This window comes from Rissa tridactyla, chromosome 8, assembly GCF_028500815.1.
Source record: "Rissa tridactyla isolate bRisTri1 chromosome 8, bRisTri1.patW.cur.20221130, whole genome shotgun sequence".
Classification (NCBI taxonomy): domain Eukaryota; kingdom Metazoa; phylum Chordata; class Aves; order Charadriiformes; family Laridae; genus Rissa; species Rissa tridactyla.
Genome location: NC_071473.1, coordinates 923,329 through 1,062,325, shown reverse-complemented (window position 1 = coordinate 1,062,325; position 138,997 = coordinate 923,329). Strand labels below are relative to the sequence as shown.

At 41.3% G+C, this 138,997-nt stretch overlaps 2 protein-coding genes across 5 annotated transcripts; one reads left to right on the top strand and one right to left on the bottom strand.

Annotated features, from left to right (window-relative positions):
- Positions 1–24,816: 24,816 nt before the first annotated feature.
- On the bottom strand, positions 24,817–119,273 carry TRRAP (transformation/transcription domain associated protein). 4 transcript variants are annotated; one of them, XM_054211436.1, is made up of 72 exons: positions 119,190–119,273; positions 118,841–118,928; positions 118,159–118,309; positions 117,772–117,821; positions 115,140–115,250; positions 114,463–114,567; positions 113,690–113,773; positions 112,888–112,944; positions 112,137–112,262; positions 111,727–111,804; positions 111,405–111,493; positions 110,625–110,721; positions 110,133–110,271; positions 107,085–107,163; positions 105,841–106,075; positions 103,547–103,874; positions 103,328–103,425; positions 102,478–102,672; positions 101,751–101,942; positions 99,846–100,011; positions 98,338–98,594; positions 97,257–97,457; positions 94,704–94,882; positions 93,426–93,625; positions 92,445–92,662; positions 92,105–92,302; positions 91,179–91,439; positions 90,026–90,187; positions 89,307–89,403; positions 88,736–88,857; positions 86,613–86,783; positions 85,820–85,888; positions 81,837–81,956; positions 81,397–81,516; positions 80,874–81,038; positions 80,283–80,464; positions 79,802–80,000; positions 79,256–79,384; positions 78,351–78,617; positions 77,576–77,782; positions 76,576–76,734; positions 76,357–76,491; positions 76,044–76,154; positions 74,614–74,760; positions 72,315–72,528; positions 71,489–71,614; positions 69,403–69,549; positions 68,087–68,289; positions 67,293–67,414; positions 66,211–66,424; positions 65,204–65,383; positions 64,693–64,839; positions 64,047–64,166; positions 63,474–63,761; positions 61,931–62,068; positions 61,427–61,539; positions 60,788–60,923; positions 55,520–55,711; positions 51,432–51,660; positions 50,946–51,211; positions 50,081–50,181; positions 47,237–47,438; positions 45,932–46,096; positions 44,701–44,791; positions 42,898–43,097; positions 41,895–42,156; positions 34,546–34,771; positions 33,717–33,934; positions 30,923–31,107; positions 29,141–29,344; positions 27,968–28,162; positions 24,817–26,067 (listed from the first exon to the last, which is right to left on the bottom strand). In XM_054211436.1, the coding sequence occupies exons 3-72, from the start codon at positions 118,256–118,258 to the stop codon at positions 25,783–25,785; spliced, it is 11,574 nt and encodes a 3,857-aa protein (XP_054067411.1). In that variant the 5' UTR covers positions 118,259–118,309; positions 118,841–118,928; positions 119,190–119,273; the 3' UTR covers positions 24,817–25,782. The 4 variants fall into 4 exon arrangements, with proteins under 4 accessions (XP_054067411.1, XP_054067413.1, XP_054067412.1 ...); XM_054211438.1 differs by having other exon boundaries at positions 51,465–51,660; XM_054211437.1 differs by having other exon boundaries at positions 94,731–94,882.
- Positions 119,274–119,816: 543 nt separating this feature from the next.
- Positions 119,817–129,336, top strand: TMEM130 (transmembrane protein 130; the record flags this gene model as incomplete). The annotated part of the gene is made up of 8 exons (XM_054211740.1): positions 119,817–120,159; positions 121,953–122,243; positions 124,138–124,306; positions 124,920–125,089; positions 125,693–125,777; positions 126,806–127,008; positions 127,939–128,051; positions 128,771–129,336. Coding segments are annotated over 8 exons (1,551 nt in total), but the record flags the coding sequence as incomplete, so codon positions are not given.
- Between the last annotated feature and the right edge of the window lie 9,661 nt (positions 129,337–138,997).

The following is a 138,997-nucleotide window of genomic DNA, read 5'->3' as shown; positions in this document are numbered from 1 at the left end:
CCATCCACTGTTACTGGCATTAATTGGCACCTGTCCCAACAGAGGTGGTGCGGACTGAAGAGGTCCAAGACTGACCAGTCCTTGCTGTCCTTTTGAGTTGATTTTGTTGTTTCAGAGCCAAGGCACCCTGACAGCATCACCAGCGCCATTACCTGCTGTACCACATTCTGTGGTTAAATGGAAGAGAATATAATTTCTCAGCTTGCCCACCCTTACCACTCCTAGCTAAAGAAGAGAAGGGAGAGGAAACGCAAGACAGAAAGAGCTTTTTCAAATTGTGTGACGCCTGAAATCTTGGTAGAAGGCTTGCTAAAACCCAGTGTTTCTCTGCTCAGCATCTCAACACTGTATGATTTTTTGCCCCTCTGATGGCCCTGCAGCAGCAGTTAGCTATCAAGCATTTCTGAGCTGTACCAGCATCGCTGCTAAAAAATGTAAAAACAAAAGACTGGACAGAAAAAGCTACATACGTTTCCAGTTCAGGTGGACATCTGAAGAAGGTGTTTACCAGATAGCAAAAAATGTACTAGGAGAAACAATTAATTTTAGGTATTTCAAAAGCATTTTATCAGCTAAGGCGAAGCTGGAAGTACATTCTAGTAACACGGTCCAGAAACAGTATTTTATAGAGCGTTGTTTACTGAATACGCTCTTTTATACATAAGAGGCTGATACAGTCTGAGACTGCTACATGATAAAGTCTCTTATGCAAGATGCTGATGGTATAAATAAATTGTCCAGGTTAGAAGCTAAACTTCAGAATCCAGCAAGGTTCTAACGAGCTACTGGCTCCCTTGTTGACTGGAACACCAATGGGGAAAAAAGAACAAAAAATACCTAAGAGAAACCAGTACAAACCAGGAGTTAAAAGGCAAAACAATTCTTATCGAACTCTGAAACCATCTCTCCCTCCTGAAAAGAACCATTTACCACGGACACCTTGTAACAGCCCGAATACAGTTGGAGATTATTGGCACCACAGTAATAAGACTCTACCTACAGCTGCTATCCCTCATTCCCAATGACCTAAAGCAGCTTCATTTAGTACAGAATTTTCACAGAAATAAGAATAGATCCAAGCTTGCTGCAATCAATGGAAATACTTCCAAGAGCTCGAGAGGGCTCTGAATCAGGCTTGTATTTCACAGCAGGTACGGGCCTTTGCTTTGTCCCATTCACCAACACAGTTTCTGTCTGACTTACAAAACATTCCTCTGGAGCAAAACAAAACTCACCTAAATTAAAAGACAATGAAAAGTGGGCAAATAAGAAGAAGCTGCTCTGTTACATTCACCAAGGGAAATGGGCAGCGCAGGGTATCTCCCTGGCTGCGTCCCTCTGCCCCCAGGGAGACACAGTCCTGGCACCCCGGCAGGCTGGGACCCCTCATCTGGTGGGCGATGCCTGCTGGCAGGGCTCAGAATGGATACTCAAGAGTTAAACTGTGTATAATACTACTTAGAAGACCTCTTATGGGTTTAGATAGGAGAAAAAAATTGCGTTTGTTTACTGGAAAGAATCACTTGCCAAACTCTGGAATATGGATTGAATGCTTAGAGATATAAAAGAATTTCCCCCAGAATTTATTCTTACAGGATAACCACAAATTGGTTATTGCCATTGCCATTGCTATATCCCATTGCCACACCAAATATCGCTCACTACAGAGTAACGTCCTGCCTTGCTCACAGCTCAAGGGGAAAAAAAAGCCAACCAACAAACACAAACAAACAACAGATTCCTTTTGGTGCACTGCAAACACTAACCAGTGCTTGGGAAACAGCAATTCTCATCCTTCCAAGGTTTGCACAGCTATAGTCATCTTCACTGTTTTTCTTTATCATATGGATGTTTGGGTTTTTTTCTTTTTACAACATTAAAACATACCAGTCCTCTAGCCCAAGAAAACCAAGAATGAACACAACTCTTGTTTCCAAAGACAGAAGGTTTCCCAAAGTCAGCAGCCTGATCGTCATTTTGGGTGCTACCTTTTGCATTTCATAATTACACAGTGAAAAAACTTCAGATGGACTGAAGTGACCCATTTTCAACCACTCCAATATGTCAGACTACAGAGCATAAGCTCTTCCTAGTATCCAGACATGTCCAATGCTTTTAAGAGAGAGATCCCTCTCATAAACGGAACTACAGCAAAATGTTTACCCAAAAGAAACACATGGTACAGTTTAGCTACCGACATCTTTGTACTTACTTAAGGAAAACAATCCTTTACAACATCAGCAATAAGCTCAATGCCTCACTGTGCAGTAACCTTATTTCTTTCTAGTTAATACAATCAACATAAAATTCTGTGTGCAAGAATAATGCAAGATGGGCAAGCATTTGAGCTCTGAAGTTGTATGTTGTGACAGCAATTCTACAGCTTGTTGCGAAAAATTCTGTGTACAACTGTGTTTTCCTGCTCATTACTCAAAAACTATCAGTGCAATTTCTTACACACTCTATACACGTGGACGTACAACATAGGGAGAGCGATCGCCTTAGCCAAAGAGCAGAAAAAGCTACAGGAAAGAAAAAGAAATGCTGTGATCTGCAGAAAGTCTTGAAAGTCTTTTCGTAGCCTCAGCGCCAAACTTGGCTAGTAACTATTATCCATAGACTCTGCTGGAGGAGTGTGTTCTTCCCTTTCCCTCATAAGGTGCATTACAAAAGAAATACGTCTTTGACAGCATTAGTGACACTGAAATGCCAGCCTGGCGCTACACACTGGGAGAGAAGAACAGGCCAGCAGCTTTTGTGGGGGCTGACGCAATATTGCCAAATGCTTCTGGGCCACTTTGAAGAGGGGCCAGTTAGGGATAGCTTAAATGTATTCAGAAAATAAACCAAAACTCTAGTATCAGTTTGCATCCTTTCCTCTCAACTGTCTTCATTCACTGCTTGGCTTGGAACACCAGCAGCGCAGGGCAGGACTGCATGAAGACGGCATTTACAAAACAAAACTTACTAGAGGTGATAACTAAGGGGTACAACTTCAGGCTGCACGGGGCTGTGCAAACTGTACTCTACAGGACCTCTGTAAGAGGTAAGAGACAAGTCTTGGCTCTCCCTCTCTTTCTGCGTGCGCTGATGGCATCTGGAGACCACCAAGAGCTTTTAGATCTCTTTGGTTTATACACACCACTGTTTTTTTTTAAATAATCTTTAGTATTTCTGAAAGCAAATAAGGTTTTTGCAACAGACTGAAATACCTTGGTGCCTTCTAGAATCTGAAAGCATGGCAAGCGCGAAGAGTTAGACAGAAACAGCAGGCAGGTGAAGAAGCTAAGGGATCACACCCCTTTCCGCACTCTAGAAACAAGTTCTATCATGCACAGCTCTTCCTAGTTCCCTGCTGCTCTGCACGTTGCCTTCCTCCGCGAATGACAACCTCACAATCACACGAGCTGTGGACAGATGCCTTGTCCAGGTAGGTTTTCATCTCCACTCACAGGAATTCTCCCAACACAGACTAAGGGTCACGTTCAACAGTCGTTCACATCAGTGAAACTCCATTGATTTTGGGTGAGTGGGGGAATTTGTTCATATAACAACTTTACACCCAAGATCAGGGCAACTATAAATAGACTGCCTGGGTATCTGATTAATGGTAGGCACCATCTGATCTTAATTAAGAGTGAATCTGTTAACTCTATGTATTGAGAGGCTTACCTCCTTCCCTTGGTTTGACATATGCACCATATGGTTCATATTGCAAGCTGGAAACCTGCTCTATAAACCGATAGCAGTGCTCCCAGGTGAAATACTGTGCTTACAATTCCATGACATAACACAGCTAGATTACTTACACGATCAAACACTGAATATGGAGAAAGCTCTCCATCTATGTTCGGGTACGCACAGCCTATTTTATCAATTTTGCATTCTCTTTTTCAGCAGGCATTTGAATCTGTTAACCTGCTCACCGATGTTCATAAACAGAGACAAAATAGGAAGTCTCCCCAACCCCTTCCTTTCCAAGTACTAAAACACAGGTAAACAACCTCAGGATTGAATTAAGTCTTGAAAGTCATTGTATTGCAAAGTTCTTACTGCTGATTAGATGAAAACAGGTTTATGAAACATCCCCATCATTTTTCTTGCTGAATACAAAGCACTGTCTCATTTTAGGCATCCATATTGAGTCTCTCTAGCAGCACAGGAGATGGGTTGTCCCTCTGAAGGAGGAACTCATCTCTATCCAACTGAAATTAACTGGAGTACTGTGTCCAGTTCTGCAGCCCCTACTACAAGAGGGATATGGACGTGCTGGAAGGTGTCCAGAGAATGGCCACGAGGATGATCAGAGGGCGGGAGCTGGTTGGGGTTGTTCAGTCTGGAGAAAAGAAGGCTCCGAGGAGACCTTATAGTGGCCCACCAATATCTTAAGGGGGCCTACAAGAAAGCTGGGGAGGGACTTTTTAGGATGTCAGGTAGTGGTAGGACTAGAGGGAATGGATTAAAACTAGAGATGGGACGATTCAGACTGGACGTTAGGAAGAAGTTCTTCACCATGAGGGTGGTGAGACACTGGCACAGGTGGCCCAGAGAGGTGGTGGGAGCCCCATCCCTGGAAGTTTGTAAGGCCAGGCTGGACAGGGCTCTGAGCAACCTGATCTGGCGGGAGGTGTTCCTGCCCAGGGCAGGGGGGTTGGAACTAGATGAGCTTTAAGGTCCCTTCCGACCCTGACACATCTATGATTTTATGAAGTTAGATTGCTACCGGAGTCACTCCTCCTCTCGCTTAGCAAATGAATGACCTCTGTATGTTTCTTTAATAACTGAATGCATTTAAAAGAACACATGATTTTCACAGGGATCAGAACTGCTGAAGTAGCTGCCCAGCGATTTAAATGTCAGTGCCACCCCAAACATGAATCCAGCCTGGCTTTCTGGTTAGAGCTGCTCAATGTCTGAAACTCAAAACGTTAACACAATTTCTGAACTTTAAAAACTTTACAAAATGACAAAACACTCCTACTGTCCCCCCATTAAAAAGTGTGGTTTGTGTATACATACATATATGAAAGAATGAACTTTTTAACATGTTTCAACATTGTAAATGCTACACATTGAAAGGAGAAATGGCAACATTGCTTCCAGAACAACGTCCTTGTCTGTGTGCCTGATCACTGCTTCCATGACTCCGGCACTAGAAATATCCATTCGGGCTAGTTCCATCTTCATCTCTATACAAGTACTGTTACCAAGATTGTTAATTAGTGAGTAATTTGCAATATGGATGTTTCTCTCCAGAAACTGCATGGAAACAATAAAACATTTAATTCAAGCTAATGAGCACTTGTCAAAGTACAATAATTTTGGCTACTTACCGACTTATTACTACTCAGTGCGAGGAAGAGCCACGGGATCTCTCTCTAAAGCACCCACCCCTTCACATACAGTGAAATGTTAAACCTCAAGCTGAATTTGTCAAACAGAACTAGCTGGACCAGCTAGAACTGGCGTTCCTCACCACCGTATAGATATTCAGTATATTTAAGGATCTCCTATCTCAGCTGACAGAGATGAATTATCTGTACGCCCGCCTCTCCCCCGTCTAGCATGGAGGCAGAGGGACTGCAGCCAGCATTTGCCCAATGAACTGTGTTATTTTGCATTACGGAGGGGTTTTGTGTTCAAATGATAAACTGTGCTCAGTGACATTTTCTGTCATGGTCCTTTGCACTAAACTGAGCTCTGAAGAAATCAGCTCAGCAGTAGCATTTGGAAGAGGGTAAGTTGCACAGAGAACGCAGACACAATTTACAGCTGAGAAGCTTTTACCTGGAAGTACCTGTCGGTATCTGCAAAGCTGCAGAACAGTTGACCAAGAGCAGCCAGAACTCTTGCACCAGCTGCCTCAAAAGAGGAGGCACCAGGACTCACCCAGAAAGCACAGTGTTATGGGGGTGTGCAAATGAGGGAGTACTGAGAGAAGGGAGAAATGTTTTCAAAGTTCTGCCTTTTGTACAAGCTTCCCGCACTACCTGTAGTTTCATCGCATGTGTTTTTCTAACCGTCTTTCAGCGACATTCCTTAATTACACAGCACAGTAATGAAATACACTCCAAATCAGTTGGAAATCTGCAAAGCAAATAATAGCCTGTGTACAGCACATGGGGAGAAGGCAATCCGCTCAGCTCACACTAGTCAAACAAAAACCCATGCCTTTCCAAGAGCTCTGCTGCTGCCAGGCTGCCGCACGGCAAGGTTTTCAAGTTAAATCATTGCATAATATGATGGTAATGAGCTTCTCAGCAATCATTATGTCTCTGTCAGATGGTAATAAAATGGAGTATTTGTCTCTCTTCTTGGTGCGCTTGGAGAATATGCAGATACGCCAGTCCTCATTATATCTTGATAGAAACAAAACCCATTAGCACAGGTGCTATACGTTTTAATGAGGGAGACATGTAGAAACTAATCCAGGTCAATTATAATGAAATGGTTACACCTAGCTGAAACTGATAAAAATCTAATTACGTCCATATCAATAGACTGTTTCATAGATGCATGGCATTGATCTACTCATGGTAGGAGTGTATAATGGGCTTTCAACTAAATGACTCGAGGTAATCGGTAGGTAAGGAATGATGTTTGTACATAGGTGCTGTTTTTCAGGTGTATATCAATACGTGAAGCAAAATTAATCCTTTGGGGAAAAATATTTTTAAACTGTTTTGTTTTTTACAGTCAAAAAGGAGAGGCTTCCAGGAAAAAGACAGATCTTATTCTGTTGATAAGTTATAATCAAAACAGTCTGCAGCTTTATACATGTCATTGATCCTTAAAGGTAAGAGTCATAACTGAAATCATAATTACAATTTCCAGGACTAGATCAGAGAAACCTAGAGATAATCCTTTCAACTGGACTACAAATAATTTAGCAAGTGGTCGTATTTAGCCCAGCGTTTTGAACTGCCCCACCACACCAAGCTTAGCCAGGGCTTGTCCATCCCAAGCCACGCTTGGGACAGAGCGGAGGGCAGTTACCTTTCAATGCAAGATCAGGCAAGTGTGCTCGCTTCAGGCGGGGAGGATACAGGACAACGAGTTTCTAAACTAGCATCAAGCCATTCATGTGGTCAGGAACCCCAAATTTAAACTTTTCAGAAGAGATTCAGCCTGCCCTCAGTAGACATCCCTGTCATTAGCATGAGGCTTGCCTGGCTGTATTCTCCCAGCTCTGCCCTAGCAGGCCCTGCAATGCGCTGAAGCCATCGGCTGCTTAAGACCACAGGGCTGGGAGGATAAATGTCTCCAGGCTAAGCATTGGTCTGCTTGACGCCAGCCTCCAGGAGCGGCAATCAGAATATGCTTTGTCTTGAATAGGACGTGTAGAGGGGTGAAATGGCTGCCTATTTTTTTTTCTTTTTTTATGACTTACATCCCGAAAGGAAATACAAGCTCTGCTCTAAGACTGCTCCAAATGAACTCCAGATGAAATAACCAACTGGCCCAAATTCCCACTGACTTCAGTGGATGCTTTGAACAGGCATAAAGAATAAGAGTCTGATACCTCTAAGCTTGAAAATGTATTCACATATGGCTGCTCCATTTGTTCCTAACCCACTGAAAGCAGTGGAATTGCTTCCATGTTGTACATGTGTGTAAGCATTTTTCCAGATCAGAGCCATAAAGCACTAGATAAAAATAGTTGTAGAGCCTCATATCTTTGACAGTTGTCTGTACTAGATGATTCACAGAATTACTTTCCTCCAGTTACCCATTTATGTACTTCCTTTACCTGCTTTAATCCTTCTTTGGTTCTTTCTGCCTAAAGAGAAGTTGCTTTAAATAGGTATTTTCAGCTCTTTTGCCTGATATGCTTCAGAGAGTTAACAATGCTAAAAAAAATATTTACTCTTTCCATTTACCCTACAAACCTATGCCTGATACCAAATGGCACCGGATTTATTTCTGCCATTTATATAGCATCTAAATATACCCCTTTCCTTCTGCAGCATAACTGGCAGTTTACTAAGAAGGCCTTCAGGTTTCTCCAGGCATACTAGGTACTGTTTCCCTAAAGGATAATGATGGGGAAAGGAATTGCAGTCGTGTTTACATATTTCTTTGGAAATGGGTTATTTAAAATTCAAATTTGCATTAAATAATAATAATTGTTGGAGTAATAAAAATTCTCTTTTGCATAAAGGAATTTGCTAAACAGGAATTTAAGACATTCTTCAAAGTAGCTACAAATGAGTTTCAAGGAAGCATGTCTATTTTCTCATATACTAGGATTCTTGCTTTCTCACACTGAAATCTTACAGCTTGTTTTTGGAAAACCTGTCTTCGTCTCAGCAGACCTGTTCTCTTTTCACTCAGCAGGTGCATCCACAGCTTAGTGTGGGACCAACTTAGAGATCCCCAAAGCGGCTCTATGCCACCTGTGCCGGCACACGGAGCAGCGGGTGCCCCGCACCACGGTCAGAACAGCACACCGTGGTTAGCCCTCTCCAGCCTTAGGAGTGCAAGTCTCTCTTCGGGAGGCTATGCTGTTCTGAAGTCTAATTCATGCAGCATTACCATGTCGTCCCCTGTGTGCTCTACTTCATGGTCAAGGAGACACAGAGGTATCGGGGAGGATACGGAAGCTTCGGCTGCACTCATTTCCGGGTCCCGACGCATTCCCAGCAATTTGCACATTCTCAGCAGATGAGTTGGTCTCAGTGCATGAAATGTGAGAACTGCAGAGAAGCTGAGCTACTGCAGCGGGAAGTCTGCCCTGAGCCTCTTCACGTGCTGCGACAAGAGGCCAAGAGCGAAGGACTGGAAAGATTGAGGGGAATAACCACAGAGACAAAGGTAAGTTTAACAACACTGAGTGATTCAATAGCAGAGCCAGCATTTAAATGGTTGCTCTATTTGCAACCACAGACAAAGCTCAGATGTTCCTCAGACTGTGGGCAGTTCTAATCCCACTCTCATAGAAACAAACTGACCAAGAACTTGTCATGTAACATCTCTGACACAAATTCTTCTTGCTTTCAGATGTTATACCAGGGCCATATTACAGGGGCAACAAGGTAATCAAATCTTAGTTGTGCTGAACATGAACATGTTGCCATTTCGGTGTCCATCAAATAACCTTTGTATGTCAACGGAAAGTATGAAAATCACAACATACATGAAACAAATTGCTCTCTCCTGAAATACCAACCTTCATTTGCTCAGCAGTAATCACAGCTGTAACAACCCTCTTTCTGCGTCTCTGTCTTTCAATCTCCTAAAACTGCCAGAAGAAGGCAAGAGCAGGCTTTTTACATCAGTTGAACAGGTAGCCAAATACCTGCCACAATATGAACATGAAAAAAATTATTGTGTAAGACTTCCTGTTGTCTACGGCAAAGAGAGCTACAGCTGAGACAAAAGTGAAGTCATAGATGCTGCTTATATATGCTCACATTTGATCCTTATATATTCTCTCAAACTAACAAGAGATAATCTGTGGATGGTCCACTGCTTATTATATTGGTTTGCAATTTAAAATCAGACCTCGGGCTTTGCATGTCACTAACTGAGATTAAATGATGTCATTACATAGTACCTGATAGCCTTTGCAGAGCCAGATCTCTAGTGGCAAGCTTAGCGGAAACCTGATAAATAAATCATTTATAGATTTCAACAATCAGTAAATGGCCTTACAGATTTATTCAATACCTTATTTTCTCCAGTCCAGTCAACCTATATATAAATTACGAGAGGTTCTTGTCTTTTTCACTATTATTATTTATTTAAAAAGAGCTTATTTAGAAGTTATCAAGAATCCATACGCGCTTATTCACCAGTGTAATTGCCTGGAAACTTTTCAGCCTTTCTGGTGTGACATTTCTCACCTTGAAGGGGACATTTGCATTGAGAGTTGAAAACAATTTTAAAACTCAAGGCTGAGAACACCTAGGATTGCTATTACTCATCTTTACCAAGCCCTGACAGTTTTAAACCCCCTGAGCACTGAGATAGCTATGTAATTTCCTAAGGGAGTCAACTATTGTGCGACACCATTGTTTTCATGTGATAGCACTTTCAAATCATTAGTCCACAGAATTCTACACATATCTGTAAACAGGTATGATTTATAGCTTGTAGGATGGAAAATCAGACTTAAAACATTACATTAAAAAAAAAATTGTACTAAAAAGCCCCTCTGGATTTCTGAGGAAAATGCATCATCACTTTACTGTTCGCATTGGGATACCACAGAGGAGGGATGAATAAAAACCCCGCTGTGGTGGGCAGTATGTTAATAGAGAAAACAACGGTTCTTTTACAAAGAGCTTAAGCTCTACACTTAAAAATATCTATTTGAGACATCGCAAGGGACTGATAATGCAAAAAATCGAAGTATAATTAATTATTAGATCAAAAATAAAATTGGATCCACAACCTTTTATGTTTTTTTCTTTAAAGAAAAAAAAATGGAAATAATCTGCTCTACCACATTTCAAGAAAAAGGTTATTACAAACAACTTAGAATTTAAATAAGCTTCCTAGAGCCACCAACGCTGGATCCATGTGTGATCTGGGATCATGTTTTCCAAACTTTGGAAAAGGACAACAGGTTTGGGGTGCAAAACCCAGAAAAAAAATCAGGCACAAACATTAGACAATAAAGTTTGTTTTAAGAGGCCCAACAGCCTTTCTAATAAAACAGGCTAAACCAAATCAAGAATAAATAAAAGACTTCAGAACTGCATTACTGTAATTAATAAGGGATAACTAATAAACAAAAGTTCTCAAGGATCCACACTGCAAACATAAAACAGAGATGCCAAGAGGTAATTCTGAAGGACAAACTAAACTCAACACGCCCTAAATCCTGCCAGTATTTACTCAGGAGATGTTCAAAGGCCTGCCCCATTTAGATCTCAATTAATTTAACTAGATTATTATAATCCATCCTGCTTAAGTTCTCCTTCACTTCTAAACCACCACTTCTATCCCTAGAGTTGTCGAAGGCCCAATCCTGTATGGCAGCCGGTGGCAGGCAGCTCTGTCACACGACCTCTAGCGTGACCATTGATAATTGATAGCAAGTACCGAGAAGCTCAGAACAAACCATCACGACTTTCTTCATCTCTTCCATTTTCACTTATGTGCCACACAAATAGCCCCATATAGTGCAGGAACACGACTATGCTCCTTTGCATACAGCAGTTCATGCTGCTTTGTCTACGTAACGCTGCACTCGGTATGCGAAAGGATTCATCATTTTCTGCGCGAACCTTTTCAAATTCTGTCTATCTGTCTTTGCTGAATGAATCTCAGTCCAAAAACATTTTTTTATCTACAGCAAATTCATACCCTCAAAGTAGCTCCCTATCTTTAATTCTAACATCACAGTGATCCGATCCCCTGTCACTGTAGCAGTATCACAGTTATTTTTATTGGGTCACCCCAAGGCAACGCAGCCCCACAGCATAATATAGCCCAGCGACATGCAGTAACAATTTGAGGTTCCTTAAAATATCAGCTGCAACTATAAGCCACCAATAGCACAGTAAGAAAAAGCAACTTTTCTATTTGCTTGCTGTTTTCAAAAATAAAAATATATGGTTTCGTATTAGGTTGACATGAAACAGAATGCTTGTAAAGTTGAGAATACCCCAACTACGCCCCATCAAAAAAGTTGCAATTCACTTTGTTTCTGGTTCAACTAAAAAAAAAAAAAAAACCAAACAAACCACCATTTAGATTTTTACTGTTTTTACAATTTGAAAATAAAATTTTCAAACTAAAAAGTCTTTCTTACTAAAGAACATCACAATGCTTTTCATTTGAAAATTATTAAAAAAGAACAACCATTATATTATTTTTCTGAAAACAAAACAATTCCATAAAACTTGAATGAACTAATGGAATGCCTTGATGGTGGTGGCTCTGTATGTCTCACATTTCTGCGGACTTTTTGTCCTGTTTTAACCTTGCGTGGTAGAACTTTACCCCCCGATATTTTACTATGTAGCACAAACAGGCGTGAGTGAACTCTGCCTCCACACGGGATGCGGTGGTGTTGTGATCCCACATCTGAAGCCTGACTGAGACAAGTACTGGAATGTACAGGATCATGACCTCAAAGTTATCAAATGGACATTCATAGACCACTTTGAGCAGCGGAGCTTCAGAAAAGCACTACATTATCCTGTATCAATATCAAAACTCCTCTGGAAGAATACTTATGATACTTGAGACATCAGTGATAGGAAATTAAGCCATGACATATTCTGCTAATAACAGTGCCCTTACCCAAAGATTAGTTTGTCTAAAAGACAGGAAGAGAGTATATTTATAAGGTTTATTCTGTCAAACCTCCATCAGTCTTTTTCCTATTTATCCTACATAACGCAGCAGAAGAAAAAATATTCCCCTCTGCTGCTGTAATCGAAGTGATTGTGTTTCACATCAAAAACATTTATTTACTGCATGGATTAAAGGATTAAATTGTGTAGGAGTACTTTGTCCAACATTCTGTGCCGGTGCTAGAATTCAGCTGCCCTTCATCTCCATACCGTTGACACAAAACATTGATAAAACGGTTTTCCCATTATGGCTAGTTTGTTTGTGGTGTTGTCCTGGTTTGGCCTCAGACGGCACCAAAGGACCCAGTGCTGCTCTCTTGGGCTTCCTTGGGCTTCCCCAAGATGGGAAAGAATCGGAAGAAAAAGGCAAAACTTGTGGGTTGAGACAAAGGCGGTTTCCCAGAACAGCAAAGGGAACAAGAAAACACCACCAATAACAGGGACAGAGGAACATACAAACCCGGTTACAGGCCCCGCCACTCACACTCACCAACCGCACCCGGACGCTCCCCCAGCAGCTCCCAGCAGGTATGGCTCCATGGGATGGGATACCTGTGGCCCTGCCGGAGCCTGGGGAGAATTAACCCTGTCCCCGCCAGATACCAGGACAGAGGTATACAGAATTAAAGTAACAAAAATAAGTTTCCTAGGTCTTTTCCTCCAATGAGGTTAACTCCTCAGCCAGCTTGATTAACATGCCATGTATCTTCTGCCCAAGAACGGCTCCTTTCGTGCAGAGAAGATAATGGGAATGCATTCCTGCTAAATGTGTATGTTTGTAGGACATTTAAAGATGGTCATATAAAAGGGGGCGTGCAAGGGCTATGCTGTTCCCAGCTGTGGTACAGCGAAGTGAAACAAAGTCGTTAATGTCTTGACTAGCAATCTGTGGTTAAATCAACTTTCTCTACGTGTATTCTCTGCTCTTTTGAGACGTTCAGCGAGACATAGGGGTGTTTGTGGTGCACGGTGGACACTCTCACCCTCGCCACTAGGCTGCATTCACGCACCACAGGAAGGCTACGGCTGTGGGAACGCAGCCCGGTGTCTCGGAGCAGGGCCACAGGGCGACACCAGCGTCGGTTCTGAAAGCACTGGGGCCGCATTGCCCTGTTGCCTTGCCTTAGCTGACCAGCCCTACCCTCCATCAGGTGAATTAGGCCGGGCAGATCATCCAATGACAATGTTCCATTGCTTCTGAGTCTGCTCAGGGATCTCATAGTGTGTTGTTCAGGGCAAAACAGAGGCGCTGTCGCTCATAGACAACAAGATGATTCATCTACATATGAACAACAGTCATCTAGAAGCCCAGGGAAAAATGAGTAAACAGTCACAATCACTGCTGAAAGAGCGAAAAAAGCCACTGGGAAACAAACTGTGCCACAACAAACCCCAGAATGCCTCCTTCCCTAGGCTAGTGGCTATAGACTAAGATGCACAGGAGGCTTCTAACCTCCTGCAAGAGACTCACTTTTCTGCCACACCTACTGACACAGTAAATCTCTGTGCTCCCACAGCTAAACATCTATTCTGTTTTCTGTATTTGGCTCCAAGGCAGCCTAAGTCCTAGAAATATATCTAAAAGGAAAAATATTAGAGATATCCATTCATAAGCAAGAAGAATTAATTTAATTTTGATTGTTTGCTGACGACAAAAATAAATTCGTCCTTCAGGTTGTTCAGGAGTCCATTTCTGAATGGAGCTCAAGTGGAATGAATCTACACTAGGAGTCAGGAAACGAGGTTCAGAGCACTAGTACTCATCAACAAGACTACTGTGACAACTTCCATGAGACCATGAGACTTCCTAAGCTAAATGACTAGATGTTTTCCATGCAATGGGATCCAGGCGCATCCCATGCAATGACCTATTATCCCTGCAGACCATCCTATACTAAAAACAAAGGCAACTATAACCAAACAGACTGTATTCTGTTAGTGAAAGTACTGGTCCTTTGTTGGAAAACGTTTCTGCAAAAAAAAAAAAAGCCCTGGAACATATTCCATTTGTGGGAAATGCAAATAAGATTTTAATGTTATCAGCCCTCCATTATCACTACACTCATTACCCCAACTACACACCCATGTATCCGTGCTCACAGCAAAATCTACAGCCCGCATAAACTGTCCATGGATGACAGGAATCGACTGCATGACTTTCGCTCTTCTTTCATAAACAGGGACACAGTTTACAATGCTGACACCTAAAAAAATAAAATCCATGACTGACCTTGGTGTTAGCAACCAGTTATAGAAAATGAAGCACATCTGACCTCAGATCTATTGTTTCAGGCTTTCTGCAAATTCAGGCAGACATCACTGCATCAGGCTATATCTATCACACAATGACAGTTCCCCTGAGAAAATACAAATAAAAATCACACACACCCCGCCCCGTTTTTTATCCCCTAGTAAGAGGAGGTCCATCCACATATCTCCTTTTCCCAGTAACTTTCCAGTTCTCTGCAGCTTTGTCTTTAAGAATTGTTGACTTAGAGTAAGCAAATATGGTAAGCTAATTTAGTATTATTGCCTAATGATCATAAAAGAGGAAAATAAATTAAGAAGCGTCCCAATCACACTTTTGTACTTTAAGGGCATGTGTTAGTATGTTGCTGCTGTTGTTTAGGATTACGATGCCTTTAAGGTTTATTTTGTATCTTCAGGTTTCTGCTCTTTTGTGATTAAATGCATACAGGCAAGTAGAATAATAATTATGTAATTTATGTTCATACACTTCCTCCCACTGGCATGCTGCTTCTTGACTGAAATTGTATTTGATTCATGAACAGCTACCTATTAAAGATGGCGGGGACAGATACTGCAAATCCCTAAGAGCAATCATGAAATAATATTTCAGCTACACCACTGATGTCAGGTCCATTTGCACATTTTTATCACTGATTCATGTTCTGTAACCTACTGCTTCAACCGACAGCATTTATCCCTGCTACTTTTGAATAATATTAAAAGCATGGATAGAGGTGAATCATACAGCTCTAAGTGTGAAGTTCTTACCATAGATTCAGGCAAAATAGGAATATAATTGTTAACCAAATCTACAAATACAGAGAGAAAAACCTTGCAACTAAGACAATTAAGTTGTGTTTATGTTGTCTTGCACTCCAGGAAAAGTGTAATACCTCAAAAGTCCTAAACTAACACGTATAAATTAAATGGGAAGAATTCTGCTAAAGATAAAAGGGGCAACATTTCTCTTCTATGTCTGTATCTGGCTGATGAAACTAACCATAGCAACGTATTAGTTACAAAGCAAGGCCACTTAAAGACATGGTCCTGCATCGGGCCACCCATTGCGCCAAGCACCATTCCAGCTTTTCGCTTTATGGAAAAGGCAAAAGAGTGACAGGGAAATCAAAAGCAGACAGGAGTGAAGTAACTTGACCGACGTGACAAAGCGAGTCAATGGCAGAATAAGAAGCAGAAACCAGATCCTGACATTTTCCAGCCTTTGCCCTAGCTAGCAGGCATCAGAGTTTCTCTGGAGTCGTCAGACGTAGGCCCTGTAAACTAAGTTATAATTCATTCGGCTGCATTCCTCTAAGAACAACCTGCAGTCGATGGGTAATACCAATTCTTCACCTACACTTAATTCTGCGTAAATAAAAGGGAGATTTTTAAAGCTATGATCTGACAAATTCACTTCATTCTTTAGCAAATTCATGACCATTCTTTGACTAAATAACATTTAAAAGTGAGAGAAACACTGAGAAGTTGAAGGTAATACTCCTCATTGCAAAGGAAATCTACCAGTGCTTTGTCTAATTAGAATCTGGAATGAAGGGTTACGCCATTAAGTAAGTTGGGTGTAAGTTGCTCTTAACAAGACCCCTGAAATCTATGGTCGTTCTTATTTTACAAAGACAGGACTGAAAACTGGTGAAAATCCTCTTCTCAAGCATCGCTTATGGTGCTGCAATAAATACCATGAGCTACACAAACGCAGCCTAAACAAGTATCCAGTCTCATTCAGCATCAGCCTAAAAAGTTACAAAAAGTGTTCTAGAATTAAACTTTCAGTTAAGAAGTGGGGGTTTAGACATTAAATTGAGTTAAACTGACACTAAACCAGCCTCACTAAAGAACAACTATTGCATGAATGTATGAATGTATTTCATAAAGAAGGCATCTCTCGGGTTAAAAACACAGTTACCAAAGCTGAGATCTTGTTCTGGGTGGATTTGCAAAAGAGTACAACAAATGAAGCTGGGCGCCCTTGTATTACTACAGCAAAGCACCACTTGAAGGATTTCACTCAGGTCACAGAAAAGAACTGATGAATCACACAGTACATGTTAAGTCCTAAGATATATGTCCGAATGGAAGCTAAACTGGACTTACTAGATAACTTTTCCTGCGTAATATCCTGTTCTGAGAGCTGAACACAGAATTCGCACCTGTACTGAACCATCCCAGAGCTCTACAGCATCACATCTGTCACAAAAAGAATGAAACAAGCCATTTTTGTATTTTCATTAGTTACCTCGTTCACAATTTACCAGCTTAGTGAAACAGCCAAAGTGGAGACAAGCAAGTCATCATTTCAGCCCAAACTAATGCTTATTTTCTTGCAAAGCTGTGAAAGGCTCAAGAAAATTGAGCCTTTTTCCAAAATCACCAGATCCAAACCAGGTAGCAGACAGTCAGAGGAAGGGTCCCCGCTATTTCAGTCCCCTAGTGTCTCTGTCTAGTAAGCCTTCAGTTTTAGATCTGTTTCCAGAATACAAAAGATCATGATGCATATTTTGACAGGCCTATTAAGATGTTTTGCTGAAAAACTGAACTGTCAGAGCTGTGGAAGACTGGACAAGTCTGTATGATAATTCTTGTGCCACACTGACTTTAATTCACAGGGTAAGGATTAAAGTATTGCCCCACTGCAGTCAATTAGGGACCTCTCATGAGCAGCACATAATGTCTTGAAGGTTTTCCATTTAGTATCTATAGCTACACTCAACAATTACGACTACATCTTTGCAGCAGGGTTGGTTACTAACAGATTGGCTCCTCTAAAACTAGCCTAGTTCATCTGAATGCCACGTAATTCTGAAGCAGGGCCATGGGATTCTGTGAGTGAGTGAAGCTCTATGCCAACTGACAGCCCCGAATTAGCTAGCTTGAATTGAAAATTCCACCACAAGAGGAAGGTGTGGTTCCTTAGAGGAGAATCTTGATTCTGGGCAACATTCAAATTCAAGTTGAGTGTAGTGAAGATGAGCTATGTGCATAGAGAAACAGTTAAATCCTTTAGCCAGGTATCACTCATACATTTCTCCATGAATTCCTACCTACAGAGAAAGCCACTGCAGTTACAAACCACACCCAGCTTTCTAGAAAGTCAGAATCCCAAACACCCACTCAACACCTCCACCAAGAGTTTGTACGCAATACTAAAAATAATATTATTTTCTCTGCAGAAATTTCCAAAGGATAAAGAAAGCGCAACACATCTCACATAGGATGCACCCAGCTACACATCTGGAAACCAGATACAGCCTGCAAGGCAAATTCATCTGACCCCGCTTAGTTTTTTTACTGTCATCTTGCCATCTCCTGTGTATCTGTGCATGTCCGTACATTTAGTCTCTGCTAGTTGTTGCCAAGCATGTGTAGTAAAAGGAGAAGAGGGTAAAGGGGCTATGGGAGATCACAGAATTTTCATCGCTGTCCCACAAAAGCGTCTCAAAAGTCATTTAATCCCAATGAAATTGAGTTTGGACCACCCAGATTGTATTATCCTTCACAAGCAGCTTTTTTCACCCAAGGACTACAAAGCAAATGTGTTTTACAACACACACAAACACACACCCCCAAGCTATCAAAAGTATCAAATCTTTTTATTCCCCCCACTTACTTCATACTGGAGAGTGTGCATCACTCGACAAGTTAGACCAGAAATCCTGAAGTCCTGACCTCATCCTCTACAGAATCTCACAAAGACGGAGAGTAGTCTCCTCGCATGCTCGAGCTTAAAAAAAAAAAAAAAAAAAATTTAAGGATAGCACAGAGTTTATTGCATGAGATGTTAAAAAATAGCCTTCACAATAATGCATGCACTTAATTTACAGAATTTTAATATGGCATCTTTCTCTACTTGATAATTGCTGGGTTTTTTTACAACAGAAAGGAATGGGGACAGCTATTACACAATGAAACAACATTTCAGTGACACCGCCAGACCTCAATTAAAAGTTCCGTGCCGCTTGTATTGCTTCAAGGGATGGTTAAGCAATACCGACCCATTGCAAAGTGGTTTATGAATTGCTACTGATGAGAACTCTTGCTGAATAAGCAGAGTAGATCCTTTAATGCCAATTTCTTACAAACAGCAGCAAGGAGTGGAGAGAGACAATAATTAATGTGTTAGTATCAAGAGAAACAAAGAGCCTGCAAAGGTCTCTGTCCTTTCCCAGATAACAGACTGAGAAAGCTTCTGTAATATAGCTGGTACTGTAACGGGTCATGGAGGCTGGACTGAGGGTAAGCAGTGGTTGATTGATAAAGGTACAATTCTGACAGCATCTTAGAGCCTGGATAAAAATCCTTTCCCAAAAATATAGCCTCAGGCTGCAGGCAGCAAGTGAGGCCTGGTATTAGCGCGCAGGGCACACGAATTTTAAAAGCCAAAGCTAGTATCACTTCTAAACGCAACACATGACTACACCACATTCAGGAGCACAAGAATCAGGTGAACTGGAAAAGGGCTTTTATTGGCACTTCGTTAAGACAGCTGAATTCTGGGACAGTTAGTTTTCTTTCAAGAAATCCAACAAGCACCAACTAAATGGCAAGATATGTATTTGTACACAGTGCTAAAGAGGTTTGCATTGTTTAACACAACAAGAAATAAACAGCTTCTGCCCTCACAAATCCAAAAGACGCCACTGCCAAAATCCGGGACCGGGGAGGAAGCACCCGCACTAGTTATTGCTTCTCCCTTGGAAACGCCGACACAGCAAAATGGCACGAACCACCTGAAACTTTGCCACGACTGCAGGGTTCACACCTCATTTCTTACGAGAAGCACGATATGATCTTTCAGGACTAGACAAGGTCAGGACAAGTTTTATAGCTCACTCAAGAAAGATTTTCCAAGACCATATTAACCACATGTAGTGCTTCAGTGGAGTCAGAGGGAAAAGCATCACCTAATAAAAAAAAATAAAAATAGTAACTGCTTTTTGCAGCACCAAAGTCTCCCTTAACGAGCTTCCCTGACAATGTCTTCAAAGTCCTGGCTGTACAAGCTCCAGCCATCAAAGTTACCACAGCTGAAAACATTTGCCAGGCTGCTTACTGTCGTGAGCAGAACAGTCTGGACTGGGGGAATTTCACTCAATTTAATTTATTGCCAATTAACATAAAACTTTAGTTACTGACAGGGGAAAAAACCAAACAATGAAACAAAGCCTTAGGGAAGCACCTTTTTTTCCGTTTCGCCAGGCTCAGCCCAGTCTGCCACCTCTCCCGCTGCCTCCTCGCCTCAAGCTCCCTGGCTTTTCCAGCGGATCCCGTTCAGCCCCTCGGGTGAGGCCTTGGGCCGCGCGTGATGGTGCCATTCAGCCACTCCTTGCTTCCTCCTCTTCTCCTCCACAGGTTCTCAGCTCTTCTTCCCGCTCCTCCGCTCCGCGGGGATCACCGTGGTGGGGTCCCTCCCGGCTGCCGCCCTCCCTCAGGCACCCGCGGCTGCGGCACCACCCGCTCCTTCAGAGGCCGCGGCTCCCGGGGCGGCCGCGCCCCCACAGGGCACCGCTCCAGGCCCGGCTACACAGGCCCCGGCCTTTACGCCAGAACACTCGTACGTGGCGCTTTCTGTGGGGTAACGGAAAGAAATAAGAGATTTCTCAGAGTAAAGCATTAGATTGTAACAGGGACGGGAGCAGTTTGAAAGCGAAGAGAGGACACAACGTGGCTGACACAGAAATAGCATTTCCTCTGCTCTTTTCCTGAAACTCTCGGGGAACGGCAATGCTAATTCAGAGCAAATGAAAAGGCCACAGTCAAGACATGAAATTCTAACAATTCACAGACTTTTTTTTCCCCCTGCATTTCAGCACCTTGAGTGCTCCCATGTGGCAGTGCCATTTGAGTAACACCGACGGTGCTGGCGCAAGGGGACGCCGAGGACCCGCACACCCAGCCAAGGGTGACAGATCACACACGAGACACCAGGTGTTTCACATGTGCTCTCTTGAACCTCTTAAATGTGAAATGCACCCACACTGAGCTGATTAAAAGCTCCTGTGAGTGTGAATTCTCCCTGAATAGGTTTCTACACCACAAAAGAACATTTCATACATCATATTTGAAACAGATCAGAGCCTTAAAAGCAACTTTATTCTACTGCCATTACGAAACAGAGCTTTCATTGTCTGCTGCTGAAATGCTTTGAGTCATCTTCTTCCAGTAATAACTAATCTCTCGCTCGCTCTCTTTGTATCTGACAATTCATGGACAGCCCAATTACAGGAGTTTCAGTTTCAGAGGATGGACTCAAACACCCAACTAATGTTAAATGAATTTGTTTTGGAGTATAATTCACTTAAGCAAATGAATTCTGATAATCTACTCTGAGAGCAGACTGTAATAATAAATGGTTAAATTGCAGCAGCATCGTCTAATGAAGATGGAGCCAAACATGATTACAAAAATCAGGAGACTGAAATAATACAGTATAATTTGAGAAACCTGACAACTATTTATTCTCCATGTAAAATCCACAGCTCACATTTTTGTCTAGGTTTTCATGCCAAATCTGTTTCTAGTTACTAACATTTGCGTCACTCGAGCGACCTGCCATAAAGCCCGCTTCACACCAACCCAGGTATGTGTGTGAAAGTCTACCAACATGTCTATCTCTACGCATTTCATAGACTTACAATATGGCTGGCACAACTTCAGTGCCAACGACTTGTCACTAGTTACCCTCATGAAGATCCAGCCAGGTCTGCCCAGGACTCTACAGGGGAAACAAAACCCAAAGCACAACAGGAGGAGGAATTTTAAGAATGGCATAATGCCCACGCACACAATTTCAGAGACAATTTAAATTTGATCTCTCTTAATTCTCAAGTGTTTGATATTACAAAGTAATAACACGGGCTTTTTTTTGTGTAACATCTAATCTGAGGGAAGAAACCTTAAAGGGAATACTTAGAGTGAATTGACAATTAATGTATTTCACTTTCAAGTATCTGCTCGGCAAGATCCATATTGAGCATATATCTGAACTAATGAGACGGAGGCAACCCTTATCTACAATCATAAAAAATTAAATGCAGCTAAGATACATGCCACGTGTTTTTGAAGATAATCAGGAACTTCATATACTGTACCTGCTAATAGACAGTTGCTGATCATACAAGATACGTCAAAAGATTTCCTCCAGACTCTGAAGAACGCCCACATATCACTAAAAGCTTTCAGGATTTACCTCCTCAGAGCTGGTGGTAACTCTGGGTTAAGACTGTGTAAGCTTTCTCACAAAATAAGGTAAATCCATAGCATGTATTCACGAAAGAAGAGAACCAAGTATTAACATTTGCACATTAACACCCTCAGGGACCTCATTAAAGTAACTCTCTTTTCCCTATTATCTCTGCTCCCTCACACCCCAAGTTTTCTTTTCAGACTATATTGCAATAAACAAGAGAGATGTCACAAACCTACAAATAAAAAAGTCTGTCTCTCAACTTACATTCTCATTTTTCCATTATGATTTCTCTCATGAACGGAAAAGTTGATGATTTCCTTTAAGGGAATGCTGTCTTCTCTCCGAGTCGGACATATATAAGACATGCAAATGATTAAGGAAAAGATAGCACTACTCCTCTGATGCAGCACGTGCTGTATTTCACAGCTACAAATGTTACAATCGTCAATAAAAGGAAGCGAAAAATTCCCTTCGAGTCATGAAAGCACTAAGCTCAGTTGTGAATGACGGCATATAGAATATGTTGTGACACATGCAGGAAGCATTATGTTTTATAAGAAGAAAGTTCAGATTCTTCTTGCCAACACGATTTCCATAGCAAGTCTTTGCCAAAAAGAGATATGTTTGTTTTGCAGATCCTGATATAGTCCTTACTATTCATGTATTTGAGCTTCCACTTGTACGTAGTGGCATACAGCGTGACTCAGTCTATCCTCTCTTCGAAATACAAGGAGCACACAAACCAAGCGCGGGAATAAAAAGGCCCACGCTTTATTCATCACACAAGGAAACAGAACCACCATCTAGAACAAAAAATATCTGGTGAGAAGTAATAAACTCTTTCTCCCAGCCAAATCCCACAGCAAATCCTTTGATCCACGTCTGAACTGTGTTAAGCAGAAGGGTTTGATCCCCTTGATCCAAATGCCTGCACCTCAAGTGCACAAACTGCCCAGCCTTACCTGTCGCCACGTGGCTACGGTCCAGGGTCAACCACTTGGCTACCATTGCTGTACACTTTTGAGGGCTGAATGCTTACCATCTGTTTCTGCTGGGCCTTGTCTGCTGCTGGCTCTCCTGCACCCAGGGAAGAGGTAGGTGGACACCTAGGAAAGTCATGGCTCACTTGAAGAGAGTGCCTTTGCTCTTGCTCATGTCCTCAAACCACAGACTGGGAAAGGCCGTAGTGATTCAGCTGGGAAACGCTCTGGTCCATCTCGCCTAGGAAAGAACTAAGAAGAAACTTGCATGGGAAATCCTGGAAGTGAAGTAATTCCTGAGAAACATAAAACGCACAACTGCAGCTGCAGTTCCAATTCGCTTTTTATTCCAAAACTTCTACTATTTGATTATTACAACTCTTACATGGAATAAGCTAAATTTATCACTGTTCCTTAATAGTGTTGTATTTTACAACGAAAATGGAACATTCATTCATTTTCCGGGCTTTTCCCCTAGAAATATGACATTTTTCCATAAATTAATTATTGCACATTTACTTTTCATTTACAAGAGCTAAGGGTATAGCTTTACTTTTCATTTACAAGTCGATAATATCTTAATTTCCATTTTCAAAATTGCATTTTATTTTTCTTGCTATATTATAGTTATACCTGAAGGGAGGAAAAATGCATTTAAGTTGGAGAGCAAAGTGTCTTCATTTCTAGTATTAGATGTACTTGTTACTAGTCAAAAAGTAAAGAACAGGTGCAAATTCATAAATTAACCTAGCAAAACCACACATCATCCTATATACTACATTTAACTGGCACCTACCGTAACATTTATGCATAACTAAGATATAGCAAAACTTTCTGAACTAACCCCCAAAGGCTTCGTGCCCAGTACAGCACTGGAACAGCCCACCCGAAAGGCAATGAGGACTGAGCAGGAATCCGATCCCCGAGGCTGAGATGACAAAGTGATGCCTCCTGGCCAAACACACAGTAAAAACCTATTTAACGCTTAGCCTTCAAGTGAGTTTAAACTCATTAACTTAACATTTTGAGTTCATATTACAGCCATGGCTGCGAAGTGTGAGTGCGTGTTCTTCTATATACTTGTGCAGACACACACAGCCTGTCCCGCCCCCCAGCCCCAGCGCTCCCTGCAGCCCCAGCGCTGCCCTGCTGCCCGCAGGAGTGCCGCGTGAGGGCCACCTACCCGCGCCTGACGCTGCCACTCGCGTCCGTATCGACTGACTGGTTCTGCCAACGGCTGCAGAGATGAACTGGACAGGTCTTCCTGCAACTCTGTAAGAGACCTATGGGAAGCACATGTTGCTTTGAATTTGAACATTGACTTGGCTACAGCGATACCCACCGCAAGCCTCGACCTGCAGGTGGCCAGGAGTTAGATGTTCCTCTCTTAACTGAGCTCACTCACCTGGGAAAAGTCATCTCATCGGCGTTTAGCAATTCCCCTTCTCTCAAAGGCAGCACCCTACCCAGTGATGGTGATGAACTTCAATTACGCCTCTCATGTTATTCTGAAACCTCTGAGGAACCTCTTGACTGCTTATTAAAAAATAAAATAAAATAAAAAAGAAAGAAAGAGACAGACAGGCAGACAGACCCACCCTTTGCTATAGCAATAAAGATCATCTTTGTTCCTGTGGGCACAGCAGAAATAGAGCTAATGGGGTTCATCTGCAGAGACAATCTTGACCTCTGAACAACTACCTAAAAGCTGACGTTTTTGTAGACACGAAATAGACTATTCTGTTTAAAGAAAGACTTTTAGAAAACAGACGGTTAACACATTAACTGACTGGCCAGGAAGAAAGACTGTACACTGAATGAAGAAATTCATATTTTCGTATATTCGTCATATTTCGTAGATTCAAGTCATATACACACTTCCTATTTGGCTTTTCCATAAACAAATTCAACACTATACGTGGGAACACCACATCCACGTCTCATTAATACAGCCATCCCCCTTCACCATGCAGGCTGTTTTCATTTATTAAAGATTACACCTGCTTTTGGGTGTTTTCTATTTAGTCCACAGTACTATATTAAAAATATTTTAAATAAATTGAATACCACAAAGCGTTTTACAAAATATTTATTTTGAAAAAAATCACTCTGTACAAATTTAACATTCTCAACACTGAACTTTTATAAAAATGCTAACACAACAGAAAGACGAGTGAAACATTAAACTGATCTTTTCTTAATTTACAAAGAAACGAATTCATTGTAAAGAAGCTATTGTAATGCTAAACATTAAAAAAAAAAGAGAGAAAACTTTATAAGATTTTACTTTTTTTGTCTATTACAGCCAAATACATATATCAAAGGATGACTTTTTCCATCCTTTTTATAAACGTCCCCCCCCAACACTATCCACAACTAAACCAAATACCCAAAATGGTTTACACGTTTACTGTACACAGCTTGTGCTCCAAGAAAAGCTAGCACAATTTGATCATCATTTTCTCAGCGCCCAACAAAAAGTCACCTCTATACATTTGGTACAAAATTCTCTGTACAAACCAACTTTGCTCATGGAAATTTGAAGCGATCTTAAAGGAAGAGTATTTGTGCCTTCAGTTTGGTACAGTGAAGGGACAGTGATTAAGTAAAATATCACAAAGTAAAATTCAGTAACTGGGAATACTGTCTTCTTTTTTTAATAATTACTGTTGTATAAAAAATTTATATACTGCAGGTTATTAGGAATGGCAGACCCTAAATCTAACAGTGCTAGTTTTACAGTCCTCATCATAAAATAAGATTTTTCTGTACATTAAGTTTCCTCTCTTCATTTTAAGCTATTTGTGAAAGCCGTTGTTGCATACTAAACAACCTTTTTTTTTTAAACAGGAGGAAGTGTCCCCTCATAAAATTAAAAACAGTAAAATTGTCACATTACTGTAAACGCAATTAAAACGAAGACTGACCAAATGCAGTGTGACAGGTAAGCCATGGTCTGGAAAGCTTTTTCACATTTTCTTAACACAATACATGGCCCACACCACAAACAGCAGCAAAAAAAGCTATTGAAAATTTCAAGTTAGAGCCAGGGGTGCCAGGCAGGATCCATACGGCAGAGATTATCCAAGCTATTCGCAGCTGCGACCAGAGTGTTGACTTTGCTTTCTCCTCCTTCAAACTGAGCGAGATTATGAAGTCGAGTCATGATAGCGGTAACAGCTTTCTGAACCAGGGAGACCAGCTGCTGGCTGTCCATATTTTCGGGCTGCCCAGCTGCTGAGAGTGGAGAGGAAGTATCCTCCTGTGTTTTTTTGTGCCATGCAATTATTTCATCCCGCAGCACAGTTTTTAGGATGCCATCAACCTACACGAAGGAGAAAAATCAGACCATTATATTTAATCCAAAGAACCATCAGGAGTTATAGAATCGTAACTAGATTTTAGTCAATGTCACTTCGACGCCTTTGGTCCCACATTGCCATCTCCATCTTTTGAAGATTAGTGTAGCTTCCAACTGTCTTCACTATTTCCTCTCAAGGTGTTTCTTTTCATAAAAAGCTTTCATTATGAAAACACAACACAATTGCTCCTACAGAAATGAAAAATCTCATAAACTATAACATACATTACGATCTTCACACATGAACACGGTCATGTACATTCTATTTTTAGATGACTCCACCAAGTTGATGACTTGTCCCAGACACGTGCACACACACAGAGGAGTCTTCTGCAAAGATTCAGAGTGCTTTGAAAGTGGGGGAGGGGGGGGTTGCACAATGACTATGCTCCCAGGGAATAGGGAAATTAGGCCAACATACAAAAACACATATTAAATATATTTTACGGACATTTGTAAAAAAGATAAATGCAGAAAATGTTAAAAGTATTCCTCTTCAGTCCAAAAGATACATAATCTCAAGCAATAATCGCCACATACCTGAACTGAGCCGGGCACCCATCACTCCAAAAAGAGTAAGTGGGCACCCGTGCTCTCATCTTCAAGAAACCGCACAATCTCTCACCTTGGAAAGGACCCATAAGGATCATCGAGTCCAGCTCCCCACAGCACTGCCTAACACTAAACTGTATGAAGAGCGTCGTCCAGATGCTCCGTGAACTCTGAGAGGGTTGGTGCTGTGACCGCTTCCCTGGGGAGCCTGTTGCAGGGCCTGGCCACCCTCCCAGTGAAGAACCTTTTCCTAATGCCCACTCTGAGCTTCCCCTGCCGCAGCCTCCTTCCATTCCAGTCTGGTCACTAGAGAGGAGCTCAGCACCTCCCCGACGCTGCTGCCCCCGTGAGGGAGGTGCAGGCTGCCATGAGGGCAGCCCTAAGCCTTCTCTTCTCCAACCTCAACCAACCAAGTGACCTCAGCTGCTTCTCCCAAGTCTTGCCCTGGAGACCCTCCCGTCTCGGCTGCCCTCCCCTGGCCACACTCCAGTGCTCTGACGTCCTTCTTCTGTGCAGGCACCCCAGACTGCACACAGAGCTCGAGGTGGGGCCACACGGATTTGGTGTGGCCCCTCATCACTCAGATGGTGAAATTACAGCCTACGTCTGCAAATTTGCTTGCATGTACAAACGTGGCTTTGTAAGGTAAGATGATGAATTATTAAAAAATATTCTAACACAGCTTTCTGTATTATAGATAAAGAAAAAAAAAACACTTTAGGATACACTCCATCTTTTAAAAAGTAACTAGCTCACACCACAGCAACAGGACATTCTGTGCAATGTCCTTCTGGTGCAAATTGCCTGCCTAAGTGCAAGATGCCTCATTTTTGGAAAGCATTAGAATTTAAAATGAAGTTAGACAATTTCTTTAGAAAACTACACCCTGCTAAGAGCTAGAATCCATCAAAGAACAGCATATCTTTAGCATTCTATTTCGCTAACAAAGGGCCAAGACACATTTCTATTCACAGATGATTACGAAGATCTAAATGATGTTGCATTTGTCATTTAACTATTTACCACTGCCAGGATTTGGAAGGATCTGTGAGGCTACAGCACTGAAACAATCAGCTTGAATTAACATGTTTGGACAAAAAAAAAAATTAAATTAGGGGTAGAATTACACCTATCTTCCTCCTATTCTTTCCAAAATTGCAAACATTTCAGCTAGCCTTTGTGATGAGCTCAGGGTAAGATTTAAAACCAAATACGGACTGTTCAGTTTCTGCCTTGACCAAGAAAGTGTTGTTTAGTTTATAAATTGCCAAATATAATATGCTGCAAACAACCTTTCAAAAGGTATACAAACCTTAAAGTTCGGCTGTGCAAAGCAGCGAGCTACTGCGATCATAGATGCTGTCAGTGGACCAGACACCCCAATGGTGGTAAGAAATTCAGAAATGTTTGGTGTAAGCCGGAACGGAACGGGACGGTTGGCATCCAAATCTCCAGTGGCGTCATTAATGTCAAAGCGAAAGTAAGCCACATTTAGCTTGCCAGTATCCTGGATTTAAAAGCAAGATGCACAAGAGTAATTAAAGGAACAGATTTTCATTAATGAAACCAAAATAACTTGGATTTTTGTTTCCTGTTAAAGCTCAGAGTACAAACAGTACTCCAATAGCTTTTCACTCTTTCAGTCAAACAGTTTTTGAGCAAAAAAGTTAAAATTAAAGGCATGCACAAAGTCACGTATGTATTTCTCTCAAAACGTGTGTCCAAAACTCCTTAGTAAATACACATTATTGTAATCCCAAGCTTAAGGAGCAGACGGTTCTGTGGCATGGTCTCTAAGGAGTCATGCAGGCAGACAGATCTCTCGTCTGGGCGTCCCCGCTCCGCACTCTCCATGCAGTGGTCGCTCGGGGTAAGCATCTGAACACTTAGCGAGAGGGATTAAAGAATCTTAATTGCTCTGCACAGTGTAGCCCTCCACACGTTAAAACGGCACTAAGACTTTAATACAAACCACTTCGCCCTACGAAGGTGGCAAGCCTCATTTTAAATGTTGAGTTAAAACAGAAAAATCACTATTAATAGGAGTTGTAGCTTGATGTGGTGGCAATGCTGAAGAGAGCATGCTATTTCAAAAAGGGTATTCCCCTTTAAGAAAAGGAAGCTCTAAATTTTTTATTTTTTTTTTAAATCTGTTTGACACAGAGATATATTCAAAGCAATATATTTGAAGAGGGACTAAAAAGAGAGAATTATCAGTCATTTACACGAACAGCTCCAATATCTAGGAACGATTTTACAGACAAAGTTCTAAATTCTCACCACAGAAGGCAGAGTTGATGTCCACGGGGACTGCAGTTTAAATTACTACCTACATGATGTGCAATCACATATAAATGAAAAGCCTACTGAAATGCACTGTTAATTATAGATGTCGAATTACTGTTTTGACTCGTTTCAAAAGGATAGTCCGAATTTCCATTTGATCAAAGACGACAGCGTGCATCTAGAACAAACTAAAGCGTACCTGGGCAATCTGCAGCATTTCAGGGTTGAGTCTATTTAAATGGAAGATGAATTCTGCAAAGCCAATTAGGGCTAACTGAATAGTGAACATCTTCCGAAAAGTCCAGTAATCCGTAGCATTGGGGAAGGTATGCAACGCCCACTCCTTGAGCATGCTGCGCGGCACCATGTTACTCTGCACTTCTTTAAGTATATCTCGGAGAACCTACATAGGAAACATATTAGTTGAGAGAGATCAGTTTTAATACACTTCTTAGCAACAGACAAATGTGCCAAAAGCAACCACCAAACTTCTCTCAACTGCTGTATCCCGTTTTAGGAAAAACATCTTGAACTTGGACACTTTCAATCCAACACTGTTTCCTGCCTTCTTTGCCAAAACACACATAATATTTTGTTAGCCCAACCTCTGCCGAGCTAGAAAATATTCTTTATCTGAAAAGACTGAATTTTTAATAAAACCATATAAGCATGAAACTGCAAGCAGGCATGTCAGAAAGCCTGAGACCGGGAAGTGGCATAACCTGATTTGAAATATCTTCTATTCAAGACTTCCAAGGAAATCAGACGTGCACTAGAGACGTTTGACTCATGACGCTCTGCTTCCTTACGGGAAACTAATGGAATATACTTCACTATCTCCTAGCTTCAGTGCAAGCTGGATATGCATTTTGCAGCAATGAAATCCTTGCATAATGGCAAGATTTGAAATTATACAGGGGGCCTACAAAGCATGCAAGCTAGAGATGGCTCTCTGCAGGGTTTCTTCATACACTGCGTAAAAGGGGAAGGATTTTTATCACACAAGACAGGGAAAGACACTGGGTAAAGTAATTTGTAACATGTATTATTACAGCAAAATTACCTCAAAAATATAAAAAGATATAAGCTGAGAGCTTTATTCTACTGTTCCTCTAAGCGTACACTGTACAATAGTTTCCTCCCTGGATGTAAACATTTGCAATCTACCAAACCATTTAATTACTGTAGCATATACTAGCCTAATTAATTAGAAAAAGAACAGTTAGGATCTGTTCTATTACACCAGAAAGCATGATAGTCATACTGACTTCAATTAAATGGCTGTTAAAGAGTTTCATAACCTGAAGGAAAGATTCTCAAAATAGAAGCAGATGTTGGGTAACACTTCATTTTATTTTGTAACAAAGAAAGCCTGACAAGAGTTTCTCTAAACCATGTCTGGGATACATGGATACCATATATTTTCTAATAGCTATATTTGAAATGGGGCTGGCATTTTATGTAAGAATTTGCATTAACCTTAAGATAAAAAACATAAAATAACCTTATTTATCACAATCGGATGTTTGATGGAGGTTGCAGAGCAGGAAGCTTTGCTCTTTCTGAGTGCTATCGTTTATTAGGCTGAGATTACTCAACTGTTTCTATTTGACTTAGATGAAACGAATCCGCCGGCAATTTTAGGAGATACATTAGAAGAACATGGGGAAGGCTGCATCACGTAACACGCTGTAACGGCTTATGTAAATTAGGAGCACTGTTTCCCATGTTATCAATTAATTATTTTCAAAGCATTATAGGAAAGGGCCAAAAAGCCACCAATGCCTTGTCTGGTTGCAGTTGCAGTTACCCAAACCAACCTAGAGTAAAACAAATACAGCAAAACCAAAATAAACCCCAAACAATCAAACCAGCTCCTCTGCATCTAACGAGAGGTGAGGCGTCGGGGCGGGGGGGACTGGACACTAAGTAGAGCCCACAAGAAAAGCCCTTGGTTAAAGTTCATCACAAATGGTAGTACCTGATGGCTCGCCTGAGTCCCCCGCGCTTGGACGGTGGCCAGTCTGTCATAGTAACGAGAAATAGGGTTGTCGTGCTCGATGCCCTTCTTGGCACAGCGCTGCTTATAGATCTCCACCAGGGACAGAGAAGAGGGATTGTCTTCCACCAAACGCATCTGGGGAGAAACTGCTACAACCCGGGGGACTGGGGGGGATTTGGGCAGGGTGAGAGAGGAGGGGGACGGGGGGCAGAGAGCAAAACAAAACAGTTAATCCATAACCCAAGAACTAAGAGAAGAATTAGCATGTAAGCATCAGCCCCTAAAACACAACTGTGATTATCAACTGCACACAACTAATTCACAAGCTCAGTTAAAAAGAAAGCAGATTTTTTCATCTTAACAGAAACATCTCAACTATATTAGCAAAAAAAGCTGAGCACCCGTTATTCTTCCCACTTATCTGCAGAAAAGAGGGTAATATTCAGGTGCAAACGGGTTTATAGTATCTGATTAAATGACGCTGGCATTATGTCAATAAAAACGACTCTGAAGAACAAAACTACTAAACTCAACAGGGTATTTAAAGTGATTCAGAAAAAACAGAGGAAAAAAAATCTGAACATAGTTGAGGAATAGATGTTTAAATGACACTATGTGAAAATAACACAGGGAAGACGCAGCAAAATAGTCAATAATAAGAAAACTTAAGGCGCTGAGCTTTTCCCTGATGAGCAGTAAACTTGCAAAAAGCCTATCTGCACTTTCACGGTGCTCCAAAGACGTGCCGCCCTGCAGAGCCTCAGGCGCATCCCCACACCACGGCCAGGCAGCCCCTGCCGGAGCTGGCTTTTCCAGGGACACCCGTTGTCCTGTGGGACAGCCACCTGAGTCACCACCAAAACAGTTCTCATCATTCCCCTCAGAAGCTGTAATGATCTCAGAAATATATGGAAAACTTGTTTAAATGCATTTAAATTGTTTGACGTAATTCTTCAATCTTAAAGAAGAAAAAGCATTCTGCAAGGAAGGGCTATTAATGAGCTATTTCTTCTGGTCTCCTTCCATTAACCTCGGGCAGCAGAGAAATGAATGTTCTTTATGTTTTTTCAAATAGTATCAAGCCACACAGTACAGTATTATTTCCAAAACCACTATAGTTTAAAACCAGCTATTTGAAGCAAAACATGTTAGTTTAATAATCATGTTATATAGAGGATGTATTTCTGATCAGTGGCCCTGTTTATCATATCTTTCAAGGCTTTTATCGACTGCATTTCAGTTATTTGGCCTTATTTTGGAGTGATGCAAAAGAGTCTTCACCTATGCAGATATCGTATTGACCTTTTGTTATAACAAATCCCAGGGCTTGTACATTTTGGTCTTTTTAAAGTCCGAAGCCAAAGACACGTTTCTAGCTCTCTAAGTGCAACTCGCCTCATCTGGCCACCACGCTCCTCACAGCAGCTTTATGTCAAGAGACACTGCTGGCCCAAAAAGGAGGGCTGATAAAACCATACTTGGGTAAAATCAGATCTCAGCACTGTTTAAAAGGACAACAGCGAAGTAGCAGCTTTGTCTTGGTGTCTTTGATTACAGTTTCCCTTACCCGTACTGTATTCCCTGCGCACCACCCAAGGATTATTAGAAATGTACAATGTATAGAACTCATTTATGGGAACTTGGTAAGTGATTCATTGACCTTCTGAAATGAAAAGTATTTCTACATTAATATGAAGTGGCTACACAGCTGTAAGCTGGAACTTGCCAACACCCTCAGTATCTGTAAAACACAAGAGTTTAATTATCTTAAAGCATTTACATTGGTATTTGAATCACAAGCAGATCAAGTATGTTGCCAGGCGAGACTCTGATATTCTGTTTCTCATTTCATGAATGAATTATTTAGTATCGCCACATGAAAACGCCAAGATGCACAAGGAAAGAGAAAGAATTAAGACCGTGTTCAGCCTTCATTAGCTGTTCCTGGTTTAAATGCCTAAACGTGTGATCTTTTTATTACATGAATATTTTGGCAATTTATACACATAAATCACTGGAAGCCTCCTTAACTCTCCTCATTAGAGCCTCCCTACCATTATGTTTGTTAGTTCCGTAATGTTTAAGCATAGCCAGGTGCTGCTGTTGGCAAAGCGCGCTCTTCCAACCAAGTAACCTTTTACAGGATCACAGAAGTACGCTCAAAGTCCTGCAGCCAATACCTAGATTATGAATGGATTTTATTTGTCAACAACTAACCAGTCCGTATATATTCCTGAAAGTAAGCATCACCATGGACATATAAAGTGACTTGAAAAATTACAGATATGTTATCATATCAGAGAATTCAGAAACTATATATCTAATTCAAAGCTCTACAAAAAATTCTTTCTTCTGTGTTATGTGGAAGAGGTAAAAGAAATTCAATATTCATATATTGCAACTTGGGGAGATAAAGCTTGGTTCCGTCCCTCTCCAACTGTCTCTAAATGCATGTTGGGAAGTACACGTATCCATTGCCGTAGCAACAGACCCAGCGGGCATGCCTCGGCCTTCCAGTGTTATTCACAGCTGAACTTGATACTACAAACGATGTGTGCAAGCTCTTCTAAAAACACCCTAGGTCGCATGAAATCAACTTTACCTCTTCAGAGGGGTGCTACAATACCAGAAAAGACTAATTACCTGGACAGGTGTGAATTTGCCTTCAGAATATTCAAAAGCCACAGTATCAGAGATTAGTCGTTGTCAAAAAATTTAGCAATTAAATATAACATATATTTAAAAATAATACAAAAATCTCTCTTTTCAGTACCTGTAAAAAACAGATGTCTTTTTGTGGTTTCCTTCCTTTTCTCTAAGCAGGGGTTCAAAAGGCGAAGAAGCTGTAACACCCGCTCCTCCCTGCGAGACTCCGTCAGACAAGCGTCGTTCATGACCAGGTATGGGTAAATCTTGCCGTTGTGGCCTCGGATGTAGAGTCTTCTAGCTGCAGTGTTGTGTTTCTGAACGATCTCCACCCTGGGCATAAACCTACCGGGAAGAAAGGGATATTAAAGCACCTGAGCTAATATGCTCCAATATTAAATCATGATGTAAAAAAAAAAAAAAAAAAAAAAAAAAAAAAAACCAACAAACAAAAAAACCAAAACAAACCAACCAACCAAAGAAAACCCCACCAAAGTAGTAAGGCAGTGCAACTGTATTGCAGGGTACAATTCTATTACCCAGCTAGCCCGTGGTTTCTATTTTGTAGTCAAAAACTCTTCTGTTTGATTTATTTATTTTTTAAGAAAACGGTTCTTGAGCAAAATTAATCATTAGATCAGAGCTGTATCACTATTTTGAAGATCAGTACCCCTATTGACTACAATAGAACAACTAATCTCAACTTATATCCACACAAAATAAAACCAAATACCCTCTTCATACAACAGTACAGTGGCTTAGTGAGGCAATGTAAATTACCGAAGGAGGATAAAATAAAAAAATAAAGATCTATACCAAAGTATGGCTCCATATATGTAATTTAAACATATGAAATGCACAAGACATCTACTTTTGCAGAGTGGATGGATGGAGGAGGTTTTCATTCTCTCCTCTGTTTTCAGAATTACAGCCGCCGAAGGGCATTCGTAGGTTACCTTGCTATCTTGATGTAGTAGTGCGTTGGCTTTGGCATAAGGAATTCTCCCGGTATCTCTACTTCTGCAGTTTGAGCTGAAAAATTACTTAGGAAGCGGCATTTTTCCTCTATGAGGAAGAACTTCGGAAGCTGTTTCGTTTTTGCCTCCAGAATTTTGATCCATTTCTTCAGTTTAGAGATAAGATTGTGAAGTTTCATTGACCCTGGCACACTGAAGTCGAAGTCTAAAAGAAAAAAAATATACAGACATCCTCGGCATTTGAGATTCTATGGAGGGTGTCCTCAAGCAAAGCACTTTAAGGAGTCCCACATACAGCATCCCCCAATTATGCAGCAAAGCATCAGGCTGGTCTCAAACACTGTAGGAAAAAGGAAAGCTCCCGCAGTCGGCAACTCCCCCGGCAGACGGCAGGCACACTACCAAGCAAGGCAGCAGAGAGACGCGGACGCCCCTGGGCCCGCAGCAAGGAAAGGCCGCGGGCGGAGACAGGGACAGCGGGGCCAGAAGAGTCGTTCAGAAGAGGCAGAGCATCCCTGGGAGAGGACGGCAGAGCAGCAGTCCCACCACAGCAGGAGACGCCGGGGAACAAACCCTGCCGTCGGGCAGTGCAAGCCCAGCCCCCCCGGCGAGCTGCGCGGCCTTTAGAGGACAGGCTCTGCTGACGGCTTCATCTCCACGGAAAGGCTTTGGGTGAAGTCCTAGAATTACCTACCGCTTACACCTGTCAGAGCCTGCCACCTCTTTACACAACTCTGAAATATTCTCTATTTAGTAAATAACGAACTTCCCAAGGTTTTCCTTTTACAGTCATGCAAACATTAGAAAAACATAATGTGAAAATTTTAAGTACTATTATTGTATCTAACTGTCTACATACCGCAACCAGACAGACTGCGTAGAAAAAAAAAAGCAGGAATAAACCAAATGATTAGATCAGATCATTTAGTGAAAGAGGAAAAGTAAGCTTATTTTACAGTCGAGCTGTATAATTTTCTCCCTGCTTCATTAAAAGTGATTTTTTTATTTAAAATCAGTAGAGGCTTTTTACTTTTAAAAAGGATGAAAGAGCGTGAACTGAGGATACAATGTAGAATCTGTGAGCAACTGCAGGACAAATAGTAAAATCACTGTTACTATTATTCTACTATTCTGAACTGCAAGAAAATTCTGCTTATTCTTTCCTGGCTTAGGTAACAATTGCACGTCACCAAGGGAAGACCAGATACGACAGCCTATGCAAAAATGACAATATTATGGCAACAGCCTGCTCTTTCCTTCGCAACATGCAGTGTTGCAGCACAGAACCGTCTCCTCCAGCCCACGTGCAAGGGTCAAGGTCAATCCACAGGCTTCAGAACGCTGCGCCAATAATTCTGTAACAGAAATCACTGCAATATCCACCCTTTTCTGGGCCAACACCAATGCCATCTTCTCAACACTGCTTTCACTAGTTTTGGAACACAGCAAACAAATATGTTTGAATTTCCCAAAAGAGGGAAAATGAATAAATCACATATGTGAAATTATGGCTCTGCACTTCAGTGCCACAACGAGAGATTAAACACAATCAGGTAAGAAGATAAACTGCTCGCTCTCTAACCCTCATTAGTTCTGGCATCCCAAATTGCACAAGTTAATGAACAGACTTGAATTTTTAAAAAGCATTTCTATACCAGAGTCTAAAAGATGCCATTTTAAGTTCAACATGTTACAAGTGAAAAAGCAACAGCAAGAAAGCAACCCAGAACGTCAATTTGGTATTTCTGAGCTTTACAGCTAAAGCAGAACAGAATCTTCACTATGATTCAAGACAACAGAAAATTAAGTCTCAAAAATTAGTCTGCATCTTATTGCAGAACCTCCGTTTCAGTATGTCACACACACAGACACATTTTCCTAAGTTGACAAAAAAACCCAAAACAAAACGATCATGAGTGCTCAGAGGAGAAATTAATTTGACCACATAAATACGCTACAAGCATCCATCTCCAAGTATGCTAACAGTGAATGAAGTACAAGTGCACAGCAATTACTGCATATAAAAGTTTTTTTCAACCACAATTAAAACCACTCAAAACTCTGATTATCCCCAAGACTTACTCCTACAAACAAGCTTAGAACATTTTCTCTTCTAGCCAGCAGCGTTCAGACCACTCTACACCCACGCTCCTGTTCTCCAAGTTCTCTTCTTCACGTGTGCGGGATACCATTACCAAATAAAATCATGCAGTCTGGGGTTCCTTTCGTTTTGCTATTCTGTTACTTAAACAAAATCACCAGGAACACACAGCCCAGCACCCTTCATTGAGTATCCACAACATACTGCTATCTAACAGCATTTGCTCAAAGTCTTTAGTCTATTAGCCCAAAACAGAGCAAAAACCAGCACATACAAAACCCTTTCCGCCTCTATAAAAAAGAGTCTATAGTGAAAAATACAGTTTCATATTTATGGATGTTAGAAATTAGCATAACTCTGTAATATTCCCTTTTCTTTCTCACCTGGTCTGGGCAGCACATCTATTGCGGTATCGGAGTAAAACACTGATTCCAGTCCCAAGCCTACCCTCTAGTGAGCAGTGGGAGTAAATCATTTCATCAAAGTGACAAAATTATTGAATCATTTATCTCCTGAATCTCTGAAGTGCAGGAAAGTATCCCCGAATTGCAACTAGTTTTTGTGCTAACGTGAATCACCCGAGTAGTAAAAATATGCATCAATATATAGTCCTTATTAAAAAAGTCCTTCAGTTCACCACAGGACTAGCTGTAGTTTGTCGAAATGCCTATTTTAAGATTTTTGCTGTTTTGTTTCCCAGTGGCAGATGGGAAAGCAGAGAGTTCAATGAGTCGTTTCACTCCTGACACAGAGAGCCCACCTGAGAAGAAAAATCACTGCAGCTGGAACAGGAAATACAAGACCAGACATTACTCGTGTACAAAGTCTCTCTGCTTTCCAGACATCTCAATCTATGTAAATAGTATTTTTGTTTCAAACAAATCCACTTTCTGAGTACTTGCTACTGAAGATCTTTCTCAAGCTAACACATGCTGGTCTAAAATACGTTGGTACTACCACCGCCTTTTCCTAAAGAGAATAGCAAGTTTACCTCCGCACCTTCAGTGGAGATACTGACAGAGGACCACGATACAGACTGGAACTGAAGCAGCTTGCTCTCTGTCCTCAATGTTGCTGACGCTCTTACAGCGTGCTATATGTATTTCCAACAAACGTGTTCATTCAGAGTCCTGAATGCTTCAAAAATTGCTACCTGACTCCATCCAACCCAGCATTACCAAAGAGTTCTTGCCACTCTGGGTGAAGGGACAACCTGGGGGCACAATGTTCCTGCCAATGAGACAGACCCAAACCATCCTGACGGTCCTTCACGCAACTAGATACAGCTTCATCCTTTTGGAGAGCGGGCTCTACCATCACTTCTCAGGGAGCAACACAAGAGAATACACTTGAGTTCGCAAATTAGAGTACCAACCAAAACCCTGACCTACAGAACGCTACCATAGCACTAAAAAACATAGAAAACACCTCCAAACTAAGACTTAACACCTGAAAAAATCCTTCCTGCGAGACTGGCAGAAAACAGTTCTGATCAACAGGCGATTAATGCTTTTAGAGCAAGCAACAGTTCATCTGCAGGACTTCGAAGACTATTCTGACGCCAGACCAAGCCTGATCACAGTTAACGTTCATGACCCAGGGACCTGCAACAGAGAAGCCAGGACACCATCACATCAGACACTGCTCAGGAGGTGGAAGCTCAGGATCACTTCACATTCTCTCTGCATCTGATGCTGAAGAAGGCCCAAGCATTCGCCAAGACAGAAGAGCTGTCTTGCTTTTGAAGTGATTATTCAGACATTTATATACTCCACACTTTCCCAAAGGTTCTGTTTAATCTCACAAGAACTTTTGGAAAGCACCAACAAACATGACGGATCTCGGTGGCAGGTAAGCAGAAATATGAAGCAGGACTTAAGAGTTTATCACTCAGCTCCAGAAAACCACGACTGCAAAGACCAGCCCAAGGTCTCTTGATCTGGATTTTCTGGACAACATCCTGCTACCTAAAACTGTGAATGGAAGCAAAGAGCGAGCTACCCAAGTGATGTTATGGCTCACTCTTGAAAAAAGAAAAAACATCCTTAAAAAAGCTAAAAATTAATAACAGAGCCCTTCCCCCTGCCCTCTCCCCACACTTCAGAGAAACACTAGGACTTCAAGAAGCTTCTTTCTGATTCCAGAGTTTCCATTCGCAGCACAGAATTCATTCTGCTGGGTGCCAAAACTCTCAAGAAAATTATCTTGCCCATTAAGAGTATATTTTGGAATTTTCCATTCGTATTCAGCTTCAGTGGAGAGATGGCTACGGAAAGAAGCAGGATCCAAACTTTCATCTGCCCACAAAAGAACAATCGAGGCAGTTTTTCTCCTCCTTTCGCTGCTGCAAGAGCTCTCAAAGGGAGCATCTCTCAGCTTTTGCCTCTTCTTTGATGTCAAAGGTTTAGCAGAAAAGGAGAGAAGGAACAAAGAACAGATGGTCAAACGACTATGCATTTGAAGTTCCAGGGGAAAAAAATTCAAAGAAAAATTTAGTTTTAAAATACGTAATATTAGGATGGAAAAAGATGACCTATCAAAGCTCCAGCAGACCAGATGGCTGCAGACAAAGTATTTAGAATGTAAGAAATGGTGAGAGCCCCCAACGGCTCCAAACAGGAATCGAGACGCAACTCAGGTGCTGGCGGAAGAGACGATGCAACCAAACATAGCTGAAAGTGTCTATAAACCACAGCCGTCAGCATTACTCTGGAAACGACTGAGGAAAACAGCTCCTCAGCTTGGATACTGCTGAAATGGAAGGCAACCTCTGCCATTATCTGCCCATCACTGCTACCGGCAACCAGAAAACCAAACAAACACGAACCTTCCAGTGTGACAAAAGGACACGGTAGGCATGAGTTACAAATGGTTTTCATATGTTAAAACAGCCTTTGCTATCTTTAGTACAGTAATTATAATCATATTCATTTACTTATATACATTTTAGTATTATTGCAAAATTAATAATTTCATTTTCTGCAAAAATGCCTAAGTATATCAACCCATTTAATTTCTTCTGCTTTCCCACACTTCATTTGTAAATTAAAACACTAAATTTATTAGATTAAAAACAATTCTATTTCTAAGCAAACTACTTATTTTAATCCTGTAGACATTCATGTTGAATCATACTTAAAAATAAAACATGAACACTTCAACAAAAAAATACAGAAAGTAATTACTGACTATTAAACCAAAGTTTAGTAAGAAGAACTTTGAATTTTATGACTTTACATGATTTTTACGTCCAGGCCTATGTTGGTGGTCTTTATTTAATATGTCGTTCCATATAATTGTTTATAAATGCTATGATTAGAAAGCAAACCTGAAAACCTTAAATGCCATCTATCTATCATAAAGACATGCAAAAAGTCCACAACAGCATGTAAGAGCTGAAAATCCTCTCCATTTTTCATGTTAACTAAAAACTGTAGTTGAATTGTAATTAAACTTTGTTAATTGTTTCTCTAGAAATGTGCTGAAACATCAGTTTAGATTCTGCAGACTTGAGCCTGGTGTTGTATTTAGTTTTCCTTTACACTTTCGGAAACTCCACATCTCTCTGGCGCTCAAAGGAAAGAAGGTAAGAGGTACAATGACAGACCACGTCAACAACACTCAGAGCAATAAAAAAGCGACTATGCTACTGTTGTAATGTAAAGACATATAAACCATTATTAAAAATTAAAAACAAGTCTAAAGTTGTATTAAATGTATTTTTTCCCCCTGTAAGGTTACGTCAAAGACACACAAAGTGTTTCTACTTCCATTACCCTTCCTAGGACACTTCATCCATTAAAAAGTTAATCCTATGGTTCAGGACTTTCATTATCTGCTGTCATGTAACTGTTGTGCCTCAAAGAGGACATCCTGCCCTACACAGCGGGCGCGCGATGTACGGGTGGTATCTACAACTGAGCTACGCTCGCCAGATTCCCATCACTTCACTTACTCTCACAACATTATCAGTAAAATGCCTGAAAAAGCACCGCAAGTCTACCTGCTGAACTCTGTGAATGCTCAGTAGCTGTGTTGACCTCAAATAATTTTAAGTTAAGGCAACTTTATGTAACTTAGAATTCTAAAAAGAGTAACTTTTCAATGCAAGATTCACTTTTGCAGAGGAACGAGTTTGATGCGGGAAGGGGGTGGTTTTTAAATCATTATAAAAGCGAAGATGATAGAGTTTAACTCATGCCAGAATCATCTAAGTCAGAGTCCCAGTAGGGTAAAGAGAAAAGTAGATTCAGAAAAAGATGAAAACCCAGGTCTTCGCAAAAATTCTATCTTTCCAGTTTTGAACAACTAATAAATTTGAATTCTGTTCAAAAAAACCCCACCTATATTTAACTGTTCATTTTCATCTAACTCTACAGTTATCTTTAAGGAACAGCCGATGTTCAGATTGGAATTTATGCAGAACTCAAAATCTTGGCAACCCACACCACCGACACAAACCCATGTCGCCTTCTGTCACACGCAGCTGCGTGGCCCTACCGCTTCTCCACGCGTATCAAAACCACACGCCACTGGGCGCAAGCTTCTCTTAGAATCTTAAATCAACATCAGATACTCAAAGATGTAACCCCACTGATACAGAGAAAACGAATGAAGCAAAAAAGCTACTTCCCTTAAGTATCTTTTTTATTAGATCTGATTAAAGTTATTGATTCAATTTACCTAACGATGTAAATTTGTGTAATAGGATTTTTATAATCTAGTAAACCAAAACACTAAAGTAATCTTCTTCATCAGGAGTAGGCTGTTTTGAAAGACTTCACACGATATTGTCAGTTTGGAGTTCTGGGGTGAAAATTTCATTAAATTCTGGCATCACCACAGAGTAGAGATCATTATTGTCCCTCAGCTATAGCAGGCAGTCCTATGGAAATTGCAAAAATCTCACAGTGAAGTAATCTAATTCATCTTTAGACACATATGTGCTTTGACCACAGCTGTAGGTAATAAAAATCCAACAATATACTCATTCTCTTTGTTGAGGTCTGTTTTTCACCTGAATTATCTTTATTACTCCACAGAAGACTGGAACAGACAAACTATTTCAGGTTTGTTGAATGACAGAAAGGTGCTGTTTTCTATGTTTTCCCTCAGGAAAGATATTGGAAGAAGAATAAAAACACCGAATGCCTTTATAGTTGAACTTGGGGGGGGATTTCTCTAGACATTAAAAGTAACATTTAAAAAAACATTTTTAAACATATACCTGTTGTAAATTGCCCTTTTAACTTCTGGAACACAGGATCTTGAGCTGTGGCCTGCGCTCTCCTAGCTAGTGACTCTGAGGCAGCGCTAGAAAACATGGTGGACACGTTAGAGACGTTCTCCAGACCTACTCCAAAAGTGCTGACTAACTTCTTGACAAAATTTAGGGTATGAGGAGTGATTTTGGCATCTGAAACGGCTCCACTTTTCTCAAAGGCGACTGAATAGCACTTCGCCAAGCCCTGCTGCAGTTGTCTGAGAACCTAAGGATTGACACACAAAAAAAAGACAAAACAGTCAGGAAGATTAGGACGCCTGATTTAACACCACGTATTTATTCCCACAGTGCATTTTATATAGTAACGTTATCCTCTCAGAAATGTTTATTTAAAACTGTATTTTTAGATTGCATCAGAGGGTCAATCGGAACGGCGGCACTGATCCCTGCTAGTGCTGCACCACAAAGCACACCCTGCGCCTTCAACAGCAGCCAGGTTTTACATTTCGTATTTTGTGATACATTAGAAAATGATGCGATAGGAGGAATCCTTCTTCAAACAAACACCGTGCTAGGTAGGCAGCACAGAACAGCCTGACACTTTGCGAGGCGAGTAATCGAAGCGGAGTGGCGTGTCCATCTGCTCGCTGTTATAATTCAAGCTTTGGACGATAATCGCCACCTGTCACACACCACCAGATCAAGAAGGAAAGTGGTATCTGTGAAACATGCTCTAAGAATATAAATTTTCAGTTAGTACAAGCAACAGCTTAAATCCTAGAGGCGTTCATCAAATTAATAGTTTTGGGAAACCTCTGTACTGCTTCCACAAAGAACCAAGCTCCTTGAAACTCCAATCAGAACAATCAGTTCCACAAATACAACAGTTTACCAATCAAAACAAACAGTTACGTTTCAACGTTCAAAAATAATTCTAGATAAATATTTTGCAGTTAACTTTTCCTTAGATGATCCATACATCTGAAGGTGTACTAAAGCCAAATACCTCTTCGTGCCAATTCTCTCTGAACCAGACCATCTGATCTACAATGCCTTCCAGAGACGACAGCAGTGTTGGATGCAATTCTCGCTGCATGTGCATAATCCTGCTGCATCGCCACATCGGCGCAGTGGCTCTGATTGGCCCCGGATCTGAGGCAGAGTGCGACTGATTTCCAACTGAACTTGGCTGCTGCTGCCCAGAATCTGGAAAGTGGAAAATTTAGAAAAATTAAAGTTACCTTTCATAACTTTGATACGTGCCTGCATGAAATAAAATAAATAGTTCCAAGAATTTGCTTTAGGTTTACATTAAGTATTAATCATATATTACCTACTGAATTTCAGAAAATTTGAAAAAACTTGTTTTTTAGAAAGAAAGCTCTGCTCCAAGTGCTGTTCAGTGGTACAGACTTCCCAAGGTTAGAGCAATATAAACACTCTTCAAAAACACCCAGGGGGCGTAGCCTTGGCTTTCACGCTACCGACCCATGCTCTTGAAGTAACTGACATTGTTTCATACGGGATCAGATTGTTTAAATTATGGGGGTTTTGCTGCCTTCCCTTTTGGGGCGATCTCTCACACACAACTGAAGAATAAACATGCTGGTGCCGCCAGCACAGACACTGCCGCAGAGGGTGTCTTCTGGCACAACTCATCTCCTGCGTCACAGCTGCACCAGAGAGCGAATGAGCAGAGATTTGCTCTAGCAGATGACCCCCACCTGCTTCCCATGACCCACCGACAGAGCGGTAGTTTGTGGCACAACCACTAGGAAAATACTTTATTGGTTATCACTGACTGTCATGTGGCATTATCAAGAATTTGGCAGGGGAACCTCTGTCGCTGGATATGGACGTAGTGAAGTATTATGGTACGTGGGCACCTCCTCCTCATCCAAAGGAGCACCCAAAGAAAAATAAGGCATTATTTAATTAGTGCCCTTCAAAGTTTGATGCATAAATTTAGTGAACCAATTCCCAAGTGGAAAGGGCAATTAAACAAACAATGCACTTTGTAACACAGAATACAGAACAGAAGGGAGAGTTTTCCAAGTAGCTCTCCTGGGATTTCCAGGAAATTATATGGACAAAAGAACTACTAAATTCTGTGGAATCACTTGACATAACAATTCTAAATAGGATTTGTTCTTGGAATAAAAGCTATTGTGCAAGTTGCTTAATGTTCTCCCCACCTCCCAAACATTTCCTCAAAGCCAAAACTGATTTTATTTTGCGTAAACCTAGATGCTCGTTTTATTTGAAAATTAACCATAAGAAGTTATTATGGAGAAGTCAAAATACAGATTATTCAATGAAAGCAGTTTACCTCATTTGAGATACATGAACCCATCTTTTGTTAAATTATTTTTCAAAGTTTGACTCATCTGCAAAGAAACTGAATGTCGCATGGTTCATGCTTCCAGTCAAAATTAGACTAGATCTTAGAAAACTATGATTCTCTTCTGTATTTGAAATCCAAGAATTTTCTACCTCTCCACCAATATTTAAAGATAAAAAACCAGTAAAAACATTTGATTTTCAATAATTAAGGTGACATAAGAATGAAGGAGATGAAACTTCTTGGCGAATACTTTATTCAGGAAAATTCAAGACAGCTCAAGCCATCTGCAGATTTAACTTCACAGAAACGAATGAATGCAAGCAAAGTTTAGCAAGAGTTTTTCTCCTTAGCCTTGATAAGTTGGTATGTTTTCTAGACAATCTGTTTTCCCAGTAAAATCAGGTGAAACTCAAAAGAATAACTAAGTTAGAAAGAGCCCAAGGGCTCGGTGATTATCAAGCTCACCGCTTTTGTAGCGCTCCCGTTGCTCTATCTTCAAGGTGAGGTAGAGGGTCCTGATGGGGAAGTAGACAGCCTGGGGGTAGACTCTGCCCACCTGTTGGGAGACACACGGACATACAGCTCCCAGTTCAGGAAAACTGACTTGATCAGATCAACACGTACAGATTCTCTTCGTAAATGAGTGCAATTCACTAATAATCAGAGCCTTGTTTTAAATAACAGCTTATGGAAAACTAGCAAATTGAAGATTCCTTCAGTAAGAGAAACCCAGAGTGGATGAAATGGTTAACTCCCTGCAGACGCTCTTCAGGCATCACCTAATTAGAAGGCTACTGCGGGAGCTTGGCCTTTCACCTGCGCGTTAACGGGGCTCACTACTGCTCTATGTCAACCTGGACCAACACACGCCAAACTGCTTCCAGATTCCAGCTCTGAAAACATGATGTTTGAACCCCGCTTGCACTAAGCAATAACAAAACGGTATCTAAAAACACCTTAACAGAAAGATGCCGCTTATTCTCCCTTAGTCTACAAATGTGCTTAAACCATCTCTGTACTGAGATACAGGTGTAAGTTCTATTCTTGGACTCTGCTTCAGAGCAGACGGCAATAGGCAGTAAAATCTTAAAATCCCAAAGCAAGATTAATCAGAACTCCTACCTGCCAGCTCAGAGGGACAAATCCAGGAAGTCAGTTCCTTATCTAACTTCCTAAACCTTATCCTTATTCCTCTCATCATTTGTCCTACTAAACTTCAAGCAAAAATTTACACAGCCCTGGTAAAGATTTCTGATGGCAGCAGACAGAACCTTGTTTTTTAAAAACAAGTCTAATAAAAACCAAAGCACTAATGAAACAGTTTGCCCTTTAGTCACTAAAGCTAACAATTCTTTATTCCTACTCCTACATTATGAGCATTTAACTATGTATTTCTAATTGTGTTCTATAATGTTCACAAAAATGTAATAAATAGAATTCCAGAGGGAAAGCTATAATGCCTCGTGCACATATGGCATACAGTTTCACTGGATTTAATCTCATTAAGTAACATTCACTTTGAAATTTAAAATATTCTACTTATAGACAGAAATTAGCATTTTTTAACTCATCAACGGTTGCAAACAATAGCATTTTTAAAGCTTGGCATTTTCTTAATTTGCTTGGGAAAATATTTGTCTCTCATCTTGAGAACAATGATTACAGCCAATAAAGAAGTAGTGAGCATCTTGGGTACCTGGCTGATGAGGTTGAGGAGGAGTTTGCCCTCTGAGCCCACCAGGCACGTCAGGAGCTGGGGAATCCAGGCCAGCCACTGGATGGGCGGGACGCCGATGCAGTACTTGTCCACGGCATCGGCCAAGGTGTTCTTGTCATCATCGAAACTCAGCAGCCAAAGAACCTAAACGAGAATGTCAAGAGGACATCTCAGGGCTTCAGTTCAAGACACATCAATCATTACGATGTACGAAAAAACACAGATATTTTATTAATAGTGGAGTCCTCGAAAGCGTTAAAGGTGCCTCGGACACATAACAACTTACATTCGTTATGCCTGCCCAATGTCATTTTTTCCATTAGAAACAATATTTAAAGGATGTAAAAAATAACTATAAGTGTACTATTTGCTATAAAACAGGACAGAAAAAAGCCAATGAACATGGCTGCATTCCACAAGTTGAGTTTTGGGTTGGGGGTAGGTGGAAAATGAGGCATGTTTACAGAACCTAAAATATATGCTATTCGGATAAATTAACTTTGATGAAAGAACTTGAGTATTTCTTTGTGTGTTTTTAATGATTTTAACTGTCCACTCCTAATAATACTTTTTCTACAACTTAATTTAAATGCAAATATATGAAGCACTGACTAAAAAAAAAAAAAAAAAAAAATCACTAACAGTTATGCAACCAGACAGGGAGAATAGGAGAATAATAAACTTCAGGGTGCTATGGAAGCCACCTTTAATCTAGAAAAATATTTTCTGTGTTTGTTTCATGTTCAAAATAGCCTTTCACAGTCTGCTATCGTTTTTTAGATTTTCTTCATGAGAGAGATTAAAGTAAATATGCCCAAACTGAGGAATAGATAAAACAAAGAGCTTTGGCTAAAATTCTGTTGAATTAGAGTAAGTTTACAGAAAAGGCTTATTTGGAATAAAACACAATACTGAGGTAAAAGTTAATATGCGTTATCCATAGTAATGATAAACAGACATCAAATCACGTTACTTTTTAAAGGACCAAAGCAAGGATGCCTTTCTGCAGATACTTCACCGCGTTATCTAGCAGACATGCTGGCTGTGATTTGCCCCTTTCCTCCCACCCGGGGAAACCCCCAGATCTCCCAATGGAATAGAAAAAGCCAGGATGAGTGGCTTGCAGTGACCCAACAGCAACCATAGGCAGGCTCTCAGTCTAAATCAAAGCTTCCCATCAGAAACTGGTGTTTCTCTAATTGCACAAATTTGGGCCCTGCGCATTATCCCAGCCTGTTCTGAAGGGGTGGAGCTCCGAGCCTCTCGTGCAGACGGAGATCTTACCTTTGCTAGGTATTTCCTCGACTTGCTCTCATTCTGATGCCGACACGCGTGCAGGTAGCAGGTGATCGCGGACACACCCAGGTGGAGCTGACGCTCTTTCACAAAGATATTCTCCAGGTAATCACCCCACATGGCCCACGCTTTCACTAGCACGTCGTGCATCTGCACAGCTGCGGAAAAAGCTTTGTTTGCTTCTTCAGACCTGCATTGCGACAAGTAAGAGTATTAGTTTTATGCTAACAAGAAGTTACTAAATTATGTAAGAGTCAGATTTCTGCCAGGGTACTCAATTACTTCCTTAATACTCAATGATATTTTTCCATTAAGTTCTTTAGTAAGTTCTTAGGACTGTTTTGTCTTAGCTTTCCTTCAAGTTCAGCACCTGTGAAAGTAAATGCTTCATAATGGAAACAACAGTGCAAGTACTTGAGATCTCCAGATACTCCTTGAAAATAACCCGGAAAAACTTCCGGTGCAGTACAACTGCAACCCAAGCAGAGCAACCGAAGAGCAAAAGCACATGCATTACAAAGTGCTTCTCTGCTGAGTAATAAAAGGAGTAAGAAAAAGCAACACTGGGAAGATGTTCTGTTAGCTGTCTTTTGGAGGACTACGGCTGACTTAACTGTTCTCCCACCAAAGTCATGAAAAAATTTACAATCAACAGTACGCAGAAAACATCAGTTCCGCATGCCCTCGGCTTTAAAAGGTTATTTTTCAACAAAAGGAAAAGTGTTAATCACACGGTTCTTGGTAACCGAAAGATTGTTTCTCTGATACTTTTGAAGGCTTCTCTAGGTTTCCTCAAGCGTTCCTAGTTCAAGACTTGGAGTGATCCATCCCTACACATATATATAAAATACACAGCCCTTGAATCTATGTAAGATAAGGATGAGAAAACTCACATACACTTTACACACTGAAATGAACAAACTTTTAAAGCATTCCCAGATTCTTTATTAATAAAAAGTGCTCCACTTCTCCCTTACAGAACAAGTATCGAAATAAGCCACACAAAGCAACGTAATGCTTGTTTGACTAATTTTCTTAAATTAACTGCCAAGCATTTTTAATATAAAATATTAGCTTGGAGGATTATAGTGATAAATTAAAATGACTTGCTCTTGAGGCAAAACTACAAAAAAGGAAAGCAACTTTGTGTGCCGAAGAGTGTATCAGTGTCTGTGTTACACGGCTGTCCTTCACTCTCAGAGGCGCCCGCACCTCGCCTGAGGGTTTGGAGCGAACCCCCGCAGCAGCCGCTGATGGCTGACTCTGTACCACTGCCTCCCCTTTGCAAACAGGGACTTTCCAGGAGGTTTTCTTTCCTCCCTCTCTACAATCCGTCATTCTTGACACCCGCCATGACTGGTTTTGGAATGGTTTCTATCCCCTGGCCAGCAAAGGGCAGCAGTGGGAGGCGCAGGAGCAGAGGTGAGCTGTGACTCCGCTTTCGCCAGCAGCGGGGCGATGGCAGTGCCACGCTCAGGTCCCCAGCGGTGACCGTGCCCAGCGCCTCGCCGTGTCCATGGGGCTGAGAACACCTGCTGTAGGGGCTGGCTAAGACTAGGAATCTCCAAGTACATCAGAACTGGGTTTTAAACAGAAAACTTTATCCATTCTGTCCTGAAAGAATACACAGAGATAGTTTAGCTGCCTTTCAATTTAGCTGCAGGAATTAAAAAAAAAAAAAAAAAAAAAAAAAAAATAGAGATGGAGGGCAGGGGGGAAGGTACACTTTCTTCTCTTACACCTCAACTGAAACTAAGCCCATTGTGTTTTCCATTAAAGTAATTACATTCTGTCTGTTTAAAATTCTCTCTTGTATCCACAGAAGAAGATATTCATCATTTCCTGACTTCAATTGCTATGTCAGGTTGCAGTGTACAGCTTACAGCCTGATGGATTTCATCCCCTAAGTGTCCACAATGTAGTGGTAAAGGAATTATTCCACCCATATGTAACATGCAGCAATAATGCCATCACAAATACCGTGCATCCTAAAAGCTGTTGAAAGCTGAAGGGGTTTTTTTGGCATCACCGAACAAAATTTGACTGCTGCAATATTTGTTTGTTCCTTAAAATAGTAAGGTGCCTTGCAGCATATAGCAAAAATATTACAAACGTAGTTGTGTGAAAGCAAGGCTTGCACCTTGGTGTTTAATTGCTGCGATGCAAGATGTCTCCAACAAACACCACATTAATCCTTTCCATTCCATTATGTGAAATGAGTGCTGCAGTTCCACACTGCATGGCATGCCAGGCCCGCCTGGACCACCCCACCACACACTCTCCTACGCCTTCACCAGCCGCAGCTATTAGCAGGACAGACAGTGAACAACGAAACAGAAGTGAGAAACAAAGAGGTAGGCTGGAAGCTTGTAGTCTGAACTTCCTTTCCTCCTTGGTTTTCTGTGTGATATTTACATTAAGAGCATAATTACAGAAACCTCCTTTTGTCATCAGTTAGACACCAGTTTGTCTCACTAAGTACTCACAGAACCAGGCGGGAAAAGGTATCTTACGCTGCAAAGCTTTGGGCAAACCTGTTCTCCTGGCCTCTTCCCATCTCAGGCCTTGAAATACCAAGCTTTTAAAAAACAACCTGGTGCCATGTTTGCTTTTACTATTTCTTTCCTGCCATACTTAGAAATATGACCAACCGTTACATCTCAGAACCGCAAAGGAACTCTCACGTATACTTTTACTTTCTCGTACAGTTGTGACAGATTTTAGGCTGGTATAAACATATGGAACGACTTTCCTGCTTAAATACTGCATTGAAATACTTCAGCTGCGTTTTCTCAGATGTGTGCTAGTGCCTCTTCCAGCCAACATACTCACTTGTTAATCTGTGCCAAGAACATTCCCTTCAACGCATAAAACTCAGCAGTCATCTCCTTGGTGAAGTACTTCAGATTGGTTGATTCAATAACTTCAAGGCCCTGTTAAACAAGCCTTAGTGAGAAAAGCCTTCTAAAATGGAAGGTTTTATTAACATGAAAGTGCCATAAAAAAACCAGCCAATATATTCTCTTGAAATGTAAATAGCCTGAGTTTCTAATATTTAATTTTAAAAATCTGGACTGACAACTATTTTAAGTTTCCACTGACCTATGCAAAACTATTAGATACTACAGCCAACATTCATCAAGTGATGGGTTATCTTTTCCACCGTGGTTTTTTTTTTCATGTTATATTATTATTATTTCTATTACGTCACATTACAGTATTACTATAAGGCGCCAATTTGCAGCGGTGTAATCACACGTGAGTTTTGCCTACAATCACCCGTTTTCCTTTCCTTTTAAGAGACGGGATTTCCCTTCAGTATGCCAGCAGCCATCACCCTGAGCCAGAACCTCAAAACTGACTTCAAGCTTCAGTTAGTCTTGCAATAGTGGTGTTTCTTCCTACTGCAAAAATACAATTTTCAAAGTCCCTTCTATTTATGTATCTTGTAAGATTTAAAAAAAACATATTTCCACTTCACTTTCTTTTCAGCGAATTTTTAAAATATTCACAGTATTCAGTTCAAAGAGGACAACGACTGCTTTTGACTAACAGCATTACTTAAAACACCACCCTATGCATGGTAGAACACGGCCAAGGAAATTCAGGCCCAGTTTATTTAAACCAATGTATCCGATGGACCTGGCAACCCTCCAAGTTCCAACAACCGCTTCAGAGGTAAAGCTACGCTACGCACCTGCATACATTCATTCTTGCCCATGACTCCAGCCAGCTGAAGATAACACTTCACTTGCTGGCGAATCTTCTGGAAGCAGTCCACAATGGGCACAGTTGGAATTGTATGAATGCGACTCAGTATATCCAGGGCTACGTTGACCAGCCCTTGCTTTCGAGCTATCTTTCCATACTGGATAATTGCCGATGCAGAAGCATGAACTCCCAACATAGCGTTATTGGAACTAGGATCATGCTGAGAACTATTTTCATATGCAGTTACGATGGCTAGAAATAAAACATGAAATGTTTGTCATTATAAATAAGATAACATATACAGCAATATCTTGCACAGCAATACATATGAAATGATGACTTAAGATAATGAAACACAAATGGAAATTGAATAAAAACAAAAACTTGACAAAATCAACACCATTCCTCTACATTTAAACAAACAAAAAATACAAAGAACTTATTTCAAACAATGTGTTGTCTGGAAAATTACATGATGAATGCATGCTGGACCAGGCAGTTTTACCCTGGTAATGATGTTGTCTCCACATGAAAATGCTGCTCCAGTGGGATAAATCATCCGACACAATAGGTAACCTGTTCCTCCAAGTCTTTACAACAGTCTTCATGTCGTGTAAGCTGTTGTTCCTCCCCAGATTAGTTGGTTGCAATCCTGCATTTATTTGGGCTGCTTCCTGAAGTTCAATTATTTGCTGTGCCGCCTAGAAAACATTAAACAATATAAATATGATAAAGGATAGTACAATAAGCTGGCCAATTGCATTGTTAGAAAAAGGCCTCTATGAACGATGCCGCCTTTAAATGATGAAGTAAAGATGAACTATTTATGCTGTCCATTGGTTGCATAAATGACCCTTAACCAATCTAATCATTAACAAAATAGCAAAGAAAAATCCATGAGATTGATTCAACGCTTTAGTCATTGACTGAAATGTTGAATTCATCCACAGAATCACCTGCACAGAATTTATAAATTATTTTTCAAAATCAATAAAGGTGCCATAAGGTACTTTCTTGTATGCTTGCAAAAGGTCCCCGGGTAACTTCAGGCTCCTCTTCTCCAGGGATGGAGCACAAGCACCGGGCAGCTGATTTCATGCTCACCTCAGTCTGACAAGACCTAAATGCCCTGACGCTATTTGGTTGCAAAGAGGCAGCGCTGATCCGCGCTTGCTGTGCTCGCCCTGGAACACTACGGGTTTGCTCGCTACGTTTAGCTTTGCGCAACAATGCCCTGGCTTTCCTTCACAGTAGTAACTTAAAAATTCCCACATTCTTTCTTTTATTTTGAACTTCAAAAGCTTTCAAGAACTGCCGTCTTGCTTTAAAGAAGCATTTTTTCTTAAAAAACAAACAAACAAACAAAGAAAAACAACCACCCCCACACCAAAGGAAAGAGAGTTTACTGGAATTTACGCTTTCTCTTCACCCCCATCCCTTTCCCCACACACATCCAAATAAACCCACAGGTTAGCGTTCCATTCCAGCATACAGATTTGAACTTACCACATCAACCCTCATCGTAGAAAAGCACAAGTAAATATATATACAGTGTGCTAAATACAAGGATCAAGTAAACATATTGACCTGAAACAAAACTTAACAGAACTCTTAAGAATTACAAACCAAAAGTTTTAACAGAACGGACTAGTATAAATTCCCTGGTCCTGACCTGACTTCTTGATAGAAACTTGAATGTACAGAAATAGCGTCTACGTGCTCCTGAAGGTGTGACTGTAAGATATTCTGCAAAGACCTCAGCTGTGAGACGTTCCTTCCGCTCGGAATGGTCTCTCACTGACACCTGCTATGCCCAGGTTAGTGAGAGGAAGAACCAGAAAACGGCAGTAGTCTCAGACCTACTAAAGGCAGCAGACATTTTGTTAAAACTTCAACAACCTCAAGAAAAGGCCCACAAACTTTAATGGAATTTAATTACCTGTAGTACAATAAAACCAATGTAGTATTCTCTAAGCTACCACTTGGCAGATAACAGTTGTATTCATTGCTAATCAAGCACATAAGATAACTATTTGGGGGGGAGAAGGCAGTCCAAATTTACAGAGTGAAATCTCTTGAAACAAAATAAATTAAAGTAATATTTTCCTACCATCATCTCAGTATCAGCTCTCACAATAGCTTAACCTTCATTCTACAGCCATTCATCACGTAAATTTAATTTTCTCACAGGTATTTAATCACATACTATCTGATATTAAAAAAAAGTAATTACTGCAGCGTAAATTCACGGCTGCATTTGTACCTCTGTCAGTCATTGACTAATTTATCATTTCTTCATGAGGGATATACACATATTAGATTATTTTAAAAGCTTGTTTTAATTGATATCTGAAAGCATTTAAATACTTTATTTAGCAATACTAATCCTTTCGTGCTGCAGATACTGCCATTCTTAGGGGAGGCAAAACTTGAAATACCAGTGAAAACTTGGCAGGAAGGAATTAATTTCATCAAGAAGCCTTCCAGCGGGATTGAATCAGCCCAAACAAACGAGACATTGTACCTACCTACCTGACAGCTTCCTCTGGACGGGGAGAAAAGGTCCGTACTCACTCCCTTTCTGTGAGGCACGGACTCATGCTCTAGGCTCGGGGGCTGCTGCGTACGCGCGGCCCACAGGCACCACCATGCTAGTGGAGGGACCTTCGACCCTGCAGACTTACTGACGCGTGCATCATGGGGCACGACACACAGCGTCACGCTACTCATCTTAAACCCAATTACAGAAGCCACCACATCAAGCAGAGCTGAGAAAGCAAGGTTCATTCAGAGATCCCCGGGCAATGGTCTGTCAGGAGACACATCCCTGCTGTCACACTGCAGATGGGGCGGCACCAGACACCCCAGAGCGTCTCCCCAGCGATGAAAGGTTCTCCACCGCAAGGAGAGCTGATCCTCGGCAAGTCCGCCTTTGTCAGGACACCCTGTTTTAAGTGATCCTGACATAGAATTAAGCTACTTAAGATTAGATAACACCCAACTTTTGGCAGGGTTTTTTTTGTTTGTATTTAGGGTACGTGTTTTGCGTTTTGTTTGTCTGAAGTTCTTGTAAGCCCAAATTCATCAGCTGTCCCTCATTTCATTCTGTCTGGAGAGGGCAGCCACTGCTTCAATCCTGCCCCTACGTGAGGAGCAAGCCTCTCTCACAACTTTATGTGTGCTTTGCCCGTGTTTCTCCAGCAAGCCCAGAGATCCCTTTCAGATCAGACCAGCACGGCCCCAGAGGACTCCCGCAGCCCCTTCCCCTGCGGAGGGGACCTCTGGCCCCAGTCTTCAGCTGACCTGCTCGCACAGCTGCTCCACAACAGACTGGAACTGAAAGGAACCAATTAGTTGGAAGCAGTAACCTTTTCCATCAGCACAGCTGAAGTGGGACGATGGTCACCCCCGTGCAGACAAGGAGCGTTACTGAAGTACGGCCTTCCACTCAGGTCAAAGCCACTGTCCTTCCTGCAGCTGCCATCAGACTAGAGGAGGGGACCAGAGATGACTCTTCCCAACTGCAACACCTCTCAGTCTGTGAAGCAATGTGATTCAACACGGGAATTCTTTTTACAACATTACTGCAATGTTTTAATGCAATGTTGAATAGGACCTGCCTAATGAGCCAGCTGGACAACTAATAAAGCTGAAGAGCAATGCATGAAGCTTTGAGGTACATGTTAGTTTAGCTAATAAAAATCCACTCTCCTTCGCAGCCGAACTCATGTACAATGAGCTCCCTGTCCAATGAGAAATACCAGAAACTTAAAGACCAGATTCCTTCCTACTTCCTTCCCCTGATGAAATCAGAATGTTTAGCAATATAAAGTAGAAGTGACGAAGAAAGGGTAAGGCTCACATTGGCCAGAATCTGCAGTATTTTTCCTAAACGTAGTAGTGCTCACATGAAAAGTCCTTCACTAGCTACAGACTTTCACAGGTTTTGGTTCTTTGACCTTAAAGCCTAAGCCACAGGGACGTTCAGAAGTTGCTCAGCCTGTTGAGAACGCTACTACTCAAAGAAATAAATACTAGCATTTCTAAATACACTTTTCCCTTTGAGCTGTTAATGCCCTGATTTTATAAAAAATTTTAAACCAAAAAAAATATAGGAGGTCCTTACAGTTGACAAAATTCCATACTGCATTTAACACTTTTAACTGAAAAGAACACTTAGGAGGTTATTTCAACATTTCTGCAAATAAGAAAATGCAATAATATACCCACCCAAAACGGACTTCATTTCAAAACCCACTGAATGTTCAACACCTCCAAGTACTGCCGCACATTATGCATTAGCCCACTAAAAGCTGAGCCCTCTGATCAATTTTTAAATAGTCACCTCAGTACGCCACAAGCGGAACAGATTCAGGTAAACTATAAAAACTTTAAAAGGAATCCAAATCAAAACGCACATTCTGCAACTTTTAACAAAAAAATACCATTATGAAAAACCGATCAGTACTATACAGTAAAATATTTTATGCTCACAGTTACTAGAAGTTCTGAAACCTGCTACTGGAAAGTAACTGGCAAGACCCCACTTTTCGTTCTTACCTGGAGAAGGGGCGTGTGAACATGGGAGACTACGTGAGGAAGCCGTCGCCATTCTCGAATAGCTAAACTGCTCGCCATCTCCACCAGCCGCTCAATGAAGTTCAGCTGCTGCTCTTCCGGGTGGCAGATCGCTAAGTACCCGCGGTACATGTTCACTTTCCAGGCCATCTCCTTCGGACAGCTCAGCTCCACCTGGAAATGGGACGGAAAGAAGGCTAGTGCCGATCATTCAAACTCCAATGCGCATGACACCGTGGGCCTGAAATCTACAACTTTTTGACTTCTCTTTCGTCCACTTTACATCAAACCCTCTACGGCTTGGTATGCAGCACGAAAGCCCTCTGCATTCTCTTCTGGTTGACACACTGTACCTTACCATTACAGTTATTTCTGTTATCCTCAACTGACTTTTACGCCTGAGCCAGCAAAGAGAAACTGCGAGGTAGCAACCTTACACTTACACAGTGAAAATAATCTCTTTCTTTATTACATTATCTACTGGATCATTAAACACAATGGCAATGCGAGCAAATGGAAATGAGTCTTGGGTCCTATCAAAGGCCACTTGCTATTTTAATAGCTCAACTTTAATAGGTAGATTATTAAAAATGTTTCACAAAGATTTACAAAAACTGACACATATTTGCCATCCTTTCTGACCCCTCTTTTGAATCAACTACGGAACTCGATAGAAAACAGCCACATTAAAGAATATCAATAAAATTGGAGTGGCGAATACAGCAGCATAGAAGCAAATATTCTTTCCCATGCTAATACTTACGCAAACGTGTCCTGACACTTTTACAAGAATCTGAGTAGAGCCACAAAAGCTCCATTTATGGCTTTAGCAGCATCTTCTCCTTAGTCATTTAGCGCATGTCTCATTACTGAAAATAGCTCATTTAATGTAACTGCAGCTAAAGCACCTCGGCAGTTACTCGTGGTTGTCACTTCCACTCAACTTGCCAATCTCCAAACCCAGAACCTGTCAGACATGAGCCGTTTCATTCTGCTCCAACTCAAGTTTATAATATACTGTGCAATACAGTTCTTATTTTGGCTTTAAGGGTTTCTCAATGTTATTTCTACACTTAGCCACTGAAGTTGCATACTTAAGTAGGACACAAAACACCAATTGCTATAAGAACAAAAGTAGTTAATTAAAATGTAAATATAACCTATAAGATAATTTTTGTAGCATATGCAGCTCACGACTTAAGAGATTTGGCTTCACATGGGCTGATAAATGATAAAATCCATCTTTAGAGACACCTATTTAATTGGAACCATCAGTACTACAAATAGTGAAAAATTTCATTTCAAATGTTGCAATGGTTGGACACCCTTAATTTAGGTTCCATCAAAAGACAACATTACTTTAAATTAATTAAACAACTACTGTTTTCATAGTTTAGCCTTTAAAGCAAACACACTGACTGCACCTACCTATTTTCCCTTCCGGCAAAAGAAAAGCATTACAAAAGAATAAACACTACATTTAAAAAATTTAATATTCAGATTTTGAAGAAAGTGAGACATAACTCGGCATATTTGCCACGCGAGACTAAGTTGTCACAATGAAGCATGCTGACAGCATATTCTGCATACAGGAATTAAAGGATGCTCAGCATTTTTCATATCTTGTTTTATCCTTTGCAAATATTATGAAACTAGACAGTCAACTGTCAATTTGACATGCAATACTATTAACTGGTAGGTACTGGTTCACAACTTAAGCAGGACTGATGAAACAACAAACCCCAATTAAGTGAGGGACTAATTCTTCTGGCTGTCTCTCTGCAATATGAAAAAACACTGCCTAAGGCTCTGCTCGGAGCTTTGTCAGTAAAACTATGTATTTTAAATATTCTATTCACCCCTTATTCCAAGCTCTGGCAACTGCAGTGGCGTCACACTCGATAGCAACGGTGCAATGCAGATGAGCAAGCGCCTCTCAGTTGGGATTTCATGCAGTATTCTCACCTTTCAGAGGGCAGTTCTACATCTGCTTTATGTTCCTACCTTAACTAATCACACACAAACAACTCTACCTACCAGGAAAAGAGGGTATATTTACTTAAAATTAAAAAAAACACACCCAAAGTTTTCAATCTTGTATAGAACAGTGATACCAGATATAAAGCTAAGAAAAAAATCCCAGAAAGATCCACTGGTGACTCCAACACCGAGCCCTGTCATTTGTCCCCAGCAGCCCGCGATGCCTGTACAGCCTGAGAGTTCACAGCAGCCTCAAGAGCAATAACCGCCAGCTCATCCACAAGGGATGGTTCTTAAAGCAGCTGGGAGAAGATGCCTAGAGAGGATAGGGAGGAAGTTACCTAAATATGGCCAGCTTTTTGCACGTGGAAGAATTCATCCAAATTTGCTCTCAGATAAAAATACCAACTATGTATTTTCTGTTGCATCTTTTCAGAAAACAGAGGGGTCATTTACGTCATGTTTCCCTAGCCATTGAAACTTTATTCAAAAAAAAAAAATTGTTTAGGAACACTTGGAAAGAAAAAAGATCTTCCAGATTTAAATCTTTCGCAGCATTATTTTCTGTAGGTAGTGTGCCCTCTGCCTTCAAACTGTGCCGCAGCAGCAAAATGTCACGGAGCGTTCATTCACCACACACACGGATAGCGCGGAATACACAGTCTCAGGAGTGAAACCAGGAAAGGACAAAGGGAAGGTTAAATGTTTTACAAGTGCATGCTGCTCAGCAAAATGAATTACAAGCAGAACACAGTAATGAACTCCATAATGAATCAGGAAGGTCAATAGCAGGAAAGTACAAACAATACGTATTATCCGTTACCAAAGGAAGACGGTAACTACCTCACTCGCCATACACAAGCTCCTTAGGTTCTAACAAAAGCAGCTGAGTACCGACCGTGCTGGTTTCTGAAACAACACAGAACAGGCAGGGCACATCTATGCTACTTCAGATGAAGAACGTGCCCAGGAAGGCTGGGGCATCTCAATTCTTAGAGATACTAAAACTCTACTAGACAAGGCTCCAAACGGAGCGTTGCACCAGATGACCTCCAGAAGTCTCTTCCAACTCAAACTGTTTTATGGCTCTGTAAACTCCACATTAAACTATAAAAGTATAATCATCGATTCATTAAGCTTCTGAGGAAACCTTGGAACATCAGAAAATTCCAAACCCAAGTTTTCTGATTCCACAGAACACCAAATAAGGGACTTACAGGAAACAACTGCTGGATGGGGCTTTGAGCAGCAGGAGGTGTCCCTGCCCAGGGCAGGGGGCGGAATGAGATGGTCTCTAAGGTCCTTCCAACCCAAACCATTCTATGAATTCCCACTAGTAGTGCTATCTCGAAGCCTCAGCACTCTCTGTCATACACAGATATGTCTAGAAGTCTGTATAATCATCATGATGTTTACTTTTAGCACAAAACTTATCACAATTTGTCACAATTTGAGAGGACATAAAAATAGTTTTTAGCTTTATTTTTTTGAGTAAAGACTGTAGATTTAAACAGTGTCACTTCACAAAAGCTACTCTTTCTTATAAGCGGTCTGGGTATTTTTACTTGTATGCTTTCTAGTATTAGATTATACACACAAAAAATTGTTTGGAGAACACACTTGAAGTCAATAATCTAAAAGGTAAGCATGCCCTTTGCTTATGCATTATGATTCTATCTACTTTGGCAGAATCAAAGTATTTTTTCCCCCAGAAGGAACCTATCCCTTCCTTTAATCCTGGTGATCTTGTCCAAGTCCAATCCCCATCTCTCTCCTTGCCAGTCAGCTCAAACTCAAAGCCGGTCTCGTTGATGCACTCTCAACGTTTAATCCAAGGCCTCTCTCCCCTCTGCAGTTTCACCAAGTGCTTCACACTTCTCTCAAAGGAAATCACTTTCTTCAACTTCTTGCTTCAGCCTATTTACCCAGGTACCCCTGTCACTCGTGGACAAACGTGTGCTCCTCCAGCCTCATACCCTTCTCGTTGCTTCCCAAGATCAGGCTCATCACCTGATGTTCATTACGGGCTCGTCTTGTCCCTCACCTCTCATTAGCCCTCCACTGTCCAGTCCCGGCCACATGGGCTCCAACTTCTGGTGCTCCCAATAGATTTTAAAATTATATGTAATGGATACATTGCAAAATCAAATGAGCCTTACTTTCAATGGAGCAAAAGTAGACTCAGAGTGAGAATAAAGTTAGAAATCTAGCAGTGCATCTGCAGTAATAACATATTTGAGTACTTAAAAAGAAAGCAAAAGACGACAGACACAGGAAGCAATCCCCAGACAGCCAGCACAGAAAAACATTGCTCCTGAAAGAACAACCCAGCTTCCAATCCGCCTCTGCTAAGCAAGGCTATGAAATCTGAAACAAAACACCCAGCACGTGCCAAGTAAGTAATCCCAATGCATTTCCCAACGCGTATAAGCAACTTCAAATTTGTCACTGTCTTCAGAAAAACAATAACTACTGGTGTAATCTGCAGTGTACACCAGCCTCACCAACATGGAGATTTCATGTGCTGCTTTTAAAAAAAAAAATTTAACAAGGATCCTGAAACACGGCCTCACAAATATTCCTCAGATACACTAAGGTATTTAATGTAAGCCAAATTTAGCTGCCAAGTGCCTGACCCTCACGTTTCATACATGGCTTAATCCCCCGTCACATGCAGTGGAGATGAACAGAATAAACTGTGGTTAGCAGTTTTAAGTTTGGACAGTAGAAGCTGAGAATGCTTTGGCTTTGCCTTTCAGGCGCTAAAACAAACAAAAAACAACAGAGGCAACGGCCTTTTGCCCTTTTGCACCTGGAAGCACAGTTACATTGCCCAAAGGGAGGGAGATAATTAATAGATGTATTTTCATACCTTATTCCCTTGCACAAAAGAAAAGTTTTTTCCTGTAAAGGTGTAAAATACCAAAAAAAAGGCCCTCCCCAATATTGCATTATTTTAAATAATACCATATACTTGCATTGTTAATTCCTCCACGTGTCCCTGCTGGCACACACTTCTGTGGCAAGCATTTGTTGCTTTTTAATGGCTCGTTACCATGCACCATATCTTTCAGCTGCCCTGGCTAAACTTCTCACACAGCACAGCTTTATAAACGGAGCGAAAAAGAGAAGCAGGCTTGTCTGTGGAAATGACACACTTCAACGGCCACAACACCCAGCTGCGAACTGAAGTGCAAGGCTGGCTTGGTAGAACTGTATCACTAAAACAAACAAAGAAACTAAACATTAGAGTAAAAAGCCCTCACTCACCTGCACCAGAGCCTCCTTCATGGCAGTCCAGTTTGAGACCCTCCATGCACATTCCAGGACTAGGTAAGGATTTATATGACCTTTTGATTGGCCATATTCTGTCAAAGGTTCCCACTGGTTCAATTCCTTTGAGCAACTAAGAAAGGCAAAAGCATTCTCAGTTTGGTTACCAAAAAAAATAAAATTTCATTAAAAGTGACTATTAATGTTGGGTATCAGAATATTATCTGCATATTTGTTTGTCTGCGAATAGTTCTGCAAGCACTGCAAAAGTTTTATCCAGATGGGAAGATTATTTTTTTATTTTATTTATTACCAGTTATAATATAGAAATCTGTGAACAGGGAAGAGATGCATTTTGCGTCTCCCAGAACAATCATTTTAAAAAGGAATAACAGATTTTAGCTCCAGTCTTTTCCATCAATAGCAAATTACATTTTTGCAACATTTCAGGCATATCACTTCTTAAGGTCTTAAGGGAATAAAAATATAGCTTTTTTTATTCCCTTAAGTTTCCCCTGTATCTGAGCTAAGGCCTGAGCCAAGTTTATTCTCGTAACTAATGCTTTAAACCAACAGGGTATTTTACTTCTATTGCAGGGTAAAAATACTTGTTCTACATCAGCTTTAAAGTCTTACCGAATCCAATGGTCTTCCCACAGCTGATACTCAGGAAAGATCGAAGGGGAAGCATTGTTCCGTTCGTGCTCTTTTTTAGCCTTTTCCATTGCTTTTTCATAAGTTTCTTGTGCCTAAATAGAATTCAATTTTATTTTTCCATCTACTACATAAACATTAATTCAACTTTCTTTTCTTTTAAAAAAAAAAAGTGATAAGAAAATTTTTATAAATTCTAAGTTTTAAAAAAAAAAATATATGAAGTGTATTAACTCATTCTTGAATATAGTCATTATTTGGCAGCTTTACAAATGTCAGGAAAAACCAATGGATGTGCTGAAAAATCTCACCTTATGTAGGTATTACATGGCCTTAACCTACTACTTCAGCCAGTAGAGAAGCCATGGCACTTCCTATTTTAGGAGACTGAAGTTGTTTATTAATATTTAGAATATTTTCTTGATGACCAGAATAATCATTCTGAGAGTGAAACTACTCAAACCCTTTCCAATATCAAGAGCGTACCTGTTCAAAAAAGCCGTGTTGTTCATAGGCAATAGCTGTTGCTGTCTCTGGGAATTTGCAGCGCTTCTGCCACAGTCCAGCCCACATGTCCTCCTCTTGTAGCAAAGAGTAGAGCTCAGCAAGGGAATCCAGGATTTCCTGGAACGTCAAGCACAGAGTCGAGCTGTCGTTAGAAAGCACAGTAGACAGCAAAACCACACGTTCTACGCCAAGGCAAACCGAGAAAGACATGGAAACAGAGAAGCGCTTATATAAACTCTTTTTAAAACTCTAGAAGACAAGCAATTACTAAGCACCAAGTAGAGAGAAGAACAACCCTGGAGTACACGACAAACACACCCCTATGGCTTGTACCTTGATTTTTGCCTGTCTTCCCCAATAGATCAGATCAAATCATAGAAAACAAGACTGGTTTAACAAGCCAACTACTTGGTCTTTAGTGTAAAAAGAATCTGTAATATTTAGCTTCCTCAGCTGATCACAAACATGCCAAGGTAGATCATAACTACCCAACAGACTGCTAAACAGCAGCCTGCTTACAGGGAACTCAATTTTGTTTAGTCAGTAATTCTTCAAGATCATATACCAAGAGACTTGATTAGGAAAAGCACACGCCCTTTGAGGGAGACAGAGACAATACAGACTTCTACTCGAGATTTGAAATTAGGGGCAGAAATGGGTTCATCGAGTTCTACAGTGCTGCAGAGAATTGTGTCAAAAGGTGTCAAAACCAGACGGAAAACAGGGAGAAAGAGAAAAATACGAAAATATCAATGACAGATGAAAGAAAAGCATAAGAAGTAGGTAAGACACAAAGTAGTCAATGCTGCAAGTGTCTGCAGTCAAACACACGAGGACAGAAATTTCTTCACTGAATTAAAAAAAATAAAAATTTGGCACCACTTTAACAAGCCTCTAAATACAAATATTTAGAAGGGATAGTCCCCCTGTACTGGGCACTGGTGAGGCCCCACCTCGAGCACTGTGTCCCGTTTTGGGCCCCTCAGGACAGGGGCTGGAGCGTGTCCAGAGAAGGGCAATGGAGCTGGTGAGGGGTCTGGAGCACAAGTCCTGTGAGGAGCGGCTGAGGGCGCTGGGGGTGTTCAGCCTGGAGAAGAGGAGGCTGAGGGGAGACCTTCTCGCTCTCTACAGCTCCCTGAAAGGAGGGGGGAGCCAGGGGGGGTCGGACTCTTCTCTCAAGGAACAGGCCATGGGACAAGAGGAAACGGCCTCAAGTTGTGCCAGGAGAGGTTTAGGATGGATATTAGGAAAAATTTCTTCACCGAAAGGGTTGTCAAGCATTGGAACAGGCTGCCCAGGGCAGTGGTGGAGTCGCCATCCCTGGAGGGATTTAAGTGCTGCGTAGACCTGGTGCTGAGGGACACGGTTTAGTGGTGGGTTTGGCAGTGCTGGGTTTACAGTTGGACTCAATGATCTTAAGGGTCTTTTTCAGCCTAAATGATTCTATGATACTATCACACCATACTGTCACTGTGTTTTTCTCTTCACATTTCATAAGGTATTTCAATTAATACAACACTACCTGTTGAGGAGGAGTTATGCTCTCCTGCTCATAAAATTCCGTTGTCTGTTTAGGCTTTATTTGTAGACTCAGTCCTTTCTCAAAGGCTTGATGTTCCAGCATCAGTGTGGAACGAAACCAGAGGTTGTGAGTTTTACCCAAGTATTTCAGGACACAAGGTCTGATGGGAATGGGAGGAACACACTGTGACATTGCTTCCACAAAGCAGTTCAGCGCGCTGGGCTGGCAATCTCGCTGTACCTGATGGCTCCCACTGCACAAGAAAGGGCTTATTTCACCTGCCAGAGCCTAGGAAAGAAAACATAAAGGCTAGTTACCCATTCATTCCTATTCCTCAACTGGAGAATTTAGATTAAAAATCTTGTTAATACAGGGAACAATCATGTGATAAGTGTATTTCTCTTTGTAAATTGAAGGGCCCTATTTATTTCAAAAGATGTATTGATAGAGGTATACAGCATTCACTAGTCACAAAGAAAGGCAAACTTCTCAAAGCAAGGGAGCAAGTCATTTCTCACACAAATACGTTTTCCTGAAACACCAGTCATTTACAAAGAGGAGAGAGATTCTCACATGTTGCTGTCTGTCAGACAAGATTTTCCAAAGTCGTGAAAAAAGCTGTATCCAAGTCTTCTCTGCTAATGGCGTAGAAATATGACATAATTGAACAAAGGCACTCAGCAACGCTCCAGTCTAGAAACAAAGAGAAATGGGAAAAACACAATGAACACTATGGATATCCGGTTCACAGTTATACAGTTGTTTAAGCAGTAACGCAAATGCTTTTTCCAACCAACACAGCAAAACTATGTTTCCTTTAGCAATACTGACTCCTGTAACAAGAATGCAATCTTATTTTCATGTTGACTGAGACTCCGATTCATTACTGTAACCATTTAAAAAAAAAAAACATTTTTTTTGATCCCTGTCTTTGCTATCACTATTTTCTTAAATGAACAGTTAAAATACACTTAGAGGTGCAGGAGGATGAAATTAATCTTATAGAAAAGCAATACAGTAACAACCAGCACTTAAGAATTTTTCACCTTATACAAACAAGGAATTACATCAGATCATAACAGACGTCTACAGAAAAAAACATCAGCTAAAAAATCAGAAGTGTCAGATAAAAAGAAAGAAAAAAAAAAAAGCACGTCAGGTCAGTTTGAAGATTTCAGTATTAAAACGATTTGTCAGGAAACCAACGACCTGTACCAACCTTCACTTCCCGAAGAGAGTCAAGGAACTTGTCATGCCGGTTGGTCAACATGTGCAGCTGATTGCCAATGTCCTTCTCAGAAAGCTCCTTAGTTTTAGGCGTACTGGTCTGGTCCCCCGGAGCCAACTCAATGTCTATTTCAACATCCTATACAGAAGTAAACAACTCAAAGCATGCAGGTATTCTCCAAGTACTTTTGCTTTTTTTCAAAAAAATACAAAATACCCTTCCAACCAACTTATTTCAGGTCTCACTATTTGTTCCTGCTAGTTCTTCAGGTTCAGATGTAGAATTGCTGTAGCACTAGAGTAAAGAGGGGGCTAAATGACTGAACGCGAGCTCTGAGAAACGCAGGCATGGTTAAACCGCAATGCATTAAACGCAAGACACACTGAACAATCTGTGCATGTCATCTTCAAGACATATTCTCCAAACCAATTTGATGAGAAACTAGGAAGGGCTATATTCCATCAAAAAGATTTCTGTTTCTACAGTATTTTCTGTAAGTTACCTCTTCTTTGGATTCACTGTTTTCCCTTTCACGAGGCTCTTGCTTGACGTGGGTCACCATCGCGAAGGCCGCTCTGTCGTGACTGTCAGCAAGGTTGATAACGTTGGTGATGGAGGGCAGCATAGCACCCTGGCAGCTCGTCCCAATTGTAGTGTTCCTCTCGCACACCGCCAACAGCAGCTAAGACATAAAAAGCAAAGAGAATTTTTAAATATACATTTTGCTGTAGTACTTCAAGGAAAACATCACTATGGTTTAATATTTATCAACAAGATAAAAGCTGCAAGAATATATTCAAGGCCTGTTTATCACCTTTATTCAATAAATACACTAAAACAAATACACTTAATCTGATCACATTTTGTCACCATTTTGAAGTTCATTTTGAATACTTTCAGGAAGAAATAGGTATCGTCTATGCCTAAATTCTGTATTTTGAACTTTTGAACACTTGTGCCCTCAACCAGCTCATGTCCCACCTAGTTTTAAATAAACCAGCCAACAACGCAATTTCATTTCAGTGCGATCCCACCTAATGGTTGTCAAACCACCAGCACAAACGCTCTCGCCTTAACGCTTTTCTTGAAATCATCTACTATAACAATTCTTGGGTTTTTTTTTTGTTTGGGTTTTTTTGGGGTTTGTTTTGTTTTGTTTTTTGTTTGTTTGTTTTTTCTTACAATCGCCATCATTTATAAGAGCTGGATTTTCTTAAGAAGTATTAAGCTGGTCATTAAGCTTTTTGCAGAGAAAATAGATTTTAAAAGCTGATATTAAAGCCACTTTCCAAATATCAGCACGATACTTCATGATTTAGACAATGTATTTCTTTTTAGCACCACTGGAAATATCTGAGGCAGCAGACTTGGTATTTTTAGCTTTAATACAGATAATACATACTACAAGACATACGTTGCGTAATGCTTTTACACACAGCCAAGAAGAACGGGGAATATAATATATTTCTCAAATTATAATTGTATTTCTGATACAAATAATTTCCCTACCTCGATGCACTGTTTTATCCAAAAGTGACTTCCCATTGCTTCCCAGTTTTGAGAACAGGTCACATAAAGCAGGCGCTCATAAACACGACGTTTCATAGAATTGTCAAAGACCTCAAAAAATTTGGCTCGTATGAGTGGCTGGGCACAACGCAAACCCGAAAGAAAGGCTGGCTCCAGTTTAGCAGTAAGTTCGCTACCCGAAAGATTCTCATCCCTAAAATGAATGCAGATGAAACAACAGAGATGTTAGAAAGAGAAGTCCTCTAGGGTTTGTACATAAAATGCTAAAACTCGAGAGGTGACATTCTGTAGAAGCCCACAGGACGCGGCATGCATCCAGGTGCAGCATTTTGAGAGAAACAGCAAAGAAAATGTTGCTGTTGTCAGAAAACTGCCCCAAAACTATCATAAAAACTCTTTTGGGATAAAATCTTATCATAATTGTGAAATAATTTCAGCCACATCTGTATCTTGTTTGAAATGCCAAATGGCATTGCACAGCCCCTCCTAAGAGGGCTTTGCACAGTTAGCCAGAAAACAGAACAGCAGCAAAGAGTAACTCAAAATAATGTGAATCATCAGCACAAAATTAAATACCTGGCTTTTTTTGATAAGGTAACTATCTTCATTATTTCATCATATCACAAAACCTGCCAGTTTAGCTAGCAAAGTAACTCTCCTGTAAGTATAATTTGGAATAAGTTTCCAAGAGAAAAAATAAACGTCCTTATACCCTACGGATGTGGGAAGACAGACAGATTTCAGCGGTCAGCACAGTGTTCCGAATACAATCAGCTACGAGGACGCCCTGGTATCTTGGAAAAGGAAGACGCTGGGGCAGTGAGATATTTTAGCGGAGGCAAAAAGAAAAACCTTTCTGAGGAACTTCTACTTTCAAATTGTCTTTCATAAATACCTATTGTGGTCTCAGTGAAACAAACTGATTTTGCATTTTGGGGGGGTGGAAGGGGTGGAAATCACTTAATTCAGACCTAAAAAGATTGATGGCATGTTATAAAGGTCATATATGGTACAAATTATGAACCAATAAGCTGCAATAAATGATTAATTGCTATAATTACCTATAGACATAGTTAACAAGGTCTAAGAACTGGGCATTTAATTCAAGGTCTTCTGGAAAACGCTTTTCAATGTAAGTCATCATTTTCACTAGTAAAATGGACTTCTCCCGGAGAGTGGGTGTCTGGGTTAAGAGAAGACATGATTAATTTTGTCAATTCATCTTAAAACAAGCAGAGAACTGGCACATTCAAAGTACACCTCAGCCATCCTTTATATCACTCTTCCACTTCTGAAGTACTGAAAAACAGCTTGGTAGGTCACAGTTCTTGAAAAGAAAAATAACTCAAGCATTTATCCTTTAATATATGCTAGAGAATTTTAAAATCATGACTAAAAACAGGTTTTTCAATGATTACAAGATCTAACGTATGTTTTTAAAAGCGTAGGTCCTTTTATATAGCACTAGATTGTCAAGTACTCAACTCTAGCAGAAAATAAGGCAAATTGAGGAGGCCACAAAATGTTACAGGAATAACCTGATTTAAACCAGCATTAGTCATCCTCCTCCTGAAGGATCTCTCTATCCAAGTTAATGTGAAGCATATTTTAAAACTTTTACTTTAAAACAAGTTCTCAGCAAAACAGCATTCAGGATCAAACATCTCATAGAAGCCTAGAAAACGCTAAGCATCTTTAACTCCAGCTACTTTCACGGGGGACGCAAAATATTCCAAACCTCATTGTGGGCATCTAAACACATTCTGAGATCCTTACAAACCTCACTGTCAAAACCCGAGGATTTATAGTTATTTAAGTATTTGAGAGCAATAATGATTTTATCTTCTCAATTTACCTGATTAGCTGCCATTGGGGAATTGTTTTTCACCCATTCTTCCACTATTTTTACCACTGCACGAAGAATTTTGGCATCAGTGGATTTTTCAATGAGAGACGTTAGAATAGCTTGTATAAAATTTTTCCTCATTTCCATGCTCATCACAGCCAGGCGAGTTTTCACAAGATCCAGGCTTAGCATTACCAGTTCACTTGTACCTGCTACGGATGAACAAAGACGGATTAGAGTTGTGTGTACACCTAGAAGACACCTAGTAAAGCAATTGTCAAGGTAAGATACGGTAGTTTTTAAAATAGCAACAACAATATCTGTTACCTGGAAACATATCCCTAGAAATAATGTTTTCAGCATGACTACTTTCCGTTCCTCAACAACTGGGACAGACTCTTTCCAAAAACAACCCCAAATCCATCCAAAGTCCTAAAGGCCAGCCTGGGTGGCTGCGTTTCAGTAGATCTTTGCTAAAAGGCATTACAGAGCCCCAGTACTGAAAAACCGCAAGACTGAAATACTATCGATGTAGCACACCTACTCAGTTCTCTTCATTTCCTGGCCTGCTTATCTGTCAACTTTAATAATTTTCCAATTGTTTCTCGGTGTTAATAAAATTCACAAGGTTCTCATTTACTTAATTAAAACACGGGCTGGGAATCTAACAGCAGCAATTCTTTCCAAGTATTTTCTTCAGTAGCTTTTCCATTAATAAATTAGAGAGCTCTGTACTAGCACTGAATTTTCTTCTACAAGAACATCTGATTTTTTTTCAATGACTCATGACGTAATTCATTTGATGATAGACAGAATCGTACAGAGTGAAAAAGATGCCATTTTAAGATAAACGCTGATGCTATTTAAACAAAAGTATCAGCTCCAACAAGTTACTATTGGAACAACTGCTTGTTAAATTATCAAATAGAAAGAAGTAAAAAAAAAAATTTTGAAAAAAGTGAAAGCACAGAACAATCAAAGAAAATTCAGCTCCTCCCTCCTGAACACTGTAAACTCTTCAAGAATAAAAGAATTTCAGTATTTTTATATATGCTGTAGCTCAACAAACATTCACTAACCATTAACTGAAATGTTTGGTTTAATACTGAAATTCATGTATTAAGCAAGGAACAGGAACTCAAAGTGTATTTTAATCCTTCAACACCTCAGCAATATTTCCCACTAATGCTGAAGTATTTTTCAATGTGTAAGAATGCACACAAAACCCTACAAAACCATTTGAATCCCTTTAGGATGAAAAGATTTTATTTAATGCCTTGCAACACTTCTAATCACTAGCAGCCCGAGACTACAGAACGCAATACCTGTATTTGCTTCTGCTGTGCCGGCTGCAGCCTGGGGGTTTAGGTGCTCCCTGACCATCTTCTGCAGAGAGCGCATGAACACCGAGATCAGCCTGTCGATATAGCTGGGGTTGTTGCTGCACGCCGACTTCAGAATCATTAAAGTGCCTGTGGATAAAACCAACACTTAGGAATAACGCTCCTGTTGAGCATGACAGGGGTAAGATGCAGGTTTGCAGTGTGGATGTGCTCGTTCTGTGAAAGAGCACGGGAGATGATCTACCCGTATTTTGTCCTGCCATGACAGAAGTATGACACTACCCAACTTACAAAGACTAGAAAGCTGGAGAGATTTGAAGAAGCATCTCAGTCTCAACTTTAGTCTAAACTTTAGTCTTCAGTCTAAGACCAAAAAGTTATTTTTGCATTAATCAAAATATTTGAAAGTTCTGTACATAAGTGTGTGATGGAGTGTGAGGGAGGGCAAGAGGGAGAAAGGGAGGACAGGAGGAGAGGAACTGAGAGCAGATACTTCTCCAAGGCCTTAAAAAAAATAATATAGATAGATAAATATATATAGTTAATGAGGCAAAATGAACCTACTCCTAAAGTTGCATGTTTGTTTTAGTAGCAAAACTTTCACATGAATAGGGTTGGGTTTAGTAATTAAAAATAAAAAAAAAAAATACACGATCTGGGTTTTCTAATCTAGAAACTTTATAGTTTCGTAAATCAGTTACTGTAGATTGAAGACGTTAACACTATTGAAACAAGTAATTTTGGCCCAGTTTACAAATTCAGGATGCCTACAAGGTCCCAGTGCCTTCAAATTACCGAGTCATTAACAATGCCTATCCCAATAGAAGCTTACCCACGTACATGCAAATCAACCCGGTTTAGCAATAGCTATGCTCTGAAATACTTAACTCTAAAAAAAGCACACCCATCCTACCCAACTATATCCTCTGGAAACCAACAGCTAACCTCTCCTTACTGCAACTTCGGCATTCGAGAAGCCTGCTTTGCTCCTTGAATGGCTGCTTCTACAGTTTTTCCTTCTTTTCCTGCTCAGGTGTGCAGAAAACCTGGCACGCACAGTTCAGCCTCTTAAATGCAGAACTAGTAAGACTTGCACCACCTGACTGTTAGACGGTAGCGCTGCTTGGAAGGGAGCTCCGGACAAGGGGTAAGAAACATCCTTCCTGGTTAGTTTGTTGTCAAGCCCATGCTGACATCTGCTGAAAGGCAATGCCCACAGCGAAATTACGGCTATCTACAGAGATCGCAGAGCAAAACAGTGAAGGACATTTGCCATTTAAATCAGCAAGTTTTCCAAAACTGTGCAATTTCAGGTCTGTATTACCAACATAACCAGTTCTGGGCCAAGTCGTATTACTCCAATATATCTTTGTCATTGCAATATGTAGCTGAGCTCTCTACCAGTAACATAAGTATGAATAGCAAGAAAAGAAGAAGATTCCAGCTCTTCAGAATGGCATATGCTAAAAATTCAGACTTGCTCACTCAAGAAAAAAAACAGTATTTTTGTAATTTCTTAGTAAGTGAGAATTCAAGATCTATAAATAAATAAATCTTCCTACACTATTTAAATCAGCTGATAAGTGAGGCTTTAAAAACAACTGAAAAGGACAGCAGAAGGCAATGACATAAAGGATGTTTACACAGATTCCACGAACTATTCCATTGTCTCTCAGAGTCATACCAGCAGGATTTTGGTTTTTCCATGTACCAAGTTTCCGGTAACTTTTACTTTACATTTTGGTTAATCTGAATGCTACATCTTTTTCCTGAGCACTCTGAATCCAGCAAGCTTCCATCTAGCCCCGCTGCAGCTCCCCACTTCCAACGACTGCTCCCAAGTCAGCTACCAGGAGAAGAGAGAATGAAAGAACCCCCAGCTCCTTTCTTCCCAGGTGACAGACACCCCAAGCTCATCCCTTGGGTTAGTTCCAAATGCTTCCCATAGCTCCCTCCGCACAATGCCAGATCCCAATTTCCTTAGGGAAAACAAAAGCTCGTGACAAAGCCCATGCTCATTAACCGGCACTCCCCATACTGCCGTCTGCCAGAGACGTGGGACACTTACCGAAGAGCTGAGAAGGGTTAGCATTAGTGGCTTTCTCATAATTAGTAAGTCCTTCATAAATAACCTTTCCAACGGCAGCGTAAAGGCACTCCAGCTCTTCGTACTTTGAAGCTACACTGGAGGTACCTGCAGCGTTTACAGAGTTGTGTTAACTTTCGGTAACATTAGCCACGGAACAGGCAGACAACAGTCACACTGTGAACACAGGCTCAGCTATACCATCACCCGCACTTCGTCTTGCTAATAAACAAGGTAACGCCAGCAGATCCCTCATTAACAGAAACCGCTTGATTATATAGCAATGTATCTCTATAATACTGCACCACTTCTGAATAACTCCTTTGATGAGAAGTCTGAAATTACTCATTTTTTTTTATATTTTTTTAAGAAAAGATTTATCTAAACTAGTTTCTATTAAGACACAGCGTATTACGTAGGGTCTTTTTTTTTTTTTTTACAGTCTATCTCCCTTCCTTGTTTTAGCAAAAAGCAAAGCTTAACAACTAAAAAATTGCACTTCTGAAGCTGAAAAACTATAATGAAAAAAATACATTAAATTTATAGCATGCATTTCTTGAACCAAAGTTATGACAGCCGCAGGTTATTAAGTTTTTATGTCAATGGATAATGATGTATTCCACACGACTACTTACTTCAGCTTTTCTTTTTTCAAACAGAGGTTGAAAGTGCAAGCTAAAATGGACCATTAAATGCAGGAATCATAAAACAGAATATTAGCACATTGCAAAGAGTGTCTTCACCCCGCCCTTAAGCACTGAAGTCATGCAGCAATAAAGGATAAAAGGAGGCAGAAGATACCACATACTTGGTTCCGTAGGGAAAATACCCATCAAGCGAGAAAGCAAACTGTGGACTGCTCTCAAAACCTTGGTGTTGCCACAGGTCATGCAGGCTGCGACACCTCGCTGCAGCGGCTTGAAGCTGCTCAGGATCGCAGGGGGCTGCAGCACAGTTAACAGGAAACTCAAGACCTCTAAGCCAGTGCAAATGTTGGCAAAGTTGGCCTGATTGGGTTGCTCCTAAAGAGAACACACAGAAGAAGGTAGTGAGGGGGGGAAAATCACACAAATATTAGGTTAGTAAATGCAGATCAAATCTGCTGGAATCCTGTAATAAGGTTGAGGTTTCTACACTAGTAATGTTTCACATCCATCTTTTGGATAAGGCATCCAATATAAAACTGTAAAATACAAGGCACTATAAAATCTTTAACCTTAAAAATTTTACTTAGCCATTTACAGGTATGTTCCTGCTAGTGTTTTTTGTGATCCTCAGTTTTGAAAGTTGCCCAAAACCTTGCTGGTTAGAAATGCTTTTGACAGAGGATCATGCTTTATTCTCCTTGTCGACGTCTTTCAGAGAGAGACCTTCAGTGAAGAGCTAGACCAGAGTATTCTGTGGTAAGTTATAACTTAAAGGTTAGAAAAGATGCTATGTGGAACTAAAGAAAAAAAAAAGAAAAGAAAATATTCCTGGACTTATCTTTGTAAACCTACAAAATTACCATTAAGACAGTAAGTCTGTTTGCTGCAGAAGCCTTATTCTTTTTTCTGAACCTCTTCTATTAACTGATGCCACACAGCATAAAATTAAGACAAAAAAATTCCTGTTCAGAGGGCTCCCATCCTTGTATTAAGTAAACATCAACAACGTCCACCTTCCTCAGGTCTGAGGGGCGGCATGGTGCATTTGTTCTGAGCGGGGGGAAGGAGAGGTGGAGTGGGCTAGGCTTTGATTTTGGCTCCCTCTCAGATACAGTGCACTTTGCCCACCTTCCCCAAATTCATGGAAGATGATAAACTGGAAGATTTGCCTGAAAAAGGCAGAGGAAATAGACAGCAGTTGACATTCTGGAAGCACATGAACTCTCTGAATTGCAGTCTCTAATACTATTTTTACACCTCCCCCATCTTCCCCTGTGCTCCCGAAAGGGAGGACAACGCTGGTCCGTACACGAATGTAGCCCTTCAGCAGCCAGCACGCAGATACTCACAGCTTCCTCTGGCTGCAGCGCAGAGAAAGCGCTCAAAGGCAGGACTTGCCTGAAGTCAAACTGCCGTTCCTGCCCAGCCTCCACCACCTGGCACTGAAACAGCTTTGCAACTGTGCAAGCAAGGGAGATGAGGAGATAAATCCTCGTGCAACAGTGGTCACCACTGACAGCAGTTCTTCCCGTTGTAGGCTGTCAAATGCCATCAACGGGAAAAAAATATTATGAATTTTAACGGCAGTTTTCACTCAGGTTGCACACTACTTGGGAAAAGATGAGCTAAGCAACAAATACGAGCTCCCTGGAGCACTATCAACACTTGTAAACCCAAACCAAATATGAGCCACATCAAAAACTCTTCCAACAGAAGGAAAGGAGGATGAAAGTAGATACTTGCCCTTTCAAGGACTATCTCCACAAAGACAGCAGCATTATAAAAGTATAGCACATTTAGAAAAATTGGCCACAGTGAATTTTCATGCAATCTTGGACATTTTAAAGTTTCCAAGAGTAGGATGTATTAATCCTTTATTCAAAGAAACAGAAAAGTGACATCAAGAGAGCTCCTAAAAGTTTAACAAAGTGAGAGTTGCTAGTCTATTAAACAGTATGATACAAATAAAACAGGCGTAGAAAAACTTATTATATGGCAAAAAGCACACAAACAGCATACAGATGATAAACAGAATAGGTTGTATCATCAAATACAGGAAGCTAGCCTATGGTAGTTCACACTACCATAATGTAGTCAGGAAACTAGGAACACACAAAGATCAATCTCAATTTGTAAAACTTCCTACTCACAAAAAAAAAAAAAAAAAAAAAAAAAGGCACCAACCAGTAGGCCATCCAAATTGGGAAACTACAACCTATTCCACAATCAAATAACAGGCAGCTTATTCCACCTCCTCCCAAGTCTATTTTACTATTTATAAGTACTGCAGCTATACAAATTATAACCACTGATGCAATTCACGCACTTAACAATTTATGTATCTCACTACAAAGAAGAAAAGATTAAGACTGTAAAAATCAGTACCCAGAGATGGCTAGTATTCTGCCAACATACGTGCTAGTAAAACCTCAAGACCTACAGGACTGGAATGTTACCCACCACAGTCATTAGCAGCTTATCAAACCACTGCAACTTCAGTTCCGATTTGGGCCACATGTCTGGTCGTAAAGCTGTCTTCAGAAGGTTGACGCAGCGGCGAGACAGCAATTCCCCAGGAGATCCAGCAGTGTTTGAGTTGTCATTTACCTAGCAATTAATCAGAGTTAAGAAAATGACACCCTTTTGTAACCAACTCATTAATTTATTATGCATTCCAAGCAAGCATGTAATTTCTTATTTCTGAAATGGATGAGCTTAAGTAGTTTTATCAGTGTAGTCACAGAGTATTTTAACTGCATGAAAAGCTGACAACTAATAGTAAACATCAGAACTGGTGTCTAAACTGCAAGCTAATTACCCCAAATCACCCATCAAAGTATATTTAAAAAAAAATTAAATCCCATACTTTATTACTGCAACTGTGAACATGCTCAAGATGGTTAATCTTTTCTGCTCGCAAGGTATCCATAAACATACGTAGCTCTTTACTCAATTCATCTTTAGGCTTCAACAGCATGTCGATTCTGTGCAATGGACTGTGGTGTATGAAATCCCATGTCACTTACCAGCAGCGGCTGCTGCAGAAGCCATAAAATTTGTCAGCTTTGAGCTACACCCAGCTAATTTCCCCCACTCTAGAAAAGTTAATTCTTAACAAAATTAGGGTGGAAAGCTTTAGTTCTACATGCTGCATGAAAAGAAGTAATTTCATGTATTTGACCTTGACAATACAACCACAAACGTTATCCTTAGATATGTAATTGACACAGTCTTTCCCCATTGAACTCTCTAAATATTCTTTAGGTTTTGGGTAAAATATTCTTGCCATTAAATCTAGGCAATAGAACAAACGTACTTTGCAGCATCAGGCAAATATATAAATGAATTAAGAAAAAACACTTAGGGGAACTTTTTGAAGTCTTTGCCTGGCTCCAGCCAAATTCTACGAGTCACGTTTATTTCAATCATGTCACTCCTGATAAAGTACTTGCTTGAGAAGAGAAAGTAAAGAACAAACAAAATCCTAGAAGTGATCAACAGCACAGTAAAATGAAGACTCTTTCAATTTCAAAATCTGGATTGCAACCATTCGCATTTAAAGTTTAAATTCCAAAGCACGCGCTCCTTGCATCAAGCTATAAATACAATACCAAAAATAAGAAGCTAAGCATTCCTCATGAATAATAGCCATCATTTGTGAAATGAAAAACATGCAGAAACTGGTTACAAAATTCAATTTCTTTCCTCCTTAAAATAAAAACATTTTACTTTTTGTACAATTTCACATTAAAGTTTCTATCCTTTCAGCAAAAGGGAGTATCCAAACACTAGAATAACCCGAGCACAGAAGAACTCTTATGAAAAGAGGGGTTTATGGATTTGGCTACTAAAGCCACACTGGTATTTGCACATCAGAACAAACACGCTACCTGGCAAGCAATTCTAATCAAGAAATTCACGACTGTATCGGTATGCTGCTTGTCAATCGGCTTGGAAAGAAGCGCATCGGCTCCTGGCAAGGACTGGCTACGTCCAAATACCTGCGTGTATACAAACCACAAAAACCGTGAGCAACATTTAAGAAGGATAACAACACGCAGAACAGATTTAAAATATTTTCTATATGTATAACCTTCGATTCAGTGAGTTTCAAGTTATGTGGAAAAAACAATTACACTAAATTACTTAGTCTGTGCAGGTTATAATTTCAGAGTCTCTGAACAAAAGCTCATTTTTTCTTACAGCACTTATTGCTCCTGTAGCTGTCCTGAATCGTTTCACTTCTTGGCCAGAATCCACAGACAACCCTCTTTTAACAGCAGATGAGGCAGAACTTGCTCCTTCTCCACCTGCGCTTGAATCCATATCTGAATCGGGCTGAAATATCAGCAATGTGCATGTTAAAAAAGCATTTAACTGTATAACAAGTCAATCTTTACCAAGCTTATTTAGACTTCCTACCTGTTGGTCTTTAATTCTTTGCAATTCCCATTTAATAACTACTTCGGCAAGATCCACAGCTAATTTTCTTTGCTCTATGGTAACGCTGGGAGTGAAGCCCAGTCTCTGCATGGCACTAACCATATGCTGAACCAAGTGATGTCTCACGGGATAATAAACCTGAAAAGATGGTTTCACAGTCACATTAGCCATTAACCAATACAGTTCTACACGAAGAATACAGAGACGAAATAAAGCAAAATGGTAAAATAGTCTTTAATCCCAAAGTCTGCTAAATTTGTACCACGCTCAAATTCTGCAATGCGGAAAAGTAGCTAGTGCTTTGAAAATAAAATTTTGGCTGTAATTTTCAGTATTGACTACTGATTTCATGGATCCAAATTAAGATGCTCTTTTGAAGACACACGATTTTTGCCAATCCTTTTAGAGAGCTACAACTCGCGTGTGAACACACACAGATATTCTTTCAAAGAGCATTCAGGCACCGAGTCCTGAAAAGTGACTGAAACGGGTACTAGCGGGCTCTCTCTTTGGATGATATTTTAATGTGTGTTTTCAAAAGTGCTCCTATATGGACACACTGCAGCATTCCCCCATTTGTTTAATGTTTCCCAACATACATTAGCTGGAGATAAAAGTCACCTTGTTAGCCCCACAGAACGTTTAAAGTCAAACAAACAACGATTACTGGAGGATGGAGAAGAATATATAGTTCTGCACTTTTTTTAAAGAACTCTTAAAGAACCTTCACAGCTCTGTTACACTTGCAGACTTTCACCTAACATCGTAAGTTCTAACGTCAATCACGATAAAGCTTAATAAGTGGTTCGCTATTTAATTTTAATAGTTGTTTTCAGTTTTAAATAAGTATCTTTGCAGACAGTTGATGCCTTTTGAAGGTAAACCATATAAATCAGATTACGTTATTTTCTAATCAAACTGCAGTTCACCTCGTTGATATCCGAGACACAGCGACTACCAGAATAACCAGAACAAGTACCTTGAAATGTTGCACTATCAAGTGCAAAATGTGTACGAGTTGGGGCACTGTATGACCCTCTTCCACAATGATTTTTCGTGTCCAGTGAGTCAGCATCTGATGTCCATCCTCCATGCGAGCAGGCACAGCTGGAGTCAGAATAGCCATCGCCTGCCTGACAATAGCTCGGGCCTCCATCGCGTGAGCTTTTAGAAGACTGTGAAAAACCTAAACAGCAAAGTTTCTGATCAACATTAATATTATACGTGTTTACAAAAATGAAGCCTTTATAAAGAAAGAGAAACTACAACATGCATTTTCTAATCAACATGATTTTTCCTACAGGCCCATAATTTGGTAGATAACACGATGAGAGTTCATCGTAAGTACACAGCGTGTACTTCTGTCTCCCCTACTTTCCCTTTTTGTTCCTCCCTCTCCACTGTCCAATTTGAAGTTTTCCTTTGGTCCCCACATTCCGTTTCAAATGAAGCATCTGTCTCAAATGAAGAAACATTACATTTATTCACCTAAAAGGACTTTTCATAGTCCCACTTACACTCGCTGTTTTCACTTACCTTCAAGCTTCTTTCTGCCCTCTCTTGTCCCCAAATAAATTTGTATTAACATTTGGGTTGCTCCTCTGCATTTGTTTGTTGCATATGAATTTAACTGTTAGTTGCATACTAATTATCCAGAACTACTGTGCCGCTTCTACTCTGCATTTTAAAACAAATCACACTACAGACTTTCTCACCATCCCCTCACTGTACGAATAAAAGCCCGGAGTCAATACCTGCAGAACTATCTTCTTATGAATGGCAAATTTTGCAATGATGTGTGCCAAAAGCAGATGTCCGCTGTATTTGCATGCTGGGTCCACACATGCCTTGGACAGGAGGCAAGGCCAAGCAAACGTCATCAGACGCCGCAGTTTGCTGTTCCGGTTTTTGTTATTGTCGTGAATGTGATGAGGAGCATGCTCAACCAGAAGCGTGGCAAACTGCAAGAGATAGATCCTGAGAGAATCCAGCATATCCGCCTGCTTTTCCGGATCAAGTACCTAGTTCCAGGGATGATCAAAGAGGAGACAAGGAAGGTGAGAAAAACCAAAACAAAACAAGCCAACTTTATTATCCATAAAAGCAAAGTCCGAGGTTTTTTTTCCTGTTCGAGCATTGTTTAAGACAACTAATAACTATAACCACCTTCTTGATTCAGTTTAATACACACAAAACAACCTCCTGGTGTGAGAACATTTAAAAAATGAACACATCTAGGAAATTCCTAAGTGCTAACCAATTAAAAAAACCAAAACAAAACAGAACCCTCACCCTCATCTTCAACATCTATTTTACAACTGCTAACTTGTCCAATGAAACCAAAGTGAATTGCAGAGATACTGATGTTCAGCCACGGAAAGCTTTGCCTAGGAAAACCGCCGGGATTACAGCTGTTGAAGGCCCATTTCCGAAGAGAGACAGGCAAGGCCTAAAGATACCACAAACTGAAAACTGCCTTCCAGTCCTACCGATGGCTGATGGATCTCTCAACAGTTCGAAGTTATGATGCAATCTGATATAACCGATCGTAGTATTTAGAAATAGCACAACTAATTCAAATCAGGACTGAAAAGCCAAATTAGAGGAACAACTTTTTGTTTTAATTTTCAAACACTTCATTGCAAGCAACGATTATTACCTTTGTAATAAAAACACTAGTGATGCTTTCTGGATTATCTCCCTCTGGGTTTGGGGGTCCCAACAGCTGTTCACCTTCTCCCTTTTCAAAACTGTACAAGAAAGCGGGATTCAGGATATGCTGCAGCACCTACAGAATATAAACAAAAAAGCAGTTATTCTCAACTATCGGATTTTATAACGGCAGTCAACATTCAAGTAATTTCATATGCAAACCTGCATGTTAGACACACTCACTGTGTTACAAAAGGAAGCTATAAATAAAACCTTAAGAAACAGATACACACAGATTTTTTTTCCCCTGTTTTCCCCCTTCCAAGGGCAAAGATTCTTAGACAGTGTAAACTAAAGTAGTCAGCATTGAAAGCAAGATGAATTGCTGTCTCTGTTTATTATCGCTCTTCTTCAGGTATGGTATTTTCACCTAAATGGCTCTGCCAATTATCAAACTCGTTGACATTTAAGTAAGCGAGTTTTGTTGCCCTAGTTCCCAAGAAGAAAATTAAACCTAAATATCACGCTTCTTTGATTTAATTGCTTTACTTACCTTGGCTTTGAGCTCATCTCCAAAGTTTGGGTCATTGAAGTCTACAAACCGGAAGAACAAAGCCCGTTTTTGGGGAATACTGTAGTTTTTTGGGATGTCTTCTTCCATGTATTCCTTTAAGAAAGTCATATTGCAGAGAAATCGACCCGTAAAAGCCCGAAGCAACTGGAAGAGCAACTCTATATCACCGTAATTCCTTCTGTAAAAACACATAAAATAAAAAGCTTCTGTGAAAAAATACCCAACCGAACTACTATGCTGATGACGTGGTGAAGACACTAATCCTGGTTTTAAATGAGCAGAGGGCCAAGAGCAGGCAGCACCAGAGGCATGGTTTGAGCTGATGGCAGTATTAGGAAATATATTAAACTTTCTCTTCAGTAACCACAAACCATTTTTAGTACCCCCATATACATGTACAGTATTTTCAAAATTTTTAAAAAATGTACGCAAGCTATAGGAAAGGAATGTTTTTACATACTTGCAGTAATTCAGTAAGCAATATGCTAATAGCTTAGGTTCCTTCCAATTCGTCGCAGCCATATTCTCTTTTCGATGTCTCTCCTGAAAAGCTTCACTCACCCATACACGTTTCAGCTGATTCACCAAGGAATGTTGATTTGCTAACCAACATTCATCATTCTTAACAATAATACTTATGATCTGTCAAAAGCAAAACAAGACAAATGCACAGTCAACATGCAACAGATCTGTCAGTAGAAAAAAATTATAGAAAAGCACTTCTTTAATGTCAATTAAGGGTTCTAAAATATTCAAAAAAGGAGTCAAATAAAAGCAAAATCAATTTTTAAAGGAATTTCTTTTTTAAAAAAAAAGTTTTCTGTTGCCATATTTTCCTCCTGTACCTCACTTGACTAAAAATAAGTACAGTTCATTTGAGTCTCTCTTCCCTTCCTAGAGTGACGCTGACTACAAACATTTTACATTTTTACAAGTGTTTTTCTACAAGCTATAGCACATACACAGACACTTGGAAGCCTGTATGCAACAGCTGTGTAGCTAAAGAGGGTTTAACTATCGAGTGCAGAGACAAACAAGAATAAACGAATACCTTGATAGCCTGAAACTGAAGATCGAGACGCATTGTGGTAGTGCTTGGAGAACCAGGTCTAACAGCTGCTTGGGTACCAACAGGTAGCAGCAGAGTGATAAATCGGTTGGGATTGGCTGCCAGTACATCTCGTAGAGGTTTGGCATCTTTATGTTTTAAGAAACTCTGAAGGGGGAAGAAATAATTTTAATAACAACCTAAAAGCAAAAATACCAAAAGTCTGTATCATTCCTATAGCTTTTATATTCCCCACGAAATTTGCAGAGGTTATATTTCATATATATAAAAATACCCTCTGCAACTTCAGTAATAATCCTAATATGATCTGGAAAGGTATAAAATCAACATCTCAGGACAAACAAGTACAAAAGGGAGAACAGGCACCCTACAGTCAGAGGAAGACCCTGATTAAGGACTACAAGATCGTACACGCAAAAAAGAGATGGAGAACATGAAAGACTTTTTGTTCATCAGATTTGTGAAGAGGAGGGCTTCTCCCCGCTCCCCTCCCCACACAGCTTACCATAAACATTCTGCTCCACTGTGGGTCGTTTAAAGTGGCTTCCATCATGAACAGCTCCACAGTCTGGGATGGATGGCGTGTCAAAAATTTTATCAGTGGCTCCCTGAATGGACTGCCAGCCTGAAAGGTTCATCAAGCTTAAATTAAAAACGCAGAGTATTTTCTACTGATTTACTAGCACTCAGAAAAATGCATCTGACTCGGCATTTGTGCAGATACAAAGTGTTCAGAACTTCTATGATGAGAATTTATTGACAGTTTCAAAACTTCACTTTTAAGAGTCTAAGATAAACGTTAACACCTCCTAAAACCCTGAAAAGCGTATTTATTTATTGTATCAAATATTCGCACACCATGTTTAAGATAGTATAATTGTTATATATTAATGTTTAAAATTACAATAAAGTAAAAATACCAGTAATGTTAACTTCCACTTTTACCTCAATTAACATTGCTCGTTCTGTTTTCATAACAACTTCCAACAGAGGTTTAACCAAAGTTTGAGGGGCCGCTGGGATCAGATGGAATAAATTTATAATTGCTGAACAAATCTTCATTTCCTGCAGGCAAAAAGAAATACGATTAAGCTAATATTACCAGCTAAATGTATAAAAACAGTACCACACATCCTACTTCCCCCCCCACCCCCGTCTACACGAGCATAGGCAGCAACCACACGCGAAGGGTTAACACAGGTACAGCAGCATCTACTTACCATGATGTATGGAGAAAATGGCTCTTGTGGAAGTCCGCCCTTCCCCCCTTGTAATATCATAGTTTAATTTTTTGTCAGTAGAGTGGTGTTTTACAGGTAAGGGCTAAACAGTGTGCAATGATAACGGTGATGGGGGAGTCCCGGAGCGCTCGCTGCACTGCGCCAAGTGGCTCATGCGTCGCAAAGGCAGCCTCTCCTCTCCGAGCAGCTTCCCCCGCACACCCCACGACCCCAGAGGGGCACGAAGACGACAGGCAGCTTTCCCACAGCACTGCTCAGCGTATCTCGCAAACAGCTGCTTACCTCAAAGAAAAGCCAACTCTCTCCTCCCACTAGATATTAAATACTTCCAACATCCAAAATAATGGTGTGTTTTTCTTTCAGTGTGTAATTTAAATGGGGACTATATTTCAGTTAACCAGAGTGTGGATCTTCTTCAGTAAGAAAAGGGAACGGAAAAAACAAAACAAAACATCCACCCTCATCATCCCTCTAAAGCCAATTTCTAGTATGCAGTATGCAAAAGAATATTACCAAGTGCATTGCATTTCCTCAACTGAATTTAAACTCAAAGTATTAGGTCCCACTCCATTAGCACGATCTGCCTAGAGAAACCCCCACAAGACGGCTCTCATGGAGCGAGTTCAGGACTGCAAACACGTATAAAGTCTTTTGAAAGCACTTGTGCCTTCACAGAAACTAAAACCCCTGCTCTTCCTAGTACAAACATGCTTAACATCCTAACAGCAACGGTATCGAAACAACTCTGCCACAGACAAACAGAAGACAATTCACAGCACTGCACTCAAAGGCACAATGCACTCTGCCCAAAACACAACGTTAAAACTAACAAACCACAGTTTTAAAAACAAAAAAAAAAGAAGCAAAGAAACAATGAAAAACAAACAAAAAACCACAACAACAAAGAACTTCCTGGTGCCTCCACTGAGTTTCTCACCTCTACCCCTTCCACGGCAGGCTGAACCAAAACAGAAGTCACAGCATGAAAAGAAAAAGCCCACAAAAGTATCAAATAAATTAACAAATCAGTATATGCTATTCTTCAGGTTGCAGTCAGAAACCGACTTCAGCAGGGTTATTTTCTCATCTCAAGCTGAAAGAATGGAGACAATGAGCATCTCCCATGCCCCGAATTGCTCGCCTAAGAATCAGGATGAAAAGCATCCTTTTTTCTACTTGCACGTTGTTTAGACAAAGCTTCTCAAATGTTTGGACTAAATAAAAAGATACTGGAGATGATTAAGTCAGGGGAAACAATATTTTAGCATCTTCAAAGACAAATTTGTCCAGCATCAATTATGAAACCACTTTCAATACTTGAACTACCAAGCTCTGAAGTCCCAACAGGCTGTAATGCAGAATTTCCACCATGGTGCCACTGCTCACGAAAGGGACAGTCAGGGGCGACCATCTATTCAAAACTTGGTTTTCAATTACCGGACATGACCTAAAAACCGACGCCTTTCTTTGGGGAGGCAGGGAAGAGAGGAAGGAGGGATTTAAATCAACGATTTTGCTCACTGGGCCAATGAATAAGATCTTAGTCACTACTTAATGTGTTATGTTTTAGCTTGTTCATTTACCTGAACAGCCAAGTCACAGTTCAGGAACACAGCAGGACTGTCACAAAATTATTTAGGTGAACGAAGAGATTAGTTATTCTGGCATCCATGTGGATCTTTACAGTAGCTGTTAATTGTTATGTAGCATCTATAACTGAGATGCCTGAAGTTTTTAGCCTGTCTAGAATCGCCATTCACACAAGAAAACTCATTCCATAGACTTTGGACTGTTTCATTAAGAAGTCTTGCTTCTCAAGAGCCTACCCACTCTGCACTATGCTGGAGAACTGCACGACAACATCAGCATCACCAGCAAACAGCACCTTCATAAAGTGCTGCTCGAAAAAGATGAAAAAACTCTTTAGGCCAAAAACGTTATTGTAAGAGTTCTCTGTACCGTGTCAGCCAGCAAACATAAGGCTTTCCTGACCAATTCCATCTCCACTGCATGTTTACCATCTCCTAGATCTCGCCACTCACTCACTCAGATGCAACCTACTCCAATAACACCCCCCAACATTGCTTTTAAGTGAGTATCTCAGATTTTGGAATCTCACCATGGTCAAGAAGAATTCAGAGTACGTGAAAGGCCAGCTATCCTAACTCCGACCACCAGTTTCACACTGTTCAGAAGGTACAATTACAGCGACAGCGCACTGTACATGGGACACATGAACACAGAGTGCCACAGCCATTGCGTAAAGACCACGCTGTCTGTGCCCTCCTTCAGTTCCCTACAGTCTTTATTTTTAAGGAAACTTTAGAGCAACAAGTGGGAGAAAAAAGGTAATAATTCATTCAGCTTTGCAGTCAGGCAATTCTATTTGAGAATGTTCCCATAGACTTCTCTCCTCCCTCAAGCTGTGACAGCAGATTCCTTCTCAAGCATCTGCTGTGCGCCTTCCCCTCAACACACACAGGTTTTAAACCAACACTAAAAAAAATGTACAGGTTGAGGAGACTAGAGACACAACTACATAGAATACATCAACTGAAAACATTAAAAACAGAAGAATTCACAATTAGATGCGATTTAGGGACAACTAAAAACTGTTCTAGAGGTGCCACATTGAAAGACTATTGCTGTAAAAAGACCTGTAATCATCACGTTTAGGGAAAAGTGGATCGCCAAAGAAGGTGGCCTTAGAACTACTCTGAGCTGAATAAAATATAAGTCCTTAAGTGAAAAAAGCAGTTTTTAAGTTTAAACATAAGAAGCAAGTTCTACTCCATTAGAGAACATCCAGGTCAAACACCAAGCAATGACTAAATTCAGACTGAAAAGCTCTCTCTGCAATGACAGGAGAGAGGAACGAAAAGCCATTAAGCCATTTCCATGTTTTGAGAGAAATAAAAAGCCAATCTAATTTCACTCTAATTTGAAAAACAAATAAATTAATAACATTTGCCCCCAATTTTTTCCTAGTTGCAATAATGAATTTCAACACTTAATATAAGTTATTAATAAAATCTTAATAGAATTACGGGACTTCTGGTAATCTACAAGAAATAAGACTGAAGCAGGAATTCCCTTCAGTGCTGCACTGCTACAAGCACACGCTGTTGTCATTACGCTCTGCAATTTTCCATTTATAAGAAAACTGCTCAGCTTCCCACAGTTCAACGTTGAGGCCATTAGTTTGGATGGGAGAGAGACTGTACTGTGACCTCAACTGGTAAATACTGAACTTGGTTTTCATAAATTATATTTAAAATTAACTGGGATTATATTATTATTCAGTATAATCTTCAAATACAAACTACGTTATGAACATCAAACATATTAGTGAAAAAAGAGGGATTGTGCTGCTGAGCTCATCAGCCATCCCCATGAAAAACAGAATTCTAAGCAGGAAATCCTGAGAAAAGACTAAAACCCCGTGAGCTGTTCCCACACCAACCTATGCAGAAAAGGCTTTAAATTAACCTTGTCAGCAGATAAGCAGCTCCTCTTACTAAGGATTTGTAACAAATATTCAATACACAAATAAGTTCATTAGCTTGTAAGAAAACATCAGCGTGCAATCAGTTATGGCAACATTTACAACTCAATGAGTTCCGTAATTCCAAAACATTAATACTATTTATTTCTTGTCTTCCTGCATAAAAGCATTCATTAACTTACATTTCCATCACTCCGTTGTCCACCTTTGTGTGTAATAACTACAACTTCCATCCATTTACGCAGGTGTTGCTATAAAGAGAGGATAATTAGTATTATAATTATACTGTTCTGTTTTAGCAAGTGACAACATATGCTACGAGAAAAGAAGAAGTAGAGGCAGAAATGATTGTTTGAAGAAAACTAAGGGAAAAACGATTAGTTATTTTCATTCCCTCAGATTGAAGAGTTTATTATTGCTGAAGTCCTCTGCATATTCAAGAAAGCAGGGGTTATAAAAGGCACAAAAATCTGAAGTCTGATAGGTTTACACTTGTTTCATTATTTGCTTGATATGTATGCATTTAAATATTTAAATATCCATGGCAAAAGTATAAAGAGTTTAAAAACTGCAAATAAGAAGGGCAATACCTTCCACCATTTTATAAATCAAGAAAATCGCCAAGACAGACTTAGCCCACTAGGAAGTAAATCACATCTTCAAGGGTTTCCTTAGCCGGTACCTTACTTAAAGATAAATTTGCCCAAGCACACTTTAGCATAAATCGGTACGTTTTCACTAGAAAAGAACATCTCTTAACTTTCTGGTTTAGTAGCTCTTTAGAAATTAACTCAAAACGTTTAAAGATTTTTTTTCCTGTTAATTATGAAACAAAAATCCTTTACTTTCAATATATTGAGTCACTATGGAATTGTTCTTTGACTTTTCAACAATACTTCACACTTCACTTCAACAAATACCAGCTGAAAAAACCCCAACTTCTGGAAGAGCTAAAGAAAACTTGAATGGGCTTACCATCATCTGATCACAGAATTTGTCATTAAAAGAGTTTGGAAAAAGTCTAGTGACAGATGTCAGACGATTCACAACATTCAGCGTCAGACTTCGGTAGTCTCCCAACATCATAAGCAATGGTCTCATGTGCGTATGAATTTGATCAACTTCTATGGTAGCTCCTTCCAAGAACTGCAAGGGAGCACAGGACCAAGACACAGATGGAGAGGGGAGCAACTTTCAGGCAAGCATCTTTCTTCAGATAAATTCTGCTGACCTGATTTTTCTTCTTTTGTTTTACTTTCAGAATGTAATAGCTTAAACAATATTTATTGCTGGAAATATATATAGTGACAAGATGGATTTGGGAAGCACTTAAGTATTTCTGAGGCACAGTAGGAGATTCCATAAAATAATCAAGTAGGAGATCTTAATTACAGATGGATTGAAAAACTGCCACAGCTATAAATTAAATACACAGCTACGGACAAACTACTTAGACACCGCTTTAATAAGAACTGCCCATGAGGCCAAAGTCAATAGAGCAAATTCCTGTGTTACAACCTGCATGCATCCAGAGTAACATAAAAGGTCAAGAGAACCTGGCTGCAAGCGGCCAGAGAGAGCATTTCCTGCCGTAACCAAACATCCCGTGGGCACAGTTTTATCACCGGAAAACGATCAAAAAATATTATACCAAATGCGTAGGTCAGAAGAACCCTTATTTGCTCCCTCTGACCTCTCAAGCCAACTGTGCTGCCATAAATAACGGGTTCGTTCCCTTTCATGGCCAGAGTGACAGGAAAAGCAATGTCTGCCCTCTAATGAGTCAATGGCCTGAACAAATGTAACCCACCAGTACTACTATCATCATATCGCCTGTCACACGCCAGCCAATCGACACAGCATTACAAAGAGGCTATAAGTATTTTTATTATCATTTTCTATATTTAGAAGAATGGTATTAAAATCTTGCTGAGTCAGAATTAGGCATATCTATTGGGCAACAAATCACGACGAGAGATCCGTTTCCCTGCCCTTCCAGCTCTTTTACACTGTAACTTAGCATCCACAGAACAGGCGGTGCAGTGCAGCACCACGTACATCTGAAACCGATTCTGACTTTAAACAGGACAGCCCCAGTCCTGCTCCTTAACCTAACTGCCATACCGGCATGCTGAGCCTAACTCTGCTGTATCGCTTGCTTTTCCAAAACCAACTATGGGGTCTTGTCCTGGTCTCAGCTGGGACAGAGTTCGTTTTCTTTCTAGTGGTTGCTGTGTTTCAGATTGGGTATGAAAGGAACGTCAATAACGCATATTGGTTTAATTGTTGCCAGGTGATATTTATAGTATTCAAGGACTTTTTTCAGTATCCCATAGAAGCTGAGAAGGAGCTGGAGAGAACACTGGAACAGCCGATGGAATATTCCGTCCCACAGCCGTCATGCTCAGTACGTAAGGTTGGCATGGGATGGTGGTTATCTGTGATCACTACTCAGGACCATGCTAATTCACCAGTTTACCAGGTGCTGAGAGTGACACGTGTCCTTGTTATTATTATTATCATTGCTGTTTTCCTTTTCGGCTATTGTTCTATTAAAGTGCCTTTATCTCAACCCATGAGTTTGGTTTTTTCCCTTCCCCTCCTTTTCTCCCTCTTCTCCCTGCCCTCCTGAGGAAGGGGGAGACCTGCGCCAGCAGACAGTGGTCCCAGCTGCCGGCTGCGGTTAGACCATGACAGGTCTCTACCAATTCTTTTAGGAACAAAGAAGAAATGCAAGAAAAGCTTTTACAACAAAGCCAGGCGTGCAAATTTGTGAAACTGCTGGGAAGGACTGACACTGTTTATGTAGAAAAGGAGATACATTTACAAAGACCAGACAAACAGAAAGAATGAAAGACTTACCATGGTCTTCGTCCAAGAGTTTAACACGCTTAATTCAACCAGAAGAAATTTTTATGGCTAAGTTCAAACCTCCCAAAAAACACATCTGACAGAAACTTAATTATATTGGTGTCACTAACGAAAACTTAACAGAGCAGCCATAATTCCCTGTAGAGGACTCTCCCAAGAAGTTTTGTAAGAAGGAAGCAAAGCAGAGAACAATGGCCTCAAACCCAACATTGTTTCAATACACTAACCTTTCTCATGCACGCTTCTCCTGCCTCCTGCAGTTCATTATTTGTTGAATTAAGTGCCTTGAAAAGTGCAGCAATGATTTTCTCTCTCGACTGAGGCAAGTAATTGCAGGCAGCCAGAGCATCTGCAAATATCAAAGTAAATTTGTTCTCTTTGTTAACTCAATTTCAAAAGAGATGGAAAAAAAAAATCCTAATTCTACATTTCTTCTCTTCAAGTTTCTTTTATTTCATCTTAAATTACAGACAGCTAAAGCATGGCAGGCTTTGCCAAAAGCAACAGCCATCATAAAATAGTGAAAGAATGGAAGTTCTATTAACAGTGTTCTAAAGTTTTCCTAATGCTATATAACATATTTAGTCTAAAAATATTTTGGGTTCATTTCAGAAACTAAGTCCTAGTCATTAAGAACGCAGCGATACTTTCCCATTATTCTCCATTAAACCGTGACCTCTCGAGAGCAGTCATCAGTCTTCAAGTGCCCAAGTTTTCTTCTGATCTTGAGAAGACGACTGCCCGTTGCTCACAAGGACACTCTTCTACATCAAATTTGGTTTGGGAAATTTGACTTACTTAAGGCTGCAATCCGAAGAGGTACAAGTGATGGAAGACTTTTGTAACAAGGTAGTTTCATTAAGGCAACATCTTCAGCCTCACACAAATTCAGTAACTAGGGGAAAAAAAAAAAAAACCAACAATCATTTTAGCATAGCATTGTGAATCATGTTTGAATGGGTATTATCGGTTACCTTTTGAGTCTTGCTTCCTCAAAGAGCCAAGTTTATGCAAACACACTAACGAACCTCCAAATTTCACCAACGGGCAAAAATTCTACTCTTCTCGTTTGGACAAGACAGCTAGGAAACCAAGGGACCAGACAGTCTCTCTAAGTTCAATCTCCACGCTAGTTTTATATCCAATTTTACTTAAATTGTTAGGGACTCAAAAACCTTAACAAACAGTATCTATGTTTTGGTGGTACAACGATTTATTTAACAGATATACTGTGCGTGAAATAAGACCTAAATACGAAAGTTAGTGCTACTAGACTTGGAGTGTAACACCAAAGTTCATTTAGTATATTTCACACACATTTGAATATTCTGCTTAGCTCAGAGCTATTATTTTGTAGATAAGGGCAGACCTCAGTTCACATTTCAAAAGATAAATTCTTACATTTTGGTGAAAGTTTGAAGCGCACAGAGAAAATACGTATTTTTAACAATGAAACTTCTAACACTATCACTACTTAAGTATCTACATTCAAATACGAGAAGATAAAAAGAAAGTACCTCTGTGTAGAAAACCTTGTGTTCCACAACATTGAGATCCATTGTAAACAATCGGGGCTGCAAGGTTGTGCAAAATGTATTTCCCTCCATCAGGCCAATCTGGGCATTTGCAGGTTGATGCCTAAGTAAATGCTTTTTAGGAGGAACCATGTCTTGGAGAACCTACACAATGTAATTGAGATCACTGAATTAGCAGCCTGGTCAAACGACTCCTCAGAGCTAGCCACTAAGACGACATCATTACCCCTGGCTCCATTTGCTGTTGGGGCTCCAGAGGTACCTCTTTAGGACTCACTAGGCAAGAAGAGAAGTATTTCTCGGAACTACTTTAATTCACAGTCGGTTAGCGACACAACTCAGTATCTGTCACTATTACATATTCTCTGTGAGCAGATCTACGATATTTAATAACCTCACGTAACCTTATGAACAACAAAGAAATTCATAGGCTTAAGCATTTCAAATGTTCAAGTCAGGAAACGATGAGTATTTTAAGCTGCTAAAACATAAAACATCAGAATAACAAAAACATTCATGTTAAGCTTCTTCCGTTACACCAACTTCTCGCTCTCCCCCATACACCTCCAAACACCTTTAGCAAAATAAGGTATCAATTAGGGGGCTTCTCTATATGTTCCCAAACTACAATAACAACATTTATAATTTCCTATGCTGTGGTGGCCCTTAGGGCTTATGTACATTTACTTGTCTTTCAAGAGAATGAATGCTTTTAAGGAGCATCTAGCAAAAAGTAATTTATCCATCTTTGATCTTTACAGTCTCTTTCTGGATAGGGAAAGGCATACCAATATGCCTCATATTTAAAGAATAACACAAAATTGAGGTTCAAAATGCAGCATCTACCTGGCCTAGCCTATGTCTCACCGGTGGTAGGACAAGCAGCCCACAATTTCAGGAAGTAAATCAACCTGAAGACACTACAAATCCTGGCTAAGTAGTCAGGCACAGCTTGCATCAATCTCTACAGTACTCCAGCCACATGTATTTTACAATAATAAAACCTAACAAATGACAAGCATATGCTCTCAAAGCACTAAGAATTGAATTCACTAATGTGAGAAAATGTATGCAGAAAAGCATCTTGCAAATACAAAATGGTAAACAACTTAAATTCACTTTCAGTAAGTATTACCTCTTTGTGTGGCTCCATAATCACCGTGACGCTTTTTCCAGTGACCTGTGCAAGTACCTGCAACGAATGCATGGCCTGCTTTCTGACAGTAGAGTTTGGAGAGGTTACTTCTCGAACAAGGTCGTGTGTTACATGATGGAAAGATTTCTCCTGTGCTGCTAGGATTTCTTCTGTTTTTTCTTCATCTTTTAAAGGAGTTGCACATCTAATCAAAAGCTGTTCTAATGTGGTCTTTGCCATAGCAACTGCTCCATTGGAAACCTACAGTATCATAGATTATTTTTATTAAATAAGTGCAGAACAAAGATCACAAATCTACACGCTACTCATAAGTGAACTTAGCCATTTGATGAATCCTTTGCAAATGGCTAAAGACATATAAAGCTTGAACAGAACACATATCAATTAGTCTTCCCACCAATCACTCCAAAACTGCGAGTTGGAACGCAACACAATTTTATAACCAAACTCAAGCACTGGCACCCTTAGCAAAGTTGTCATCATGATTCACAGAGATGATGTCAGGCAGATGATTCTCGGGGCATCTGTAACTACATACACTTTTTTGGTAAGATGAACACCTTTCAAACTCAACACAGAAAGAAGAAAAAAAAAAAAAAACAGTGTTTTTGATGCAAGTGACAGTGAATCTCTTTCACTGATCTGAATGCAACCCCTACTTTTTTTACTCTGAAAGAAGCGAGTGTAATTCCAACAACTTTGGCAGTTACGTGGAAAAAACAGACCTCACTCCTAACTTCAGGTCTTGGTTTAAGTTAAAATGATTAAAATTGACTCATAACTATCGCAGATACGATATATTCTGAAGTTAAGTAAAATCAATATTAGCAAGAGTTTAATCTGTGTGAATTTAAGAACAAAAGTTTGTTTCCCATACTATTTGACATAATCCATTCATTACATACCTCTCCAGTTAGATCCATCATAACAAAGAGAAGTGCCTTCAGGAAAGTCTGCTGGTTCTGCAGGACCCAAATTAGTGGCAGTCGCTCCATGAGAAATTTAATTGACACAACACCTCCTAGTTTAGCATACCAAGCTTGTTCGTAACAGCAAGCACATAACCGTTCCACAATGTACGAAAACAAGGGAAGCTGACAAGCCTGGAAACAAAGAAATGTATCAGTTTGCTTTTTGAGCTCACTGGTAGCCTGCAAAATATTTTAGAAGTAAAATTGCATTGGCTGAAACTAGAACATCTGAATACATTTTTTTAAAAAATAAGTAAATACATATATATATTACCCTTTCCTTTGAACCCAAGATAATGCTCGCAACATCAAATATCACTGCCAGAGCCACCTCGCCTATTTTGCAGAGTTCCTTCTCCTCATAGGCCATGCAGATTGCGATGGCATCAATAAGCACCAGGGGATCCATGCCTTTTGAGCCGTTTTCTTCACTGTGAAACATGGCTGTGCTAGGCTGGCTTCCAACCTGATAGCACTGCAGCAAAAAAGGACCTGTGATTTGTATTGGGGAAGAAAAAAAACCAAAAGATAAAACAATGGCTATTTCAATATGAATAGTCTTTCAATTAGGTTTTACTACTCCTCTCACTAGCTGATGGCAAACCAGTAAGCACTGTGCCTATTTGCATATAAATGGATTGTGAGGCATTCTTCACTCTTACAAGAAAAAAAGATTACATCTACTTGAATATTTTCTTCTATGCACTAGACTGTGCCCTGAAAGATTTAATTAAAATGAAGAATCATAAAAATTCAAGTTACATTAATGTGACAATGAAGAGCGATAGGCTTATAGCATGTCTTTTCCCAAATTACTTGTCACACAGTCCCACTCCAAACAAAAAGTTTTCTTCACAGACAGAAGACACTGCAGTGCTCTAACATTTATTCAGTTCCTCTGATGGTCCTTCAAAACCACAAGTGGAAACAACCCAACTACAGACCATCCACAAAAGTAACTGCATATCTCAGGTTACACAGATGCTCTAAAAATATAAACTCTTCCAAGCTGTAGTTATTTTGTTGAGTGTAGCATTTTAAAAGTATTATTAGGTGATTGATTGTTTTTTAAAACTTGCTCAATATTTTTTACCGCTCAAAAGAATTAAAACATAATTCAGCCATCAAACAAAACCCAACATACCTACGCAGAAGCAACTGCAATATCACGACTTTCTTAAAACAAACTGCTGTTAGAAAAACTTCTCTAGCCCTCTCCTGACAGCCCCCACGATCTCTGTCCCACTGTCCTTACCACACTGCTGGGCGACCGCCACCATTGTGTAATGGCGGATCAAGCTGGCTACGAAAGGCAGAGCGCTAGGCCTCAGATCCTTGATGACTGCTGACATGAACGCCCCTGTCAATGCCTGCTCAAACGTCTTACGAGCTGGAGTATCCTGAGCTTTGTACCGATGTGAAATAATCACACTGGGTATGGACTTCTCAGTAAAGCTGAAAGACAAGATTAAGCTCGTTATCGTCCTAAACTGCAGTACTGGCAGCTCAATCGTGAGCATCGTCAAGTACTTAGTTTAAGTTTGCTCCCGATATCTAACACCTTCTCCACCTCCCGTTCTCCCCTCATTTTGACAGAGCTAGACCAGTTCACTCAGTCTGTATTAGTTTTGTCAACCACTGGGCTCAAACATGATGGATAGCCCAATTTCATCAGGGACATTTAAAGGCGGTGGTTCAGAAGAAGCCACGTGCATTACAAATAACAGGTATACAGCCATCACACTGCAACTCAATTACAGAATGTCGTTTTCAATATTTTGGCATTTTTCCCTTTTTTAAAATGACATTTGATTTTAATCTTGAAAGATTGAAACATTATTTATCAAATCACCACCCAACAAAACCTATTCATTGCAAAGCTATATTTGTGTCAAGTCTAACAAGTCCAAATTATAAAAGCTACTATACTCTTTAGCTATGTTTACTACACTGCGCAAGTCAAAGTCAGCATACACTTTGTGGGCAAAGATGTCAAAGTTGTCTAAAAGCAATAAACTCATTAAGTATCAATGACTAAAATTGCAAAAGATGTAAAAAAAAATTCAATAAAAAGCCCCCACACTAAGACAAACAGAGGTTATGTGTGTCACTATGCTACAGTTTGGTCACTAAATGAAACTGAACTTTGCATCTCTCTCACTTCAGTAAAAAGTTAGATGTACATACAAAACATCACAATCTAAATTAATCTTTAAAACACAATTAAGCACCAGAATATTCCAACTATTTAAATATATTAAACTAAGATTAATTTAAGAAAAATGTCTGAACATATCTAACACATTATACATTGGACTGTGATTAGCAGAAGAAAATTACAGTATGAAACATTAACATGGTTCACTGGCATTAAATAATATGCTGACAAAATTCCTCTTACTGGAAAATCCTGCATTTATTTTAAAGGAAGCAGGATAAACCAGTAGGTAAAAATCCCATGAAGAATACATTGCCTAGACTAACCATTGCTTCTAATTTAGGTTATTCTAAAGACACTATAAATTTTACATACACATTTACGTTTAAAGAATTGTCATACTTGGGATGTGCAAGAAGTTGGTATAATGCATGTTTATTATCATCCAGGCTCATCATAGCTACTAAAAAACACTTGATTACTTCCCACGCTTGTCTCCGATAATACGGTTCCGTGTTAGCGCTCTTCAAACAGTCCAGAGCAGTCTCAATCGCCTATAACGAAAAAAGACAGATAGCACCCAAACACTACTTCTTCTTAATGTTTACAAAAAGGTGATTAATCAAGGGAATGGTACCTTTAATACAAATTAAAAGTAACTTTAAAAGTACGTACAATTTGGACTGCCTAAGTTAAGAAATGCAGAGAATGCCCGAGAAAGCTGACTTGAACCTGTGATGGCATTTGCTGTGCTTTTATTAATGCAAAGTTTCATGGCAGATACATTTATTTCCACAGTCAGAAAGCATTTGAAGTCGTGAGTGAGGTACACCTTCATTCTCTCTCTCCCCCTCAAAAAAATTTTCCTCATTTTCCCTCCAGCAATAATTGCTGTTCCTAATGTCTATGTATTGTAGGTATACAATGCATTTATACATATATATAAATGGGACCAAAAAATGTTCTATCTTACAAATTACTTTGTCATATTTTCCATGCAAATCAAGAGCTACATCATACATGGTGAAATGTCCCTGTAAGCAACTTCTGAACACTTAATGGAAATATTACCCTTCTTTTACTTTGCAAGATTTATTTAATACATTTGAGAATAATTCAAATAATTTCTGAAAATATGAAAGCAATGAAAAGGGGGGGGGTAGATCTTTTTGGAAAATTTCTATTTTGCATATATATAAACACAGCTACTTTCTATACTTCCCAAAAAAAGAAAGAAAGAAATTAAAAACAAATGAGAGACAGATATTATTAAAAACAACCACATCAAAAATGTTTTGGAGTGCACAAAATAAGGAATTTCAATACCTGATCAATGGTCAATAAAATCTAGCCATCCACACTCAAACAGGATTATGCAGAAAAAGTGGGCATTTTCCTTCTTTGAAAGGAAAGCCATCTTTCTCCTTACTGACTTAACCAGCTGCCATCCCATCACTGTTTGAACAACCTTATCAGCATCTCAATGAAAAGAACTATGAGTTTTACACAGACCATAAAGACTACCAAAGAACTAAAAGAGAACATGGATTTCTCATTTCCAGTTTATTCCACTTCTTTTTCCTTTTAATTTGACATTTCCTTTTTCTAGGTACCAAGTATTCAGCAGATAACATTGTTTCTTGGTCAACACCAAGAAGCTGAAGATCGTTCCATGTCCTTAACCAACATGTTAGATGCATACAGACTTTGGAAAAGTTGGTTTGAATTAAACCTGGTGGGATAGGAAAATCCCAGCAATTACAGTATTCATATGTATTCAAGTCATCAGCTTCAGTACAGAGGGGAAATTAGTAAAGCTACCTGCATTTCAGGAATCATTTTTCCAAGCTATTTTTAAGCCTGTTGGCTGTATGGAGCCAAAGAGAGCTACCTGCCTGTAAAGGAAGTTTTTTACTACATTCAGATCATACTTACTTATGAAAGTGTAACAGGAAAGATAAGTATTAATACTCTACAGGCCAAATTAACGCAAAATCCAGCTTTGCTCTCAGATCCCAAGACACAGACACAGATTAGATTCCTGTAGTTAGTGAGAACTAAGCATTCGTGATACCCTGAGATTGTCGGATGAAAGCCGGTACAAGTACAAAGTGGTTTTGCAGCTATAAGTACTGTACCCAACCTACGGACTACAAACAAAACCAAATCATTTGAGGCATTAGAATAATCATCACTGAAGGATTTCTACAAGAAGCTTTTGGTACACTTCAAAAAGAAAACAGGGCGGTTTTAGAGTAGATTCCTGCTCCTAATCTAAGCGGTACACCAACAGTTAGAAAGGGGGAAAAAATGCAGAGAAAGCACACACTTGTGCCAGTTTAGCTCCCTATCCAATCACTCTGTAAAAGTAGAACAGCACGTTTAAATCTATTCTTATGGGGGTGACATATAAAACAGTTTAAAGGGAAAATAAAGGAAGAACAGGTTGGCAAGCTCCTGCTAATTTTGCACGTCAAAATGAAGCAAGAAGTTAGCGTAGCCCTACCTGCCATAAGGAGACTCTCAACTGAGCACTACATAGTGAAAAAGGAAAAAAGCTCCTTGCAGCGATTTCTGAAACAACATTTGGTCTTTAGCTGCCAGATCTGGCAACTCAAAAATTACTTGGAAAAAAAAAAAACAACATCCCACCAACCATAAGTGGGGTTATGTTCTGTTTCTCCATGGCAATATAAATTAATTAGAAATCTCTTCATCTAATCGGAGGGATATAAAAAAAAAAATCAGATATACTTTTAATTATGTAAATTCTATAATTTTAGATATTTATTAATTCATATCTGGAACTGGCAAACATACCACATATTTTATTAAGGTTTTACATGCAAACAACCTTCAAAAAAATCTGTAATAAAGGAAAATTGAGTAAGATGGTTTCTCAGCACAGAAAATACCTCAAGCCCTTACCTTTTCCATTGGGAGCTGGATGGATGCTTTACAGTCTGAAAATTCAATTGTGATACTGGGTCCTTGGATTTCTGTGACTACATATTGTAGTTTCTGTGATTCCTTTAACATCTTCCTGTTACTTCCACCAAATTTACCAAGTACACGGTAAGCCACGTGAGAAATGCTGTCTGCAGGATTGCGCAGTGTACGCCACAAAGCCTGCAAGTATTTGAAGTGTTATATGGTCAGACCAGTCTCACTTCAAAATTTTTCAAGTTGTAATGTTAAAAAATGTCAAGGAAAACACTTATTCTTGTATTTGGGTAATTGATCCTGCACAACTCCAGAAAACACTCCTATAGACTGAATAAAAGCAGTGGCAGTTCGCAACAGTTCAAGTGCTTTGTAACAGGGTTGTCCTAAATGCAGTTCTGGATCCCACTGCTGTGAACATCAGCTACAAAATCTTTACTACACTGAAATGTAATTTCATGTTTTAGACTAATATTAGATAAACAACATTATGAATTAAAGAAAAAAAGAAGCAGGCCAGTTAAGGCTGAAGTGAATTAACCTCAAAGTGCTAGTTTTTAAACATAAAAAGCAAATAAAGTAAATATTATGTTTAAACAATAAACTATACACAAGCACTGTATTAGGGGAAAGAGCCGCATGTAAAACATTGTTCTGAATTTCAGCCACATCATCTTCACTGTACATATGACATCATGTAGCTGTCAGTCATGACATGCTGAAGGCACTTAGCTTTTCTTGTCTGTTTTTTAAAAAAATTAACAAATCTTAATCATTTTCCGTACCAACTCATCCTAAACATAGTAATATTCTTGCTATTGAGTCCCAAGTCTTAACTTTAACCCCCTAAGAGGGGATAGAGAAGACATCACTGATTCACTTTTAAATCTGTCGGAGTTTTCAGTTCAACAGCACTACACCAGCTGGCCTTTGACACACAAATCAGACCGGCGCGCTTCTCATGACAGATCTTTCCAGTTCGTGTAACCAAAGGTTCACCCCAGTTTCTAACAACATTTAGCGAACCAACGACCTCCTGTGGTCTCCGAGGGAAGCACGGGTTTACCTGCATCAGCTCAGCTCGAACGGGCTGGATGTGATCATAGAGGAAGTCCGGCTGCAGGTTGTCCACGCACAGCTCCAGAGTTCTCAGGCCTTGGCTGACCAGGGTCTGGGACCCATTGAGAGCCGACACCAAGGGGTCCATCAGCATCGGCAGGTAAGGCAGCAACGAGCTCAAACGAACCGGCACAGTCAGGCAGAGCTCAACAAACAAGTCTTTCATGTGCTGTTTGTGAAGGCCACTTTGCAACATATTAAGCCCTGAAAATCATGGGTACGTTACACACTCAAAGGAAAAAGGCAGTCCACAGTGTATTGTTAGAAACTGCTATTTCCTAAACTCACAGTAACCTCACGTTTTTAAATTCTGTAACATATATAGCTCTGTAAATAACATATTTACGAAATATAATACCATTCATAATTATAACTTACATCTAAGGATTTTATGCAGTGAATGCTTTTGTAGGTACATGCATATACAAAAAAAATAGTATCCATGCATATTCTAAAATTTAATATTAGATTCAATAAGTAGCATTTGAATACAGCAGATGAAAACCAGAAAAAGGTAATTTGACTCAAACCTCAGCCTTGTATCAAGGAAAAAAAAAAAAAAAATCAATCCACACAGAACAAGTTGTTTTTAAAATATCTGGAATCCTGAAAAGAAACATTAAATGAGTTCAAGTACATTCACTGTCCCATACAGACTAAACACATTCTGTAACTAATTTTTCTCCCCATCAAGACTTCATATATTCCATAAACCTAGCTAGCACTTCCACACTGACACGGATATTGCCTACTGGTGTACAGATGACGTACCTATTTGCTAACTACAATAAAGACTGCCCCTACGGCTGTAGGTGGAACCATGGGATTCCATGTTCCTGAATCGTTCCAATTAGCTTAGCTTAGGTTTACGTAGTTCACATTTCCTTGCTCATCCTCAGTATCTCCGGAACACAGCCCTTGCAAGCACAAATGCTCGATTAATCAAACCGATTGCTATTTCATTTCTTTTTGCCAACGGACACTACTTGCATTTATATTTATCAAGCACTCGCAGGTGCACACACACGCCCTCAGCTGCAGAACCACCACAGCTTCTCTGCAATGCTCTTCCCACGAAGCCGGCGAGGGCCTGGCAACGTTCCTTCTCCTGCTACTCTTACCCCGCAATGCTTTGTACTAACAACATTATCTATAGCTAATAAAAACTAAGGAAAGAAACAAGCAGAAAAACCCCAACCACCCCACAATGAGAAGCAGAACAAGAAGCAGCAGAAATTGTGAAGCAGCCAGAACTATGGAGCCTGAAGCAGCGGATAGGAAATGAAAATAAGCCACGGTCAAGATATTTAATCAACTGCTAAGCTCAAAATCAGAAGCAACTTATGAGGGTTAGGGCTTTAGTTTTGTCTTTTTTTAATACATAACATAACTTTATTACTACTATTTACATAAAAAGACCAGAAACTGGGGTGGGGAAAGAAGGTATTGTTCTACCTTGCAGTAAGTTTGGTAACAGCGGCAAGAATTCTTGATATAAGAGATCATGACTGCCTCCTCCAATAGATCTGAACAGTGCTCTGAGCAGCAGGAAATAGTTATAGGGCTCTTTGGCAGTCTGTGCAAGTTCCATAGAGCTGTTCACAATCTTGTGCAAATGTGGCTATAAAAAAAATAAAGCTTGGAGATTAATAAAATATCAATTTTGTCATTATTGTACTATACAAGAGTTTAGCATGAGACAAGTTTTTCAGATCAAAAGCCTTCAGCTGTTGCAAGTACTCTGATACCACGCTAGTTTTATACTGCTGTTGAAGAAGCGTTAAAAAGTAAAACTGTATTTGGACAGTATCAAGAACCCAGAGAACTCTTTAATTAATTAAACCCTGCTTACACATTAGCCAAATGATCAAGTCTGGTTGCTACTCCAAGCAGTAACTGCATTAAAACAAAAAATCTTCTGCAAATCTGAGACAGTGAAAAACATTTGCTCCGCAGAACCTAGGGATGTCTAGCAGAAATCAGAAGTGTCACAACGACAAGAGAAGACATTTCACAACATTAATTTATTCCAGATCTAACTTAATCACTAATTCTTAATTGTGGGAAATGATAAAATTTCACTTTGAAAGTAAACTTTTACAAGTAAAAAAATGGTTACGGAACTGGTGGCCTTTCTAGAGCAGAGGACAGTAACGGTTGGCAGGAATCATTAAAAATAATTGATAAATACAAGGATTCTTACAGATCATGTGCAAACAGTGACAAAATTATGGATTTTGTTAACATCTAAAAGCTTTCTACATTGCTATGCAAATGCTGCAAATAGCCTTCATCACTCAATTAAATTGTCTACCCAAGGCCCAGATCATCAATCCTGCTGAAACAAAAAAATGCAACAGAAGCGTGAAACTGCGGAGGCAGTAAATCACTCTCTTTAAATTGGATCTCCAGCCTATAAAATCCAAATGACCTTGATTCTGATGACAAATGAGAAGAATTTAAGCAAGATTATATGAATATTGCTTCATATTACTTATGAATATTGCTTCATATTGCTTTTATCTTTCAAAGAATCTGGAAAATTAGTAGTCCCTACTCTGTTCTACCCCGAAAACATACACTGAACTCATCCTGCTGTAACAAATCGTTAAGCGCAGAAACCGTTATCACACAGTTACCCCTACCAGAAATTTTGTTTATTCTAAGGTAGAAGGAAGAGAAATGGAGAGAAATGATGAGAGAAGAAGCACTGTTCAACTAATACCTTTAGGTTTTTTGTGGATATAGGCAGCTATTACTTTTATGAGAAAGCAGACTCTTGCTTCAAGCTCAGCATTTCTAAACTTACTGAATAATGAGATGATCTCATCAGCGTAAACAGATCCTCAGACTACACAGACAATATGTTGTCAATAGAAAAAATAGCATTCCTTAATCCAGGCTTTTCAAGAGCAGACAATAACTAACTCAAGAGGTACGTGTCACTGAACACGAGGTGAGTGAACAAGATTCACCAACGCACAAAAAAGTGATTCCAGTCTAAGCAAAAGTCTTCAGTTAATAAGGAAACAAAGGGGCAAAAATCTGCAGGAAGATACGCATATCCTGACCATGAAGTGACACGGGTTTATGGCAATCCTGATTGGATCAGTCATTTATACTCAGAATTAGCACATCACCTTATAGTTTCAAATACGAAGCAAACGTTCACAGAACCCGTCTCTTATAAATAAGGCAATGTACCTGGCAATCGGAAAAAATGGAGATGTATCACTATAGTGGTTCAAACTTGAAAAGACCATCAAATGTTAGCGTAAAACTCCAAGTTTCTTCACACGTCTGAAGAATGTATTAAGAGTCAAAACAGATTTTTTTGGTTTTAACACAAATGACCTTTACCTTCAGCATTTGTTCATTTTCAGCTGCAAATAGTGAAACCGAGCCAAAGACTAACTTGAACAGCTTGAGATACAGATTGGAGAGTTCCACGTTAGAGCCCATTTCTGGCAGCCGATCCAGAAGATACTCCACCAAAATGGTTGCAAAGAGGGCAGAGGTAGTAGGGTTTGCCAAGAAGGAGTTGGCAACAATCTATAGAAGGAAACCACAATGAAATTATTGTTGCTGTAATGAAAAGAACCGAGGGATAAATGCGCTACCCATTTAAAACAAAAAAACTAAGACAAATTTCTTCCACCATCTCCACTGCTACCCAAGTGATTCAGCTTATCCTCAGTGGAAAACAACCATGCATATAACTGAAGTATTCAACTTTAAAGCTTAATTTTAAATGTATATGATAGGACTTGTGTTCTGTAAAACAGTAGGTCAGAACATTAACGCAACAACCTGAACACAGGAACTCCACAATGCTCAATACTTCTCAGGGATAAAGTCCATTCATATCTTCTAAACCAAAGTGCTCATGTTTGTATTGAATCACTTAGTCTGGAAAGTTTTCTCAAAAATCCATCTTTACAAAGTATTTTTTAGACTGCTTCAAATCTTGCATGTTAATTTCAACATTATTATTTATAATTCCACTTCAGCCTATGTACTTCACAGCATAAGCTATTTTCCACAGGCTGTGTATTATCAAATGAAAAAGTAAACGAAAACATAATACCTGAAGAGCATAGTTTTTTGAGATTCTCTCCACCATATAAGGAACAGTGGTTTGAAAGATTTCTTTGAAAGTTAAAGGGTTCATCATTGTGAATACACCAGCAAAATGCTCCAGAACTTCCTTTTCCTCTTTCATTCTGACTGTCTGACAGTTTGCTACTCGAACATATGTCTGTCCGTTTCCTGCTATTTGGACCTAGGGTGATTTAGAAAACACATATATTGGCTACAGAATTTGAGTAACTTTTTCCCCACTATGTTTAAAGTAACTTTTGAAAAAAAAACCAAACAGATTTTGTAGGTTTCACATGCAAGCCCCATACAATCAGAAGCTGGGCATAAGAGCCAACAGTGACAATAAAAATATTAAAATAGAGTGTTTTCAGCTCAGATTTTAAAACCATGAAGACAGGAGTGGAAAAAGACAACAGAAGGAGATATCAGCCTATCGTGAAGTTACTTAATTTGAAATCAGATACATTTACATTTAATCAGTACTTTGTGTAACTACAGAAGATAAACATAGCCATGGGAATGCTTCAACCGATAGCTGAACTATCTCGATGAAGAAAAGATTTAATCCGCTACATGAAAGAAGCATTTTTGTCTGTCCTGCCTGCATAAGCACAGACTGTGTGTTCTTAACAGCTGTTAAGAAAATTTGCTCCTTGCAAGTGGTAAATACTTTGAAATTCATAACATTTCCCAATAGCTGTGATCCTGAAATTAAAAACGTAATGAAAACATGCTACACGTGAAATCTGTCTTTTAGCTGACAAATAAATCCTTGTTAAAAGATCTAACACCCAGTAACTGTACAAACAAAAGCACTATGTGGGCAGGTTACATACCTGATAAATATCTAAAGCTTGCATTGCGTATTTTACCAGTTTAATATAGATTTGAGTCTCCTTAGGTTGCAACTGCTTATTGGGAATGAACTGTGCTTCTGAAAGAAGATAAAGAATAAGACAGTAGTTAACCATTAAAAATACTATTTGCTTTCACGCTAGAGAGTTTTAATTGTAGAATTACAAGGACAAATATAATTAAATATTATGCAGTTTTACCACCAGGAGCTTTGCATGATGTTATGCCCCACGTGATTGTCTTGACACCACAGACCAAAGTTTTTACTAAGCTTCGGCAATCTGTGACCTGAAACGTCTGTTTGTCTTCTTTTTCTTTCTCCCCTTGTTTTTCAAACACAGGTACTGGTGCAGGGGCCACTGGAGTGGCCGGGGCAGGAGAGGGAACAGGAACAGGCGCTGCATTTGCTGCTGTCGGTACTCCGGGTAACGCGGTTTCAGCAGCCCCAAGCTCGGACTGTGGCTTGCATTTTTTAAAAATTACGGAAAGCTGGTATCGTGCTATAGTGTGAAATTTCAGAACAAAAACCTACGGCACAAAGAGGAGAGGCAAATGTAAGAGCAGGGAGGGGGAAGAAAAAAGAAAATAAGTTTCTTCTTCAAAAATCTTTCAAAATTCAACAGTACCAATACTTCAAGTCAGAATACTGAGATCAATAAAATTTACAGCTAAGTATTTATACAGCTAAGTCAGTCAAGAGACAGCAAACATTTTTAAGTGTACCAACAATGTAGTTTTCTCACTTTTAACAAGTTCCAAAAAATATATATTTGCTGAAAACTAGTAAATCCCTCGACTAAAAATTGATCTCCCTACAATTCTTCTTAATTTAAAACGAAAAGCTATTTGAATTCATTTTTTAAAATAAGACTTAATATTTCAGTCTATAAATCTTCACTATTAAGCATACAAAGCTCGAATTTTTCAGATGTATATGTAATGTATGTTAAGTGTACTAAAAGATGTATACATTACAGGTTTAAGTTTTAGTTCTATGCAGCATATCGGATTTAGAAAGCAATAATCAGTCCTGCAGACGAGCGGTCCCCAACATTTCTCCCTCTTGGTTGACACTAAACAAGGAACACGTTGCACAAGGTCTCAGTTTAAAATTTTCTGTACTTCCCAAATTTTAAAGTCTAGATCTACTTGGCTTCCTCAGACATTTCCCCACTGCCACCACAATTCTGCATGCTCCCTTCTTCTCCAGACGTATCTTCTCTGAATTCACATATCATTACAAATTTTAATCTGATAAACAAATGAACAAACTGTGCTACATTACAGATTTTTTAAAAAGTAGGAAAAAAAGTAGTTTATTTGGAAGACAAACCCTACTAGAAAGCTACTTCAGTTTGAGCACTCTGGAATAAAGGACCCGTTACAATGCATAATGCGCAGATTTTTCACTTGCACCGTCACTTGCATTTTGTATTTAGAATGAAAGCCTTTCCCCAAACCACTGCTACCTTAAGGAAAACAAAAAGTTCAGGGCAATACTAAATAATCTGGAGGTGCTTAAAATGACTAAATCTCTTCCCTGGTGCATCCAGAACCATGACCGTCTGTCAATGGCAGAGAGGAGTCAAAGATGGAAGGGATCCACTACATTCAGAATTCGTAGATTGCCCTTCCCAAAAAAGGCAGCCATACGGCTTCCTCACTCATCTAAAAGCTTTAATGCCAGTTCAATTTAGATTTCAAGACATGTTCTTACATCCCAAAACGAGATCATTAAACCAGTATTTACCCTAGCAGTGTTTTACTCTACGATTGAGTGAATCTTCATGTTGTGGCAGCAGAAACACTAAGCAACCTTTTTCCATTAACAACTCGGCTGCAGCAAGCTTCCAGCGCATCCCTGATTTTTAATAATAACAAAACAAACAAAAGAAAGCCCCTCAAAAATCCTCCATATAAAGAAGATCCTTAAAAAGGATCAGTAGGTCTTGAAAGTGTGGATATTTCACGTTTTACAGGTTGTATTGGGCTATGCCAAGCACCTGCAAGATAATCCTCTTCCAGGATTTAAAAAAAAAAAAAAAAAAAAAAACCAAACACACACAATGCACCCCAAAAAAAACCCCACACCACAAACACCTCACAACAAACCAACCACACCATAACCAGAAGGCATCAAAAATACACTATTCCTACCTATTCTTCAGTGAGGAAGAAATTAGATTACAACTCAAATTTAAAAGAAAATTTTAAAAAATACCAACAGTTAAGCTACCCCCAGCATCAGAGCCATTCAGTTTCTTGCTTTGAAACAAGTCACTGAATGAATAAGCTGAGTGGGCAAAGCACCTCTGCTGTTCTTGAGATACTATCCCTGTTGCACAGCATTTTAAGGAGCCCATCTCTGATACAGCACGCAGACTGTTTCTACATATTCTCATTTCTGAAGAAAGCAGAAAGTAAAATGTCATTGACAACATACTGCAAACTAGGACGTTCAACTTATTATCAAATGTTTTAAACAAATCAATACCTCCAGCATTCTCATAAGAATATCTCTACCATTTCCATTTTCCTGTTCGCTTTTAGACCGGATACAGTCCACCAAGTTCAGCAGGAGCTTGCAGGACATTGTCTGGATGCTGCTCGGCAAGGACTCGTCGTCAATGTTCTTGGCAAACAACTGGACAGCGAGGGAGAGGTCGTTGAGTGGTAGATGCTGACGGACGTGATGGACCAGGTCTGCCAGCGTGCTGTATGCAAGTGGTCTATCGGTAAAAACAAGAAAACACATTGGGGACAATTAAAATCGGTGTTAATTGGACTTAACCAATAATTACTGCCTGGTGCTATTTCCAAGATTCTAAATCCAAATTTTCTATTTTTATATGCAAATGCAGAGTTCACAAAGCTTTTTGAGTTACATGAGAGAATGATAACCTGTAGAACCTCAGAAAGACGCATCACACTGTCCCACACCAGGATCACCTCTCTGGTCTTTCCATTGCTGAACAATCCCAGCACACACTTTCATCTACAGTTAAGAGCAAATTAGCATGTTTTAAGCTACATTTTAAGCAGCGTTGGTAAGCTGTTTCACAATTAATCATTGACGATTCATGATTTCAAAAGTAATTATGAAAACTGACAGATTTTTAAAGTAATTTCTTTCCAAATACTGAGTTTAAGCAAATACTTCTAAATCTAATACATGCTGTCAATAAGGTACACTTAATACTTTAGTAAGAGGAAATAATTCTCCTAGTGCACATTATTTTAATTTGGTCAGCAAAAGCACCTAAAAACTAGTAGACTATTGAAGACTCAGAACGTAAGTATTCTCCCCATTTGTGTTTTCAATTGTGAATGAATAAGTTTTAAGGTACTTATTGACGAAACAGTTTAAATCTCATGCAGATTTTACGCTCGACACAAGACTTCGGCGGTTTTGTGAAATATTGGGAAGATACTGAGTTGATTTCACTGTGACCACTCTTTTGGTTGTGCTCTGCAATTCAAAAAAGTGAAATACTTTTCATTCACCCGTTTATCTCATTTTGCCCTGCACCCCCACTACCGTGCTGCACGATCAACATGTTAAACACCAACCACTCTTCACGGCAGCAGAAGCCCTTCCAATATCAGAATCTAATAAAATTAATTATTTAAAGTGAAGATTGAGAACAATATACAGAGACTGTTGTAAATATTAATAAACCTTGAAAGAAACCAGCCCTGGCAAGTGCACAGATAGCTATCCCAAACTTGCTGTCATACCTCAGTGTCTCTCGGGCAGTGTATCCGGAGCCAATTAGTATAGATTCATCAAACAGCTTGTCCATACATGGAATAAATTCTAAAATTAAAAAAAGAAAAAAAAAAATCAAAACAAGTAGTTAAGTATTAAACCACCTAACTTAGGTATTTCACACTAAATCAGAAAATTAATTCCTGAAGTTTATAAAAGGCAGCGTCATTTACAAGGAAACTTTCAATTAACCTCTTGTGCCTATGAACTGCCCTGACACTTGCCCCTGCAGTGACACTACGGTACGCTGTCAAAGCCACAGCGTTGACACGAAAAAAACAGTTACATCTACAAAGAGAAAAAAAAAAAAGCTTATATTATTTTCAACTTTGCAGAACTTTTTAAATGTAACTATTGAGTTACTGAAAAGGACAAGTTTGGGCAACACAACTTTATTTTATATGGCATCTTACAAGACAAGCTCTATCCCAAAATATCAGGGATAGATACACATGCAACCTGGGGCCCAGGGAACAGAGGAGGATTTCAGCAACAAAAACAGTGACAAAGCCAGACTCAAGAAGCATTTTCTTTTTAATATAGAAATCAACAAGTTTATGGGATTGATTATGTCACTCCACCCTAAAGGCAGGTGATAGAAATGGCAGGAAGGAGGAACTGCTCCCACTTCCAAATAATGCAACAAGCTAAAACTTATTAATAAATAATTGAAAAGTCACAGAGGAACACCCAGCAACCTTCAAACTCCACAGATTTCCAAACAATATTAAAGATAAAAATCTAGCATTTTCTGAATGAAGCCTGAAACGGACAAGGAATCAGTGAGGTCCACTGAAATGAAAGGGACAGTGTGGTAGCTGTCTTTGCTTTAAGAGAACGTCACATTCTGCAAAACCACAGAGCAAGAGAAAAAGAGAGCATCCGCACTGGTTTTTGAGGGGGTAGAGATCTGGAAGACTTACAGTGGAAAAAGCAAATAAAGAACAAGAATAAAGATTTTAGATGCAAAGACAATCCATTATTTTACAAGGCAACCACCACAGCAGTCGCAACGTGAGAATAAATTCAGTCATCGTCAACAAATAATCATAGAATCTTCATGGCTGGAAAGGACCTTTGAGATCATCGAGTCCAACCATACAGACACAAAAAAACCCCCTACAATCTCTGTCACTAGAGCATGCCCTGAAGTGCCAAATCTAGATGTTTCTTAAACACCTCTAGGGATGGTGACTCAACCCCCTCCCTGGGCAGGCTGGTCCAGTGCCTGACCACTCTGTCAGTAAAGGAATTCTTCCTGATATCTAATCTAAACCTCCCCTGCCGCAGCTTCAGACCATTTCCTCTGGTCCTGCCGTTATTCACCTGGGAGAAGAGGCCAACACCCACCTCTCTCCAACATCCCTTCAGGGAGCTGTAGAGGGCAAACTAATACTGTGGAGAAAAGACCTGAGTCAAAAAGATGGCTGCAAAGAAACTACCTTTGATCATCAAACCACTGTTTGAAAAAAGGAATTAGTTTTAGATGCACTAGTGTCATCAGAGCAAAGAGATTAAGACACAAATCCTGACAATGAAAAAAAGCAAAAGGAATGCAAATTAAAAAAACAGTAATGAGTTTTTGTGTGTTGAACACATTTAACATTAACATTCCTGTGTCGTGCTACTAATCCTAATGTGAACTGGTAAGAGAAATTAAAGCAAAGCAAGCAATAATCAATTGCTTACACCAGATCACTGATCGAACTCTCTCATTAAACTTCATAACATAGGAATATTTTACTTCGAAATTAAGAAATGTTCACAATATTTGGCCAGAATGAGAATTTCAGAAGCGCCATACAAACCACTCTGGCTTTTTGAAATGGACATCTCAGTTAAAATGGGCAAGACCCACAAACATGAAACACGCCCGTCAGCACTCATTTTCCCAAGTCAGTTGAACTGCACCAGCAGAACGGCCGAAGCCTTCTACACATCTCCACATACTTTGTACCCTATTTCTCCTCTTCCTCGCACTCCTTATTGCTCCTGCGATACCACATTCCCTCTTCTCACCATTTCCAAGCATCTCCTCCTCTACACCCGCTTTGGGGCAGGCAGGGAGCCTGGAGCAGGGCTGGAGGGAGGCGTTGGCAGCACATTGCTAAAACGCCAGCCAGCGGCCATGAAGGGGCAACGAATTGCTAAGCTCACACTGCTCTTTGTTCCTCCAGCGAAGACACTAACTCAGGTTTTGTCCGCTACCCAAACACTAAAGTTCACAAACAACACAGAACATCTTATCTTTAAGATCTCGGTCCTCTGTTGAATTTTGTTGAAACTGGTCAATTTCAGAAGTAATTAAGGAGAGGCTGAGAAACTTAGAACAATTAAAATGATTTCTTTAGAAAAACAGTTAAAGAAACAGCTTTCCATGTGACCCCAATACTAAATTCTAGAAGTAGGAAACATGCTGGTTTTTTGGTGAGCTCACAATACCTGTAAGACATCACACTGCCCCATAACTGTTGTTAGCAGAAGGAAAAGGAAGGAGACCACACAGTAACGATGAAAAGACAGAAGTTAATATTTTACAAAGTACACTGATCTCCAATTTTGCAATTCTGCCAAAACAGAACATATCCACCCAACCCAGTTAATTCAGGCAGACCAAAAATAGCTTTCCTCTGCTGGAGGCACATTCTATGAGCTGAATCAAACATGGTATCAGTCTTGACAGAACTACTTCCACTCAGGTCATCAGATTAGGATTTTAAAGTATCCGTACAACTGTAGGCACAACTACAAACCAACACAAATTTTTATCATCAAACGGTAATTACTCGGAACTTGGAAAGCTAGAAAAGCCACTTGTTCAGCATGCCATCTTAGATTATTTTATTATTTTTTTTTTAAGGAAAAAGAAAAAAGGCAAATCAAAAGCCACAACCACCCTAAAAATATTCAGAAGTATGCAATAGTCCAAAACAAATAGTAAGCAATATGCCTCAAATACACAGAAATACTTGAAATCTTTCCAGTTTATAGATACGTTTTTAAAGAGTACTACATACGGCTCCTCAAGTCTGTCGTCAAGATGTGCTTAGCAGCAATCAGAAGCTCCTTCCGGAGGTGCGCCGTTTCGGCTGGGCAATTGGAGAGCAACTGCAACATTCCCTTTACCATTTGCTGAGAATATTTAGCCACTAATTCCTATAACAAAAATGAACATGAATACAATTGTTATGACATTCTATTTTAAAGCTTTGCTTTACATTTGCAAAATAACGTTCAATTGAAATTCACTTGTTTCTCTTTAAGGAGTCTACTTGTAAAAATAAAATACAACCGCCATTCCATAAATGCCCGGGGCGGAGGGAAAGGCACGTTTTTACTTTGCATTCGCATGAGAATACTTCTGACGGGACAACCAAGTACAGCCCTGTCTTCACATTTGCTCCTCTCCAGTCCCTGACACGCTGCAGTCACACTGGCCACCGCCCTGCCATAAAGTAACTAGAGATCTGTTGCACTAAGAGTAAGAAAGCAATAAAAATGCAACCTACCTGGTAAATTCTTATGATGTAAGCCAAAAAAGACAACGTTTTAATCTGAGCAGCGATAAAATCTGCATACAATTCCTTGTTATAAAGTTTATGTTGCCTGAAATTAAGTTGAACAGTGGTTACGATTTTGTTCCTCTTTAATACCTTCATTTAGAAAATTCACGGAAGTTTCAAGTTACATCATCTTTTGGTGGGGTTCTTGCTTCATAAGGGAATAAAATCCATATGGGGCAGCCCGTTTTCAACAAGCTCTCTGCCATTCAAATGCTCTAAGCAGAACTGCACAGCCCTGAGGAGCCACACAATTTCCGCTCTCTACAGCGAGCACCAAATGGGCTCCGTTCCCCTGACTGGGGCAATTTTTTTTCACCTAAGCTACACCTTGGGAGAGCAAAAACGTATCACTGGTGGTATGGCAAAGATTAAACGACAGCAAGTGTCCTAGCTAACACGGTCTCCATCACATACTACCTGTGGCAATGCTGATTTCTGAGAAACTCTACTTAAAAAAATGCATTATCAAACAATAAATTGGGATCTGCTGCACAACTGTGAGTTTTATCAGTGACGTATAATGGAACTATTCAGATTTGCCAATTACTTCACCTACAAAATCTGACAATTTCGCATCAAATAAGCATTGCTACTTTTAAGATTAAAAGCAGTAAGACTAGAAGCAAAAATCACAGGATATAAGACAAAAATATTTTGGGCAATACTGAATGGCAGGTTTAAGTAGTTTATCCCAGTATCATCAAAATATTGCTAAAATGCTCTTACCTCGCTTGAGCAGAAACCTGTATTATAATAGTGTTCATGATCAAGGGCACAAATTCAGCTACTACATTATGAATGTTCAGCTTGTAGAGCTTAAAAAAAATAAATAAAGTATTATTAGAGAAATTTACGAGTCCCACTCGCAGTCAACTTATTTGAGAGCTAATCAGAAAAAATTAAGACATTTCAGCGGCTTATTTTTAGACCATATTTTAATCTTAAAAATACGTTACATTAATTTTTACTAGTATGTTAGCCAGCAGAAGTGACACAAGCCATTCAGTAACAAAAAGTATTTACATGCAAAATACTAGAGTATACTAACCTGGTACATAAGAACAACAATAATAGGTAGCTCAGCCAAGACTTTCAGAGATAAAGATCCTCTGGGAATTATAGAATGCTGAAAAAAAGAATACATGTTTTATAAACAGTTTAATTATTCATCAAAAAAAGTATTTGAAATACATTTTTAAAGAAACTGCTCATTTTAACAGCACTATATTTATCGCTAATAACATTTTAAAAGCACAAAACCATGTGGTACTACATTAAATAAAAATCCCGTAATTACAGCTGCACAGACAATACCTGAAAAATTTCAGTCAGCTTCTACAACCAAATCTTGGTGAGAAAGACAAGCACAAAGAAAGCCTATTGCCTTTACCTGCCCTTACGACTTGGGGTATTGTGATACAGACAGCCTCACAGCTAAAGAGGAGTTAGAATGCTTACTGTTCTCGTTTCACTGTCCTCTCGCTCAGGGTTTACTTTCACCACAATTGTCGTAATCATGCCAACCATTTCAGGAGTAGGAACGGTGTTCTCTGGAATCACCTGAGGATTCTCAAAATACCGATTCTACAAGCAAAGAACAGAAGAAAAACATAATAATGCTCGTAATAGTCAAAAGGCCGTTTACCTCACTGGAATTCCTCCATATAATCTTTCCCCACAACTTATTACAGACGGTTTTTTCTTCGCTGCAGATGATGTTTACACTGCAGTATCCACCAGGACTACACACGCGTCCTGCAGTCGTCCACTCCCGCTGCAGCAAGAAGCGGAAAAGCATCCCCAAGCAGGGTGGTGCTTTGTTAAAGAATCAAACGGGAGAGCAGGACATGGCCCCCGCAGAGACGAAGCACACTGAAGAGCTCTCTGCTGGAAAGTACATCCATCACCTCACCTTTCCCTTAAAAAAAGCCATTTGGCTCCATGGCCACCACTGCAGTCAACTGATTAGTGCATTATTATATACATTTGCCTCAGTTTTCTCATATTAGTAATACTGTGCTAGAAACAGAACATTTTCTAATTCAAAATGTAAATTTCTCCATATTTATATGTATTTTTATTAAATATTAAAGTGATATTTACTTTGTAGCACTAGATAAAAAATGTAGTATCTTTTAAAGATAAAATCAAGAAATAAAGACTAGTTTTCTGACTATAGAAAGGGCAATTTAAGAAATAAAAAGCTTACCACTACTTTTGGGAGTTCCTTGTAAATCTGTTTCACAAAGTCCAAAAAATGATGGATCTAGGAAGGAAGAAGTCAGTTTACCATAACAAAAAAAAAATTCACAATTTTAGAATCTCTGTATTAACAGTACAATTACATAAAATCTTTAGTCACCACTAGAGTATATTTTTCGTGATATTTAAAAAGAACCTGAAAGCATTCTCCTATTTCCTCCGGTTCTGCCAATATTAATTTGAATTGCACTTGGCACAAAATTGATTTACCTATCATCCCAACATAGCTCCAACACAAAACTCTTAGAAATAATTACTATAAAGTCCCAGGGGAAAATCAAGGAAAGAAAGCAATAGAATAAAATGCAAACTTTCATTTACTCCTTCATGAGCCACAGGAGAGAAGCAGGGCTGGGGGCAGAGACGGGACTGGGGATACACATGACACAATCATAATATTCCTTTTCCAGGATTTTCCCTTTCCCAAACTAAAAAGGCACCAATTCTCTTCCCTTCTGTGGGAATTCTCTTCCTTAGTCTAATCATATTGCCCACAAACACTTAAAGCAAAGACAACTAGGCTTTAGCAGTTTGTTCTTTCCCAGGGGTGCTAGCACTATGCAAACCTCTTTTAAAAATTACTTCGAGGTTAAAAAAACCTAAACATACAGTTACCACAACAGGTCAGCCAACACAGAAGGACATCAAAAAAACAACAAACAAACCAACCAATCCACTTGAGCAAAGCAACAATTCTGAAGAGGATGGGAACAAGTTCTATATACCGTATAGCAAAACTTAGGACCTACTTCTTGGGTAATGGCTGGTCGGAACTGTTTGTGCAATTCAATAATTATTCTTAAGCAAATCAGTACATTTTCTTCATTCTCCGTCTGAAAAAAAAGAGAATCTTTAGTGAGCCTACAGCTGCATTCTTCAACTACTCCCTAAGTACTTCAAAACCCTGTAACATTATAGTCCTCTCAGCAACCTACAAGTGCTCCATTAATATGAATTTTCACGAGCAAGATCCTTTCCTGTGATAGAACTTCACCCTGCAGCCTTAGACTATGGCTAACATTAAATTCACACCCACTGGACCAAAAACCAGAAGTTCCAACCGCTCTGTACCCTCAGACCTGTTTCTAACGCCCCACAGAGACACAAGCGGGGCTATTCACAGACCGAGACACCTCCACGTAGAGCAGGTTATTTTCTGCGAGCTTCAAATGACATCATCTTCAACTCCAAGTCAGAAACAAGACAAAGTCTCTAGAATCAGGTATCTGCAGCACTTATATGAGCCAGAAAAGCGTTCAGGAATGAAATCTTGGCTAGCATGAGAACAGTTCCTTGCATTTGTACAATCCAAGTTTCTAAAGGGCAGACGAGAACATGCAGAAAACCTGTAGATATTAAGATACCACACTGTGAAGCCTAAATAGAATGCCCTTCCACTCCTGCTCTAGAAGCACAGCTATTGAAAATCCTACCCCCAGCAATTTTTGGAGATGAAGAGAGAAAAATCTTTCTGAAAATTTGAAACAGTTAGAAGACAAAAAAAAAAAAAAAAACAAAATACCTCTAGAAATCTAAACATCACAGACAGGATATTTTTGGTATGAAGACGCAGATGTTCATTTGTTGGTATTCTGTGAATTATTTCAAGCACTAGCTTTCGGAGTTGCTGTAAAAAAAAGTAAAAAAAAATAAAGATACAATAGAACTTCTTAAATGCCCACAAAAAACAACAATTGGTTAAAACATGTTTTCAGATTAATACTTCTGCATGCTTACGAGAAAAAAAAAAATTGTACTTCATGTAGACATATGCGTATCCACAAACATATAATGCTTCCTACTACCCTTATATATGAATAAGGCAAATTTAACAAATTTACAGTTGAAAAATGCAAGTTATCATTTTTACGGAACTCAATTTTAAGTATTTAATGACATAGATTCAACTTTCGCCTTTCATTCCACAGTAAATTCAGTAATTTTTAACAATGTGCCATATTTCAGTGAGAAGGCCAATGCTCTTGCACCTTGTTTTTCCCCATTTTTCACAGAAGCCCAGATTTGCGAAGTTTGTTAAGTAACTTATTTAGAAACTGGACTTTTTCAATTTCATTCCAAATGCCACATCTATTTTTAACAACAAAGTCTATACATAAATCAGTTCATCAGGTTAATCAAGTACTTCACCGAAGAGGCAGCACACATTGCCAAAGGCCAGCGGTGCTCCACACAGCTTACCTGCGCTGGCTTCTCCTGCAGAAACTGAACTTCTCCATCCTGTAGAAAGGTGAGAAACCTAGGGATGATGTGTTCCAGGAAAGTAGAATATTGAGGGGATGATGTCACATTCTGATTAAGAAAAAAAAAAAAAACAACACACCAAAAAATGAGGAGACAGGCCTAATAAACATTACACAGATGAAGTGACCTTCAAGGCCACTATTAAACGTTTTCAGTGACTTCTGAATGGACTCGGTGATTTGGTATCTGCTGACACACTCAGAGCACTACTACTGAAATGAACAAAAGTGAATGGAAATTAATCTCTTTCCTCCGATCCCAATGGACTGTAATAATATTTTTTTTCTATTTTAATACTGTCACCTCACATAGAAAACGAAACTGGCATAACATACAGCTATTTTAAAAGGGAAAAAAACACCACAAAAACGCTGTAGGTGTTCTTGAACAAGATTGACAAGCACTCTCACGTTTCACTGCTTTAGGATTCCCAAGACTTTTCAGCCACTGTTAAATTGAGATTTTAGTTATTTCTACAAATATGTGTACATGCATGCACCACCCAAACCGAGCACTACTTTCCCCTGTGAAAATGATCTTGCACTACTGTCCACTTGTGAAGCCGGAAGAAATATTAGATGAGCAAGCTTCCTCCATCTGAACTGCTGCATCTGCCTTAAACACAAATCTAACTTGGCCACTGTGAGGTTTATTTGGCAACTCAGCTGTAGTTCCCGTAGGTGCTGTCAGGCAGTTCTCTGCGGTGCCTATTACACAGCAGCACACTGCTCTGTTAATAAAGGTACAAATAAGAATGCAGCATTCTTTCGAAAAATCTATATAGGTATTTCAGGGGCTTATCCACATTATTCCTTGAATAACATAAAAGTTTTATGAAGCCACCTCCTTTTATAGATTTCCACTACTATTCTCTACTTCACAGTAAGATTTCATAAAATGCGACCATAAAACTTATTATACTAGTCACTGTGCAAACAAAGATCTTTTATCTCAAGGGCTTTCAAGAAAGCAGACAGATATCACAGCAAGGGCACAAACACATTTTAAATGCATGTGCTGGTTTGGCCTGGGACAGAGTTAATTTTCTTCACAGTAGCTACTATGGAGCTGTGTTTTGGATTTGTGCTACAAATAGCATTGATGACAGAAACGTTTTGGGTCCTGCTGAGCAGTCGAGGCCTTTTCTGCTCCTCACACCACCCCACCAGCGAGCAGGCTGGGGGGCACAAGGAGCTGGGAGGGGACACAGGCGGGACAGCTGAGCCCAACTGACCAAAGGGATATTCCAGACCATATGACATCATGCTTAGCGATAAAAAGATGGGGGAAGAAGAAGGAAGGGTGGGGGATGTCTACATTGGAGAGATATGGATTTGATGGGTAGACCATTTGGCGGATGAGGAATTGGTTGGATGGTTGCATCCAGAGGGTAGTGGTCAACGGCTCAATGTCCAGATGGAGATCAGAGACAAGTGGTGACCCTCAGGGGTCCATACTGGCACCAGCACCGTTCAGTATCTTCATCAATGACATAGACGGTGGGATCAAGTGCACCCTCAGCACATTCGCCAATGACACCAAGCCGAGTGGTGTGGTGACACGCGTGAGGGACAGGATGCCATCCAGAAGGACCTGGACAGGCTGGAGAGGTGGGCCCACGTGAACCTCAAGAGGTTCAACAAGCCCAAGCACAGGGTCCTGCCCCTGGGTCAGGGCCAGTATCCATAAAGGCTGGGGATGGAGGGATGGAGAGCAGCCCTGAGGAGAAGGACTTGGGGGTGTTGGTGGATTAGAAGTTCAACACGCCCCAGCAATGTGTTTCAAATAAAGCAGTAAGGACAGTATATGTTATAGTGGTAGCACTTTTTTTTTTTTTTTAATTGCAACATGACTAACAAACTAGATAGAGAGAATTACAGTGATTCTAAGATTTTTAACTTATTCTACAGAATAACAAGTTTTATATTATTTCAGAACAGACACATAATAACCAAGTATTCGACTAAAGCATAATTTCTGTTAACACAGGTTTGGTTTAACTTGCGTCTCACTTTTTTTTCTGCTGCTCATCTAAACTTGATGCTTCATCACTATGAAAACGTGTCACCGGAGCCGTCTCCACTCCTGATGTCAGATTCTGCATCTGACAACTCCTCCCTCACTTACGTACTATGGAACTACTTGGAGGAATCAGAGGGACCTCTGCTTCGCAAGGGCACAATACAAAGTGGAATTAAATAGAAGAAAGCTTTAAATACAGAGATTTCATATAATTCAACAAAGTTGAAGAAAAAAATCTATTACTTCACCTTTATTTAAATGCTTACTAAATAAAGATTAGAGCATGAAAGAGTTATCGAAGTCCAAACGTAATTCTTCAATAGCCTGCCTAATTCCTAAATACAAACCTGAAAATCAATGACTTATAACAACACCGATGATAAATCACAAGATACTAACTTACAAGATACTATTTTAATAACATAACATCAGAAATCAAACTAATATACATTAAGGACAAGAAAGACGGCCTTTTCAGAAGGGGGGGGGGGGGGAGAGGTTGGGGGGGTTTTGTTGTTTGGGGTTTGTTCTTTTTTTATCCATTTACCTCAAAATTCTCGCTGACTTCCTGCATCATTTTCAATTTGGTTTCATCAGCTGAAAAAAAGGAAATTCAAGCAAAAAAAAAAATAAATGTAAAACTACATCGTGAAGGAAAACACCAGGTTCATTGATGAAAGAAGCAATCAGATCTTATCAGTTTAGCTATCACCGCCCAGTTATAAGGCACGCAACTCTCACAAACAACCCTCACACAACCGCACACACACAGCTCGCTCACTTTGGCTCATGCAAGTATTCTCATCACTTTGCTTCTTCAAAAATCAATACTCAAACAAAATTCAAAGTGAATTCAGCACACGTTTATCAACTGTCTAAACAATATTCAAACTATTGAAGAACTGTAACTTTCAACAGAAAAAAGTTATCTTACGTGTATTGACATCTGTAAGAGCAGCCACAAACTGCAGGTATTTTTTCATCAGAGTGGTTTGGTCCACCACCGTAGGCCCTTGTGCTGAAACGAATGCCATCTTGGAGGAGGGAGGATCAGCTTTCAGCACATAAAATCAAGACTAACACACCTACATAAAAATAAAGCAAAATATTTGTTAGTTTATATGACTGGTTAACAGCAGCGACCACATCACCTACACCCATTATTTTGGGGTACCAAAAAGGATGCATCTTTTCCAAAAACCACAACTGTGACATTTAGTTAGGCTTACAAAGATAAGCCTGGCACGTACAGCACTCGCTATGACAGGTACACGCTTCGGGGTACAAGTGGCTACTGGGCTCTTGTCACCAGAGGGGACAGCCCGGGTGTGCTGGCCCGGTCTCCCCGGCAGCAGAGCAGGCTGGGGGTGCCCAGGCCCCGCTCCCCTCATGCCGCCGCGGACACCGCGGTAGCACCCGCTCCCAGAAGGGCCAGGAGCCGCCCGGCGGCTTTCCCGCTCGGAGAGAAACCCGAAATCGCATCCCGCTTGAAAGACCGGCGGCCTCCCCTCAAGCCGCTGCTTCCCTCCCGGCTCTCCGGCACAGCCCGCCTCAGCCCAGCCCCACCAGGCCGGAGAGCCCCGCACACGCCCGGCTCAGGGCCCCGCGCTCCTCACCTTCCCCGCCGCAGGGCTGGTCGCCGCCGGGTCACTCCCCGCTGCCGGGCGCCATCACACCGGCCCCATCCCCGCCGAGGCGCCCGCCCTGTGAACACGGACACCCGTGAACGGCCGCGACGGGGCCTCGCCCCGGCCCCCAGCCCTCCCGGTCCCCGTCCGAGGCCCGAGGCCTGCGGGCGCCGTGCTGGCGGGGCTCCGGCCCCTTCCTCCTCCCCGCGGCCGCCGGTTCCGCCCCGCAGCCTGCGCCGGGCCGGGCCGGGCCTCGCCTGCCGCCGCCCCGCTTCACCCCGCGCCCAGGCCCGAGTCCGGGCCCCGCCGAGGCGCCGCCGCCCGCGGCGCTCCTCACCCCGCGGCTCCCCGGGTTCGGCCGGCCCCGGCCCCCCGGCTCCCTCCTTTGTTGCTCCCGGAGGCCGGCGGCAGCGCATGGGCGCAACGGAAGCGCCCGAGCCCAGTTCCGGCCGCCGCCTCCCGCGCGTCGCACCGGGTCCCGCCCGGGCCCCTCACCGCGCCCCGGCGCAGGGGACCCGCACCGTCCGGCGGCTTCGCCCCAGCCGGGGAGGGCGCCTGCAGGCCCCCGCTGCCGCCGGGCCGCGCTGCCTGAGGTGAGGCCGGCCGGCCCCTCAGCCCCGGGGTCTCCGCTAAGGCGGCGGCCGCCGGTAACAGCGGGCGAGGAGTTATGAGTTACCCCGGGCAGAGGCGGCCGCTGCCGGTGCCCCCGGCAGGCCCGGGCCCCTCCCGCCGAGCGCCCGCCCCGCCGGGGAACGGGGGCAAAGCCGGTAGCGGGGGGCTGATCTGTACGAAGAAGGAGAAAAAAAAAAGGGGGGGGGGAACTAGGAGTAAGGAAGGGCTAAGAATAAGTACTTAAAAAACCCCAAGAGCCCTGCGCTGAGAGCCGCTGCCCCGCTCCCGCGTCGCGCACCGGGCGTTACGGGCTCCTCGCCCGGCCAGCGGGTAACGGCCGCCCCGGCCCCGGGGGCGCTCCGTGCCCGCCCTGTCAGCCCCGCACCGGCACAGCCGCCTCCCCAGGGCTGAGCCGTGCCCAGCCCCTCCGCACTGGGCGGCACTTGTGCTTTTTATTATTTCTCTAAATCCCCGGCCGTTTTGCAGCAGCCCGCCCCGTTGGCCACACGGCCCCGCGGAGCCCCCCCGGGGGGGGCCGGGCCGGGCGCTGCGGCGGGGGAGCGCCCCAGGGCGCGGAGCAGACACGCCGCCGCAGCACCGCGGGGGCAGCGCCCGGCCCGGCTCCACCGCCCCGAGGATGCTGCGGCTGCTGCTGGTGCTGCTGGTGCTGCCGGGCCCCGCCGCCCCGGCGGCAGGTAAGGAGGGGCCGCCGGTCCGGGCCGTCACCGCCGCCGGGCGAGGGGGGCGAGGGCGAGGGGGCGGACCTGGACTCGCCGGGGGTGGGTGGTCCCCTGCCCGGGGTAGCTAGCCGTGCCAGGGGATGCGGCGGGCGCGGAGTTCATCGCCAGGCGCTGGGAGCGGGTGCCCGCCGTGGAGCCGGGGGGTCCCGGCAGCCAGGGCTCAGATCCGCCGTTCTGACCCCAAACTGCGGGCCCGCTCCCCCCGCGCAGGGCCCGCACCGCACCTGGGCAGCCACCGTCGCTGCTGCGGTGGCCTCGCCGCGCTGCGCTCTGCAGAGAGGCCGGAAAGGGAGAAGAAATCCCTGAACTGGGTGAAGTGTCTGGCTCCGCCGGTGACTCACTGTGTGACCTTGGGTTGGCCACTTAATCTCCAACTGCTGTGGCTGTTGGGCTTCAGGGTGGCCCTGGTTTGTAAAGCGCCGTGATAAACTCCAAGAAGTGCGAGATAAGCGTGAGGTAGCTGGCTGTTTTTTCCCCAAGTTCCGCTAAAACAAAGCGGAGAGTAGCCCGAATCTTCTAGAGACTGGAAACTTCTCTGTGCCAGATTTCCTCAAATCACAAGCATTTCTCTATTAACTCAAAAATCTGAACTCAGGGCCATTCCTTGTGTTGTGAAATGGGAACAACGGTGTTGCTGAGACAGTGATGTCACCGTTATTTCTCACAGTCCGTTTGCATCCAGATCTGCTCAGCACCCATGATCTATGGAATAAAATGTGGGCAGGAAGCAGATGCTTGGGGTTCTCCTTCCACCCCGTGCCAAGCTGCTGGGCGCAGAAGGGCAGTGCAGGGGAGCGCTGACCCCAGCGCTCCCTCCACATTACAGGCCATGGATGAGAGTGCCCAGCGCTGCCCCGTCACTCGCTGGCGAGAGGACAGCCAGGCAGAGCGCTGGCACAGGGAGGGAACGTGCTCCGTGTTGGAGGCAAACAGCCGGATCCTGTTCCCAGCTCTGCCCCAATTCACAACCCCCTGTGGTAGTTGCCTATCCTTTTGTTTTGGGATTTGGGGGTTGGTTTTGGGTTTTGTTGGGTTTTTTTAATCCATGAAGATCATTTAATCTTGTAGCACTGCTATTTTTTGGAACAACTGAATGTACTCTTTCCATAAAACCCAACCTCGCTCACACTCTGCCCGTTGCAGTAGTTGTAAGAGCTGAAGTAAGGAGTCTTGTGTAAACGTGTCAGAAGAGATCTCGGCGAGCGATCCAGAGGGATGGTTCAGTATCACAGGTCCTGCACTTCTCACGCCTCACTGTTTCACAGAATCACAGAATGCTTTGGGTTGGACAGGACCTTTAAAGGCCATCTAGTCCAGCCCCTGCCCTGGGCAGGGACACCTTCCACTAGATCAGGTTGCTCAAAGCCCCGTCCAACCTGGCCTGGAATGTTTCCAGGGATGGGGCATCTCCCACCTCTCTGGGCCAGTGTCTCGCCACCCTCAGTGTAAGTAGTCACCTCCCTGGCCCTGCTGGCCACACTGCTGGGCATGCAGCCCAGGATGCAGGTGGCTTGCTGGGCTGCCAGTACCCATTGCCGGCTACTTGTTTGGACTCATATATACATGCAACAGTTTCTGTTTCAGGTTTTTAAATGGGGGGGGAAAAAAAAAAAGAGTGCTAAAGTCTTTGCTGGGTTAAGTGTCATTGTGAGTCACATAACGACAGCTAACTAGTAAAATGAGTAAATAAATTTTTTAAAAAATGCAATAAAACAAGGTGGTTTTTTTTTTTCTTCTTCTCTCCACAGAGGAGTATGGTCTGGAAATAACCAACAATGGTCCCATCACAACGGGAGCTCACGCTACTGTTCATGCCAGTCTAAGTATGAAGAATGACAGTGTCGCGTCAAACTTGTATCACTTTAACTGGATTTATGCTCCTCTGATTCTGATCGAGAAATCCGAGCAGCAGTTTAACTCCGTGATCAATGTGACCGGTGAATTTCCTGGGACTTTCCCTGTATCTGTCTGGGTGACTCACAGAAACTGTTGGTTATGTCGGCCGGTCGCTAGAAACGTCACCGTGCTTCAGATTACAGGTAAAATGGCTTTACAGCTTCTGTGAGTTAATTCAGTATACAGCAGAATGCTTGCTGCCTTTGCTAGCATCAGAAAAACAAAAGCCAGGCTTTCGTAAATATGACTTCTGCCAGAAGAGCTTGGTTTGTGTTCCCTGTGAGTGAGGGTGGGCTGGGACAGGCGTTTGGGCCGTCCTGTATCCACCTACGTGCAGGCAGCAGCGTGAGCCTGCCCACGCGTCCCTGCCTCTGAACTGAGAGGAACTGCGCTAGGAACCAGGTACTTCAGCAGCTGCAGCTCACACATCAGCGCTGTCAGCGATGTCCTGACTCCCAAAACCATGCTTCCTGTACCGATGCCCAGTATTTCTAGTCTGAAAGTTAGGATGAGCAGGAGCAGTGACAATCTACTGATTTTCCCTGTTGCATGACATAGCAAAATCTTGGGCCATCGGCACAACAGAGCCATTACGTTTTCTTTTAAAGTTCTGACTGAGTGTACTGAAATTGGATGTGAAGTCATAGCTCATTTTCCAAACATTGCTAAGTGCAATTTCAACTTACTGGGAGTATTCATAACCAGAACATGCATTTTTTGACAAATAGACCAATGGTGCAGTGTGGTTAACTGAATCTCTGCTACAGGGATTGACGTGAAATATCACCTGGCAGCTTCCCACCGTCCCTTCTTTCAGAGACAGTAACCACGTCCCTCCAACCACGTGTCCCGGTGCTGCACTTACACACTCCCAAACAGACCCGGCTCCCAGCCGAAGATCAGGACATGCATGAGGACAAAAGAGCGGACCTTAGGGCACAGTGACATTTGGGGGAATAGCTGGGATTTTTCTTTGAGAAACACCAAGCTTATTGGACAAGTCTTTACAAAAGTATACGTGAGATCTTTTCTCTGCTAAGAACTGCTGCCTTGCTGAACGTCCACTTATTCCTTTCCCGCTTTGCATTACCTCTCGTTCTCATACCACACGCAAAAGGGACAGGGGCTGTCTATAGCTGCGAAAGGCAAGTCCCGTCGTACCTCTCTGCCTTCCCCAAGCCAGAGCACCCACGGGGGCTTCACAGGCGCCCAGCGGCAGCTGCCAGTAGCTCACTTAAATCACAGCTCCAGTGACTCCTGCATTACCAGCCCCAGTCTGAAACGGTAATTGTGATTCCTGTTTGTGCCTCAGCTAGAGAACAGTTAACCAGATTTAATGAATTGTTAACACGGTAAGAGTCTGTTACTGGTAATTAATATCCCATTAATTTTATAATGAGCTGATAAGTGTATCATAATAATACCTCGTTATTCATAGGTTAGAGAGGATTTTTGATCAGCCTTTGCCAGTCCTTGTAAACAAACTGAAGCACAGGATCTCCTGCAGATGTCAAAATCAAAATTTCACCCTATCTGTATTCACAATATATAGCACATCTATTATTCACAGTATTCAAATTTTCATTTCTGTGGAAGTAGCTAAAACTAAAAAACCAGAAAACCAGCAACAACAAAAACCCCACCAAACAAAGAAAACCCACCACCCCAAACATGAAGGGTGTGTGTACTGGTTTGATTCTGAATCCCTTGATCTAGATACTTGATGTCAATCCCAGTTCTTTTTAAATCAATAGTAAAAATTGACATTGACTTCAGTCAGTCCAGGATTATTTCTCTCAGTTCTATTAGAAGCTTTATCATGACCCATTGTATAACCTCAAATAAATAATTTAATCTCTCTGCCTCACTAACACATGCAACAACACTGAGTAATAGATATAAAACACCCTTAACCACTTGGACTAGGACACAGAAAGACTTATGCAGTACATTTTAAATAATGTTTTGATGCTTATCCAGAGCATGCCATGAAAGTGATATATGCTGTCATTCTTTTCCCACCTTATTATTCTGCAGAATTTATCACAGGGAATCTTAGCATTGCCCAGATAGAAGACAGTAGACTTACCACGCGTGGTTCTAGTTCCTCCATGGGCGCCGTGACCCGGATTTCTTTCTGTCTTCATGACCCAAGTCATTACTTCAAGTCAGCATCATTTGTCTACAACTGGGATTTTGGAGATGGGTAGGTGCGGCTGCTTTGTTTGCTTTAATGAGTATTCAGGATGGTTCTGATTCAGATGCTCATCTAGAGAAAAATCCTGATTAAATCATAGGACAAAGCAGACACCTTTGTCAGTTGGTACAGTCTCAGCATGTCAGCCAGGTGAATTACCAGAAGCCACTGCACTCACAAAAAAACGATGTTTTAAAGACCAAAATTTCTTGCTCAAATATATGCTTAGGTATATTACCGTGTGTGCAATGAGCTGAACTGAACTGAATGAACTGGGGAAAGTAGCTTATTGTAAATTGTTATTTTAAAAAATCATTGCACCTGCAGATCTCTGCAATTAGCAGATTGTTGTTGAATATGTGAATAATTTTCTCCTCTCTTTAGTTTCTTTGATTAAAAATGCACAAATATACTCTGGATCTTTACTGATTGCAATTTTATCAGTAATGCCACAGACATTAATCCTTGTTGATATGGACATAAAGTAGAATTAGAATCACAGACGACTTTTAGCATTGTCTATAAAGAAAATATACTCGAGCTTGCTCCTTTTTAAATCAGAAATGTGCAAGGACTTGGTAAAAGACAATTTTGATTCTAAATTTTTTCATATTACACATAGGGTTTATCAGATTACCAAGGAACCCTTTGTCTACTATAACTGCTCTAGCATGGGGAACCGCACAGTGCATCTGAAAGTCATAGCTGAATGGCAGCAAATTGGAAGCATCATACACGAAAGAGAAACGGTGCAGAAAACCGGTGATTTTACCACTGCTCTGGAGCTGCTGGGTAATTATAAAGCATTTTGCATCCTCAAAACAGAACTTGCTATATACGTACAGACACAATCTAGCTTTAATGTGGTAATATGATAATACAACTTCAGCATTATTTCACATGCAAGAGCTGGTCAACAGTATTCAATGAAGAGTTCTAGTGCAGAAAAACTGCAGAAAATAAAATCTGTTTCTTTTTCATTTACCAAAAGTTTTACTGTTTTTTGTAAATCTCTCACATACAATTAAAACTTAAAATGTTTACTGTAAGTTTTGAAGGATTTGTTTGTTTAATTTATGCTGTCAACCCCTAAAAAATAAGCATTAGAAAAGTCTCATTGATGTGATCAGCTTCCAGAGTAAACAAACACATAAGTAAAAATGTAAAGGATTAACAAAGTAGTTGATGATATACTAAAAAGAAATCACAAAACATTCAGAAGACTTATGACAATTCTTCAGGTAGGATTCCTTTTTGGGTGTGAGGCAAGTGTTATTATTGGTTTGAGTGATGGAACTAAAATCTGCAAACTCTATGAAAACAAAGCTTCACCAGAAAACCAGTTAATTTCAAGTTCATAGGTGGAGCATGACATGCTTTTTTTCTTCCCCTCAGATGCTGTTAAAAGTATTAATGTAGTGGGCTCCAGAGAGACTCACGTAATGGAAAACTTGAGTTTATCTCTTCATATCAATGGCACGTAAGTACCAATTCAGAAAGTGGATGGCACATTGGCAGGAGTGGAAACTGGAGATGGCATGCAAGGAAATACAAACAGCCAAACCTGACATCCCTAAAAGCAGGCTTGGTTTTAGGATGGACAATGTTTGCCAGACGTAACCTCCTAGCCACAGGACTGGGCCTCATGCAATAGGAGTTTATGATTCTAAAGCAATGACAAAGGCCTGAGAGATGGGTTATCAAAAACAAAGCTAGAAAATGAGCTCAACACATAAACGTGCTGCTTTCTTTAGCAGAGAATGTCCTAAAGAGATAAGGAACAAAATACTAGTAAGACAGGGTAAAGAAAAGCTCTGTTTTCAGAATCGAAGTCCACAGTGCGTAAGGTGAATCCAAGCAGAATAAGCTGGAACAAGGGTCTGAAAATGCAAATAAAAGGCATCAACTAGACATGGGGAGAAGACACATGGCCATAAAGTGAATAGCACCTAGATTGCCTGATAGCAAATAAAACCTTTTTGTTATTGTAAGGGAGTACTGTGATCCTTGCAATTTATTTACCTTTTCCAGCTATTAGGCCATCGTACAGAGCTCATCTCACATTTCTTTCCAGTTTGGGTTGTCAGGGTGTTTTAATCAGAAGAGTCTTGGGTGTGCTTCAGTAGCACAGACAGTGATTTCTTCTGTGTGAGAAGGACAAAGAAAAAACAACCTATACTCCCTTGGAAGCGCCGTGAAAAAAGATTCCTTTTATCTTTATTGGAGAAGGACTAAGGGCTTTTCTACACACGATGGCCTTCCCATGCCCCGCGCAGGTATCTAGCTCTCGGCTGAAAGCCTTGCTTTTATAGAAGCATCACAAAGAACTTTTTCAATTGACAAATACTATAAACCAAACAATTATGCAGTTGATTAGTTCTCTATTTGTATTTAGGTTAACTTCATTATTTTCAGAATTACTATTCTACTTTAACCGAGTGATTCATCAACTCTTAGCTGAAATTTTTGCGAAGTTTTCACCTAAGTTTTTTTCTCTTGTCATTTCAGCCCGCCGCTGGCTTTGTGCTGGCTGATAAAGTCCGAGTGCATCCCACTCGACGGTGAAAAATGCCATCTGGTGGTGATCAACGGCTCCTGCTACAACCTCAGCCATACCTTCAGGGATGCGGGACAGTATTGCCTCAGCGTCAGGGTGGAGAACGGCGTGACCGCGCTGCAGACCTACCACGGAATAAAAGTGTGGCCGTCAGGTGAGGGGCAGCCGCTCGGGCAGTGACTAGCCCGCAGGCGAGCTTCCTGGGAGCTGGTGGAAAAGCCTAGGAAGCAGGAAGAGAGTGGAGAGCCTGTAGTGTGCTTCTGTAATTGCTCTGAACTTCTTGCATCCCACTGAACCCGTCGTCTCAAGAGCATCTTGAAGCTAATGAGTTTCCTGGGAAGGCTGAGTTACTTAAATTACATATTTTTCTCTCTAAATAGTCTGGCTCTTGTAGTTCGAGAGGATAACTAGGAAAACATATGCGTCTGTAACACTCCCTTAATTAAGCAGTTTCAATTCTTCTTTTTGTTTAGTTTAGCTATATTTTTCTTAAAGTTAGGTTTTCCTAGGCCTCCATTCAAGACGTGTCTCTGTCCCCCAGCCAGCAATCCCTGCTGCCCCCCCCAGCCTTGCTCACACACGCGCCTCTTGGGTCCCCCAGTCATCTGAGGAAGGGCTTAGGTGGCCAGGTGAAGAGGACCTGACCGGGACAGGCTGCGATGCAGGATGGTTAAACCCTCGCACTCCGAAGGCACCCGTGTGTGTTCAGGGCCAAGCGTGCAAATCCTCTTTGCTGGAGGCTGCGAGCTGCTGGGAGATGAGGTTCCTCCCTGTCCCCTTGGGGTACCACGGGACACAAACACCCTGGGGGGACAGGGCTGACCTGCGTAACTGGGTGGGGGGTTTAGGCTGTTCAAGGGAAAAGAGGGGTGAAAAGGGAAAGACCCTTACAACCCCGCATTCTCACTTCTGAGATGTCAGAAAGACTTGAAGTGATCTGGGCTGAAAACTTTATTCTCTGTTACACACATGTCCTTTGTTCTAAAAATACAAAATTTCTCCTAAAACGTCATTTCCTTCTCCCTGTTGCTTCTTCTCAGTGCATCATATCACTCCAGCAATGTCCCCTTGTGCTCTTTCCTAGGGATCCACCCGGCTCTCTTTGTCCTGCTCTGCATTGCTCTGGTTTCAGTGACGCTGGGACTGGTGCTGTACACGACCTTTCGAAGTAACACACAACAAAAAGATCTCGTGGAGGTATTCGGTTACTCCTACTCTGAGCTGGGATAGTAATGAGATGCCTTTCAGCCATGTCCCTTCTTTAATGCCCATGCAAACAGAGCGGGAGGGAGCATTTCCCTGGTACGTCTGATCCGTTCCATGGAAAAAGTCCAAACAGTGTAGGCAGCACTTTGAACAACAGGCATGCTTTTGGCTGGCCGCGGAGAGCTAGAACTATTGGTCAAGTTGCCAGGGCTATCGGGGCAGTTTGTTATTGTTCCCAAGCAGGTGCCAACAAGGAAGTATCCATGCGAGAGGATCCACCTCTGAGTGTTTAGTTTAGCAGGGGGCTAGTGAGAGAGGATACAGGGTAGTACGAAAGGGTGGGTATGTTACCTAAAGTGGCACTAAATTGCCACTTGACCCTAGAATGTGACCTTTATCTCCCCAGCTCCCTTCCGTCTCTGGTGTAGCTTTCACGTGCATTTGTAATAAGCGTGAGCTCCTAAATCCAAGGTAGCTTTCTTGGCCCTTTGGAACATACCTAATACACTTTGCATCATGCCACGATGTGAGTATCACCTCTAGAGAGACTGCCCGTGAGCCAAGCGTAAGTCAGAAGTCTGTTTGAAATGGTGGCTGACTGAAACTGGTTGAGGGCCAAGTGCCGCTTGTGGCCCAAAGTATTCTTGCTGGACTCACCTGAGCCAGGAGGATCCAAATTAAAAATGATCTCTTTGATGTTCCTTTTCCAGGTAGCTGACTTCGACTTTTCTCCACTGTCTGATAAAAACCTGTCTTCTCATTCGGAGTCAGGCTGTGGCCAAATATGTTGCAGATCGTGTTTTCTTCGGTCATCTCAAGAAGCTGCCAGGGAGAGTCATGAACTTCTACATTCTTTTTATAAGCCAGTCAAAACGTACACAGTGTGAAGAACACAATTGCACTTTGGTTGCACTAACTGCCAAGTTTAACTTTCTCACTTGTGATGAGTTAAAAGCCCAGTGCTGCATGAATGGTTTGGTTTTGCCCATGCGCTGAGGTTAACCACTTTTAAGTCCAGCACTTGTGTGTTTCCTTCTCTGAACTAAAAAAAAGCAAGCCCTGAAACACAGCTTTGTACTTTTAAATTATACGGGTGTATACAGTTACAGCTGTAAATGCAGCATTTTATTCTTATGGATTGTTTTATGTGCAGGTTTGCTAAACTCACTACCTCTTGTAATTTCTCTGGTCCTTCTGCTGTCTGTTTCAAAGAAGAAAATGCTTAAGACAAACATTCCTCTCTCCTGTGTTACAACAATATGACTGGAAATGGAAGTCACCCACAATGCTGTTGAATGTGTATTTGTTCTAAAAAGGAACTGTCTTGTCCAGGTTAAGAAACGCCTAGGTACTTCCAATGACCCCAACTACCTAATTACATTGTCTTTTTTCCTCCTGTCTTTAAAGACCCCTTTTTAAGTTAATGGGCCCCTGTGGGACCGCAGTGGCTGGTGCCCTGCTCACCAGAGCTCGCTGCTACCAGCAGTTTGGTGGGGTTGCAGCACATGCTGTAGAAGACTCCACATCTCCAACATTTCATGAAGTGGTACACCACTCTCATCTCTAGAAGTAGCTTTACTTCACCCCCCCAAGGCTGTTCATTCTTTTGTTTCTTATATTACTACCCAGCTAGTCACCAAAGCTCTTCTTCCAAAAATGCAACAGCCAGTAGCTCAAAGCTGCTCAGCAAAACACACTAAACTCAAATTCATAGTCACTGTTCAAGGCTGTATAAACTCCGTGCCTGCTGCAGACTGTCTGCTACTCTCGGCTCCCTGCTCAGCTGGGCTTTGCCGCCTGCTACCAGCAGTTCTGAGTACACCGGAGGCTTTTCAACAAAAATGTGGCCATTGCTTTTTTCAAACGTGACACACCTTTACCCACTCTGATTTAAAGCCTATGGGTATCATGAGCTTGGGGTTTTTCAAGTATGTCATAATTTCTCAAATGCACCGACTGGGAGGTAATGGTCTGAATGTGAGGGGATTTGCCGTGAGGTTTTCGGGGTGCTCATCTCATTCAATTCTGCATTTCCTCAGAGAAGCCCAGAGCTTTAGTTTGTCTGTGAAAGAAATTATGTGACCTCAGAATGGCTTTGTTAATTAACTTGAAACATTCAAAATAGAACAGGATCATTTAAGATAACAAATGACCCAGTAAAACCAAGTTTTTGTCAAAAAGTACTTTCCAAGGCAGAACTTCTTTTGGCTTTTTTTCTAAAGAGGAACTGGATTCATAAGCAAGCTTGTTGATCAGGAGTGGTGCCCTTTGCATTCCTTCTCAGTGCCCTGGTGTCAAACTCTTACTGTCAGTCGTAGTCAGTCACTGTTAAAAATGTGCCTCTCCTTAGGCTAGCAAAGAAGGTATTGTTCTCGAGAGCTTCAGTTTTATTGCTTATTCCTGAGATCCAACTATCTGAGCCATTGCCAAAGGTACCTGACTTCTTCTGGGGTGTCAGTGTGCTCTGTGAATGGCTACCCAGTCTTTGGGCACTGGCAATGACAGATTTTGGATGTGAAAAATGCAACCCAGGGTGACGGTGGCCCTGGACAGTCTGCAGAGTGGCTCTCTGCAGCCCCAAGTTTAGTTTGGGCTGCTGCTTTTATTATGTTTGTGACAGACGTGTGACCCTGGCTACTGTAACACGCCTAAAGACAACCCCTTGGCACACTAATGAACGTGCAAAAAGCCTTTTCTTCTGCATGGCGCGCTCCTAGCAAGGACGGTAAGGATGAGAGCAGAGTCAGTTACAGGTCCCTGAACCAGGGGTCATCTGGGTTGGAGGAAGATCGTATCCCAGGAGTAAGACCTGTGTTTTGCCCCGTGTTCCATTAACGCCCAGCTGATTCACAGGGTGCCATGGGCTGGTATGCCACGAACATCACTGCTTTGGTTTTGTGCCTCTGAGCTGAGATACGACGGATCATGCCAAACCTGGCCACGGTGGATATCAACCCCCAGGGGAAAAAAAGAGGGACACAGAGTTAGCGATGTGAAAGACGGGCCTAAGAAAATCCCCAATTTCCTGGTGAGGAAAAGAGAGCAGATGTCCTTCAGAAGAATATGGGCTCTTATTCCCTTCCTGAAATGAACAAAGGGTGGCAAAGGAGTCAAATGATTCAGAAAGGTAGAAATGATAAAGTGCTGCAAAGTGGAAAGTCAACACTACCAAATAGTGGAAGATATTATTCAGGAGCAGATGGAAAAGAATAGAGGTTAGAAAGAAAGACATCTCTTGCGAAAAATAAGCAGTGGAGAAAATACACTTCAAAGGGCATGTCAAGAAGCAAATTAACCAAGAAAATTGAAACAACCTTAACAAATTGAGGTGTAAGTATGAGAAATATTCACAGGAACGTGTTCCTGAACCCAATATGAAACTGCTTCCTGCACAACAGACTGATCTGTGGGTTCAATAAATGCCTCTGAAATTGAAGACAAAAGGTAATTGAGCGGTTCAGGATATAGCAGGGAGATTAGTGGGACGTAACAAGGATCAGCAGGAGGATTCATTTTGTTAACCTTAGAAATCAATGACCTGGAAAAAGGAATGTTCAGCAAAATGATGAAACTCACTGATTCAAAACAAGAGTCCAGTGAGTGCAAAGCCAAAGAGCGATTGAATTCAGGTGACAGGCAAGAGTGTGAGTAGATAAAAAGTTTAAGCAATAAGAATTAATTACGAGGAAATGCATTTAAGGACAAAAATGTTCTGGAAAGGCATAGTATAAAAACACACGGTAAAGGAAAAGAATGTTTGTTATTCTGTAATTTGTCATATAAACAACGGTATCGGGTTGTGCAGTAGGTGTGGGGGCAAATTGGGCCTTTATCGTAACAGCAGAGCATACGGCTCTGAACGGGCCAAGGCTGAATTCTGTCTTTCGTCTCTGGGAAGAGATTACACAGCCCAGGCTGTGGCAACAGTTTGAATTCGCAAGACCTCGATTGTGTTTGCTGGATGCTGTCGGAATGGAAATTGTTTCAGCAAGAGGAAGGCAAAGACTTTCATATTTAAATGCTCAGCATTATTATCAGATAATCAGCCAACACTTCACCTTGATTTTGGAGAGCCAGTGCCAGTTTCCCGGGAAACTGAAGTGCTATCCTGCAGCTGTCACAAAATTGTGTAAATCCTGCAGATCTCAGCTTTGACAGCCCACTGAGCACTACAAATGTGGATTTTTAAATTGCAGCCACCAACATGGGGAACGCAGAAGTTCCAGAAACTTCTCGGGCCTCACCTTTCAGAGCCGGGTGTGCTCACGGCCAGCGTGCGGAACCCCGACAGCAGCGTGCGTAAGGGCAGCAGCTGCAGCACAGAGCCGAGTTGGTACAGAACGTGGCAACTGCACAACCGACACACCTACAAGAGCAAATTATACTAGAGCGCCAGTATATTGTACCAGTTGTTATACTAGTATTACAAGTATACTAGCACACGACTATATACAAATTATACTGGGGCACTCTGGTCCCACGACTGCCCCAGCCAAATAAATTCCTAATGCGTTTACTCACAGGAGCCCCGGGAGGCAGAGAATTGCTATTATCACCGCTCGCGGGAGGCAAAACGGAGCCGTACAGGGATATGGAGCTCGCTTGAGCGCCGGGGCAGGTGTGGATGCCTGCATAAAATCCAAGATTAAAAAGATTACGGAACGATGCAGGCTATCTACCTAATCTTGGTTGGTTTTACAGTCCGTGGAGCGAAAAGTGCTGCATTCAGGTTGCCTCTTAGAGACAGGAGGCGGATACCGGGCCTGCCCGCTGCGGTCTGTGGAGCGCACGGCAGGTGTCTCCCAAGGCTCGGGAATGTCTCCACAGCCCCACCACGGCAGCCATGAGCCGCTGGAAGACTTCCAGTGAACACTGTTCCGCACGCCTCGCCGTGGCATGCAAGCTAAATGCACAGCCAGGTTGGAAAAAGATGCACGTTATTCCCAGCCCAAGCACGGCGTTTTGGGCGCCGCCCCAAGCAGGTCCGGGAAAGGGCTCCGTGTCCATCGCTACGCACAGGGACGCTGGCCCGCGCCGGGAGGCCCGGTCGCTGGCTGGGCGGCGATGGAGGGGCCACGGGGGCAGGCTGCGCGGGCAGTCACGCTCATGACAGCCGTGGGCTCTGCGTCCCACGGCCTCGACGGGCCACCACCCCGCTCCGCCGACATGATGGCCGGGGACGCCGCTGCGCCAGTGGCAGCCGTGGGACTGGGCCCAGTCCCGGGAACGGAAGCGACAGAGCTTTCCGTAAAGGAGGGTAACTGTGAAGTTTCCATCTGCAATGACTTAAATTACGGAAAATGAAGAAGAAAGCAGTCCACAGTACACAACGGATTCTGCGTGCACACAGCTGAGCGCCAACACTTCTTGAAATCACCTGGAGGCCCCCATTGCTCCGGTGGACGGTCTTTGAAACAGGGAAGCAGATGCAGCAACAAACAGGCACATTCTGGTTTAATGGCTCTATAAACTCAGCCCTTCCTGGCAATATAAATTAGGACTCTGTCATTTAAAGCTTCTTTTCAGCTTCAATTTAGATACAAAATGAGAACAGACCACAGCAATAAAAGCTCTCTTATCTGATCAACAGCATGTACTTAATAGCAAAAAAAAATTATGCCATAGGTTTTTAATGTCTCTTCAGGTTCCTGTCCTTAATCTATTCTTCTTTCATTATATGCAAAGTATTTATAATATTTTGCATTGTATCAGAAAGGAAAAAATAATCTAAAAAATCCAAATGCACCCACTAATTAAATAGCAATGCCCTTACTTTCATTCATGCGATCTTGATAAATTACAGTCTTCCCATACTAATTAACTTCAGGTTTAATGGATTTCTTTCACCACCCCAAGCCATGTACCAAAACACAACACGCTCAATTTAACAAAAACAAGCCAATATTGAAGCTGGCCGGTTTGATCGTGCTTCAGCAAAGCGCTCCACCACGCGCCCGGGCGCAGGGCAGGAGCAGCCCTGCAGGAGCCGCGCCGGGGGGCGGCAGGGCCCAAGGAGCACGAGGAGCCCCGCTCCCGTGGACGGCCCCATTCCCGGCACCATCAACCCACCTTGGGCGAGCATCCCCGGAGCCAGGGCTAGCGCAAACCCATTGCTTAGCCCACTGTCAGATTTTTTTCCACCTGCAATGAATTCACTCGCAATTCACACTTGCAACGGACCCAGAGCACGTTCACGGGTGACAGGGGACACACAGGGCTGTCTCTCGGCCCTCACGGTTACGGCAGGTGCCATAACGGCAGGTCTGCGCTTCTCAACCGACCCGAGCAACACACGAGGCTCTGTATTTGCATGTTAAAGTGATTTATGATATTGAATTAGGCCATTAAAGGAAGGTATTTCTGTTGTTCAATAATCTGTATGCTTGTGGAGTTGATCAAGGTTATAAGAAAGGAAATTTGGGTGAAAACACTGAGGGAAAATAGCAGAGCTGTTACACAAGGCGCTATCAGGAAGCGACTGTCAGCCCCTGGCCCTGGGGGAGAGAGATGGGTCAATACAGCCCCCCCGAGCCACCCGGGAAAGACGTGGGGGTTTCTTACAGCTTGAGTTTTGAGTCTGACATTGTTCCAGGTAGATCTACTTGTGATATTTGGAGTTCTTACTTATGAATTGTTTTCTCCCTCTAACAGCAGTAGGACAGTAATATGCTCTACCCTGTCAAACAACTGCAAGATTTCACTCACGGATAAAATTATTCATACTTGGTAAGATGAGTGTTTCATATCACAGGTCCACCTCCACAGAAGGAGTGAGGCATCCATCTCTCAGAGGCGGCTCTCCGCAGATTGCAGTTGCATTCTGAAGTATCCTTAAGACCGATCCAGGCCCCGCAGCTTGGATGGGGAGGGGAGAAGCTTTCAGAGGCAAGTGGATTTGCAAAGAGCCGTTATTTTAATCGGGTTTTATTCCCTTTTCTCTATTTTGTTCTGTCCTTCCCTTTGGCTTGGTAATAAGTAGTGGGGAAAACCTGCTTGCAGACAGGAAGACATCATATAATTAAAGGTAAATCATTCCATTTAGCTCTGTGGGAACAACATCCTTTTTCACAATACAGTATGTGGAAAATCAGGTAAGCAGTGCATGCATTTTTCATGAACAGGAGGACCCTCAACCATTACTAATGAAGTACAGAAAGAAAAGACAGGACTCTCAGTAGGGAAATACCATCCATTAAATGCCTCCCTGGGGATCAAATGACACTTAAAATTGAGAGACACTAACTGCCTCCTACATTTCAATCGGTACCAGCAGGACGCCTATTTGTAAAGATTTGTGCTGCCTGTACTCTGTTAGCGTAAGATGCCACATAAATACTTTGTGATCTTTGCAGTAGGTATTACCCCTTTTTTCCCCCAGACCAGGAGCCTGATTTCGCTTTTGAAAACGGTTGATCCTGCACAAGAGCAGCCCCGTGAGTGCGCGGAGGCCCACTGAAGTCAATGGACTGCTGAACATGGGTTCTGAATGTTTTCTGATCAGGGCTTTAAATACGTCACCCTTTACAACAAGGCTTCCATGGTCGCTTTTGTGAAAGCCTTTTACTAAATACCTATCACCAAAGATCAAAAGGCTTTTGAAATACGTCCCCTAAGAAAAGCAAAAAATGAGAACTCAGAAATTCATTCATTTCAAAACTGATTAATCAAAGACAGCTCTTTGATCAGCAAAAAAAGTCCTCAGTTCCAAAACAATGAGCACTTTAATAGGGAACGATTACATTTCTCCGGGTGTGTTGTCCTTGAGGCAGACGTTGGGCTCCCATGGGCGTCACCGCCACGGCTGCCCGGGGCTCGGAGGGACGACTTCTTTTCATTACGGTACCACCCGACAGGGCCACAGCTCCATCCCAGGAACCACCTGTTGCCTCCCTCTGGCTCTGCCGAGCGCACGGTAACGTTTGCACCAGAGCTCCCTGGGGGTTGTGTATCGATATGTATGTGTGTGTGTGTGGAGATACAAACACACGTACATACAGACGTATTTATGCAATATCCACCGCCATTCAAATGAGAAAAGCACAAGGATTCCTTCCTGCAGTGGATTTTACATGACTCCTAAAAAAAAAATAGTCACAAATAGCAGAGATTAACCAGCAGTGTCAAGGTCTGAGAGGAGAGATTACAGATCCCACAGCGCAGATGTTTGCAGCCGCTGACAGTCCTGTGATTTAAAGAGCTGTTCTCCCGCGTCATTACAGGACGGGCAAACGTCTGCCACAAATAATCATCAACAGCTCCTGCCCATCCCCGGAGAGCTTAGTCTGGATCAAATGGAGCCTGTTCAAAACCTGCCGTGCCCGTCGCAGAGGTGGCCACAGGTCAGTGGCAGCCAAACTGAAACTGTCCTCCGGTGTCAAGAACTCGTCGGGGTGTAGGACGCAATGGGGACGCTTAATCGCCACGCTAAACCAGCAGGAACCCACCCCTTTGCCCTGCTCATTTTGAGCTGCTAGAGGATGATGAATTGCCAATGACTTTGGGAGGGTCACAGTGGCCATGGGAAAGCAAGGCATGTACGGTTGTTATTATTAACAACCAGCATTCTGCTGGTTTTCACACCACAGACACATCGCAGATGTGCAAATTATGTAAAACCAAAATAATTCCTGGAGATCAACTGTCATGGAAGGAGAAACTACTCCAAAGCAAGCGCCAAAAAAAAAAAAAAGAAAAGAAAAAGAAAAAAACATCAGCAATACCAGGACATTACAAAGGGACCCTCTGTCCAGAAAGAGACAGAGGAAGGCACAGCAACCTTCAGGGAAATAGCAACGTGAACAAAAAGCAGAAAAAGAAAGTATGAGGCAATTCTATAGGTTTGGAATTGTCTGGGTAGCATCTGTGCTTCCGTAAAATGTGCTCCTGAGAAAGACAACTGTAATCAAGGCCTACGTGCAACATTACGGAGAGTTTTCAGAAAAAGTAGGTATGGTCATTCACTGGCAGTGACACAAAGCAAACTCATCGCCCTCTTCAAGTGAGAAGGCTAATGCCCAGGGAGAGGGGTGTGGATTCACAGCCCGTTAGTTCCTCTGCACTGTCTTTTTCACGTAGTTGCTCTGCCGGGTGCCATCAGCCTCAAAGAGCTGCCCTGCTCCCGCCGCACTCGCTGGTGCTTGTCCCTGTCCCTGCGTGGGACCTGCCACGCTGAGCGAGCCGTGGGAGCGTTCCCCGTTCTCATCAGCCAGCTCCCACCAGCCACTTGCCCCCTTGGCTCCAGCCCCGCTGTCGCTGCCCGAGCCAGGCTCCTGCAGACCCCTTCTGCCGGCAGCGGGAACGGGCAGCAGCCTCTGGCAGAGAAGCGCCGAGGAGCATCTGGATTAGTAGCATCCTCCATCGGCTCGGCTGGACCAGCGCAAGGGCATCTGTGCTTTCTGAGCAAAGGGAGCTGCTCCACACAAAGGAATTCAGGGCGTTCGCTGATGCGCTGTCAGTTCCCAGCCTCTTTACTTGCTACTAATCGCTTACACGAGCTTTGAGCCAACCTTCCTGTTCCCTTCCCTCTCTCCCTACAACAGCAACTTTACTATCAGTAATTCAGGCAATATAGTGTCTCCTGGGTACAATGAACACACGGAAGTCCCCTTGCAAGCCCCAGACGCGCGGCCGCTGCTCTGCTGTTTATGAACAGCAAGGTGTTGCAGCGTTTGAGCCAGCAGGGAAACGTGAAAGGAAACAGAGCTGAGCGGGTTTGCCATTTTGCAGGGCTGCACCTCTCTTCTCTTCCATCCCAGACTCTTGGGAGACTTGAAATACCAAACCCCATGCTAACACGTGCTGGTCTGACTCCGCTGTGGCCAGCACTGGTCTACACCACCCACGAGTCTAAAAAACATTCTACCCCAAAATGTTAAACTCTCGGAGGATCGGAGTCAGAGGATGAATCAGGCTGAAGGGGAGCCCAGGAGGTCTCTAGTCCAACCTGCGGCTCAAAGAGCGTCAGCTGAGGTCAGACCCGGTGGCTCAGAGCTCTCTCCAGTTGGGTCCTTGAAACCTGCAAGGACAGAAAGTGCACAGCCCCTCTGGGCAGCCTGCTGTCTCCTATCCTCCCACCACACACCCCGGTGAAGAGTCTGGCTCTGTCTTCTGAGCCCTTATTGTCACAAGGCTTTTTCTTCCCAGGTGCAAGACTTTGTATTTGTCCTTATTGAATTTCATAGGGTTCCTGCTGGCCTTTCAGCCTATCAACGTCCCCCTGAATGGAAGGTCTGCCCTCAAGCTACAGACAGGTAGCACCCAGAATTTGGTGTCACCTGCAAACTTGACAAAAGTGTGCTCCACCACCTGCTCCAGGTCACTGGTAAAGGTGATAAACTGGACAGACCCTGGAGCACGGCACTTGTTACACGCCTTTGACTGTGACCAGGATCACTGAGCCAATCAGTTTTTTAATCCATTGAGTTGTCTGTCCGTCCAGAACATAATATCCCACACGAGACAGAAGAGTATTCAGGGAGACTGTTGAAAGCCGTGCTGAAGTCAAGGTAAATGACACACACTGCTCCTCCCTTGTCCACAAATCCTCCTGTTTTACCATTGAAGGCCATCAGACCGGTCAGGCATGTTCACTCTTGGTCAACCTGTGCTGACTGCTCCCTCACAAGTATGTCCCAAGAGGAACTGTTACTTGATGGAAACGACAGAAAATTCAAACATCATCAGATATTCCCAATCAGCAGCACCAAGTCCAATCAAGTTCAGAAGCATCCTCAGCCAAAGCATCTTTGTTTCAAAGACGGATGTTACGCAGCAGACGGGCCGTGAGCTGGCTGGTGCCAGAGGGAGCCCTCTCCTGGCTGAGCAGGACCTACCAGCTAAGAGGGTTCAGTCGGAAGATCTGATGAAACACTTCCATCAGAAAATCAAACTTGAAAATAGTTCATGATCAGCGCTACAAACAGTAGATTAGGCAATGA

Excerpts from the sequence above, each read along its gene's own strand:
- TRRAP (XM_054211436.1), bottom strand. The coding sequence starts at position 118,258 with ATGGCATTCGTTTCAGCACAAGGGCCTACGGTGGTGGACCAAACCACT. Across the intron at positions 90,188-91,178 it reads TTATGGAGCCACACAAAGAG|GTTCTCCAAGACATGGTTCC; the intron begins GTAATACTTACT and ends TACATTGTGTAG. Across the intron at positions 50,182-50,945 it reads GCAAGAATGAATGTATGCAG|GGCCTTGAAGTTATTGAATC; the intron begins GTGCGTAGCGTA and ends CTTGTTTAACAG.